General features: G+C 39.9%; 8 protein-coding genes and 1 long non-coding RNA gene across 17 annotated transcripts in view; 7 read left to right on the forward strand and 2 right to left on the reverse strand.

The window, feature by feature from the left end:
* Positions 1-5,119: 5,119 nt before the first annotated feature.
* LOC100707167 (calretinin) lies at positions 5,120-21,178 on the forward strand. Its single transcript, XM_003442256.5, has 11 exons — positions 5,120-5,341; positions 11,572-11,648; positions 13,558-13,647; positions 13,851-13,931; positions 14,971-15,027; positions 15,807-15,884; positions 16,050-16,105; positions 16,197-16,236; positions 18,228-18,281; positions 20,362-20,433; positions 20,585-21,178. Exons 1-11 carry the CDS (start codon positions 5,248-5,250, stop codon positions 20,699-20,701), a joined length of 816 nt encoding a protein of 271 aa, XP_003442304.1. The 5' UTR covers positions 5,120-5,247; the 3' UTR covers positions 20,702-21,178.
* A 3,952-nt stretch (positions 21,179-25,130) lies between these two features.
* On the reverse strand, positions 25,131-32,024 carry LOC112846706 (uncharacterized). Its single transcript, XR_003219831.1, has 2 exons — positions 29,754-32,024; positions 25,131-25,229 (listed from the first exon to the last, which is right to left on the reverse strand). It is a non-coding gene; the product is annotated as an uncharacterized LOC112846706 (long non-coding RNA).
* Positions 27,310-37,371, forward strand: LOC100706906 (aspartate aminotransferase, mitochondrial). Its single transcript, XM_003442255.5, has 11 exons — positions 27,310-27,407; positions 29,425-29,638; positions 32,042-32,198; positions 32,293-32,421; positions 32,513-32,572; positions 32,672-32,833; positions 33,902-34,006; positions 34,156-34,306; positions 34,854-35,019; positions 35,483-35,633; positions 36,112-37,371. Exons 2-11 carry the CDS (start codon positions 29,556-29,558, stop codon positions 36,232-36,234), a joined length of 1,287 nt encoding a protein of 428 aa, XP_003442303.1. The 5' UTR covers positions 27,310-27,407; positions 29,425-29,555; the 3' UTR covers positions 36,235-37,371.
* Positions 37,372-38,082: 711 nt separating this feature from the next.
* slc38a7 (solute carrier family 38 member 7) lies at positions 38,083-49,476 on the forward strand. 2 transcript variants are annotated; one of them, XM_003442335.5, is made up of 12 exons: positions 38,083-38,230; positions 39,020-39,450; positions 40,281-40,334; positions 41,858-42,002; positions 42,926-43,070; positions 43,256-43,354; positions 43,439-43,496; positions 43,612-43,726; positions 44,527-44,674; positions 46,768-46,967; positions 47,053-47,104; positions 47,996-49,476. In XM_003442335.5, the coding sequence occupies exons 2-12, from the start codon at positions 39,199-39,201 to the stop codon at positions 48,096-48,098; spliced, it is 1,371 nt and encodes a 456-aa protein (XP_003442383.1). In that variant the 5' UTR covers positions 38,083-38,230; positions 39,020-39,198; the 3' UTR covers positions 48,099-49,476. The 2 variants fall into 2 exon arrangements, with proteins under 2 accessions (XP_003442383.1, XP_005467160.1); XM_005467103.4 differs by having other exon boundaries at positions 38,145-38,287.
* A 305-nt stretch (positions 49,477-49,781) lies between these two features.
* Positions 49,782-55,222, reverse strand: si:ch211-122f10.4 (Cathepsin A-like protein). Its single transcript, XM_005467102.4, has 11 exons — positions 54,896-55,222; positions 53,550-53,661; positions 53,327-53,464; positions 53,075-53,233; positions 52,868-52,959; positions 52,497-52,581; positions 52,253-52,405; positions 52,025-52,170; positions 50,816-50,978; positions 50,645-50,734; positions 49,782-50,560 (listed from the first exon to the last, which is right to left on the reverse strand). Exons 1-11 carry the CDS (start codon positions 55,063-55,065, stop codon positions 50,477-50,479), a joined length of 1,392 nt encoding a protein of 463 aa, XP_005467159.1. The 5' UTR covers positions 55,066-55,222; the 3' UTR covers positions 49,782-50,476.
* A 3,620-nt stretch (positions 55,223-58,842) lies between these two features.
* On the forward strand, positions 58,843-64,791 carry LOC100705578 (transcription factor E2F5). 3 transcript variants are annotated; one of them, XM_005467105.4, is made up of 10 exons: positions 58,843-59,089; positions 59,513-59,679; positions 61,285-61,394; positions 61,506-61,661; positions 62,629-62,672; positions 62,840-62,904; positions 63,006-63,216; positions 63,689-63,736; positions 63,821-63,865; positions 63,999-64,791. In XM_005467105.4, exons 2-10 carry the CDS (start codon positions 59,521-59,523, stop codon positions 64,082-64,084), a joined length of 924 nt encoding a protein of 307 aa, XP_005467162.1. In that variant the 5' UTR covers positions 58,843-59,089; positions 59,513-59,520; the 3' UTR covers positions 64,085-64,791. The 3 variants fall into 3 exon arrangements, with proteins under 3 accessions (XP_005467162.1, XP_005467161.1, XP_005467163.1); XM_005467104.4 differs by having other exon boundaries at positions 59,516-59,679; XM_005467106.3 differs by having other exon boundaries at positions 59,516-59,679; positions 63,663-63,736; positions 63,999-64,103.
* Positions 64,792-66,816: 2,025 nt separating this feature from the next.
* On the forward strand, positions 66,817-75,233 carry drc4 (dynein regulatory complex subunit 4). 4 transcript variants are annotated; one of them, XR_268986.4, is made up of 12 exons: positions 66,817-66,924; positions 67,223-67,318; positions 68,191-68,388; positions 69,237-69,431; positions 71,594-71,648; positions 71,763-71,965; positions 72,249-72,404; positions 72,531-72,611; positions 72,690-72,899; positions 73,923-73,988; positions 74,069-74,783; positions 74,904-75,233. XR_268986.4 is itself a non-coding variant. In XM_005467107.4 (12 exons), exons 1-11 carry the CDS (start codon positions 66,922-66,924, stop codon positions 74,153-74,155), a joined length of 1,350 nt encoding a protein of 449 aa, XP_005467164.1. In that variant the 5' UTR covers positions 66,817-66,921; the 3' UTR covers positions 74,156-74,199; positions 74,405-75,233. The 4 variants fall into 4 exon arrangements, 3 of the variants coding, with proteins under 3 accessions (XP_005467164.1, XP_005467165.1, XP_003442382.2); XM_005467107.4 differs by having other exon boundaries at positions 74,069-74,199; positions 74,405-75,233; XM_005467108.4 differs by having other exon boundaries at positions 74,069-74,199.
* A 1,697-nt stretch (positions 75,234-76,930) lies between these two features.
* On the forward strand, positions 76,931-94,892 carry LOC102077890 (stereocilin). Its single transcript, XM_025906626.1, has 30 exons — positions 76,931-77,003; positions 77,374-77,533; positions 77,642-78,778; positions 79,248-79,272; positions 79,383-79,953; positions 81,121-81,999; positions 82,079-82,141; positions 82,227-82,352; positions 82,677-82,843; positions 82,925-83,111; positions 83,333-83,448; positions 84,578-84,710; positions 84,800-84,982; positions 85,344-85,382; positions 85,456-85,632; positions 85,804-85,953; positions 87,814-87,872; positions 88,030-88,153; positions 88,238-88,320; positions 88,428-88,563; positions 89,029-89,231; positions 91,048-91,138; positions 91,246-91,417; positions 91,558-91,727; positions 92,041-92,196; positions 92,680-92,822; positions 93,277-93,425; positions 93,663-93,760; positions 94,462-94,609; positions 94,757-94,892. The coding sequence occupies exons 2-30, from the start codon at positions 77,434-77,436 to the stop codon at positions 94,843-94,845; spliced, it is 5,874 nt and encodes a 1,957-aa protein (XP_025762411.1). The 5' UTR covers positions 76,931-77,003; positions 77,374-77,433; the 3' UTR covers positions 94,846-94,892.
* Positions 94,893-98,669: 3,777 nt separating this feature from the next.
* The window catches only part of furina (furin (paired basic amino acid cleaving enzyme) a), an 81,355-nt gene continuing 38,093 nt past the window's right edge, over positions 98,670-141,931 (forward strand). The window contains exons 1-3 of one of the 3 annotated variants that reach the window (XM_019359026.2): positions 98,670-98,859; positions 106,571-106,888; positions 139,852-139,950. In XM_019359026.2, the coding sequence (XP_019214571.1) occupies positions 106,685-106,888; positions 139,852-139,950 (303 nt within the window). In that variant the 5' untranslated portion in view covers positions 98,670-98,859; positions 106,571-106,684. Of the gene's footprint in view, positions 98,860-99,154; positions 99,443-103,069; positions 103,174-106,570; positions 106,889-139,851; positions 139,951-141,931 lie in introns of those variants that run through there. The other 2 variants (XM_019359033.2, XM_019359036.2) reach the window with 2 other exon arrangements.

Here is a 141,931-nt window from a genome sequence, read left to right on the forward strand (position 1 = left end):
TGGACGACGCTAATGTTTAATATAATACGCTGCAGCTGCCGCATCTTTCGCTCTCCGCTGTCTTATCACATAAACCCCGCACAGCTTACCCCCAAATTAAATTAACAAATAAAAGAAAAACCTTTGCTGTACTTACTGAAAGAATCGCATTTTGTGTTGGATCACGGTCACACTCTTGATTCCCTCCTTCTTTTGGATTAATGTCAGCCTTCTTAACAAAATGAGTGGAGGCTCATCCTTAGAGGCTATTTTACAACATCACAGAATAACTTTGTTTGTTAGAAACACATGAAAGCACAAGGCCTCTTTCACTCAAGCCAGAATGGGTAAGATTTATAATCTGCACTGAATCTTTGGATGCACTTTCTTTCTTTGTGGAAAAAGAAGAGAGGGTAAACAACTGAGAAAAACAGTTTCACCGATTAGCAGAGGTGTGGACTCGAGTCACATGACTTGGACTCGAGTCATTAATTTTATGACTTTAGACTTGACTTGAAAAAAGGTTGTAAGACTTGTGACTTGACTTGGACTTTTACACCAGTGACTTGGGACTTGAATTGGACTTGAACCTGTTTACTTGAAAAGACTTGATATTTTACCCAAATCTAAAATTTAACATACATATTATATAAAAAGTCCGGACCATTAATTCACTTTATTCATTCATTCATTCTTACCGCACTCCGTATGTATGTGAGCGTGGGCTGTAGCACAGCCAATCAAATTAACCAGATTTGAAAAAAACAAGAACAAAAACACTCGAGCCAAAAATGCTTCCAAGAGTAATTTCTTTCGGGTACATAAACTACGAAGTAGTCAACAAAAAACGAAATGCAATATGCAAAACATGCAAGAAGAGAATCACAGACGGAGATGGAACAACTTCCAACTTTGTCCGACATTTGAAGTTGCATAAAGAACGGTAGGTGGTGCTTTTTTTCTTTCTTTTTTTTTTTTGCTACGATGAGACAGCTGACTTAGCTAACTTCATCTTATTAGCAAATGTTCTTCGGGCTACGTAGATGATACTGTTTGGCTTTAACAGGTATGATATGTTTGTCATGCTATTTTAAATCCGGTCCTGCAAGCGCATCCAAGAATAACATGCAACTTGTTAGCTCAGAATTGTCGGTGAATGGTGAGCAGGGTCCGTTTCAGAAAGTGGGTTCTGTAGCTGTACTCAGTCTCTCTCCGTCTCCTCCCCATCATTAACCCCGTAGATTTAACCCAGTTTATACTGACAAATACTTATTTTACCATCACATCACAATTCAAAATCACTGTGTTTAATTGGTCGTGTTTAACTTTTGCATGTCTGAGCCAGGGAAAAGAATTTTTTTTGGTTAGAAAATCTGGCCCACCTTAGTGTGTAATTGAGTAGTCCTGCTATACATGGCCTTTTTCTTCTGTCATTTATGTCAATACATCAAATAAAATACTTTGATCTTATATTATTAGCTGTTGTTTATTTGCAAAGGTTATTCTCAACAGGGATGCTAGACAAAAACGGCGTTTTCTACAGACAGCCTAGCATACGCTCTCCACTTGCGAGTGAAAAAAGAAAAAGAAAAAACACCCCTTCCCTATTGGTGTTAGAGTTTACCATGTCAGCCAATCAAAAAAATGATAAGGCAACATGTGACATTTGGTTGTTTAGGGAGAAGGGGAAGTTTTTAGGAGTGACACCCGCGACGGAAAGCGGGCGAGCGAAAGAAAGAGAGAGAGAGTTTTCATATGTGAGACATTAGTGACGTTTAGCGTGTTTGGAGGCTATAGTTAGTTTGTTGTGTAGTTATTGTTTTGTATTGTGTGTCGGTTAGACTGCTGAATTTCATATTTGATCTAAAAAAGCTGTCAAAGGCAGATTCCAGTGTAAACGCTGTCTCCACATAGAAAACTGGACTGTTGCACCTCCAGTTGTCAGACCTGCAGGGTTTAGGCCTGTGGTGTTCTCCTCTGTCTTATACTGAACACAAACTACGTTTTTTGGACTGGCACAAATAATTTGTGTGCCTTCTTATTTGATGCAGCACACCTGATTGTTCTGTAAATAGATTTAAATGGTTATATAAAAAACGCCTGAGGCCTTGGCTGCATTTTTAGGTAAATAGTACCATATAACTTTGTTGTTTGCAAAACTTGTGCATAATTTTTAGAAATGTACAATTTCTATTTGCATTTCAAGTTATGAAAATGATTCGTTAAACATGTAAAAAAATATAACTTTTTTCTACTCGGATTCTGAATTTTTTGTCTGAATTTAGATCAACTGTGCTAATATAGTATACCAAAATGAAAAAAATAACTCAAATTTCAGATATTTGAGGTTGTGCTGTAAATAATGATACCAAACAAGGCAAGAAAAACATATTTTAAAAGTGAAATATAGAAGTAAAATCAAAAGTAGTCAAGAACGGCCAATTATACCCGGGACCCCAGAGGGTTAAAAAAAAGACTTGAAAGGACTTGAAATTCAAAGTTTCGGACTTGGGACTTGACTTGAAAGTTGTCTGTCTTGACTTGCGACTTGACTCTGACTTGCTTGACTTTACTTGAGACTTGACTTGTGACTTGAGGATAAAGACTTGGGACTTACTTGAGACTTGCAAAACAATGACTTGGTCCCACCTCTGCCGATTAGTGCAGCACAGATGCAGAGAGAGCAAAGGACACTGCTGCTGCTAGAGGTAATAATTATCCCCTACAAATACCATCAACCGACAGTGTCAACCTGCAGTCACCAAACAATCTCATCTTTTTAAAATTCAGTGGATATTCATTCATATACATTCATGTGGGGGACAAAAAAAGGTTTTACATGATTCTGTGAAAGTCCACCCTTAATGATTCCACAGGAAGCAAGAGGGCAGTAGCAGCCAGGTGCTGCAAACAAATGCACTTGATCATCAGCAAGTGTGATCACCTCTATAAAAGCACAAGTTTTGGCAGCTTGCTGATCTGGAGCATTCAGATGCGTGTTGACACATTGCTACAGTCTTCACAGGAGTGGATGTCCCAGCAAATTAACCCAGAATTCACCTTGCTGTCATTGAATCAACCATTAACTCATGTGTTTACTATACTAGAGAATCAAATGTGAGGCCATCTGTGTAAAACTGGCCAAAATTGAGTGTAAAGAAGAAAAGAGTTAATGTGATACAATGATCCAGTCAAATTACAGACCTCAGCCTGATTGAAATGCTGTGGTGGGACTTCAAGAGAGCTGTGATTAAACAAATAAATGAAAAGCTCAAAGAACTGAAGTAACATTTCAAAGAAAGGCTATATAAAATTCCTTTAATAAGATGTTAGAGACTAATAATGTCATACAGAAAATTTATACTTAAAGTTTTTGCTGCTAAAGGTGACTCAACAAGTTATTGAATCATGTGGTTTACGTAGTATTTCACAGGACTCCCTGCAGTCCTGTGAAATGCTAAGTAAACTAAGTTAAAGCTTTCTTCACATGACTGTATATTGAAGCTACATTTTGACATGCTGGGTTATAAATTTGTTAAATAATCCGTTGTTTTTATGTGTAAACTCATTCAGGGTTTGTGCTCTTGATCCTGAATAATTCTACATAAAACCAAAGATGCTACTTTGTTGTTGCCTTTCACAAAATGTAATCAAAGTGAACTGAAAAGCCTCTTAAACACCTGGCTGTCTGCACCATCCCCTCATCCTGATTTCATTTTCCATTTCAGATATCAACACTGAGCCACTTTAGCTAATCTAAATTTCATATGATATGTTTAATACACCGCTAACAGGATTGCATCATTATCCATAATCTGCAAACCACGAAAAGTATGAGTGGCATGCAATGCAAACACTAACGGGGCAACCATCCTGATTTAAATTCATGATGCACGTGCACATCTTCATGTGCCTTTTTTGTGTTTGGACATGTCAGATCAAAGTCTGTTTGAAAGGTGATCAGTGGTCCATTAACATCTTCATCACTTATATCACTATTCAGGGAATCGCTTTACTTCTGGCACTTTCATCAGAAAGCGCTCCGAGCTCTGCAAACAAATCCTATAAATTCTCTGATCATTATTCATACACTTCAGGCTTTAAGAGGGGAGTTCCTAAAAATACCCCCACTTTTTTCTGTCTTTCATACATACACAGTATTTACACATATGCATTTTATCCTACACACACACACACACACACACACACACAGACTTATAAGCTGCCCTCTTCTGCTCTCTCTCCTTCTTTTTTCTTCCATTTCTTTGATCAGCAGCACACAGCTCTGCAGTGAGGAGATAAAGTGTCTCCTTCTCCAACTTCTGCATCCTCATCGTCCCATCCCCCAGCACACCAACTATCCTTCTTTGGGGTCCAAACCAGAGAGGGATAAGAACCACAGAATGAGGGGAAGGTGAGGAAAAGGGGGACAACAGTACACTGCAGAATAAACAAAAGAATTTAGGTGATTTAGTGGCCATTCAAGAACAGCTACTGCTTCTGTGCTGCTGCTGCTGCTGCTTGGATTGAATCGGGTTCGATTGGCTGGGGAGACTGAGTGCCCCTCTCACCTGCACAGGCGAGGAAGAATGATGATGAAGGGTGTGGAAGGTTGAGAGGGGAGGAGGTGATGGAAGGAAAGACAGATGGTTCATCTCAAAAGAAAAAGCAGTGGAGTGGGGATTTGTGAGAAAGGATGGCCCTCAGCCTTTCACTGTTATGAGTTCTTCCTCCTCCTCAGGTGTCGCGGCCCCTGTGATTGGACATTAATTTAACACTTTATCTGATCATTCACATTTCAGGGAGATGCAGGACTGGAAGAGACAGGCATGACATAGATGTGAGTAGACCCACTGGAGCCAGCAGGGCGCCCTGCTTTAGAATAAATTGTTTGATGTAATTTTCTCCTTGCGGGAGCAGCAGGATTGGATGATGTATAATGATCCCTCTATCAAACCAGCAGCCTGGACGGCAGTTAATGGTGACTCATATACAAAGCCCAGAGGACACCCCCACCCCCCACCCTCACACACACACACACACACACACACACACACACGCACACACACCTCCTGTAATTGGTCTCCTGCTGTTGCTCTCTTCGCGGTCGAGACGCCCCCGTGTGGCGCACAGCAGAAGCGCGGGCATCGCGGGTGGTTTAAAAGCCCCGGCTGAGGAGGCGCATCCCACAGAACCGAGGAACTCTACACCGGGAAAAGTTTACCTCCAACTACTGCGGACGACTTAAAGGTGGGAGAAGCAGCAAAGATGGCAACTCAACCGCAGCAGCCGCCCCAACTACACCTGGCTGAACTGACCGCAGCGCAGTTCATCGACATCTGGAAGCATTTTGACGTAGACGGTCAGTGCGCTCAAGTGTCCGCCTGTCTAATGAATGTGGAACTAACTTGTGTTTATTACTAGTTAAACAGTAGTTATGTAGAAGGTGGAGGTTGAAATTAGTGCATATAAGAGAATTTTGTGTCCAGCTAGAGTTGAAACCCTTTTGTGCGTTTTCAAAAAATATTCAGCGACTGTAAAATGTAGTAAAAATCTGCAAAATCAGTGCAGTAATGTCACGAACTGCAGTAAGAAAATTTAACTAATAGGTTACTATATATAGGATACATTTGTGATATGAGTAAGCAGTTTAAATCAGTGTAGATTATTTACGTTGCAACTTTATTTACTATAAAAATGTGTTAGGGGGTCTGTAGTGGATTGTAAAGTTGTGTTACGAAGAGGATGCTGAAAAAGAGGGCGAAGGGAAAGAACAGATCATAAACAGTGAGACGAAGGGCTGAAAGATAGAAAAGTGAGAGAATGAAGGGGAGATGGGGGAGGGAGCGATGTGGATGCAGAGGAGGGAGGGGGAAAGGGGGTAGCAGGGTGGGGGATGGAGGGAGCTTGAAAAGGTAAGAGATGAGAGGATGCAAGAGTGAAGGAGTGTGGTTTTTTTTCTCTATCTGTATTTTGTTGGGTGGAGCTTACAGTAAAGTGGAGAGTGGATCGTGTGTGTGTGTGTGTGTGTGTGTGTGTGTGTGTGTGTGTGTACTTGTACAGCTATCGTTATGAGGATCAGTTTGAGTTTTAGACCACTGGATTGAGGACATGTTGGTTGATCCTGTCTATCACAGCCCCCCACTTGCTTTTAGGGTTAAGGATATAAACAGGTTAAGGTTAGGGTTGATGTTAAAAGATAACCATATAAATGTGCCAGGATGCATGCTCACTGGCAAACAGTCACTTATATAAGAGCCTGCATTGATGCAAGTGTTAATTGGGTAAACGTTAATTTCATTTAATAAGATATAGGTATTTTTACTCTGGTCTGTATTTATCCATGTATATTGTTTTAGTGTGAGTTGTCGCGTTGGAGAACAAGTTGAACTTTCTGTGTGGCATTTAAAACACCAAAACAAACAAACAAGCAACTAAAATCCTACCTTGAACTGTTGAGAGAAGTTTCAGGCCTATTTTCTACGAAGCTTCACGCAGCAACCCAATCACTCTCTAGGAGAAAGTGACCATCTTCCCATGCTTCCCATGAGGGGCTCATGTGTGAGCTGCAATGTTAGCTACAGTCATGTAAAAAACTAGTTACACTCCACCTGCTTTCATAGGAATACAGAGGGTAAGCAGCAGCTAGGTGCTCCTGATCAGGTGACCTTGATTAAATGCTTGTATGAGGACGTCTGTAGTTTGCTGGTCTGAAACATTCAGGTGTGTTAACACAATACCACAATGTTCACAGGAGTAGACATCCCAGTCAATTGACCCCAAGGCTAGATATCCAATGGTCTGAGAAACTGCAAAAAGCCCAGACTTTGGCAGCCCCAGTTATCATGTTAAAAGTTAAACTTCATTCTAGGACAATTAGAAAAAAGCCAAACAAGTATGACTTGTTTGAAAGGGTTGTCAGGACAAACTCTCTTCTCTCTAAAAAGAACGTTGCAGCACAGCTTAGGTTTGCAAAGTTGCATCTGAACAACCCACACAACTTCTGGAACAATGTCAATTGAAGCGGAAATGTTTGGCCATAATGCCAACCTCAGACCAGCTGTAGAGGCTAAGCCTACGCTTGAAGCCACTGAGGTGTTTGTTGGCGGGGGTGATGTGATGCCACTGGTATGAATGAACTTGTTAAACTTGTTACAGTCCAATAACTCCAGCCATACTTATCTTGTTCATTTTGAAGCTTTATTCCATGTCTATCTGTTGCATTTGATGGCAACAGTTCTCTTTATTGAACACCATATCATGACAGCACAGCGGTCACAAACTGTTTGCTCCTTCTGAACAGCAACACACCTGCTGCTAATTATGGGGTCTACCTTAAATGCATTCCAATAGACACGCCATGACGTAAAACACAAAAGGTGACCCCTAGCGGCATACATAAGGTACCAACATTAAAAATGGCTCCTACATCAGCCGTTAAGCATCATGGTGGAGGGGTGGTGATTTGGGCTTGTTTTTGCAACCACTGGATCTGAGCACCTTAAAGTCATTGAGTTAACCATGAACTGCTCTGTATACCAAAGTATTCTAGAGTCAAATGTGAGGCCATCTGTCCAGCAGCTAAAGCTTGGCCAAAATTGGGTCAACAGAACAATGATCCCAAGCACAGCAACAAATCTGCAAGACAATGGCTGAAAAAGAAAAGAATCAACGTGCTGCGATGGTCCAGTCAAAGTCAAGACTTCAACCTGACTGAAGTCCCCAGGAGGTACCTTAGAAGAACTGTAATTGCTCACAACCGTCAATGAAATGAAGCAACATTGTAAAGTGGGCTACAATGATAAAGCCCTACAGAAACCCATTACTTGAAGGTATTTCTGTGACAGATGTTTCTACAGGAACAGTCCTGATCTTCAGAGAACTGCAGCTACACACTTCCTTTGTTTTGTTTTGGGGATGTGGATAGTAGAAAGAAAATTCTCAGTGCAAGTATGATGGATTTTTTTGAGTATCTGGGTCATGATTTCAAGAAAAAGACCAGATTTTGAAATGCATTTTCAAACTTTGAAAATTACAAGGCAGGAGAAGGCAGACATTTCTACAGCAAGCTTCTCCAAAACTGGACAGTTTGCACTAAAATGAATATGAATATAGCATGACTTGCATCACGGAGAACACATATGTCAGTCTAATTAATTTTAAGGTAGACTTAATTATAAAATACCTTTAAAGTATCATTAAGTGCTCAAGGTGGAATGAAGTAAAGTTATCTAAATTTTCAGTTTTTTTTCTTTTAATTTCTAAGATTTGACAAGAAAACAAATCTTATTTTAGTCTGTAAATGGATCAAAACTACAAAAGCTGTTATATCAGTTTCAAGGAATAAAGGTAAATAAAATTCCTAAGTTTAGTGTAAGTTTAGTTGCTGCATAATTGCAATTAGTGCTATTACATCTGATAGACAAAAAGATATTTGTTTAACTGTGGGGCAGCTGAACTGCAGAAGAGTGCTTTCATCGCCCCACTTTGTTTCATGATGCAGCTATACATATTTTCATTTTGCAACTTCAGTTGAAGGATTACCCTCTGAAGCCATTGAGAAAAAGTCATGACCTTTATTTGTCCAAAAAATTTGCAGTTTGTTTTCATCAAACAGTACAGCATGACAGTACTGCAGTGGCCCACAGAGCTTTCACAATAAGCCTCACTGTAAATCCTGCTCCCTTTCAACACTTTAGTTCATTTTAACTCCAATTTGTTCCTAATATAAGTTATTTTTGTGGCTTAACTGTGCCTGTAGAAGGAGAGGGTTAGGAGCAGCTCAGTAAGGGTGAGGAGATTAATTCCCCACTCCAAGATGGACTAAATTGCAAAAGTGAGAGAAATGAGTTAATCGCAACTTCAACAGTCTATTTTGGGTGATATGTAGGCAGTGCGCGTTTGTTGACTAAAAGGGCATCAACAAATTCCTTTCTGTAGTGCAGCTGGGATTGTATTTACCATTTACCGGATGCAGCCACTGTGACACTACCCACCGGTTTGTAGATTCCTGTTTGGAGACCTCAGGTTAACCAGTAAGATTTTCTGAAAGCATATTTCATAAGTGAAAAGTGATAAACTGAGGACATTGAACTGGATGCTCAGTCATGAGGTAGTCACATCCTAAAGTATATCCTGCTGGGACCATGTTAATGCAAAATGAACATTGCTTTGTATTTAAACTCATGATTGGTACCACAAACTCACGGGGAAAAGTTCATAAATCACTGTCAAGTATGAATTTTTTCTTATAGATTTTTATTAAATTGAACTAATTTCTTAAACCAGAGGAGCTGCCCCCTGTTGGTCATTAAAAGAACAACAGCCGGGTTTCACTTTTCAGACCCGGTGACTTCATCCATCTTTTATATAGAGTGTATCCGACAGAAGACTTTGCTTTGCAGTGAATTAAACACAAAGAATGAATCAAATTTTCCTCTTAGTCATACAAACAAAAACAACTCATACAGCTGATACTGCAGCATGTAGTACCTCATGTGGGTTTGTCTTCACACGTAGGGTGAAACATTCAGGCACCCTCTCTGAGAAATCTGTTTCCCACATGACCCTCTTTTGTCATTTTTAGTCATCGTGCATTCATCAGCTGAATTGTTTCCGAGGTGTCACTGAGCGATCAGCAGTTGAGCTGTGTTTTTGTTTGGGGAGAGAAAGAACTGCATCTGCTCAGTGTGCAGTGGTGCGCTCCATGTGACAGCTGAGATTCGGACTGCAACATAAACTCTGGCAGCGGGCGTCGATGAGCTGAGAGGGGTTGCTTGTGTAGGCGCGGGGTGCGGACATATGATAGAAATGTCACCGCAGATTATATGCTCTTTTCCAACCTCCTTAGCATCCACCCATTCACTTTCTTTGCTGGGAGGCTATCCCATCTGGCAAAAGGTTAAAGGCAGTGGACACCCTGGCTGAGCACTACTCCACCACAAGGCCAGCACAGAGAGAAAAACTGCCACGATTAATTTAAATTATCAGTTCTGAAAGATAGTGGGAGGAAACAAGCACCCACTCAGGGACAGAGAACGCACAACATCCACATACAAAGGCTCAAATCCACCCTTTTCACTATGAGACAACTCTGTACCATATCATTTAATAATTTTTTTTTAAAAAAAGGATTCCTCCTTATTTTAATAAATTTTATTTTAATATCAAAGAAATTTTTTGTTTTTTGGACACGTTCAATTTCTGTAAATTTTATCTCTGCTCGTTCGTTCACTCATTCAATTATTTATTTATACAAGTAATAGTGTGATGCAAAAATTAATGGTCAGACTGTTGACCCTGGCTCCTGACATCTTGATGACCAGATGATTTTTATAGCTTAAATTCTGCAATTTAAAAGCTCTCTATCATTAATTTGCACTTTGATAGAGATTATGGTCGTCCAGCCATTTTACCATTTAAATCCCAGCCTCTTAGAAATAATAAAAAATAAAGGGAATCTCAACTGAACATCACTATCTGCTGAACTGAGGCTGTGTAGTTTTTGCATGTTGTATCTTTTTTTTTTTTCCACCCTAAGCTTTGTAATCTTTCCCTGAAAAACTGACATGTTTATGTTGAAACATCGGCTCACCCGTAGCCCAGATGGTGACATGGAGCACCTATCAAATAAAGTGTCCAAATAATGCTAAAGGAGGAAAAGACGAAGGGAGGGCGAAAACGATCAAAAAGGAAAGGAGATGAGAGGATAGGAGATTAAGAGATGAAGATAGTGCATCTCTGCATTTTACTCTGCACACGTGTTTTATTTGAAATAACCTTTACATCGATGTCTATTTTTGCAACATAAAAAGCAACCCCTCCCCCCTTGGTATAGCACACAGATGGGACTCATTCTTATGATTAAAAAGAGAGTGGGGAGTGTAATTTATGTTACCCTGTTAGTGGGACTTGCAGGCAAACCATTGAAGTAAATTATTGTGTTAAATTATCTCGGGTCATGTGATCGTCATAAGAAGCACAAACCCAGACAGAGGGACAGAATGCCCCAATAAGCATCAATCTGACCGAACACTTTCACCCTCTTAGGCAAGAAAAAGAAGCGCTCATTATGCTGCTTACACTCTGGCAACGCCTGACTGTTTTTTTTCCAGCATGACACTAAATCGCCACACAGCTAAATGTTAGCTTAGCATGACCTTGTTTTTGTGTAACATACTTTTCCAGTTCATCAGAGTGAGTTTTACTTCTGTAGAGATGATATAGCAGCTGGTCATTTTATTTCCCAGTGCGGCCGTCCTCCAGGATTCACTCATATCATTTTATCATAGTTTTATTTAGATTTTTGTGCTGCTTTGATGGATGAACCAACCAAATATAGTTAAAGACTGATTTTGGTGAAGCTGTGGGCATGTACAGGCTCCATATACACTCCTGTAAACTGCTTACTGAACTAGAGCTCAATGTTTGGCGGCTGTTGCCAAATTTAAAGAACCCCTGGTGACCTTTAATCACTCATCCACATCTGAGTCTTTAATTAAACTTTTGAACAGTCAACAAAACTTGAGGCGACTTAAAAGCCTCATAACATCATTTGTGCCAAACTAATTTTGTTCCTCTGGTGCGCCGCAGGAAATGGTTACATCGAAGGGAAGGAGTTAGAAAACTTCTTCAGCGAGCTGGAGAATGCGAGACGAGGAGCAGGGATGGTGAGTGTGTTTACTCTTTGTACATCCATCAGTTTATTTTCTTCCACTTGTCCAATTCAGGGTTGTGGGGGTGTTGAAAGATCTGTCCCAGCTGTCATAGGGAAGAGGCAAAGTACACCTTGGAAAGGTCGCCAGTCTATCACTGAGAGACAGACAACCATTTACGCTCCTATACACACCTACAGTCAATATAGAATCACCAATTAACCTAAGGTGGATGTCTTTGGAATAAGCCAGAGTGCCTGGAGAGAAATGGAGGCAAACTTCACATAGAAAGAGCCTGAATCTGAACCCAGGAAACCAGAAGCTTCTTGTTGTGAGGCAACAGCGCTGACCACTGCACAACCGTGTTGCCCTAATCAGTTAATATAATTGGACAATTTGTCTATCGCTCAGCTTCAAGTGAAGTGAAGCCAAAATTTATCCCTGTATCATATCAGTTGACCAAAGTGCTGCACAGGCTAGACAAAATATGTATTATATATAACAATCACTAAATTAAAAATAAATATGAACTTTAAAATAAAAATATACAATAAAATACCATACCATATACCATAAACCTTGATTGTAAAATATAAATCTTGGTTAAAAAAAAAGAAAAATCCTCAAATAAAAAAATATTAGAAGTAAATTGCACGATAAAAAAATATTACAAGGTGCTTTATATTGCAAGCTAAAGACACTACAATAATACAGAGAAGGAGCTCAACGGGAACTGAAAGCAAGCGAGAATACGTTTTAGGTTTTGAATAGTGTTTTATAAAATGACTGAGTGATTACAGTAGGTAGCTTTTATGTAAAAGCAAACATGCACATGTAGGGCCATGGTGGGCACGTGTTGGTGAACTGTGGGGCTGTGTAGGCAGGGCACACAGAGGTTTATTCCACATGGGCCCCAAGTAGGTGTGTCCACACAGAACCAGCAGCAATTTTACCCTTTTTGGCTCCCAATTCTGTAGACACCCAACAGTGGGCTTGCACACAGAATGCCCAGGTGGGGCACACAGCAGATTTCAAAGCCTCTATATGTGCAAAATCTGCGTCACTTTATCACGAGAATGTGCATGTATTAATTTGGTGATACAGAAAATGTCTAAATGTTGTCATGCTTGATTCTAATCTGCTACGAAGTGTATTTTACTCTGTTAGAATTTGAGCTATTCGAACACAAAATACACAACAAGAATAGCTGTTCAGTCACGAAAATTAATTTCACATTGATACTGAAAACTAAACAAACTAAAGCGATTCTCACATCTCCTTTAGTAGAAGACTGTGGTACGGTAACATTTTAAAGTTTAAATGTATCCAGTTTAAGGTTTCAGAGCTCTAATGTGCTGCTGCCACCTCAGAAATAAACACCAGCATTAAAAGTGCATTCAATTATAATTGAATTAAAATCTTTCCCTGACCACTTTGTGTGCTAAATCCCAAGATAAATGATTCTCTGCAGCATTTATTTAATGGCTTATTTGTAAAAATGTTGCATTATATTTTTTACCACAATTTTCATCATCATTATCATCATCATCATCTGATAATGTCTTGGACTGGAGTGGGTGGCACTCATAGGGATCATTTTATGCAGATCAAGAGTCATATGGCCGCGAAAAGCCACTTTTTATGCTTCTTCTACCCCTCTGCAAAGGCAGAGCTTGTAAACCTAAATGTATTCCACTGAAAGCCCAAAAATCATGTATTTATTTTTAGCCCATGAAAAACTTGCTCGTCAGATGTGCGGGGCTTAGAATAAAGAGCTGGAGGAAGAAAGCTGTCTATTTTCAGATTGTGGTGTTTTCTTTTGTTCTGTTTGCAAGAGTTCTGTCCGTTACTAAGCCTTACTCTATAAGAGTAAACTTTCATATATTTCATATATTTTGATAAGTGTAATTCGATGTGTTTGCAGGATCCCTCACACGCCACATTCAAAGAAAAGATGAAAGAGTTCATGGCCAGCTTTGACAAGAATTCTGATGGAAGAATTGAGATGTCAGAGGTGAGAACAATTTACTTTCTTAGACACATTTTATCCAGCCTCATTCATCCTCTTCTGTTCCCTGTTTGTCTTCACTGTGAATGGCAATTTTTTATATGAAGTCTACATTTCAAATGCTTCACACTCTGTAACTACAAACTAATAACATAAAATATGTGACGCTGGTTAATAATCTTCCCATTTCTTCATGTATCACTCTGCAGTTGGCACAGATTCTGCCCACAGAAGAAAACTTCCTGATCTGTTTCAGAGAGTTTGTTGGATCCAGTTCTGAATTCATGGCAGTAAGTTGGCATATATACACATCTGTGTCCCGGGCTTTAACTGTTGATATGCAGCGAGCACTCTTACATAACTCTACACATTTGGTCAGCCAAGCTCACATTCTTCTCCAAAGCCATTCAGTTGAATGTAAAGAATTAGCCTTCTTCCTTCTGTGCTTCTTTTGAAGTCCCATATTTTGGAGGGAAAGTTGCTCAGTGACTAATAAATCTTAGTGAGCTGTGAAATTTCCTCACAATCGCCTCAAGTCAGTATGCCATTACAGCCCGTCCTGTGGGACGCCCGTTCAGCTGTCTCACATTTCCTTTAATTTTCCTGCCAAGTTAGGACACCTGTTTCATACAGAGACAATCCACTAAAGGTGTGAACTGTTAATCTGAAGCCTGGATACTCATAAAATATTCGATATTGTCCTGCAAACTGCTGTGTTTGAGATCTAGGTCAAATACGCCTGGCAGCAGAATGACATCACTGATGTGCATAAATTCTCTTTGGTCATTTTGATGAACAGTTGAAATAACCGAAAATTAGAAGCAAATAGTAAATAGAGTAAATAGTTATCTGATGACTCTGAGCCTGAGAAGCATCTGTATATCACCTATAATGGATTAATTACATTGAAGGAGTTTTTCCAAAGATATTTTAATAACTTGTGCATAATAAAGCAGAGATTTCCTGTTTGAGAGAAAACGTCTGGTGAGCTGAAATTGTAAAAAAAAACTGTACAAACACACATTTGGCGTGCGCTACTTTAGAAGGTTTTTAGTGGTGCGATGTTCAGGCTGTTCTGTGTGTTAAAGCTATTCTCAGATAGCCATACATTATGAATGGAGCACAGCTTTCTGCAGGGGAAACGCAGGGAGTGCTGGAGGACTTTTAGGTATCCATCTTTGATGAGGTCTTTGACAGAGTCAACATTTACACAGTGTTTGTTTTTACTTTAGTTTTTATGAGTGTGTAAGGATTAAGTTGTATTATTTTACTGTCAAAGTGGTTAAAGATGATACGGTGTTTTCTGAAAACATTACTCTTGTTCGGCAGGCCTGGCGGAAGTATGACACTGACCGCAGTGGATACATTGAATCGAATGAGCTGAAGGTAAAACACAAATAAAGCAAAAATAAATGTAGTATCATTATGCAGATGGACAGTTTAGTTTGTTTTGTTTATGCATTTTAGAAATCTTCTCTGCAAACCATTTTCTTCAGACTGTAGGCAAATGTGACCCAGTGTGTGTCTTTTTAATGGACTATCCATGTATGTAATCCTAAACAGATTGAGTGGCTCCATCTCTGCATGCAGACACACTTTGCTGCATCCACATAAAAGCATTAATTCAAACTTTTGCTCTTTTCCTCATGATTCAGGCCTACACAACACTTCTAATTATAAATGAAACAGTAAAAGATGACTTCAGTATGTGTGCTACTATACAGCAGATTGCTGCATGGGGCAATGATCTGTGCAGTAAATTCAAATTGATCACTATGGCTGCAGTATTGCCCCTACGTGTGATAATAACTAATTATTATCACACATAGGGGCAATTTACATAGACACGCCAGCATTTAAGACATATTTAGAAAATATTTATGCATGTCATTTTCCTTTCACAACCAAAAGGCAGCAGTAAGTAGAAATATGTGGAGTGTGAATGGCTGTGCAGCGAATACACTAAACTAATCTGTCCTTGGTTGAGATGATTCATTTCTGTGTGTTACGCTGTTGGAAGAGTCGGTGCTACTGATTGAACTACTCTGAACCTGCGCATGGACATGACACGCTCCATTAAAAATTCTGTCATGTGACAAAACAAAACCTCAACTTGAAAACAAATACTCAGCTTGGCTGAGGTGGTTATTTTGTTCTCACTTCAGGGTTTCCTGTCAGACCTGCTGAAGAAGGCGAACAGAAACTATGAAGACAAGAAGCTTAATGAGTACACGCAGACGATTGTGAGTGCCACGAGGCAAAGATTGCAAACGTTGCAGCCCATTAGCACAGAATAACCCTGTATTGCTGTGGGCTAAACACTTAACTGCTGCATTTAAGCTCCCTTGAGTAGTTAATATGTGATACATTACTTCAATAAATTCCCTGTTAATTTTCTTTCTATATAGCTAAGTATGTTTGATCTTAATGGCGATGGGAAGCTGGGCCTCTCTGAGATGGCCAGGTGAGTGTCGTCTTTGTTTTATTTGTATGTTAGGAACATTTTAAAAACTTTCCTTTAAGGACACCGTTCACATGTCTGTGTTTCACCGCAGGCTCTTGCCGGTCCAGGAAAATTTCCTGATGAAGTTCCAGGTAAGATTATGCTTATATGCAACAAAAGCCTGTTCCTTCAGATCCCGTCAGTGATGTGAAAAAGTCAGAAACTGAAGAACTCTCCAGAGATTCAGAACAGAATTATATATGATAGCTAAAGTCAAATATTTCTAAGTTGTGTTTTTTTTAATTTGGTCCTGTAGTATGCAGTTTCAGGCTGAAATAAAGTTAGCTTACCTGTTAGCCTGCTATAGATACACTGATCAGCGACAACATTAAAATCACCTGTGTTAAAGTGTCTAAGTTCCCCTCCTGCAGCCAGATGGACTCCATGTTTCTTGGAGTATTGACATGGGATTTCTGGGATCAACATCTTTCCCTGTGAATGCTTGATTGAGCTGGGATTTTGTAAACCACTGAGGCAGTCCAGCTAGGTAGATAAGACCTGCCTGGCAGGACAACAACGTTGGTCAGGTACAGTCATGTAAGAAAGAAAGGTTTCACAGGAAGAGGCTTATAGCAGCTAGGTGCTGCTAATCAAATCTGGTTGATTAATTGATCATCAGCAAGTGTTAGCAACGCTATAAAAAACCCCACAGAGGTTTTGGCAGTTCACTGGTCTGTAGCACATCTGTAGCACTCCGATGTGTGTTAATACAATTCCACAAACTCACATAAAAACCCAAGACCTACATCCCAGACTCTACAGACTTCAGTTAGCACGCTAAGTGTTAAAGTTTGTGACAGAAAAAGCAACAAGTGTGCCCTATTTGGCAGGGTTTCCAGAAATAAGCTGCTTCTCTCTAAAAAAAGAAACAAAAAAATGGCAGCACATTTTATGTCTTCAACGTTACAACTGAACGACCCACCAGACTTCAACAACAATGTCTTTTGGACACTTGCATATCAGCACAAACGCCTCATACCACCTGTCAGCGCAGTGGTGGTTGAGGATTGATGATTTTGGTTTGTTTTGCTACCACAGGACCTGGGCACCTTGCAGTCATTGAGTAGACTATGAACGCATCTATATGCCAAAGTGATCTAGAGTTAGATGTGAAGCCATCTGTCTGACAGCTAAAGCTTGGCCCATAGTGAGTTATGCAAGAGGACAATGATCCCAAACACAGCAGCAAATCTACAACAGAAGGGCTGAACAAGGAAAAAATCAACGTGTTACAGTGACCCAGTTAAAGCCGAGACTCTGACCTGCTTGAAAAGCTGAAGAAGTCTGTTACGTAGCACTTATCAGCAGGTGTCTTTGTGAACCTTTAACTCCTGGGAACATTCACCACTGTTCCAGGTTTTCTCCATTTGTTGGTAATGGCCCTCATTGTGGTTCAGTGGAGTCTTAAAGCCTTAAAAATGTCTTTATAACCCTCTCCAGGCTTTGTTTCTCAACTCTTTTTGGGCTCTTTTAGCTTGCTTCTGGTTCTATTTAAGTCACTTATTGATTCAACGGGTCTGGCTCAGGTGTGGTTAGTGAAATTGAACCCAGCTTTCCAAAAAAAATTTGGTTAATCACAGTTAACTCATCATTTAACAAGCGGGGGAATACTTTCTCACACAGCGACAGGTATGATTGGATAGATTTTTCCCTTTAGTTTTTACTCAGGTTATTTTTGTCTAATGTTTATTTTTTGATGATCTGGAACATGTAAGTGTGACAAATATGCAAAAAAGAAAAAATCAGTAAGAGACCGAATACTTCTAAATAGCACTGAAGAAGATTGTTATTAAAAAAAGAAAACATGGCCTCTGTGTGTATAGGTTTCACCTTCCATTCCACATATACATCCCATGTGTACCATGTCATGATATGTACAGCTGACTTGTGAGGGCAGATCCGCAATTCCTTTCGGACAGAGGATTAGTCTGTCTGCTGAGGATTAACTGAACTCTAGTCCCAGTTATCATAATCTGCATGGATTAATATCAGTTCTGGATCTGGTGGGGCTTTTACCGCTCTCTAGAAATACCCATCAGTTTCTAACAAATTTCACTCCTCTCTGTTTTTCTCTTACACACAGGGTATCAGACTCACGGTTAAGGAGTTTGACTCCATCTTCACTTTCTACGATCAGGTGAAAACAGCATGTTCCTCAGCTTGTTCTGTCATAGTTTATATTCCCTTCCTGTGTATTATGCATGGTGTGTGGTACCTAAACAGATGTGTGCAGCTGTGCTAGCAGCTTTGTAAAGCTGTACTGGAGCTAGTTGCTCAGATCAGAATGCTAACACCCTTACAAATGACTCTGAATATCTCACATTGTCAAGTGCTTGATGATTTTGTTTCACTCTCTACTATAAATGTCACCCTCGTGGCGACGGGTGGAAAACTGAGGATCAAATAATTCTGGATCATCATCAGGGGGAAATGTCTTGGCAGTCTATATAATGTCATGGATTTGAGGATAGAAACACTACTCACTGATCCACATGTCACTGCAGGGATTAATAAAATCATTTTGATTTGATTATCATACAAAGTATCTCGGAAATACTTTCTAAACAAACACACTAGGTCAGACATGGGACATGCTCGGGAGATTATGCCTCTCGGCTGGCTCAGGAGCATATCTGTGTTGCCCTGGAAGAGCTGGAGGCTGTGACCAGTGATAAGAGGGTCTGGGCATCCCTGCTTAGGCTGCTGCTCCTGTGACCTGGGCCCAGATCAGTGGTAGAAAGTGGATAGTTTTAGTTCTGCTATCATCATGGGAATTTCATTCTTTTGTTCTGCTTTAGTACAGAATGAATTACTTAAAAAACGAATTAATAGTGTAATGCAAAAAGCATATGTCATAATTAACAAAGAGGTGAGGTCTTAGTGTCTCAGTCTTAGTCTCAAAAAAACGCTGTGAGTGTTGATGAAGGGTGGACTGGCAGGTGTAAATGGATGGAGACGTTGCAGAACTCCTTGGCAATACCAGTAAGTCTGGATAACAGGTAAGCAGAGCAGAGCCAGGACCCAAGAAAAAGAGGAAGACGTGGAGTCAAAGTGCCTCGTACAAATGAGGGAGACAAACAATCTGACGGAGTTCTGCTGTCCTTCTAGCCACTAAGTATTCAGGATAATGTGCGGATTGAACACAGGTGTAGATGGCTGCCAGTGGAGGCCATGCCCGAAGGCAGACTGAGGAAAACGTCAGCTTACTTCACCACCTGCACAGAAAAAGAAACTAAAGATTGCACAACCGATGAAAGAAGAAGGAAAACAAAACCCTTTAGCCTGGACCATGATAGTAACTGTTCATGAATGAAATGAATGAAAAAAATTGAATTGATTTTTCACTCTTGATGTGTTGACTGAGGGCATGGCAGAAGTAGCTCGTTGATAAGAAAATCATGGCATCCCACACTTTCAAGAAAGACAATTTTTCTTTTAATCTTGGTGAACCGTTAATGCTGCAGCTGCAAATACAGTTTTGGTCGCAGTATAATCAGAGTAACTATTTTAAGGTCAATTTTAAACTGAACAAATATGACAAATATGTACAAATTTGTACACACAAAACGTTTCTTGTGCAGTTTGTCACAGGATTTGTCCGCTAGCTAAGTGTTCAGTTGTTGTAAATGTGCGATACTGAAGGAAGAGCAACGAAGGACGGGAGAGGAAGATGAGAGAACATTTTCAAACACAAGAGAAATTTAATACATTGGATGTCCTAATTATGTTTTTGTGAAAAATCTCACAAAAGTAATTGAAGTGTACTATTTTCTGTGCTGTTTAAAGGTTTCATGAGATTATCAGGCAGTTTGCTACATTTTGTGCAGTATTTTGGGGAAGATTACAGCAGGCTGTCAATGTTTGGATGTACATCAAGAGCGGCAGACATCAGTTTATATTTAAGGTCATGATGCTGATTAGATTCACTCACTGAATTCTAATTTTTGCTTTACAGCGTCAAATAGTGGAAAATCAGCCAAATAGCTCATGAAACATCTGCATATATCTTCTTTAATTCACTGGGATTATTCACAGCATGCACACAAAGAAACTCACAAAACAAGTTATTATATGACTTATTTCTAAGCAGTTTTTTTCCCCTATGCTGCGCCACAACACCTGATCTTAGGGTTCCCTCACCTGCTTTGAGCCCTGCTTTTAGGAGAACTTTTCCTTGTCTGTGTAATTCAGACCTCCTCTCTTGTCTCATCCACCAGGATGGTAATGGATATATTGATGAGCAGGAGCTCGATGCTCTGCTGAAGGACCTCTGTGACAAGAACAAAATGGTAATGAATAGTCAGCCTATTGATTAATCAGTTCAGGTTACTTGTCTACTTGCTAAATATAGAGCAGAGATGAGATTGCTCTGTAGTGTACAGTATGCTTAAAAGCCACTTTGTGCCCGCTGACTCGGTGTGCCCGTGTCATTTATGGCAGGACGTGGACTCAACCGGACTGGGGGATTACAAGAAGAGCATCATGGCTCTATCAGATGGAGGAAAACTGTACCGCACTGAGATGGAGATCGTCCTCTGCCGGGACTCCATGCTGTGATTCCTCTGCCTGGGACTCTGCCGTCCTCCCCCCACTCCCTCCTCCTTCCTACCTCCTGATGTAACCTGCTGCATGTATGACCCCCAGCCTCACTACACCACTTAGAGTGAAGACAAAAACGCTCCTGAAAGCACAGTGTACTGCAGCCCTGCTGTTTAGTCTTTGTACCGATCAGAGTTTCTTCTTCTTCTTCTTTAAACATGCAGTTCAATAGTGAGACAGCCATAGCAATGACTAAAGGAATATATTGAATATTTATTCATTTGATGTCCCGTTTTTGATATGTTTCTATTTTTAAATTAATTTCTGTCTACATATGTTCCTCTCCTGTTGAATTTCAGTTGAATGCTTCTGTTGCATTTGTTTATTTGTTTCAAACTCATTCACCATTTATTATTCTGAGCTTGTTTTATTTGATGAGGCTTGTACTGTTTTACTAAAGATATTACCGAAAGAATGAATAAATATAACATGACAGCTCTTGTCCCAGTTATTCACTCACATCAAAAGAAGTCCCACCAGCACATAAATACTGTTTTGTTACACTTCAGCTATCAGGGGGATCGTTTCCACTGTGCCACAGCTGCCGCAGTAAGACGTTTATGTAGTCTGTTCTCACTCCTAGTGTCTCGTGGCGAGTACAACTGCAGGACAGATGCCCAGAGCAAGAGTGTTTTCTCCAGAGCGCTCCACCTTCACTTTCTAATCTCCTGGTACCAGAAAGTGTGATGTAAAAAGAGCTTGTGCTACTCCATTTTTTATAGAGGAGAGCCTCAGAGGCACTGCTCTTTGAGATGAAGTCAGCAGAGGAAGACAAGCCAGAATACGAACAACAAAACAGCAGTAAAGGATGATTACCTCGCTCTTTCTGAAACAGATATAGCAAAAACCCGGTATAATGCAGCAAAATATAAGAAATTATTTGTGATGTTAGTTAACTGGAACATAGTCTCCACCACAAAAGTGATCTTCCAGATATTTTCTATAGATTATGTGTGGAATAGTTCACCACGACTGGAATAACATGAGGAAGAAGGCTCCAAAAGATGTGATTACACATCACTGGTATTTACATACTGACAATTTTCAGTTGCTTTCTATATGAGAAGAGGATCAACACACCCCCGTACTTCAGCGCAATGGAACAGTCTACCTTTCATCAATTAATCATCAGCTCTTTCATCTTTAATTAAACTCACTATGTTTAAAGCACACCCCTCCACGCACACCATCGCTGCCACTGCACACACTCTCAAAAAGTGCAGTTCTCACCTCCTAACAGCAAATCTTGAATGTCACATACATGTGGGCATGCACACACACACACGTACACACACACATATATAACTTCCACAGAAGAGCACAGAGTGAAAAGCTGGGCTGCAGATCGAGCTGTTAACTGCTGACAACAAGGAAGCGAGAGTTATATCCGCTCTGATTCCCTCACACTCATCAGTCCCACTCGGCGAGAGGAATGAGACAAGCAGATGAGAGCCGTGAGAGTGTTTATATTATACACACACTCACACAGGTTTTGAGTTTAAAAGCATTTGCTATGGAGCTTTTTTTAAAATCTCATATATATTTATCTTTATGTTATGAGCAATATTAGAGGTTGCTGTAAAATATTTTCCTGTAGTTCTGTCTGTGCAGAACCCATACAGACTGGCATTTCGTTTTTACATGACTTATTCCATCTTTATCCTCTTCATCTCCTGTTTTACATCATACATTGCATTCTGTAACCTCCAGAGAGTCAAGCTTTTGGTTTGGGATGCATTTTTAATTCCTCTGAGTTATTTGGGATTAGTTGGACTTGATAAGTATAAAAACTAACCATTGATTTTGAAGAGAACGTTGTTTTTTCTTTTCTTTTCAACATATGGGCTCATATGGGTCATTGGGTTTATTTTTACAGTACAACACAATTGTTTCACAATTGTCAAGAACAACTTTATTGAGTAAAATGAAGCATAAGGTGCAAACAGACCAAAATGTAACATCCCATTATGGGGACACAGGGTTTCAGGAGGACTCTCAGATACTTTACACATTATTTTTTTCAAGTTGATTCGAGCATCTACCTCCTGGATCATGTGTTTCAGGCCCAACTGGGAGGAGACCCTGGGCTAGACTGGGATACACTAAAGAGATTATGTCTCTCAGATGGTTTTGGAACTCCTCACTGTCTTCCTAGAAGAGCTGCGAGTCACTGGGGAGACAGAGGTCCCTGCTTAGACTGCTGCACCCACCACTCTGACTCAGCTTAGAGACACAAAGCTGATGTGTGGCAGTTTTTGTTTTACATCTTTCCACTGGTGCTGCAGGACTTGTTGAGATGTATATTAGTTTGATTTTTGCAGATTTCATGCTGCCTGTAAAAATCTGTACAAACGTTTTTTCCTTCTTACTGTCTGTCTCTTGCCCAATTCCACTCTGAAGTGAAACACAAATATTTTTAATTGAGTACCCTGTTTTAAATCTACACAGCTGAAGTCACAGTACTATTACAGGACAATTAAAAAGCAATAATGATGAATGCACTCATAGGTAGAACATATAATGTTCTTTGCAGCTGGATGGCCACAAGGTGCATAATAACGACCATCCAAGCTTTTTTACACATTAAAATTCAAGGAAATATTGTTAAGGGCTCTGTACTCCCTCACAGGTGTTTCATTTATTCTGCTTTATGAGACCTCAGATTAACAATGACTGGAAGAAGCTGGGAACCAAGTCTTGATCCCAGTAAGAGTAATAAAACTATTATCCACTTTAGTTTCAGGGTCCTGGTTCGTGCATCCGGCTCACAGTGTTATGACTTACTGGGGCTCTTTAATAGAACAAAGCCATCATTTTTCCTGCATGTTTACTCCCAAATAAAATAAACCCCCTCCAAATGATTGCTATGAAAAAAAGACCAGTATGGAGCAAAGCAGTTGTTTATGTATGCACGGCCTCGCATACTCATATATTCCTCAGATCACTGAGAAATATAATAAACCTTACAGGTCTTAGATTAAAAAAAGTCTCTTTATTTCCTGGGACTCTGCACCACAGCAGACTGCACCAAACAAGCTCTATCTTGTTAGGAACCCTGTGCATCACCATTGTGATTGCAAGAAGAATAAAACAATTTTGTACTGATATCGTTCTATTACAGAAGTTTGTTTTCACCACCAGATGCCATCTATAAGTCAAAATTTCAGGTTATCATCTCAAAATTTTGACTTATTACCTCAAACTTCTGAGAAAATAACTAGAAACATCCAAATAATGACACAAATTTTTGACTTGAAAAATGTGTGTTTTCAGTAGCAGAATTGAGCTTCACTTGTTTTGTTCATGTACATTTCTGTGACTATTTCTTTTGTCAGATTAAATTTGTTGCCAGAATTCTTTGCATTAGTTTTTTCCAAATAAATACAAATACTAAAAATAAATAACACCAGTTAAATAGAAATGGGTGTTGCCATCGAGGATGTTGAATGAAGTCAAAAATAGAGGACACTATTTTACACAGTTCCGATTACTAAATGTGATAAATGCACTAAATGTAATGTTTGCTGGTTCTCTGCACTGCTTTGCATCATTTCATAATCACAGAACTCTGCTGTCAAACCATCTATGAGCTCAGAAACTCACAGGGAACACAGAGGGGTAAATAGGGGGTTTAAAAGCCATAGCAACAGAAACATATCACATGTATCCTACATCATTTTTTCCTAAAGGGCCTGTTCAAAAATCTCAGCTAAGCAGTGAAACATCACTCAGCATTACACTGAATAACAGGCCTCTCTCATCACTCCTTCCTCTATTCTTTTGCTGGTGCTTTTCCATTTTAATGCTTCTTTCAACTCTGATCTGTTTACGTCACAGTTCTTCAGCCTCCTTCTTCTCCTCATCACTTAAACTTCTTTCAGCTCAGTGGTTTTAGCAAAAATGTAGGATGACTTCAGTTCTGCTTTGGGGTAGGATTTAGTAGCACTTCAGAAATACTTTAACATTTTCTGGTTACATTTTTATATTACTTGAATCATACTTGGACAAACATATGGTGCAGTCACTGGTGATGAACCTTCAGCTACAATCTATTCCAGGTCAAACCCTTGCTTGTTACTTGTGACTAAACAAAAAGAAAAAGCTAAAATCTGCATTGCGCTCTTCCTCACGTCGTCCTCTGTCCCTCTCTCTGATGTGGGTTTGCTGGAAATATCCATATCTCCTTTGCACACTGGCAGTCCCACATGTAAGCCAAGAACACGTCCTGTTCTGTCACTGTGTTGGTGTGCCAGTGGAAGCTGCTGTTCTCTGTCAAGTTGCAGGAGAACGTTTCATGGACTTCCAGGCTCTGCTGTGTGATGCTCTTCCAGATTGTTTCCTTCCACACAGACTGAGTGAAAGCGGGGTCGTTGTTCTTGCAAACTTGTTTGCCTCTGGAAGGAAATAAGCATGACTGACATCTTCATGTAGAGCAGCACTGACTGCAGAAGTCCCTTAACATCAAACCGCAGCTCCTTTGTTCACCCTGAATGATTAGAGGGAGACAGAGACTAAGGGTGTTAAACAGAAAAGGATTTGAGTGACTGGATGTTAATATGGAAGCAAAGATTATTGCAATGTGTTTGTAAAGGTTGTTGTAAGCTTTCAGTCTTCCTGTCATTTGTTATGTTAGTGGAGCTGTTTAGCTCCCAGGTCACATTTGTGGGGTGCTGGCAGTTATGGGTGGTTGTTTTGGGCTTTTCTGTGTGGAGTTTACACACAGCCACGCTCCTGCTTTCTCTGGGTGCTGACTTACTCCCACAGACCAAATACCTGTATGTTTTTGGTTAATTGATGATTATCCATTTGCTTTGAGTGTGGATACGAATATAAATGGTTGTGGACTGGCAATTTGTACTCTACCTCTTCCACCGTGTCTGCTCCAACTCTCTTGGATAAAAGGTTAGGTAAATAGCTGATCTGAATCTTTGGCTGGTACACATATAGTGACATTTGACATATGTAGGTCTCCATCTAGTGGGAAGAGCTTGTACACGGACACAGGTAACGGCAATTCTTAATTCTACTTCCTTGAAAAAAACAGCATAATCTTCTGCAGTGTGTCAGGTACAATCATGTGCTTGATTTTTAATGTCAAACACTGAAATGTGAGTGAACTCCATCTTCTAATACTTTTCATAGTGATCATCAAGATTACTATGGTAAGGACGTATAAAACTAAAAAAAAAAGACCATTTTAAGCTATAGTATGAGACACTGCCTATTGTGTTATATTGCCATCAAGTGGAAAATCAAGTAATTGCAGAATGTTGTTAATATGTGGTGGCATCATTCCTGCAATCATCTTATTTACATCTTATCTATATTAAGTAAAATGCCTGATTAGCAGGCGGTGGCTACAGATCATTAATCTGTCCTTATCCTTCCTTATCCTGTCCCATTTTTTCCTAGTGTAAAGTCATTTCTGGTAGCATGAAATGGCTCCTGCTGCCCATTCACCTTGTAAAGGTAGTTCAGCTCCTCCTGGATGAGATGGGATCTGAACATGCTGTTGTAACAAGGCTTGCTGTGTCTCCCAGCACAGACAGCAGCATGACATGAACCTGCTCCTTTGTATAAGGAGGAAGAGGAGGATGACTGCCAGAGAGCTACAAAATGACCTCCAGCAAGCTTTAACTGACTTATACTGTGATTACTCAGTGTTCCCTTGATTATTATTTTTTAAGGTTTGTATTTATTTGTGCATATCCATTATGGTCTGTGAATCATTAAATTCAGAATCAGAATACTTTATTAATCCCTAAGGAAATTACGTGGTTACAGTTGCTCCAAGACAATAAGAACAGTAACAGACTGAACTAGATTCAATAATATGATATATTACAAAGTTACAAAAAAAGGAATATCCAACAAATATACAAATAGCTAACTTATAAATATCCAGAATATTACAGAGATTACATATATATGATTGACATTTTACTGTGATTTAAAATTCTTGTTTCATTTAATACAAGATGTAAAAAAAAAAAAAAAAAAAAGAAGAGAAAAAATGTTCTTAATTGCTTTTTCTACAAGTAAACAACACCAAAAATTATCATCCATGGTAGAAAATAATAAATTAAGTTATCAGGGAACTAGGAATCATCTTAGACCAGGGGTGTCCAACTCCAGGCTTCAAGGGCTGGTGTCCTGCAGGTTTTAGATGTGTCCTTGATCCAACACAGCTGGTTTAAATGGCTAAATTCCCTCCTCAACATTTCTTGAAGTTCTCCAGAGGTGTGATGGACCGAGCAGCGAAGGAAACTTGGGCACAGGTTAAAGTCCAAAAAAATGATTTTTATTTAACCCCAAAACATAATTGGCTAAATCATGCAAAAAGAATCAAAATCTTGGGCCCATAAAAGAGGCCAAAATAACAGAACTCTACTCAAAGTTGACAACACTACTGATAACTCAAACAAACCGACCTAACTTAATGAGACAAAGGGGAAACTTAAATAGTGGCTGATCAGCCCACAAAAAACACAAGAAGGGGTAAAACACACAAAACCTAACTAAACCAAACATAATGAACTCCCATTCCCCCCCCATGGTCCCGAGTTATGGCATGAACCAATTTGCAGTCTTCCTTTAAAGCTCGCGCCGCCCCTTTTCCACCTCTTGGCTCCTTAATCAAGGGACTGGAACAGCTGCAACTAAGGTAACTCAGAAAACAAAAGATTACACATACATAACAGTGTAAACTAAAAGGTGCGCACTTATTTTAGAATGCAGTGTTATGTGAATATGTGAATTAACTCTAAACCAAAACCAGTTATTTATTGTCCTGTAAATTAATTCCTATATCTAAAGAAAGACAAATGTGAATGCAATGTTACTTATAAGCCTCTACACTAACATGGTGGGTATTACCACTGTGTGGCTGTAAGTGCAGCCATCACAAGAGGCCTGGTAATGAACTAATCATTTGATTCAGTTGTGCTGACCCAGGGTGAGATCTAAAACCTGCAGCAGACTGGCCCTCGAGGCCTGGAGTTGGACACCCCAGTCTTAGACTCACATCTAAGATTTGAAAGACGTGAATAATCTGTGCAGAAAAGTCCTGCAATAAACTAAAACTACCAATCACATAACTGAAAGGTCAGGTAATAAAAGTTATAACAAAAATGAACAAATACAGTGTTTGTTTGTTTTTTCATTTTTTAGGAAATCAAAGTATTTTAGCTTTAAAATCCAACCTAAAGATTATTTTAAAATACATACAATGCCATGCTTCCTCAGTACTCAGTGATATTTTAGTGTCCAGACATCAGCACTGCAGTACAAACAGCACACAGGCCTTAATAAACAGTAACTGTCACAGCGCAATGCACAAAATCTCGTCTCGTCTCATTAAAAGAGCAAAGGTTGTGATATAAAAATGCAAACCAGTTTCAGTGTTTTCAATAGAAGCAATAAACTATGGCTGAAATAAAAGCACACCCACACTATAACTCTGTATTCAACTTGAGCTTTATTTTTATATCTGTTTCATATTTTTATATATGGCTCCCTTTTTCTCACCTCAGCACAGGTGTTGTAAATTAGCTGCAGTGCATGCGGTGCTTGTGCATAATTGTGTGTTGCAATGCAGTTATTATGCTTGTGTCAAATAAATCGATTCCCCTGAGAATTTAGTGACTAAAAAGAAGTAAAGCTCCTCTATTTGAGTCAGATGGCTTTTATCCAGGAGACGTTATGCAATTTAAAATAAGATTGCACTGCTCTTGTGTGGATTTATGTATGTATAGTGTCCCCCTCCCTCCTTCACTGCCCTCTCCGTGCCACACTACTCTAGGGATTAAGAGTCAGATTATAATATCGAATCTTAATCTTGTATCAACTGAGCTGACCCCATACAAACTGTCAGTCCAACTGTGTTATGGCCTCCTGTTACAGTGTGGACACTTGAAGTTATTGTAACTGAGGGAAGCAAATAAAAATGTTTGTTGGCTCTCCATAGGCAAATAAATATGCAAGCTAACACAGTCATGTTGCTTCTGTCATTTGAAGTGACAGCCATGTGGCGTTCAAAATGATGGACAATGTACTTAAGAAACTGGTAAAAGACTAAAAATCTCCAAAAAAAACACTAATTTCCACCCGCTCCACCCTGCCTGTACCTTCTACACCTCTCTTAAGCACCATCTGTTGCTTTGCATGGCTGAGCCCAGGTATTTAAACTCATCTATCTTCACTACCTCTACACCTTGCAGCTTCACCTCTCTACCTGTCCCACTCTCATCAGAAGTTTTGCTTCCACTGACTTTCATTCAGTACTCTCCAAGATTGTGTTCTCCATACCTCCAAAGTTTTATTTGGACCAACCACCTTTCAGTTCTTCATCTTCTTCATAGATGTCCTCACTTCCTCTTTACTAATCATCCGCACTTCCCGATTCACTAAAGTTCCATCTATCCATCTCTCATGTTGTTGTTTTCAAAATTATTGATACACATTTATTTCAACATTCATCTTCATTTAATTTGCTTTCTTTTTCAGAAATCTGGCAAATATGTCCTTTTCTAGCATACAGAAATCTCATTTATAATCAAGATCCACAGCAAGATGAAAGTTTTACTATCTGGTGGTTTCTGTGTGACATCCGTCCTCGTTATTAACAGTACCTATGACAAATTACTCACGCTTCTTCTCCCTTTTCTGCTCTATAAATACAGACGAAACGACACCGTACGATCACTGACGGCTGCTCTGACGTCAGCGCGTATTCAGAGCGTAGCAGCGTGGTCTCGCCTGTCCTTCACATCCGTCCACATCCTTCTAGGCTCTCTTCCCAAACGCAGCAACAATGGCTCTGCTCAAGTCCAGCAAGGTGATCTACTGCCTGGGGAACATCTCCCCGTCCCTGGGAGTCCTGTCCACCCGCAACAGGTAAACGGCAGTAACGTGGACGTTCAGTTCGTTAAGCACCACCTACGTGGTCTCATGAACTGTCACGTTTTGCAGCTAGCTCAACGAACAAACCTTATTTGAAGGTTGACGTTACCTTGAGTTTTATGGTGGAGCTTGGTTGCTCTGCGGTTAGTGTAGCCCCAATAGCCGGTCAGCTAACCTCAGACTGAGGTCAAAGGATTTTTACACGGCCTGCTGTTGTCCGGGGTTTAGCATCTGCTCCCAGGTAGCAGCTAATATGTAGGGTTAGCGATGTCCTCTTGTGACTTGATGGCCTGAAAGGTCAACAGCCATTGTTTAAGACAAACTTTCTCTTTGCTCACCTCTATCCTGACCTCAAAACGGCAACTCTGAGTTACCACAACTTTGAGTTGCTGTTAATGAGGTTAACGGTACTGATGAAAGTCACGCTGGTGAGTTAGCACCGGAGCATGGTGGAGACTGAAGCCCAGCCGGATTTGTTACGTTATCAAAAGCAGCTTAAGTTTACAGTATTAAACAGCTAACTTTATTGTTAATAAACGGTTTTCGCCTCTTGCTCCTAAAAACATTTTGAGTGACTTAAACCATCGCGATAATTTCAGTTGCACAGTTTGAGCTAAGCGACTTGTCGTAGTTTGTAAAGTCGTGCGAGCTGATTGGCTGTCGCTTCCCACCTTTGAGCGCCGATTGGCTAATTTCCAGGTGGAAATTGAGACACTGGTGTGTCCTTTCAGGGTGTGCTTGGAGGACAAACTCGTCTTCAGTTACTCGTTTATGCGATTAAAATATTTAACTTAAAGCTTTCGTAAATGCTGAGATTTGTGAACGTGGGGAAACTGTATTTAGGTTGCCCTTTCACTGCAGTAACTCTAGGTTTCGTTTTACTAGCTTCTGCTGTCGTGATTCAGTGTCTTATGTTCAAGCACGCAGCCAGCCGTTATTGTGTAATTTTAGACGGTAATATCAGTAGCTGATAGGGGTGAACAACAATATTGCCCTTTACCGTGCCACAAAGGCCTCTGGTCTGCTGATCGATGATAACTTCTCAGTAAATATTTAAATAAACGCTGAAGTTTGTCTGTTCAAAGGTTCTGCTTGCATGCACACTGCAAGTGTGATGAGACAAATGAACACAAATAACACTTTAGTTACTACGTTCCTGCTGTTAATGTCAACAGTAGTATGTTACACACAGTAAAATACTTGCAACCACAATTGTCTGTATAGATGGTAATTAGGGGAAAAAAGTATGTGCCAAATGATAGGAATAATATTTTAATGTCCCTTTGGAGACACTTGCCCTTTGCAAAGTGTCCTGTCCTAAATTTAGACTCAAGTTCAGAAAGTAGAAGAAACCTGATACAATAACATGTCTGTGAGGGCAAGAGTGCAGCAAAAGTAAAATCATGCCAACAGTCTGGAATTAAAAAAACGTGATAGTGGGTGTGGGTTTTCTAAATCTATGTACAAACGGAGATGTATTGTATTAATATCAGTTGGCGATGTGAAAACAGTAAAACGCCCAGTGAACTGATTGACTTTTTTCTTTTTCTTTTTTCCAAAACCCATACATCCCCGTCTATGCTTAAATCAGACTTCAGTCTTTAGTCTGAGTGTTGTAAAAATATGGGATTGAAAAATAAGCGTTTCTAAGCCATTTGTCCCAAGGAAGAACTTTAGGTGTCTGTCTTGCTTTCTGTAGTGTGTTTGTGTGGGTTTTTTTTTTTTAAATAATTACTAATAAGAAATTCAAGGATTGTTTAGTTTCTTTACCTTAATCAGCCACTTAAACAAATATTTTAATTAGCATCAAGTATTTTGAAACTGCAAAAGATCAATAAGCTTTAAAAGAAAAGAATGATATTCAACAAGATGATGCTGAAAGCTGGAAGAGCAAATAAAGGAAAGAATGGTAAAAAAAAATCATATAATATTCCACTGAGTGTTTGTTGTGGTGGGAACGTGAGTAATTATAGCATTTTTGACCCTGATTAACTGTCACACTTGTTGTTGGACTCTGGACTTCCTGATGGGATTATGTTTCATGATGCTTGTGCCAGCCAAGCATGTGTCATTCATGCGTCTCTAAGTCAGTGTGTTATCCCCAGGTCACATGAGGTGTTAAGCTGGCATTAGGCTCTGCAGCATGTATCTTTTTTTTCTTTTATTGGCCTTTTCTGGAAAAGGGACCATCTACAATATTAACATAAATGTTGCCATTTGATGCATTGTATCAGTTTTAGCTTAAAGCTAATTTGCATCTGCAGTCTGTTGGCAGGCTACATGCATTAAACTGTACGAGGTAGTGGTACCTTAAAACCAGTTTGCCCCTCTTCAAAGATGCATTAGTGTTTGTTTGTGACCACAATCTAAGTACTATACTCATCTGCTTTGGTGCAGCTCCTGGTGGGGTGGAGTGCAGATGGGTCCCCCTGATCCCATCCTGGGGGTGACTGAAGCCTTCAAGAAGGACACAAACCCCAAGAAGATGAACTTGGGAGTGGGAGCCTACAGGGATGATCAAGGAAAGCCGTTTGTCCTCAGCTGTGTTCGCAAGGTAGATCTACCTCCTGATTAAATTATCAGACACAAAGAGTGTGAGTGTGTGTGTGTGAGATGTTTTATGCCTCATTTTCTTTGCCTTCTTCTAGGCAGAGGCTATCATTGCAGCTAAACAGCTGGATAAGGAGTACCTTCCCATTGGTGGTTTGGCTGAATTCAGTAAAGCCTGTGCTCAGCTGGCTCTTGGTCCTGAAAATGAGGTTTTGAAAAGTAGCAGAGTAAGTTCAACTAAAAGTTCAGTTGACGATGGACAGTTTTTGTCTTTTAAAAGAAATCCATATCAGTACAGCAGTTTTCTTCTCCTTGCAGAGCGTCACCGTCCAGACCATCTCAGGAACTGGATCTCTGCGTATTGGAGCCAACTTCTTGGTGAGGTCCTCTTGTATTGATCACCTGGCATTTAAAAACTGTTTTTAAAAATGAGGTTTCTTGGTATGCTATAGCTCATCAGCTTTTCCTGTGTCACAGGCTCGATTCCACCCTGGGCCACATGATGTGTACCTGCCCAAACCCTCCTGGGGGAACCACACACCCATCTTCAGAGACGCTGGCATGCAGCTCAAAGCTTACCGCTACTATGAACCTTCCACCTGTGGCTTTGACTTCAAAGGAGCACTGGATGACATCTCTGTAAGAAATGCGTAAAATACATGCGTCAAAAGAAAATGAAACATGTTAAGCATTTTTCCAACAATTTGATAATTGTTGATGATTTTATCCTTTTTAGGTTGTCCAAATTATATCTATGATTTTGAAGGATAAGTTCTAGAGTTGTGATCAGATTTAAGAAATTTTCCTTTTATTAGGAAAGGAACGCAGGAAATGGGACTCTGCTTTTTCACTTGTGTGGTGTGTAGTGCAAAGGGTGTATTTATACTAAGAGACATCCAAGAGGACTTTGGTCTTGCCCGCTTTCTGTTTACACACAGATATCAGGGAAGTTTCACCGGGCATAGTGTGAATTGTTGCATCAGTGTATGAGGCTCTAATAAAGATTTGCTGAAATGTACATTTAATTCTCATCCCCTTATCTTAATATTTCTCATCCACTGTGCCACAGCACATAGGTGTGCCGTGAGAAAAGATCAGGTGTGCTGTGGAAGATTATCTGGTTCCACATCTGGTATTCCAAGCAATTGGCATGAGTAACGGGCAGAACAATTACATTCTCTTCCACTAGAGGGCAGTTCAACTACATGCTCTAATTAAATCAGTTGCCAACTGCCAGTAAAACAAAAGAAATTGCATAATAGTCATGCGAGTGAGACAACGCAGCGCGTAATAACAATAGATAAGTATTTGAAAAGAAAATGTAGTTAATCCGACCTGGGCCCTGGAGTAAATTCCAACCCAGATGAAGGCCCTAGCATGAGTAGTGGTCAGAAGAAGACAAAGCTATACTGGGGACAAACCGAGCCAATTCCGCTATACCTGGTGCACAGGGAAAAATTATTAATATGCTTTTTGTGACATTTTTGTTTGGTGTGACTTTTCTAAAGTGAAATATGTGCCATGGCTCCAAAAGGTTGGAAAACGCTGCTTTATCTCGTGGTGAGGAAGCCCCACTTCATGTTAATCATATCTAGTGCATGAGCAGTGTAAGAGTACTGCTGCTGTGAGAACACTGTCAGGCCTGTAGTGTGTGTGTGTGGGGGGGGTTTGTAGGCTGACTAACTGAAACCCTCATTTATGTTGCAGAAAATCCCAGAGCAGAGCATCATCCTGCTGCATGCATGTGCTCACAACCCCACTGGTGTGGATCCAAGGCCCGAGCAGTGGAAGGAGATTGCTGACATTGTGAAGGTGAGAGGTTATCAGAGGTTCTGTAAATGCTAATGATGAAATGGCTGCTTTGCTTTTATCACATGAGGTCTCTGACAGTTCAGACACCACAATTGATGAGCTCTGCATAATTAACTGCTGTCTTTGTTCACCCACCACCACTCTTATAGAAAAGGAACCTGCTCGTGTTCTTCGACATGGCCTACCAGGGCTTTGCAAGTGGAGACATTGATCGCGACGCCTGGGCTGTCCGCCACTTCATTGAAAACGGTCACAACATTGTGCTGTCGCAGTCCTTTGCCAAGAACATGGGACTCTATGGTCAGTCAGATTCAGTGCAGGCTCTTCTTAAATGCAACATGATGGGTGTTTTCTGTTCTTAAATGAAACCTTTGATCAGATCTATCTTGATCCCTTAACACAACCCACTGAGAAAACGCTGATCCTAAAATATATTTATTCGGTTACAGCAGTAGTCCTTTTGAGTGTTGTCACACTTGTATGGCAACACTTATCCTCACTGGCCACATATGGTTAGAATAGTGTCCTTATAATTTTTTCTACATATAGTCTCTAATTTCTGTTTAGTGGTGTCTTGCAAACAGTCTGTAGGTGCATTATTGCCACCTTCTGACACTGGTGCCACATTAAAACCTACATGAGTCTGGGAAAATATGAGTAACACAAGAATCGCAAGCTATTTTTGTTTGTGCGTCTGTCATCCTTGCTTATTTTTAACCTGTTCAATTTTCTTAAAACTGGGTGTTCAGTAGAGTTGGTGGGGTATCATGAACCAAAATCTTGTATTAAACCCTGAGTTTTTTGTCATCAGTATTTATATTTTTTGACTTGCTGTGCATGTTGACAGGTGAACGTGTCGGAGGCTTCACTGTCGTGTGCAAAGATGCAGAGGAGGCAAAGAGGGTGGAGTCTCAACTCAAGATCCTCATCAGGCCCATCTACTCCAACCCACCAGTGAATGGTGCCAGAATTGCAGCAACTATTCTCAACACGCCAGAGCTGCGCTCACTGTGGTACGACCTTTTAGACATGGACATATCCACAGACAACCCCAGTAGGGTTTAAATACTGGGGACTCTCCTCCTTTAAGCTTCAAGCAGAGTTTTCACTTCTCATCAAAGAGGCTTCTTCAGTTTTAAAACCAAATGAAGCCCAGTTGCTTTCTCTTCAAGCTCCTTAGGTTATCACAACACTGCACTTATGCTGCGTTCCTTTGGCCACAGAAATCAGAGCTGGGAGTGACACGACTACCTTAGTTGAGCATGTTCCAGGAGTAAAGTCAGGTTTTAGAGACACTGCTCCAGCACATTCAGGAATGGATCCTGGTCAGTGCCCTGTGCGCTGCTGCCAACTAGGAACTTTAACTCTGACACATCAGACTAATGTAGTCTGGATTCTTTGGGAACGCTTCAAATTTTCAGCGTGCCCCAAAAAGGTTGATGCTCAGTTATGCATTTCTTTGTTTTTTGTGTCCAGGCTGGAGGAGGTCCATGGTATGGCTAACCGCATCATCAAGATGAGAGAGCAGCTGGTGGCCGGTTTGAAAAAGAATGGCTCCTCCCACAACTGGCAGCACGTCATCGACCAGATCGGGATGTTTTGCTTCACAGGACTCAAGCCAGAACAGGTACTGAGACGATTAATGGCAGAGCAGGCAGAGAAATGGATAAGTTTTCATATTTAAACAAAGTGTAATGAATAATGTCATTCAGCAATAAACCTCACAGATCATATCAGAGGAGAGTTTATTTCTTAGGAAAGGGACTTGCCTTTTGGCAGGCCCACTCTTACATTCATATCTGTTGTGTAAAGCTGCTTTCTGTACTGACTGAGGTTTCACCACCAGGGGGTAATGGTTTACTGCTGTTTAACTTTGTAGTCGTTCCAAAGTTTAGTGGCGATTCGTATTGTGCAGGTTGCATTAAGAATGTGGTCTTAAACACCTGCTGTCTCATTTAAAAACATGCATTCTTCAGGCTGATTTGTTTGACATTATGAGTCTTGAGCTTGCAGATGAATGTTTATTTAAAAAAAAAAAACAACAACAAACAACAAAACAGCCTTTTTCCTCTGCCTCATTTGTGCTGCGTTTTCTTTCCCTGCAGGTCGAGCGCTTGACAAAAGAGTTCTCAGTGTACATGACCAAGGATGGCAGAATTTCCATGGCAGGTGTGACCTCTGGAAACGTGGGCTACCTTGCAGACGCGATCCACGCAGTCACCAAGTAGAGTGGATCCCGCTGGGAGAGCAGCAAAAATCAGAAGGAGCAGCACAAAAGAGGAGCTTCAAGCGTCATTTATTCTGTCTCCTTCATGCCACCTTTAGAAAACTTCCTTTTTCATTTCAATTTTTTTTTTTTTTTTTAAGTTGTAGCCTTTTTGTTTCCTGACTGGCTTTCATCATGAGTTAAATTTGGAACGGTTAACGGTTGCTCTTGTTACAGGCTCTATTTTCCGGTTACACTTTCTTTCCTCTACATTTCACTAAAGGCTTCCCCTGCCAAATTGAAAGATTTCTTCCCATGACTGACTCATCTTTCCTTATTTATTATCAGAAATGAACTGTTGGCTGTACATTCGTGTCCTCCTACATATATGCTCTATCTGCTGTGGGCCCACACGCTAAAACGTTGAGGAAAAATTATCCAGGCGATGCTAGACGGAGATGAGATCTCTGGTGCTTCGTGAAAGCTTGTAGTTGATCTGAGGTTTTCCTCTTTAATTGTGGAGTTGTAGCACTTTAAACTGTGAGGCACTGTGTGAGTCTCAAGACATCACTGGCACTTGAGTGGGCTTTACTGTACTAATGGGCATCTGCCAGACATGTAATCTCGTTACTCTGTGGATCTGCCCTAACAATGATTCAGCAGTTTACTCTTTGTTCTGTTTCAGTAGAATTTGAATCTGTTTGATTTGTTTTAGTGATCACAGGGCAGCGGTCTCTCTCTGTCGGTCCTCCTGTAAGCTCAGATACAAACGAGCACATGCTTTAGAGTTGAGAATGGAGGCGATAAAACTGTCGATCCCACTGTAAGGAATTTTTATTACACCAAATTTAATGTGTTCATCTCGCCAATTGAAAACTCTGTACTCCATGGTAAAGTCGTGTGGGGTACTTTCTTCAGGGGAACAAAACGGTTCATGATGCACACACTGTTCATTCAGATGAACACCATGTTTTTAGTGTGTGAATCTGTTCATCGGTAGGACTGTGAAACACAGATGGCAATTCAAAATGTGGGGTTTTCCTGAGTCAGCTCATACTTCTGGTACTCTGCCTCCATGTTTTTGCATTCTCTCTTATGGATCATCAGTCTTGTACATCATTGAACAAATAATAAATCATAGAGTAAAGATGTGAAACCAGTTAATTTTGTCCCTTTTCTTCACATTTACCCGCTACATCATGCTCAGACAACCTACATCTTATTCCAAGTGATGGATTATTGCACTGAGGTCCAGGGCAGTTTCCTAACTGTGTTAGCTATGATAGGCTAAACTTGTATATAATGATCTTGACTTGCACAAGCACAAAAGAGTACAAAGAGCTCTGACTTATGCATTTGCTTAAAAAATGGGTGTGGTTGCATTTTCATTGGTCTTGAAGTTTCTGATATGTTCTTAGATAATAGTTTACCCATGTAAGAAATGGTTACATGCGCCCTGTGTTCTGTTTTATTTACAGATGACAGCAATGAACAAATTTAAAAGACCACTTGTCATAAACATGATACAAACACTTTTAAACTAAATAATTTTAGGCAAAACTGAATTCATGTTCTTATAACCAGTTTGAACCAGCACACTGGTTTTCTCTGAGGAGTCAGAGATGAACAACAGAGCATACACATATATTATAGAATTTAAGGTTATAGAAACACACAAATCGGTCTTTACCGATACTTTTAATTTAAGGCATAAAATGTACAGTAGTATATTTATAGCAAAAACAAAGGGTAAATTAAAAAATAGGATTAAAAAAAGACAGGTTGTGTACGTTATGTACGCCATAAGTTTAAGAAACAGCGGCATATAGGGAAGGGTAGAAACAATTTCCTGATTATGTCAAGAGTAGAAGCCTCAGGTAATCCCACAGGGTTTAAGAACACGTCGGGGAGAAAAAAAAACTACATTACCCACAATTCTATTGTTGCGCACATGACTCGCTCGTCACGGTTACGGTCAAAACACTGAGGTCTCTCATTTCCAGCGGTGGTGGCTTAAGGTAGGATACGAGCACTTCAGTCTTACACGAAACGGAGACGACTTCTTAATCTTTATTGTGAGTAACGCGGAGGTGTTTAAATTTGCGGACTGGTTTGTGAAAACGAGATCTCTTCAGCTCGGTGTGCTGTTTGCTAGCTAGCTAATGTAGGCACAGTGGTGTATGGGTGTATTGATAAATGCTATTGTTACCTTAGTGAAAAGAAAAGTCTGAATCTAGCCACGATAAATGGTGGATTACTTGACCAGTGTCTACTGTAGATACCTGTGTGTGTGTGTGTGTGTGTGTGTGTGTGTGTGTGTGTGTGTGTGTGTGTGTGTGTGAGAGAGAGAGAGTGTGAGAGTGACTGTGTTGGAGATCCGCTGGACACAACATTAATAAATCACCGCCATGCTTTATTCCTGGCAGCTTTGTGTGTTCTCCTACACTTTCTGCCGTAAGCTTATTAGCTACTTTATAAGAGATCCACTTGTAAAACGACTGTTCTCTAAAAGGTATGTTTGTTCTTGAGCTCACTGATTGTGATGTTTTTAAAAACATGGTGATCATAAGAATGGTGTCATGTTTCTAATATGAATAGTACCACTTCACTGCCTTAAACTGGAGAATTTCTACATACAGTTTATTATGGACTTCTAGGAATCAGTGAGCAGAAACTGTTTTACCAAACATGACTCGTGATTCAAACCACCCTTTTTTTTTAACTTCCTCATCTAATGTACTCAGTATGTTAATTTGATACCACACTTCTCCCAAATGCATCTAAATGCAGTTAATATTTTATTACAGCTCAATCTCCAAATGGCTTCACCATCAAACCATCACCGTTGAAAAACCTCAGCTGGCTCCTGACTGGACACAAATATTCATCTGCAGCTGGGTTATTTCTTGTAGCTTCATTCCAATTTCCTCACCTGATTTTCTGAGGTGCTTAACGCTTCCCAGACTGAGCTGCACCCTGGTGACTCATGGCAATTAACAACGATGTTGAGGACTGGGGTGGTGCTGGCAGCAGTGACTCTGGAGAAAGGGCGTGGCTCTTGCAGAGCCCCAGCGTGGATTCTGTTCGGCAACCTGAGTCTGACAGGAGGAGCTCGGGAGTGTCACCAATAGGTGCTATTTTCATCGTGGTGAATGCAGCGCTGGGAGCAGGTCTACTCAATTTCCCTGCGGCCTTCAATATGGCAGGAGGTATAACTGCAGGAATCGTGCTTCAGATGGTGAGAAGATTATGTGCTTCTGCTACACCTATTTTGTCTAAGCATCACATGAAGTACAGTTAAATTGGGATTCATATTTATAATTTGGTCTGCTCAGTTTTTATGAAATACTTGCATTGATCATCTATAAGTTAAAACCACTGAGTGTTGAGGTGAATGGATCCTGTTTTTGTGCTAAAAGGTCTTAGGTCCTGGCATGGTCCTGGTCCTATGTTACTTCGAGACATACCACACACCTTAACATTGCTGAGGCCAAGCACATCATTGGATAGCAATGGAAGCATCCTATAGCAGAACAATGTGTTCCATCATACTTGAGAAAATGCTTGGAAAAAGCTTTAGAAACACAACCAATCTCCTGACATCCCAGTCTGACAGAGCATCAGCGGGATGTGCCAGGAGAAGCCGATCCATGCAAGTCACACTCTTTAATCTACGAGACCTAAAGGATCCATTGGCAGTGTTAGAGTATCAGACACCAAGGGATGTCTCGTGTTCATTCCCCAGTCCCCAGACCAGTTTTGGAAGCTCAAGAGGGACCTCCAGAATATTACTCTGGTGTTTAATGTTGTGGCTGATCAATGTATACCCCCATTACACTGAGGATGAGACATTTTTTGACACTAAGAGAAGCTGAAAGGAAAAGAAATGTTATTTTATGTCACTACCCACAGTTATTATTAGGTTAGCTGGATTAGAGTCAGACTGAATATAGCATGAGCTTGTTCATTCCTGGAATACAAGCACTGACAATCAGAGGACCTGCTTTCTCTGTATTCATGTGACCAGCATATTCATATTGTGCTGCTTTGTGTTTCCTTGTGTTTCAGTTTATGCTGATCTTCATAATCACCGGGCTGGTGATCCTCGGATACTGCTCCCTGGTTTGTGTTGCCCCGGCCCCCAAACTTTCTTCACATTTCACTTGTTTTTCTTATATTTTCTCCGCCATGTTCTGGACCTCTAACTCCGAACAGTTTTGTCTCTCTTTTGTCTTCTTCCTTCATTCGTAGTGAAACAAACTGCGCAGGCTTCTTAAGTAACAACTTCTTTATTCTGTGGTTGTAATCCTGATCATATGGATAGGTTTGGACTTTCACTTCCTCAGTAGCTCAGATTTGTGCTGTCGTCTCACACAACACTGGAATAAAAGAGTAAAGCTAAGACTGAGTCAGTTGAATTAAGTAAATTTGAAGTGATGCAACAATATCCGCTGAAGAAAATCATTTACATTCAGCTGTTGGATGGTTTCTGGCTATGTAAATGTAAATGTGTGAGACTCCAACCTTAATTTTGCCAATAACTATGCAGACTTCGGTAAATCAAGCTGTGGTAGCCAAGGTAAAGTGTTTTTCTGTGTGATTGTCCTGCGTCCTGGCAGAATCCAAGATAGCCAATTAAGAGTGACTTAAATTACTTAAGTTATAAACAGCGATGCTCCTGCTGCTCGGTTGTTTGTGGAGTTATGTAGAAAAACCTGTTTTAAATGCCGCACACAGCAGGAGTGATCTGTGTTCTCAGTGGGTGCACAGATACATCAGTTTAGGCTTGCGGGAAATATCACTGGCTTGTGTTTAAAAACCTAATTTGGACAGTTAAACACTGTTTCAGCTGCATTGAAACTCAACGACTAATTTAAGTGTAACATTTTAATGATGCTGATTTTAATGGTGGCAATGAAAAATCAGGCAAATACATACAGGCTACAGATGTGATTGCTAACCTTGTGACTTTAACTCGTGCAACTTCGTAAATTTGTAGTGTTAAGTGAATAAAACCCAAATCACATAGGCCTAGAGACCGGTTGCAGGGCATTTAGCAACCATTGGTTTGTAGGCCAAAAATGCGTATTTCTTGACTGGTTGGCAATTGCTGGAGGTTGCTTGCCGCAATTGGTGAAATTGGTTGTGAAGAGCTATGTGGTGCTGACCCAAACACCCATTTTTGGTTGCTTTGGTTACCATTTGGAGAGCAGCTGGTGAGCATTTGAAGTGGGTGACTGTGATAATCTGCAAATCAACCACAATAAGGTGTTTGGGTCACCACCCTCTGTGCTACAAATATTACCTCTCCAACCACTCGCCAGCCAGGTGGGGAATATACATTTTTCCCTAGGAACCAAAGGTTGCCAGGTGGGGTCACTGACTGGTCTCTAGGTCTGTATGACTGGGGTCTAAGTGAGTGATAAACTTAATAAACATTAAGCATAAATGAGATAAACTGTCACAACTGTGAGTGAAAAAACAAACACGTACACCCTCAACAGTCAATAGATTGAATCACCTCCATTATGGCAGGCAACTCTCGGACAATGAAGTCACATGAGAAACCTGAGTATCACTATCGTGTACCTACCTACTGTTGGATCTACGTCTTTTTTTTAAAATTATCTGTCTTTTTTATTCAGGTCAGTAATGAAGGTACTTACCAGGAAGTTGTTCGAGCCACTTGCGGGAAAGTCACAGGAGTTGTATGTGAAGTAGCCATTGCCATCTACACATTTGGCACATGCATTGCTTTCTTCATTGTCATCGGAGACCAGCTCGATCGCTGTGAGTGTACTTATTTATCAGACTGGTTAGCTTTTTTGTTTCGTCTATAGAAAACCAAAACCTCTAAAACTGGAATGTAAAAGTCAAAAGATGCACCTGAATTAAATTTAGCTGATCTTTTCAAAACCATCTTTAAAAATTTATTATTTTTTTAAATCCTGGCTACACAGTCGTTATTGACCACAAGCTCTGTTTCCTGGGTTTGACTCTCTGTGACTTTGACCACTTCCATAAAATGAAATCTGAGGTGAAGGATCTAATTTCACGTAAAGGACGAGATCCAGAGCACGCTGCAGAGGCAGGGACAGGACAGGACTTCCAGGGAGCCATCAAAAATATTAGTGACAGTTAAAGCGGTCCGGGGTGCACAAGAGTATGATCTTTAAAAGGAAGATCAGCCAGATTTAAGTCATATAAGGTTTTGTTTATTTATTATTGTTTTACTTATTTTATTTATATTTTCATGGGATAATTCATGAGACTTTCCGATCATCTCCTACATTTAAATGACATTTCTGCTTTTCTTTTGCATTTAGCTGTGATGTGTTAAATAGGGGAAGTCTTTCTGTCATAGAGCAGTATAAAAAAAGGCAGTGTCATCACTGATGAGGGCAAAGAACATCAGAGATGACACTACTCAGCTTTTTTGCTCAGTAAACGTGTCTCTCATGTGATCAACTCAACCCAGAGATGCTGACAGTGTTTAAAAGAGTTCAACTCTGGCCTCTTGCTATTTAGAAATGAATGAAGTGTTTGTGACTTCGATCGTCTACGTTTCTACATCCCTCCTGTGTGTACAGCTGTTTAGCTAATCTCCTGCTCTGTACCCTGTTCCCTTCTCCAGCAAACAGCAGATTGTACTCCGGCTCTTTCTCTTTGTGCCCTTCACAAATGTTTTTGAAATCCTTGTTTTTTTGTTACAGTGATCGCTGCAGCGGGTCATAATGCAGAGGGTGAAGACGATCACTTCTGGTACACTAACCGCAAATTTACCATCTCTCTGACTGCGGTACTGGTCATTCTTCCTCTCTCCATCCCCAAAGAGATTGGCTTCCAGAAGTATGCCAGGTGCAGAACTTTGTCCCTTGTTGACCTGCAGCTTATTTTCACTATGAGAATTGGTTTCTTCTTCTTCTTCTTGTTATTATTATTATTATTATTATTATTATTATTATTATTATTATTATTTTGTTTTGTTTTTTTAATTTTCAATTTACACACTGATTATTTGAGTTGTTCTTTTTTTCTGGTAGTACTCTGAGTGTGATGGGAACCTGGTATGTTACCATAGTGGTCATCATTAAGTACATCTGGCCGGACAAAGAAGTGACTCCGGGCTATGTTCCTACCAGGTGTGGACACATTTCACAACACTTTCTAAACATCTGCATCCTCCTCATCTGGCTTTGAGTTGCATATTGTTGTGTTTGTTACAGTTCTGATTCCTGGACTGCAGTTTTTAATGCAATGCCCACCATATGCTTTGGCTTCCAGGTATCTCCTCATTTGGTATCATTTGATGAGATTTTAAGTTATGTGCCTTTATGATTAGACTTTAATATTAATAAGCTGTATCTCCTGCCTCCCCCGTCCTGATCTCTGGTCACAGTGCCATGTCAGCTCCGTGCCAGTGTTCAACAGCATGAGGAGGAAGGAGATCAAACCCTGGGGACTTGTTGTCACCTTCAGCATGTTCATCTGCCTTTTTGTTTACACTGGAACAGGTATTGTACATATATACTGAATAACATGCATGTTTATAATTGACTTTTATTTTTTATTTATTTATTTATTTTTTTGCCTGTCCCGTTTGGTTCTTTTGCCATCAGAATTATTGTCTAAAGGCAAGGAAAGATGCCCAACGGATTTACTTTACCAAATGGACCATCCCAGCCTTGCTGTCTTGGTCTATTTGATTCACCTTTTATTGTTTATTTTATTTTATTTTATTTTCACTTGCTAAATACGGGACAGACTTGACTGGGGAAAAGAAAAGGGAGAAAGAAAGAGGGAAAGAAAAACGGCGGTGAAGAGGAACTGTGATAAAGGGCAAAAAAACAAAAACCAACAAAACAAACAGACAAAAAAAATACATATATCAATCCCCTGGATCACCTGTTGAGAAAGAAAAAAGAGAAAACAAGCAAAAAAAAAAAGAGCAATATAATAAACAACATCATCGCGATGATCTATGTGAATATAACAGTAAATACTAAATATTGAATATTATTGTGCAGCACTTAAGATCGACAGCGCACAGTGTGCTATATATATATATATATATATATATATATATATATATATCAATTTTTTTTTTTTTTTTTTTATTATTATTGACTTTTAAATACATTTCAGAAACTACATGTAAAAGGTATTTGAAGGTATTTTTTATAGCACGGAAATATATTCCATAAATGTAGTCAGCATGCAGGTTTGCTTTTTTTGTTGTTGTTGTTTTTTGTTGCTTTTTACAGTGAAATAAAAACACATTTCAGATCCTTGGTGTGATTTGTGATTTGTTCAGGTGTCTGTGGCTTCCTGACATTTGGCTCCAACGTCAGTCAGGATGTATTGATGTCGTACCCTCCCGATGATATCGCCGTAGCCATTGCGAGAGCTTTCATCATCGTCTGTGTGGTCACCTCCTACCCTATTTTACACTTCTGTGGCAGGTAAGATACAGAAAAACTAAAACGTACTACTAATGATACTAATGATGAAGCTGTAGTTGATATCTGGATATATTAATAGGTCAAGAAAATACAGCAGAAAACCATATGCAGTGTAAAGATACATTGGACTAAAGGTTTCCTCAGCAGAGAATAGAGTAATACTCACTGTGTCTGTCTGTTTCTGTTGTAATCCGAGCGTCTCAGTGTTTTTTTTGTGGCTGCTCCAGCACATGTGTCTGAGTGCATGCTGTTTCCTCCATTTCTAACTGTATTTCCTCCCCTACATCTTGAGAAAAGCTTAAAGTGAGATGGCATAATCAAAATAAAGTATTTTATTTGTATTCCTGTGAAAAATACAAGTGGAGAACACTCTTAGGATAAGTAGCAGCCAAGTGGTGCCGATTGAAGGCAGCTGATTAATCGAGCGTGATCACCTCTATAAAAGTAGAAGCTTTAGAGGTGGAGAGCGTGTTAAAACATGCCATAATCTTCCCAGGAGTGGACGTCCCAGTAAGCTGACCCTGAGACTAGACCCCCAATACTTGGAGAAACTGCAGAAACCCCCAAAATTACATCTCAGACTCTATAGGGCTCAATGAGCATGTTAAATATTAAAGTTAATGACAGCACGATTTACTAGAGGAAAGCCTCTTCTCTCTAAAAAGAACATGACAGCATAGTTTAAGTTTATAAAGTTGCAAATGTAAGGAAAAAAAATCCTAATGTAAAACTATAAACTTTCCTATTTTATGTGCCCACAGTGAGTCTTTACTGCTAATTTGCTGCTCTCTCTCTCTTCAAGTGTGTATTTGTCAAATTAGACACACATACAGGGTGAAACACTACAGAGATGAGAGCAGCACAGCAGCAGAAGTTTAGCATGAGATGATGATTATGGGTTCAACATCTGTTGGCTTACTGTAGCATTTTATTGCATCATCCAGTCTATTTTACCGTGCTAGCTCTTCTTCTTCTTCTTCTTCTTCTTCTTCTTCTTCTTCTTCTTCTTCTTCTTCTTCTTCTTCTTCTTCTTCTTCTTCTTCTTCTTCTTCTTCTTCTTCTTCTTCTTCTTCTTCTTCTTCTTCTTCTTCTTCTTCTTCTTCTTCTTCTTCTTCTTCTTCTTCTTCTTCTTCTTCTTCTTCTTCTTCTTCTTCTTCTTCTCTTTCCTATTTCCTTTAGTCAGGGCAAATGTGTCTCATGCACTTGATTGTTCATTCGGTGTTGCATTTTTAAGTGTCTAAAATATATAAGCAGATTTTTTTGGTAAGGCTCCCATTTAGATAATTTTAATCAACATATGCACTGAGCTTGCATTTTCCAGCTGTCAGTTCTTACGAGTGAAAAACGTATGACGAGATATCTGTGAGATTTCTGACTGCAGCTTGTTACTGGCATCAGATAATAAATATATATATATATATATATATATATATATATATATATATATACATTTATATTTTCTGTTTTGGCCTCTTTGTTTCCTGTGATTTTTTTTTTTTTTTTTTTTTCCACGCACTGAGATGCGTTCAAATTATCACTAGCAGAAGAAACTGACCATATCTATGTATTTGTTATTGGCTAAATATAATCTGTCCTCATTAAATAATGTTTAATACTGATGCTAGGGTTGCTAATTTTTCCAATATTTAGAAATAGAAAAGCAGCACTGATGTGAGATTTGTTTCAGGTGGTACCCCGTGTGTAGTTTTTAAAATCTGTATCAGATGATTAAAAAAAACAAAAAAATAGTCAAAGGGATTGGTGGTATGTATCGATGTGTTTGTATGCACTAAAGCAGGGGTGTCGAAGTCCAGGCCTCGAGGGCCGGTGTCCTGCAGGTTTTAGTTAACACCCTGGGTGAACACACCTGAATCAAATGAGTAGTTCATTACCAGGCCTCTGGAGAACTACAAGACATGTTGAGGAGGTAATTTAGCCATTTGAATCAGCTATGTTGGATCAAGGTCACATCCAAAACCTGCAGGACACCGGCCCTCGAGGCCTGGAGTTCGACACCTGTGCACTAAAGTCTTTATTTGGTTTTTATGGATGTTTTCTTCTCAGTACTCTGCTGTGGTCATGTGTTGTTCTAGGGCAGTTATAGAGGGACTTTGGCTGCGTTTCCAAGGTGAACAGGTAGAGGTGTGTGTACGTCGTGAGAGGAGGAGGAGGATCCTGCAGACGCTGGTGTGGTTTATCATCACCCTCGTCCTCGCCCTCTTCATCCCAGACATTGGTCGAGTGATCTCTCTGATCGGAGGACTGGCAGCCTGCTTCATCTTTGTCTTCCCGGGTACAATGCACGTCATCTGCTCTGTTCTGGTTTTCTGTGCAGCTTTTTTCTGTAAAGCCGACTCAATGTTTCTTTAAATTTACAGGTTTGTGTTTGATGCAAGCCAAACTCTCAGAGACAGACGTCCGATCTGTAAGGTGAGGCGCTGCTAATTCTTGGTCTTCTTTCTGCTTCTGTATATATTTTTTTCAATCATGCAGTAATTACATTGCATGACACCATTTTATCATCAGCTGACTACACGTTCAAAACCTCAAAAGGCCCCTCTGCACATGAGGCTGTAATCGAGCTTGTGGGAATATTTGCACACTTTTTAAAACTGCGTTAATACCGGATGCTACATTATAGTTACCCTTCACAGTTAAATGACTACAATAGATTACATACAGCATACTTTGATCTTAAGTGGGCCAGACCCCTTTTTGCCGTTATAAAAAAGTTTAACTACGTATTTAATCCCGGATATCCCTAATCCCACCAATATAAGAAAAAGAAGTGCACTTTCAGTAGTATCTCCCTTTTTCTACATATCAAAGAAATCCTGCTGTGGTGACAGAAAAGCGTCAGCACAACTGTTTGGGCTTATAAGACTTAAATGTGTAACAGTGCAGAGGAAGTTCTGAGAGCTCATTGATCAGACTAACCTTTAATTATAAAGCAGAAGGTTTTTGTTAATTTACAGAAAATGGCCACTTTTTTATTAATTAGTTAATTACTGTGGAACTGAAATTTATAGAGTAAATATTAAAACAAAAAAGCACTATTCTGTAACTTCATTGTTCATCTATTCATTTGGGGGAGGTCTTTATTAGTAGCAAAAGCTGTAAAACTAGATAAGCCCGTCTTTTATGCCACTGAGCTTCTGCATCTGTTTGGTCTGTGACGAATCAAAGTTGAAGAAAAACTTTCCAGTTGAACACTTTTTAAAAATTCTTCTCTAATCTTTTGACATTGGAGCCACATGATTCACGGTCATTATTGCAAAAAATGTTATCCATGCTCAAACGAATCTATTTCCTCTTTCACAGCTGGCACGGGCTGGTGATCTTCAGTGTTGCCATGGTTACACTTGGAGCGTTCATATTCGGCCTCACTACGACGAACTCCATCTACCAGGACGTCGTCAACTGAAGGGAATGTTTTTCATGAGCCAGTGCTGCTCTCAGGCCTCTGCTGCTACTCGGGACCTCTGGATGATACAAAGCGTCTCATGACCCCCCCCCCCCCCCCAAAAAACAACAACAACAAAGACAAACATCACCTGCTCCGTACTGACGTGAAGGTCTAGAGAGTTTTGCTCAATCGGGGAGTCACCCCGTCATGCCAAGGGAATTCAGACGCTTCTAACAGCATGTTTCATGTGTTTTACTGTGTCATTATTTTCAGAAGGGACACACACTCCTTACTCCCCTCTGTGGATGTAACAATGACACGTTCCTGTTTACAAGAGCCAAGGGACTTAATCAGATTGATTTTAACAACAGAATTGTACCACTTTGTATAATTTAATTAGCATGTCATAATGTAATTCATGTTCAGTACCAATTATGTCGCTGCTAATAGTTTGTCTGCTCACCAGTGTTAAAAAAGAAAAAAAACTGAATTAAGTGATACGTTACCACAGTAGGACAAAGCATATTAAATGTATGTAAAGGCGTAGAGTGGCCTTAATACAGAGCCAGGGCAGTTTGATTATGAGGTTTTCAATTATAGGGACAAAACAACCAAACATACTACACTTTAAAACTGATTTAGAAATGAGTTATTTTTTTGTTTTATTGGTTTGTGTAATTTATTGTGCTATAGTACAAGGTAGTTTTACAAGTGAATTTTAGATTAGATTGGACTAGATTAGATTATTTGTACAAATAAGCAAAGACCTACAAACATATGCTTATTGAAGCCAGTGTGTAAAACAGGGTGAAAAGTGCAGCTCTGTGTCTGCACAAATGAGCACCACCTCCACAGGTTTGTGCAGGTTTGTAAAGAGAGGGAAGGATGTAACCTACAAAGGATTCACTTCGCACTTTATTTACAGGAAAGGGTTATAAGACACGACAGGAAGGAAATTAAGTGAACAAACTGCACATGTGACATTTTAAGTTCAAGAATGTGATGTTAGAAATAATTTTAGTTTTTGTTTGCCTCAAACCAAAGTGGGAGCTTTTTTTTTTTTTTAAATGCCCAAATATCCCAAAACTCCAACACTAAAGACGTACAGAGCACAGATCACTGACATGGTTAAACTATATCAAATGACTTTACCCCTCATCTTTGTACCAACTGTAACTTTAATAACCATTTTTGCAGTACATTGTTTTTTTTGTGATTCAGGTGATTTCATGTTTATGTAGTTATATTTTTTTTGTTTAATGAAACCCAGCAAGTATTTTTGTGAACACAACTGACAAAACAGAAAAAAGGGACTGTCAGAAACACGGGTATGCTACATGAGACTGCTGGACGGACACATTTATCATAATTGTGAAGAAAAACTACAAAATGAAAATTTCTTAAAGTACTAAGTGCTGGGATACTTTTTTTTTTAAACAATCATTGTTATGATCATTGTTTTTTTTATGGTTTGGTGCTTTAACTTGTGTGTCAGACTTAATTTATCGATGATCAGCTGCAATTACGCCACTGATTAACAAAGCATTTGCTAATCACAATCATGTCCCTGTTGTCTCATAAAAGTGACTTAAATATGTTAATGGGAAGATTTGGTAGAAATATTGTAGTGAACATTCAATGCTACTTCAATAAATGAAGTGCAATTAAAGCATGTGAATAAATGTGGACTGCTCAAATCTCATGAGTTGAACAAAAAATTTAATAAAAGACATTGAATTCATTTCATCAAATTACAGTTTTTGATCGGAGTTTGGCATCATCAGTCCAAACTTTTTTTTTTTAAATCCTTTATATTGTTATTTTATTAACACGTCAACCATAAGGATGAAAAAACAAACAAAACAAACATTTACATAAGTGTCACAGACAATACTTTTATAAAAGTATATAAAGTTCAGCATCAAATATCTGGACTCAGATCTGTCTGAGTCAATGAGAAGAAGCTTTGCAGAAACCACGGGATGCAGATGTTTCTTTTACACACAAGTAGCTCCCGAATTTACTGACAAAAATGGTAAAAAATACACACGAACAAGCTGAGCAAGTAGCTTTGGAGCCAAGCAGAGGGTTTGTGACCAAATCAGCTGTTAGCTTCAATCTAAATGAACACAAATTTCACCCATAAAAGCTGAGATTGAGGGCAAAGCAGTTATAACCATTTAATAACTATGGGTTATTCATTCCTTGATTAATTTGATGAATTAAACTTTTGGGCACGCCCCCCCCCAAAAAGTGTTCTCCATTTGTTCTGTCAAGAGCCAGACTGACAGTCTTGACCTATTAAAAGGGTGCAAGTGCAATACCAAAGAGTCATTTTTACATCTCAAATTTATTTCCCTGAGAACAACAAATAAAGAAAAAGTACATTCTCCGACTCAGTAAGGGGAATTTGTTATGAAAGATTGAAACATGTGGAGAGCTGGACCTGGAGCCCACTGAGGAACCATGTGACCTGCACCCTGAAACAGATCAAAGCAGTATTTTGAGTAACTGCGACATCTCCACATAAAACAAACCGACAATGCAAAAGCATTAATGCTTACCTTAACAGTCAGAAAAGTGATGTTTCCAAACATCTGATAAAAGCCAGCAATTTGGTCCTCATGAATCCATCTTTGGTATTTAGTGGTTGCCTAAGAACATTTTAGTACAATTAAGAAGTGCCTGTCGTTGGTGTGAAAAAGTATAATTTATGAATGTAGAATTAAAGCTACCTTCAAGCCGAGATCCTCCACAAACCACTGGTCACCCAGAAAGTTGCAGGCCATGTCGGTGTCTCCGTTATAGACGAGCGCACGGAGGCCCAGAGAGAGCAGCTTCAGGTACACGTCCTTCATTGTTGCATACAACACGTTGTACTGCGATTCAACTTTATCACTGCAACAAATACATACTTATCATCATGCAAATCACACCACGCTAATGACAATCATTCATGCAATAATCACAATTACTGTTTTTTGGAACTTCTGGGAGATTTTGTGAATTAAAAAAAAAAAAGAAAAAAGAAAATTCAATACAGCTGCTTTGATAGGGTTACCTGTACAAAGATATATTTATGTTTCGATACATATAACAAAAAACAAAACAAAACAAAACCAAAACCAGTATTGCAAACATGAATCCATGTTTTAAACCAACATCCATATTTGCCCGTTTTGTCTAACACAGTAACACAGTAAGGCTGTTTCTCTAATTTGTGAATTATTGACAAATGTAGTTTGTTTTTATGTGTACTGGACACTGGTGAGCAGACAATACTGATATTTTTTTAATCTTTACACAACAAACAGGGTGCTATACTTTAAAACAGGACTTCTTTGTACTTACACTAACTAAACAGATTACCTCAACGTAGTCCTTGCAGGACACAATTTTGCATTTAAAGGAGGAACTACTTTACTGTACTGTTTCCCACCATGTATTCTTTGTTTTGGGACTAAACCTTGGGCTTAAATCTACATACATGATTCACAGACTTTAAAAACCAACCATTAAATTTGGTCTGTAAGAACTTGTTTTCCCCTAAGAGTCATTTTCTTCTGACTGGCCAGTTTCAGGAAGCCAGGTGAGGGGCAGCTCCAAATGCTTGTGAGCTATACTGCTGCTGCTTTGTGGATGGGGCGTACCTTTGTAGTCATCAGTGATTTGCTGGCATTGGCTCAATGCAAAAAATGGAGGATAAAAAAAAAAAAATGTTGGAAGGAGGGTGAAGCTTGAGCTTTCTGCTCACACTTACAGTCACCTTAGTGTTTCAAACTTTGGCCAATTTCAGTGTTTAAAAAAAAAAAAAAAAAAAAAGCATTGCAACATCATCAACTTATATCTTCAGTAAAACTGCAACAAAGAGGACTTGAGGTGCACACATAACATTATTTATCACCAATTTTGCAATAACCAGAAGATTTCATTATTTGCCATACCTGCAGATATCCCAGGGAGGCAGGATAGCCGGAATGTGCAACGCTTTCCTCACGTCGCCTCTGTTCAGCCAGTTCATCTGGGCTGTGCTGTTGATACAGGGTGGGACTTCACCCAGAGTGGTGGAGGAACTTCTCTGTACTGAAAACTTCAGTAAACACCATCATTAACACCCAGGACAAGTAAAACACAGACATGGAGTGCACGAAAACGTGTTTTTGGAGGGTTACCTTGTGTGTATGTGGGTGACTCCTGTAGTTCCTAAACAGAAGACTCATAGTCCTCTCATAGACTCTACTGGATCTTCTCTGACCCTCACAATCCAAGTAAAGGGCATACTCATTAAGTCCACTATTATAGATGAGACCAAAGGCCACTTTTATCTTTAAAGGAGACAAAGAAGTAAATGTCTGAAAGACTCTTAAGTCAACATGAGAAATTCCCAGTTGATTAAGGCAACAGTGAATACGTTACCAGTGTCGTGCATGTCTCAGAACTGGAGTTGTAGAAGTTGCAGGTTCCATCCTTACAGCAATTTATGTTCAGGTCACGCCACAAACTGCACAAGAAACAGCTCTGCATCAGCTCTGTGCAAATGATCTCTTAACTTGAAGGCAGATTACTTCTGTCATATTTTTATATGACGAACGATATTAAAATGTAAAAATGATATGCTTCCCAGCTCCTGACTTTAATAGGAAAAACAACCTAAGTGATCAGATATATTTTTATGTAGCAACTCAAGAGAATTCATCTTGTGTGTAATGGAGCATGCAAATAATAAACACCATTTCTTTTTAAAGCCATTCCTTCATAATAAAACAAGAAACCTTGGCAAAACTTACTCTTCTCCAAAGAGGCCGTGGTAGTAACCAAAGTAGATCAATGACTGGTCATTGAGATTAAAGCTGCTGAGGCCATTTCCCACTGCAAAGCCCTGGGTACAAGCAAACGCGTCACTTTAAACCACGTCAGTGGGCACAATATAGAGGAACAACTTCTCCTTCATCATGAAACTACATTAAGGAAATGTGGCAGATGAAGTGTCTTACCTTAAAGTTTATTTTGGCTTTTCCCGTGGCCACAAGGAGGCTGAGTGTTGGCGCATAAATTCCACCGTAGCTCTCCCCGAAGATGAAGAACTCGTTCTGAGTGAAGTTTGGGAACTTGGAGAAGAAATTCTGCAGGGCTTTGTAATTATCTTGGGCAACCTATGATAAACATTTCACATGTTTTCACATTTCACAGTCACCTTTTGTTCCTTTATAAAGATCTGCATTGGTTATTTAACACACTGAGCTCACCTGGTCATCATCAGTTGCATATTTCTCATCATCAGAGTAGGAATATCCCACACCTGCAGGAGACTCAACATACAGCACATTGGCAATCTTGTTCCAGCTGAATTTGTTCTCGTAAAGCGTAGCCCCATCATCATTTACCTGAAAATCAGAGTCAACACTTATCTATTGAAATCCACTTTACTCAGTGCACAAGTGTAGTTATGCACACAGTGAACACACTCACATGAAATGGTCCATTCTCTGATAGGAACCCATCCAGCGAGCTGCAGCCAGGGCCTCCGTTCAACCAGAGCACCAGAGGGTCTTTGACGGGGTCCCTCTGAGAAGTTACAAACCTGCAGGAAATCAGGACACAAGATATCACAAACTCAAAGTTACTCATTCCAAATAACTAGATAATCTTTTGTGAATAGTGAAAGCAGATCTGCAGGCAAGAACGAGTATAAGGACCAAGTGCTCCAATGCACTTTAACCTGAGAGACAATACAATAATTGAACTCAGAAAACACCACTCATACACCAGATAAGACCCAAGCTAGAACCACAAGGACAGTTCTGTTTGTTTGCAGCAAAACCCATGATCTAGAGCTTTTCTTGAAGTTCCTCAGTGATTTGGTATTTAAGTTCAAGAAACCTGCTCAACTGGTTTGTCTTTCTGATTCAGGATAACATAAGGTGCTGCTGCAAACATGAAATCATGTTTACTAGGCTTACATGAACTACATAAGGAAATGCATCATGTGGACAAAAGCAACAGAAGCATTTAGGTGTACCTCTTAGTTATTGAATCCAATAATGTAACGGCATTGTTTTATGGGATTGTTGTGGGGCCCTTTAGTTCCAGTGAATGCTTCAGCATTCCAAGACATTTTAGACAACTTTGTAGGCACAGTTTGGTGAAGGCCCTTTTCTGTTGCAGGATAGCAAACCAAAGTCCAGAAAGGTAAGGCCTGCACAGAGCTCTGACCTCAACCCCACAGAGCAGCTTAGGGATGAACTAGAACTGAGACAATGAGCCAGGTCATCTCCTCCAGCAACAGTGTCTGACCTTACAAAAGCTCTTCTAGATGAATGGGCAAAAATTCCCCACAGACACACTCCAAAATCCTACAGGAAGACTGAAAGCCGTAACACACCTGCAGAGGGGTTTAGGGGAAACCTATTTATAGGTTTATTATGTAGGTAGCCCAATACTTTTGTCCATATGCACTCGGGGGTAATTACTAGACTCTGTATTAGTGAGAAGAACGTCAAGGACTTTGTTGTAATTAATATTATTATAAACGGTGATGTGAGCCGATTTTTTTTCTTTTTTTTACATTTGGGCTCTAAACTTAAAATTTAATCTGGCTCCCATTGCAGATTTTTAGTATAAGAGGTAAAAGTTTGCTTTATAGTTGTTTATATTCTGTGGGGGGGGGTTAAAAAGAAAGCTTTGCGTGCCTCATTATAAAGAAATAGAAGTGTATATATACTGCATTTGCACACAGAAACCACCGCAGTGTGGGCAACCTGTCGTGCTCTGACAACGTTTCTGGCGCATTTAGCACATTTACCACCGGTTCTTACCAGTAATGGAGAAACTTTCCAGGGCGTGCCTGCAGGTATCCTGACCACTGTCGGTAGTTCGGTTTGAACGTCATTCCGGGCAAATGCGTCACTTCGTCCGGAGGGTACTCAGCCCACGAGCCGAGCGGAAACACGGCCAGCAAACACAGCAGCAAACCTCCACCGAGCATGGCTGAAGCCTGGGTCACGTCTCAAACACCAAACGAACCCCGAAAATAAGTCCCTGCGCTCGGCGAGGAAAGAGGAAGAAGAAGCGTTCACTTCAACTTCCTCAATTACAGCTCCGCGTGAAACTGAACGTCATATGACTGGCGGTGTGGGTCACGTGACTCACATGGCGCTGTCGAACACAAATATTGAAGTTTAGAAACAGGTGTGAAGAATTTAAATTACAGTTGTTGGGGGGGGGTTTAAGTTTTTAGTTTCGTTTTCAGTTTTACTTTTTATTGTTCAAAAACTAAACTAACTTTTAGTTTTTAGTAGTTTCACTGCTAGCTTTTTCTTTGTTAATTTTTTGTAAATAAAGGACATTCTCTATTTATCCGAGTAGTTATAATAATAAAAATGTAACTTTTTGAATGCAGTAGACATCCCATATACGCCTCAGTATGACAAATCAGACAAAGGCTAAAACGATTCCTGGTTACTTTCATTTTGTTATATTTAGTTTTAGTAGTACTGTTATAAAATATAATCCAAGTGCCTATTTGCTAAGTATATATTAAAGTATATATTAAAGTAATATTAAAGGCCAGCTTTGAGGGTTTATACACTGTGTTTTAGGTCATTAGACGGCTTGGCGACATGAAACTGTGATAAACAGGATCTTTAGTGCAGACTTTCCAGAGAGTCTCGTTCATGTTTGTGCTGCTAGATGATAACAACAGGAGACGACCTTCGGGTCGTGAGTGCCAGACGTGGGGAGCGGGGGTGTAGAGTATATCACACTCATCGTGTCGGTAATGCATTAGATTTTGCAGGAGGCTTCGCGCTGTGCACATCTCCCTTCCGGAAGGTTTTGTTGAATAAAGTATATATTTTGAATACACTGAGTTTGCGTCTTCTCTATCAAGCCTGAGGACAAAAGAATCGGGTCGATAGTACTCAATATCCAAAGCAGCAACAGTGACAACAAAAGAGAGTGTTGGAGCTGGTGAAGACGAGTGTCAGGGGTGCTTTGTGAGGACAGAAGAGTGAGAGGGGAGGTTTATGGGATATTAGTGAGGCCTGCAGTGATGTATGCTATGAGGGGCCGTACAAGCCAAAATTCATTCTTTCACTCTCACATACATATATTCTTCTTTCAGGCACATGTATTGTCACTCTCACATACATACATACATATATTTTCACTCTCACATACATATATTGTCATCTCGCACACCTTTATTCTTATTTCATATCCATGTATATTCACTCTCACATACATCCATTAATCTTCCTTTCACACACGTATTCTATTTTTCTAAATGCTACATATTTTTATGCTGACATATATTTATTCCCCTTGCAGGTGCAGCCCTTTCTAGTCATATATATATACATACCCTTTACCTTTCAACACATATATATTTGTACTCCTATACTCATATATACATACAATCCCAGTGTTTATCCTTTACCCTTGCATACACATATTTTCTTCAGACATGCATGCATTCTCTTCTTACATACATATATTATTTGTAAGATTAAATGCATATTGAATGCATGTAAATGAGAGCAAAATGTAGGAATGCATAAAAGAAAATGCATGTATTTTAGAGTGAAAATTTGTAAATATGTACATTAAAATACATGTATAAGAGAGCACAATATTGCAATGTGTGTGTTAAATATGTGTAAACATGAGAATAAAAATATCTAAATATAAAAATTAAAATAAAACTATGTGAGAGTGAAAGTATATGTATGTGAAAGAAGAATGTATGTGTGTGAGAGTGAAAGAATGAATTTTGGCTTGTACGGCCCCTCATAGTATCGTGTGGTTTTGTACTGCCATAAAGACAGGAGGCTGAACTGGAGGTGGCAGTGTTGATGATGCTTAGATGTTCATTGGGAGTGGCCAAGATGAACAAGATTAGAAAAAATTAATACACCAGAGGGATGTTGAATATGGAGCTGCCAGGCAGGAGGAAAACAGGAACACCTCAGATAAGATTTGTGGATATCGTAAAGGAGGACGTGCAAAGGGTTGGTGTGACAGAAGAGGATGGCAGAGGAGGCAGATGATCATCTGTGGTGACCCCAAAAGGAAGCAGTGAAAGAAGAAGAAAAAGAAGAGGAAAAATGCTGGTAAAAGTGGAAGTTCAGTGAAGTTAAAGCTTTTTAAACCCAGAGTTTGGGACACAGTGTGATCAGTTTAGAGTGGTGACTTTTGCACATGCAGTTTTTATGTTTGTTGTATTAAATAAATGCTTCAAACTCAGATAAGTGCCTGGATCCATTTCAGGATCGTAGAAATAGAGTAGATGAGTTAAATGACAACTCTCTGTCAAAGGATTCCCAGCAGAGACATTTTGGGTGACCAAAACATATAAATTGAAATTGACTCCCACAGAGTAAAAGCTGCTGTGCGGGGTTCTGCAAATTAGAGCTGATCAAAATGTAAAACATGGCTGTAGCAGTAAAGGGGTACAAGGGAATCCTGTGCAGTTTCTGATAACAGTCCCTAATCAGAAAACAGTCCTTAGTGGGACATTTGATCCCTATAAAGATAAGGAACATGACCAGGTTTCTGGATTTTAGCGCTACTATATCTTCCATGACTCTGTTCAAAAAGATTTTTATCATTCTCAAATTACAAATCTGGGTTAATCTGTGTAACACAATATTATTATCCAGTAAATAATTGTAAATAATTATTTCCTGGATATAATTACTTATTTACTCATAAAAATGTAAATAATATACATTTACATACATTTATATGGACCCGTGTTCACGATATGAAGCTGGCTGTAGTTACAAAGTCAACACAGGTTCCAATCACTGAATATAAATTGTTGTATTTAACATAAAAATGCAAATACCCTTCAAGTTATGATGCAACAGATTTGCATTTCCACTAATACCAATTTTAAATACTAAATGTTTTTTTCAGGTTTTATTAAAAAATAAATATTAAAAATTTAATACTAATTTATTTTACTTTTTTGGCAGACTGGAGTGTGACTAGGAATGGGTTTGTACCTGTCTGCAGCCACTTTAAACAACCATTCAGAATTTTTGTCACAGTTTAAAAAAATAAATAAAAATAAGTCTTTAAATTACTGAGAATATCTTTTTATCATATGATCCTATTATTTACAGCACATATGTACGTATAAAGATCGCTTGACTACAATAATTTTTCTTCTTGTCAACATATCTTTAATAAAGCAACAGCAAGTATAAACATTACTTTACAGTACTTAATAATTGTCTATAACCTCTATATATGATTTTGCTGCAGATTTAAAGATAAATCATTTACAAGCTTGTGATGAATTGTGTGCAGCATGTCGCGCTTATATAGCACATTAATATGCATAGATGATAAATGTTTTTATATGCTTTACTCAATATAAAAGAAAATTTTAAAGATTTAAAAATAGGTCATTTTAAAGATTTAAATAAATTGATATTCAGCAAACTTTCACTTATTATTACTTATTATGTGCTTGTTTTCCATGAAATGTTACGGACATCTTTTCCATTATACCAACATACTGTCCACATTGTTGCTCTGTTGCTTGTAAATTTATCTTTAAATGAAAATAAAGAAATTTGTTAAATGAAAACACGTTTTTAACAAAAACAAATCTAAATTTTACACTCTTTTTCACACGAGGATAAAGTCGCAGAAAACCTACTTTTGTCAGTGATTCACAGCTTTTGGCTGTCCGACCAGACTGATATTTTAATGTGAGGTGATTTTATTTTGGTCGGTCGAATGGTTAGGTTTTATTGTGAAGGCAGGTAAATGCAGCTACCGGAAAGCTCCGCGCCTAAACAGTTGGGAGTGGAGTGTGTTAGTAGAGTTAGCGCGGTGCTGTTTACCATGCAAATACTGTGTTTACATTAGAGGTTAAGAACGAATATATTTACTTGTCCGCCAAAACCTTTGTCTCAGTTTAAACACTGAAATCAGCTGTCGTTGTTGGGCTTGCTAACGTTAGCAAATCTGCGCTGCTACTTCCTCCAGCCATCAAGGTAAACACAGTTGTTTTGTCTTACGCTCGTCGCTCTTTGTGTTCGTGTGGAAGTGATCTTTAGAAAAACTAAAGGGTTTTACCAGTTTGCAGGATAAACTAAACCTCCTGAACAGCTACTTTCGAGTGAAAAGCTAAACAAATTTAAGCATTTCCGATACAATCTTTTCATAATAAATCGGCCCCAGGTAGCGGTGAGCTGGTGAATGTAAATATAAAGAGCTCGACATTATCGATTAGCCAAAGCGCTTATTTACACAATATATACCTGAAAACCTGACAAAGCAACGGCAGAGAGCATACACGGAAAACACTGAGAATATTTTATTTCGAAGAGAAATCTGCGGCTGTGTGAGGCGGGCTCATTCAAAGATCGGAGAGGCCCCATCTCGGGTTCATCTTTTTTTCTTGTGTTCCTGCCCAGCAGTAGCTATGGATCTTGAAGATAGCCCACACAGCCCGGACGAAGACACCAGCATGCCAGAACAAAACCCCAAATACAAGAGGAGTCTGAGGAGTCTTCATGTGCTCACCACGAAGTTTGTCCAGTTACTGCAAGAGTCTGAAACCGGTGAGCTGGACCTGAGAGACGTAAGTGAGCCCACACAGTACAGTAAACACCTAGGCCAGCATGTTGCATCAAATTATACGTGTGTTGTACAGTATCTTATAGCTTTGAAACTTTAAATTTGTGCTACTTTATACTGTATGCCCGCCATTTTTAAACTTCAGGCCTCCGTGGCCTAGTTTTCCTTTGTGTTTTCATTACTTCATTTTGGTCCTCAGAGGATTTACTGGTTGACCCGATCCTTCATCAAGAGATTTAGGAACACAGAGGTCATAAATGAGGGCAGCACAGAAAATACTTAACTTTACTTTTTAAAATGTAAACACAGTGGGTCTCAAAATCGAAAAATGTGCATATTTAATAAAATTATTCTCTAAGTTATATTTAAAGCATCATCTGGAAACTTTTGATTTTGTTTTATTCCGATTATGCTATGTTTCTTTTTGTGGTACAACTTGATATTTTTTCAGTCCAGGATGATTTTAGCATGAAAACAGCATTTTCTCCATTTTTGTGACGAAAAATTTGAAGTTAAAAATGTTCTACATGTTTTGTTTTACTTTACATGTGATGATTAGGGATAGAATGAGTCTTGTCCTGTAGGTTATAGACTTTTAAAATTTTAGATTAATATATCATTATATTTTTAAAATCTTATAAGAATAATTTCAGTTAACTGATTTTAAAAAAAGAACAAAGTATTTATTGTAAATAAACTGCAGTACTTTCAAGGCTCACAAGGGGGCGACCGGTCACACTTTACTACATACTATCATCATCTGGTTACTGTACATGCAGATCTTCTTTAAGTGCTTCTGCTTCTTATATTAAGAGAGCCATACTAGCTTAGCCAAACACACAGGACCACACACTGCATAGCTGAATTGACACATTGTTACAGGTTAGAATGAAAACATTACATCATTCATCTAACATGCTAAATAAACATTTAGATTAGTCTGCATGTTGCCATTTTTTTGATATGCACCACTGCATCGGTCACTAATGAAGCAAACTGGATTGAAACCAAGTTAAATAGCAATAAAAACACACTGCATCTTGAGATTTCTAAGCACGAGTTTTACACTTACTGATTCATTTATTTATTATTTTTGGGCTTTGTTTTGTTTTTGTTTTAGCATGCAGCAGCCCTTATTTGGCATGATCTGTGGGGCCACGGGATGTCCTTTCCCCATGTGTGGGTTTAGAGTTCGATTTCTTTAAAGTTCTTTAAGATGTTTTCTCTGATTTAAAGTCCATGGATTGTTCTGGCTACATTTTGGCATACATTTAAAAATTACACTTCATTTGTTAAGCAAAAGCTTTTGCTTAAGGAAATAAATAAGTGCATTAAACCCCACAAGAACAGCAGCTTGATTTTGTTAACATTCTGAGTGTAAAAACTAAGAAGGAGCACATGCAGACTGGTGTGAAGAGACAGAGTGAGACAGAGGCAGATGATCAACTTTGTTCACCCCTAAAGAGGCCAGCTGACAGTACAGAACTGGAGCACATCTGGGGTGTTAGTGTAGGTCTGATGCATTGTCTTTGAATAACTGCTGTGTGTGTGTGTCAGACACGGAGGCTGGGGTAGAAAAAGCATCTTTTTTTTCCCCCTGTTGTTTCAGGCGGTCAGGGCTCTGGCTGTTGGACAGAAGAGGCGAATCTACGACATCACAAATGTACTGGAGGGCATCGGCCTGATTATGAAAATATCCAAGAGCACCATAAAGTGGATGTGAGTTTTTAACTCTTCTCTTGTGTGCATGCACGTATGTCACGAATGTGAAGCAAAGCATAAATAATGGTAAAAGTTAACATGTTCTCTTTTATTTTCCCCACGAATAAGAGGCAACACATTGGGAGAGAATACACAGCTGTTAGCCAATAGACTGGTGAAGTTAAAGTCTGAGGTGAAGGACTTGGAGCAAATGGAACGTGCTTTGGACCAGCAGAAATGCTGGGTCGAACAGAGCATCAAGAATATAACAGAAGAATGCAGAAAATATCCTTTTCTCTAATAACTGTTGAACACATTGGTTTCCAACAGTGCTCAGTCATTATTCTCCCCCTCAAAGGGAGGGAGTATGTAATTGCTTCTGTTTGTTTGTTTGTTAGCAGCCGAGCCTTTAGTTTTCAAGATATCTTTTTAAAATGCTGATTGCATTTAGGTAAAAACAGGGTCGAGGTAAAGGTCACACCAAATGTGAAAATGAGTAAAAACTTTTTGTGAAATCATATCGAGTAACAGATCACGAAAGGATGGAAGTTCTCACAGCTCATAGAAGCCAAAGATTTCAGCCAATTCTGCTGCAATCATTTGGGTAAAGACAATAAAATACATCATTTTAGTATTTAATGCTTCAAGGTCAAAGGTCAGGGTCACTTAAATTAGGAAAAAGCTTTAGGTTCCATTGAATCATCTCCAAACTTTAGGGGCAATATCTTAGTCATTGAGGTGCGTAAGCACTTTGTTTTTTGAGCTCTTTAAAACATTATTTTTTCAATAAACCATTATATGACTTCACAATGACACAAATACGATTAATATACAACACTAGATTTCCATGTTAACAATCCTGACAGCAGTACAAATGATCTATGAAAACAATACCGATGTCATTACTGAGGATTTCCAAAAGACAAGCTGATGTTAGCATGTTGTAATAAAAACATCAAAGTTGTAGTGTAGTCCGTGGGCGTGCGTGCATGCATGTATGTATTTACTTCTGTTTACGACAACGTAGGAACAGAATTATGTGTATTTGTACTAAATGTTTTATCCTTCCAGCTTTAACTGAAAATGAGATATTGGATATTATTTTTGGCAGATTTGATGAGATTTAATGTGTTTCTGTGACAGATACGCTGCATTTGCATTTGTGCCATTACACAAGATGCTGTGCAACAATCCATCACATCTCTTTTCTGAATAGCAAAATATTTTAGGTTGAACCTTAACTCAGATCAACTCTGACATATGTGAATCATGAAGATATCTGCAACTGCTTTTGTGGTGATGTATAATCCCTCTTTTCCAGCAATTACTCTTTCTTCAGTATATTTTTATATAGTTAAAAAAATCAAGTAGAGAGTCAGTGAGCCTGAGATGGTGCTTTCTGCTCTTTGGAATAAATGCATATAAATCATATTTTGACTTGTCTGCATCTTGTTTCTTCTCAGGCCACACACTTTTAGCAGTGCAAGCACCACCTGGCACACAGCTAGATGTCCCCATTCCCAAAGCTGTAAGTTATGCATCACTGAAAGCGACTGTAGTTTATACTCCCACTGCTGCCCTTAATTCAGATGGGGGTGATTTATGTGTGCTTGCATCTCCTTTGTACAGGTCCAGAACTGCCCGGCAAGGTACCAGATCCATCTGAAAAGCGTCAGAGGTCCCATAGATGTCGTCCTTCTAAACAAATGCTCCGTCAGCTCTGCTCCTGTTGTACTTCCAGTCCCACCAGCAGAAGAAATTTTACAGAGCGCCAGCTTAGCTCTGTCTGCCTGGCGAGAAGAAAACAGTAAAGTCAGTAACAAAACTGATGAATCCAAAAGTGAGTCGGTTATCTTTCCTGGATACACCACTGAAAGAGAAATGAAAACAAAAACCCTTCATTTTATGAGTTCCACGCCTTTTAATATTCATCCAACAGTTTGTTAACTTTTAAAAGGCAACAAACTGCTGTAGATGATGATGATGATGATGATGATGAGGAGGATGATAGCTGACCCTGCATGGTGGCAGACTTGGTGTTTGAAGCAACCACTTTTGATGGTGCCACAGTCTTTACTGTTTTCCCCCATGTGACTGGAATCAGTTAATTTAAAAAAAGCACATAATATTCTAACATGAAAAAGTGGATTTAATGCTTAGTTAAATAAGCTGTGTGACCAATGGTATTGTTAAATATTAAAGGAGGAAATGATACAGACAGGCTGTTCCTTCTTTCATCCTTATGCAGACTTTACATTTAACATATCTACATTTTCATGCTCACAGTTTGTTCAAAAAAATCTTTTATCCAGCGCCGGATCCATCGAACCAACGTCAGGACCAAACAGTGCGGCCCAGAGGTAGTGCCGGTCTTCGCTCTTAAAAACACTAAAGTCAGATAATTTTACTGTAAATTCATGTCTGGTTTGTTTTTCTTTTTGTAGGAATATTAAATACGAATCTAATCACACAGCTCTTGGCCTCTGAAGGTAAGCACATTTTATTCATCTTTATAAAGTTATTAACGATTATTGCATATTGAATGTGGTAATTACATGTTTACATCTGCCTAACAGTTTTTTCTCCTCTGCTCCGTTTGTCTCCATCCCTCATCTAAACAAGATTACACCTGTGATCTGGACGAGAGAGAAGGCATCTGTGACCTCTTTGACATCCCCATGCTCAAAGCCTGTGGTTACATGAGCTAATGTTTATAATTGGGTGTGATTTTAAACACTGGTTTGTGATGAAATGCATTTAATCAGAACCGTGGGACCTCGGCGAACGTGCAGTATTCTTCTTGAGCTTCCTGAAGATTCATATTTATGTTTTCAGCGCTGTTGTTGTGTCGATGTAAAGTGTCCAAGAGTTTGAATTTGGAAGCAAAGGGCGTGCACAGAAAGAGCACAGTCAGAGTTAAAGTATTTGTATTCTGGTTGAACTGTCAAGCATTTCAGCTTTTAAACCAATTGCTACCAGAATTTTAGGCTCCATGTAAAAGCACAACAGGTGGCCTAGAGTCACAGCAGTTAGCCCTGTTGACTCACAACAGGAAGGTCCTGGGTTTGAATCCAGCCTTTTGTGTGGGTGTGGGTTTTTTCTTGGTATGCTGATGTCTCCAACAGTCCAAAGACATGCTAGGTTAACTGGTGACTGGTGCCTAGATTAACTGGCTAAACTAGCCACTGTTATGAGTGTGAGTGTTAAATGTGTCTCTGTGTTGGCCTGATGATTGACTACCTCTCGCCTCGCTGGGACCTGTGACCATGATTTGGATAAGCTTTTTAGATGGGTGTAAGTGTACCCAGTGTTTTATCTGGAACTCAGCCCTATGTTCAAAAGTGAATATTCTCTTTTTAAATAATGATTTGTATTTAACTTTTAAGACATAACAACAATAAAATTATGCAAAAAGTTTCTTTGTATTTTCTAGAAAAATTGGAAATGGTAACAGTACAAGACTGACACCAATCGATGAAATGTGGTCCCAAACCATGACGGAGCCTCCACCGTTTTCGATGACTGAAAACACTCACTATTGTATTTCTTTTCTAATCGCCATACATATTGATTTAAACCACGAATGTCAACTTTGGATGCATCACTCCTTAGGTCCTTTTGCTAATTGATTGACTGATTTCTGGTCTAGTTCTTGGACAGCTTGATGTCCCTCAGCCTTTTCTTCCCGTTTCCCTTCCTTAATCAGTCATTAAAGTCATTAAAACCTGATTAGTAGATCAGTCAATCAACTGAAGCTCTAGATGCATCTGTCAGGTCTATCCTGAATTTTTTTCCTTTTTCTTAATGACATAACTTTCAGATGCTGTAGATAGTGTTTTTAAAAAAATATATTTTTATTAATGCCTCTTATTTATTTTCACCTCCACTTCTCCACTTTTACTCATTTTTTTAAGAACACACTGCTAAGATATGAGTCTTCAGCTAATAGTTCTTTGAGAATCACCTCTGTGCAAAAATACAATTTTTATGTCTGTGAAAATGTTATCTTTGAAATTTTTTTTGTAGCGCCAACTAAAGGAAACCCCCAAAAAGCATCTAACACAGGGTGCCTTTATTGTCTTTCATAGGCTGGTGTGATTTAACAAATAAGCAAAAGCAAATATTCTGAAAATGAGTGGAATAGCAGCCAAAGGAACATTTTGAAACAACTTCAGAAAGTCTGGAGAACTACTGCTCCAGACCACCATGAACTACAGCCTCAGATTATGGTATGTGTGAAATGTTGCTCAGATGAAATTTTAATCAGGTCTAAAGTATTAGTTTATGTTATTGCTTGATTTTAAAATACCTGCATCATACCAAACGTGTGAATAACAGGCCTAAAGCTGTACAACTACACACATCTCTGATACTGTACTTTCTCTAAATACATCCATGACATGGCAGTGCTTTGAGCTAAATGTTGGTGTCCTAATATTTTAAAATGAAATGGGTATATGTTTATTAAATACTGGTATGCCAGCATTTTCCTATTAGCCTAGAAGAACAACTGAAACTGATGGGAATGCTGTTCCTCTTGTATATGTTTAGTGATAAAGCTTTATGAATCTTGATGGGAGCAGCTGGGATAACCTGCACTGAGACATCTAATCTACTGGGGACAATGAAAGATCTGCATACTCTTATCACAATCTATGCAGAGTTTAATATTTTAGTCTGGACCAAAGTGCCCTCAGTAGAGCCATGCTATTAGCAAAATACTGTCGATTTAGCACTTAACCTTTGTTTACTATTTCTTGTCAATACGGTTTCACTTTCTAAAAAAATGTGTGGTATACAGTTAAATTTCTAAGTATTCTATTTTCAAAGGCCATCTCAACTATCAATTGGCAGCACGTATGGCCATCAGATCAATTTGCTTTTAAGGAAATTATCTGGCAGGCTAGGAGAATAAATCTTTCCCCCAAAATAAGCAGGAGCAGGATATAAACTTAACTTTAATACTTGGTTCATATATGGCATATTTTTAAGGGACTTTTTTTTTTTTTTTTTTTTTAAAGTATTATCGGCTCTATTCCCATAGGTGACTGGATCAGGAGTGATAATAGACTCTTCCTTTCTGCTGAAAAGCATGCTAAAATCTTTCTAGTAGGACGTCAACACTGCAGCAGTTGTGAGTCCCCTCCAGTTACCCACCTTAACTTCTAATAAGTTGCTTTCACTGGTTACATGAAAAGAACTGCATTAAAAACTGAAGCTCTATCACCGGCTCTAAAAGCACTGAAATATTTGATGAACGATACGCACACTCGTAAACGCTGATGTTTATTTTTTCTTGTTTAGTGCTTATGAGTACGTGTATGTTTTGTGTGCTACAGACACAGTAGAATTACCTGATGATTGTTAACCAATCATCCTGCTTGAAGCCCCCTTCCTGTCCCATTTGATTGGTTTTCCGTCTGTAGATCCCGCCTCCTCAGCAGGTTTGTGTTTATGTTGCTATAACAACACTAGTACTTACTGAGTGTGCGCTCTTTTCGCAACAAACCGAACACTTCTTCGCGTAATTTGAGCAGCGTACAAGATGGTGAGCATTAAATAATTAAGAAACAAATTCTTTATCTGTAGTAAATAACCAGCTTTATCTTTTATGCCGCTAGCAGCTGGGCGTGTGTATAAATGTAGCTTATTTTTGTATACTTCTCATTGCTACTTAAAAAACACACTCAAGGTTACCACCAATGACTATAGAAACCTTTTTCTTTTATAAATATAAAAGGATGCATGGATGGATATATATATACTTTTATCTTTTATGCAGTCATTAGTTGCTAACCAGAAAGCAGTTTTAACTTTAAACAGCTGTGCTGAATTTTTTCCCCCAGCCACCCAAAAAGAAAAGTGCAGATAAAAAACCAGCAAAGCCAAAGACGCCAACGCTGATAAATGGCCTCACCAAGGATGAGATGTCCAAGGAGCAGGTCAGAGCTGAAGAGTGATATAGCATGTGTCTGAATGTGTATTTTATGTCAGGAGGAAACAAATAGGAACCTGTTCAAAGTGATCTGTGTATTTAGAGGGGTAGTACATAAAGCCGAGGCACAACATTTAAATAACACTCAATGCCAGTGAGATTGACATATCTTGGCTCCTAATACGGATCAAGCTCTGTAAACACTCCATTTGAATATTTTAATTAGAGCCTCCCTGCCTGCAAAAAGGCGTCATGTTGCAGATAATGTAATTCAGATTTTTTGTAATAACTTTGTAATGTGCCAAGCTTTCCCTGAAGACTTTTAAGATGCTTAAGTCCATTGCAATACCAAAGAAAAAAGTAACAACAAAAAAACAACACATGGATATGGTAAGTTTACATGTACTCGTCATGGACATGGATGTTATGGCAATTTGGGGCTTTTAAAGATTTCTTTGAACTGCTGTTTCTCCAGGGTGGAATGATTGTACAGGATATATCTTTAATGAATTAGAAAAAACAACAAAAAAACAAAACCAAGAATGGAGTGTGCAAGTTTGGATTAATTTTGGATTTTCTCTAATCCACACTCCTTCAAGTTAATGGGCCTTGGCCTTATCAAGTTGAGATACATTGTAGAACATTTAGGACCACTTATAAGACTTATGTGAGTGTGTATATATAGTGTACATGTACAGTGTATATAGAGCAAGAAAGAAATCATTAAAAGCTCCAAATTACCATGATATTGATGCCCATGATGAGTGTATGGAAATTGGACAGTCCGATTTTCTCAGACTCTCCAAAAGAGTGAAAAAAGTGACAATATGTTGCAGTCATTCGGTTTGTTGAGCATCGTCACATCTTTCTGTGTTTCAGCTGGAGGAGCACATTATGCGTCTTCGAGAGGAGCTGGATAGAGAGCGGGAAGAGAGAAACTACTTTCAGTTGGAGAGGGACAAGATCCACAGCTTTTGGGAAATCACAGATAGAAAACAGAAGGAGGTCGACTCTGAGCTGCAAAAGGTAGAAAAAGACGTAGAAGAAAATGAGGCCCGTCACCAATTAGATGTTAAGGTAAGATTTTACTGATTTTAAGCCAGAATATTACAAAATAGATAGCTCTTCCATTTTAAAGGCTGGTCAGATGGAGTCAGGTGATGCTGAAGTCCCAAACCGTGTTCTTAAATTTGGTAAAACAGGTCAAGAAACAGAAATCAGGACAAGTTTCTTATGCTAATATTTTAAGGTTTTTAGTGAAACCAGGATATGTGGTTTGGTGTTTAAAGGTTATTCTAGGATATATGTAGGAATCTGTGTATGGGGATTTGCTTATTAATGGCTACTGATAGATTTAAGGTACAGATGACTTTATCTTTTATGCTAGCGGCATAAAAGATAAAGATGGGTAACCGAGAGGGCTGTGGTGTTAATATGTTAAGTTGTCTTCTATAAAGTTTGGCCAGAGATTATAATCTAACTCAGCGGTCCCCAACGTTTTTTGCGCCTCGGACTAGTTTATGTCTGACAATATTTTCTCGGACCGGCCTTTAAGGTGTCATGGATAAATACAACAAAATAAAACCAGTACCAGTACCAAAAAATGAAGATTTATTCATAACACACGGGAAAAGACCCAGGACACCGATTTAACAATAGAAACGATAAAAAAAATAATGATAAAAACCGATAAAAACCCTGAAAACCATAAATTTCACACCCGAGCCTCAACTCTCGCGGCCCGGTACCAGCTGATCAGTCCGTGGCCCAGGGGTCGGGGACCGCTGATCGCACTTGAATAGGCACTAAGCCAGGGCTTTGGGTCAGGGCTAAGAGATGGTGGATGATACCAACTGCAAGGCTACGTGTTCTAGGAATACTGGATTTCCATATGAACGCTCACATGTGATTGTTTTCCCTACCAGGTGTACAAGCAGAAGATCAAGCACCTCCAGCATGAACACCTGAACGATATTGCTGAACTGAATGCAGACTCTTTGGCGTCCAGTGAGCTGATGGAGAAAGAGCAAGAACACCTAGAGGAAGAGCTTCGTAAGACAATTACGAGGGTGGACATCCAAGAGATCAACTTTGAACACACCGAGAAGGAACTTGAACTGGTTTGTAGAACAAAACATACATTTCCCTTTACCTTAATCATAAGCATAGTGTTGCCAGGCTGCATTGGAAAGATACTTTCCACTTTTGAGGAAAAAAACCTTCATATTTCTGTATTGAAGTAGATTTTCACTTCCACCCTCACCCATGGCCACAAGCTGTAGGAAGTGACCGAAACAATGAGACTGTGGACACAAGCAGTGGTAAATGAGCATCCTTCGAAGGATGTCTGATCTCAGTGTTAGAGATAGGGTGAGGGCCTCAGTCATTCAGGAGGCGCTCAGAGTAGAGCTGCTGCCCCTTTACATCAAAAAGAAGCCAGGTAGGGTGGTTCAGGCTTCTGACATAAGTTAGGTGTTTGGGGCATGTCCGGCTGAGAGGAGAGAGCACACGCTGGAGAGATCACATCTCATGGCTGGAGAATGGCAGAGGAGCTGGAGAAGGTGGCTGTGGAGAGGAAGGTGTGGCCATCTCTGCTTAGACTGGTTACTCCCATGACCTGGACACAGAAGTGGGTAGAACCTGGATGGATGGCTTAATTCACATAAACGTATTTCATTTTACAGTTGCTAAGCTTTATTTAACTCAGCTACTGACTATAACGAGCCTTTGTTCTTGCCTCTGTTTGATATATTAATCAAAAACTCATACTTTGTGTTTTTCATGCATTATAGCATTGCTAAAGTTACTGCATTACTCATACTTTTCTGTATTTGTTTTAAAATTTGTTTTAAAGCACTTAATTATCAAAAAAAAGTAATTAGGTACAAGAGCACTCTGGGGCTTTACTCACATTTATTAGCTAGTCTTCAGTGAAGAGGACACAGGAAAGCAGGGAGATTGAGGGTGGGGAAGACACACACCAAAGGGCCTCAGAATCTAACCCGGGCCACTGCATTTGGCCTTGCAGCATGTGGTTGCTGCTCAACCACCGAGCTGAACCAGTGTCCAAAAGCACGTAATTTTTTAACAATTTAACAATGCTTTTATTGTGAAACATTGTTAGGAACTTTATTGGTGAGGTCACTGGAAACTAAATACAAGACTCAGACTAGGTAGAAATCAGGAACTTACTAGGAAACTATGACAGTTACGTAGAACAGAGTGAGCAAGTGACAAAGGACAAGGGGAGACTACCACAATAAGTATACACACAGATAACGAGAGGATATGAAACCTTAATTTTTTGTGATGTTTTTATTACAACTTGCTGACGTCAGCCTGCTTTGACCCATGACCTTGAACCATTAGATACTAAAACAGTGTATTTTATGATCTTTACCCATATGAATCGGTTGAAATATTTGGCTTCTAAGAGCTGTAAGAACTTGAGATATTTTGATTTTGCAAAACTTTATGGTGTCATTGTGATGTCGTAGGGTGGCGTATTAAAAAAAGTGCGTGTCGTACACCTCTCTACATGCCCTTTCATATGATAGATTATGGTTTCTTGATTTTTTTTTTCCGGGGTCAACTTTGACCTTGGGTCCTAACACGTACTCATGTCCCCCAATACCTAGTATCATGTTGTGAAGTTTGATAATCCACAAAAAATTGTAGATAATATAAAGTTTTTACTGATTTTCACAAATGTGGCGTGACCTTGACCTGGTTTTCATCAAAATGAAATCAGCTCGAGCTGTAATTGGTATCAAGATATCATTTATCTAAAAATTATATCTTGAAAACTGTGCATGCTAGACTGCTTACAAACACAGACAAACAGTACTGATTGTATACTTCCTCCTGTTGTGGGGAGAACAAAGACTAAACTAGAACATAACCTAAGAATAAGATGGACTAGAAGGCAAAGTACAAACAGAGACTGTAAGTAAATAAATAAACGAGATAAGGGGAAAAAATCACTAATGTGTATCAAAAGAGCAAAATTTGGTCAAAATTGATCCTCAAACAAAAAGGAATCACAAGTATGTGAATTAATAAAGTCTGGCTTCTATGAGCTGTAAGAACTTGACCACAAATTTGATCTTGTGGTCTTTTAAGGCTGATTAATTAGTGTAAAATTCTCACTGTGGTTTAACCGTGGGCATAGCTGTTATTGCCCCTCAGTACTGTATTACATAGCTCTGCACGTCTGACCCTGATATACTTCAGCTTATAAGAATAAACACTCCTAACTGTAGCGTGGTTGTTATCTCAACAGAAACATGGTGAAGAACTGACCACAAGAAGCGACCACCTGGAGAAACAACTCGCAGGTAAAAAAAACGAAACGCAACCCAAAAATAAAAAGCTCATTCTGAGTTGAATTCATCGCTTCACGTTATCAAGGACTGAACAGGAGCCATCCTTTTGTGTTACGGCTGGAGCAGAAATTACAGCCTCGTTTGAGAAGAAGGTGCAGGCGCTACGACAAGATCTGGACAACATCAGGAAAAGTGAGATCGGCGAAAGAGAAAACCACTGGAACAGCCACATTGCCACTCTTAAACAAGATCACGATGAAACCTACCGCAGCGCTGAGGAATTTGTCATTATCATGAAAAGGGACGCGGACACGCTCACTCAGCTCAAGGTGCGAGCGCAAACACAGCTTTGTTTAAACCTATAAGTCACTACTGATCAGTCTTCTGCTCGTGACTACAGCTTATAATTTTAAACTTATCTTTAAACTGAGTGAACTGATAATTGTTTTGACATTCTGGAAAATGCAAAACAAAAGCCTCCAAATTTGAAACGGTGACTGAGATTTTATTTTCGGTAAATCAAAGTGTTTCTGTTGCTGAACAGTTTGTTCCGCTAGCTTTGACCCAGATATGTTTTATTTTCACATGCAATGTTTTATTTGAATTTTCCAGGGAGAAATTAATGAAACAAAGAAGAAACAAAAGAGCATGAAACTGGAGGTGGTCACTGTTTTGAAGGAGAACAAACATCTTGCTGAGCTTATCTCAAAGATCAAGGAAGAAAACTATAAAATTGCCAAGAAACTGAAACACTACTCAGGAAATAAGGTTCTTTTGGCACCTTTTTTCAGTTTACTGTTGGACAGTTTTTCTTGCTTTTACCAGCATCTTCGTTGTTGTACAGCATCGCTGTAGCCCAGCACGAGCATAATTTCTGTGCACTGCTTTTGACAGGATGTAATTGGAAACATCAAAAGAAAAAAGCTGAAAGATCTGAAAGCGGAGCATGAGGTGTTGGAACAGAAATTCAGCGAGGTAAAAACGAACACTCAGCTCCATTCATGTGTGGTTGCGCGCGTTTTATGTGAATGCTTTTGTGTGTTTGCTGCACAGCTCCAACTGGAAAGGGATGAACTTCGCAAGGCTTTCACTGAGAGTGTTGAGAAGGCGCAGCATAACGGAGACATAGAGAACATGGTGCTGGAAAAGAAGCTGCAGGCTCTGACAGAGAGCCTGGAGGAGACGGAGGCTCAGCTCAGCGCGGTGCTTTCAGCCTCCAACATGGACCAAACAGCCCTCAGTAGCCTCATAAAGAAAACTGAGGTAGTGTTGTACATCTACCTCATGTTTCTTCTTCAGCAGTCATCTAAACCTTTACACTGATTTTATATACGCTTACTGGCCACTTTGTTAGGTACACCAGTTCAACTGCTTATTTACACAAATATCTAATCAGCCAGTCACATGGTAGCAAGGCATTCGGCCTGTAGACATGGTCAGGATTTCACCAACTGCTGATCTGTTGGGATTTTCACACATAACCATCTTGAAGGTTTACAGAGAATGATGAGGAAAAGAGAAACAGCAGCTTTCTGGGTAAAAATGCCTTGTTGATGTCAGAGGAGAATGGCCAGACTGCTTCAAACTGATGGGAAGAACATCTCTGAACAAACCATTGAACCTTGAAACGCACGGTCTGATGAGTGTCAAATTCTGCTGTGACATTTGGATAGCAGAGCCAGAATTTGGCTTAACATGATCCATACTGCCTTGTGTCAATGTTTCAGGGAGCTGGTGGTGGTGAGGTAATGATGTGTTTGTGTGTGGTGGGGGGCTTTTCTTGGCCCGTCAGGACCAACTGAGCATCTTTTAAACACCACAGCCTACCGGAGTATTGTTGCTGACTGTATCTGCTCCTTTATGATCACGGTGTACCCATCTTTTGATGGTTTCACCCAGCAGACTAACACACCATGTGACAAAGCTCAGATGATCTCAAACTGGTTTCTGGAACATGGCAATGAGTTCACTGGAGTCAAATAACCGCCATAGTCACCAGATCTCAATCCAATAAAGCACCTTTGGGGTGTGGTGGAATGGGAGAGTCACACTATGAATCTACAGCAACCTCAGGACCAAAAATCTCTTGAGGAGTGTTTTCAGCACCTTGTTGAATCTGTGCCACTAAGAATTAGAAGAAAAAGCTCGGAAGGCAAAAGGTTCATTCTGGTATTAGCAAGGTGTTACCAACAAAGTGGCCTGTGAGTGTATATTTTTAAGTATATTTCTGGAAGTGTCATGTTTTTATAAGAACATTAAAGAAGCTCTTAATGTTTTTGCTTGCAGGCACATATTGACTCCAAAAATACTGCCATCAGGACCCTACAGCACAAAATAAATCAAATTTCTGTGGTTAGTAGTCTGTTTGTTTCCTGAAATTACTTTTAATGTATTTCATAACAATAACCACAGTGAAACTTTGTATCCTGCAGGTCCGCAAGCATTTGCTGCTGCACACTGAGGTAAAGGCAAAGGCTCTTGGTGTTCCTGTGGAAGAGCTCCTGTGTAATTCCCAATGAGAGTAATCCTCATGGTAAAAATGTGGAGCAGCACTTGGATTAAAGTGAGAAGCAATGATTCCAAAGACTGGAACACTTACATTTCATTTACATCTTTTCTTTAATCTACCTTTAATGCTCATATGACTTTAAGTAGTAAAGATATATAAAAATAAAAATTAAAAATGGGATCTCTTAATTTGGAGAAAAAAAAAAAGTTGTGTTGTGTGTTGTTTTAGACTAAAGGGTATGTCATGCCTCTATCCGTAGCATCCTGTCACACCAACCCTCAGCATGCCCTCCTTCATGACCTCATGAATTTTCTCTCCTTTACTCCTGTGTGTCATCTCCATATTTGACATCCTTTGTCCAGTATGCCCTCTCTAAAGGGAGCAGCTGAAAGATGAAGATACTTCATTGGATTTGTCAGGTGTTTTGAATTACAGCCAATAGGTGTCGCTATTCACTTAATTCATCGCTGTGTCTCAGATGGTGTCATGGTCACAGATGTTGACATGCCTTCACTCTTTCTCTCCTCATCTTCTCTGTCTGACGCTCTCTGTCATGGGAACGAGACTCCTACCAGCAGTGGGCATGGTTACCCAAGACTCCCGCTGGTGCACCTGTTTCTTATCAACACCCACCTGCAGTATTTAACCACTGTTATTCCCACATTGCCAGATTGCTAAGCTATATCATGTGGCAGTGTCACTGAGGCCTCTTCTAGTAGATTTTTTGGTACTTACCTTGTTTATCCTCTTCCATCCAGATTGGGTGTGTGAGCCTGCCTAGCTCCTGGTTTCTCCTGCCTGTCCCCCTCTGGCTTTACTGAGGAATACTCACATAAGTCTAGACCTGTGGAAAACAGGAAATTCTTATGTGAATCAACGTCAATCTTTCTGAACGAGAACCCTGCAGAAAACTGAGCAGTTCAAGCATGCCGCAGTAACTGAACTCTATCCTGTGTAAAGAGTAAACTTGACCATTAGATTGCTGACCTGGGACCTTCCCTTGAACATTATTCATCTTTAATTCCTGAACTTGCTGCAGATGTTGTTACTGTATCTTGAAGTTGTTCATTAAAGTTGTTAAAATTCTTTCCATTGCTTCCTGCATTTAAGTGTTTTGTACAGTCATTCAGTGGTTAGCACTACAACGTTGCTTCACAGCAAGACGTTTCTGGGATTGCACCTCCTGGTTGACCTGAGCCTCTCTGTGAAGTTCACATGTTCTTCCTTGTTTTTTCCCCCACTGTCCCAGGGCTTCTTCTTTCTTTTTTTTAATAACTGCTGTTTCAAAATTGTCTATAGGTGAGGGTGTGAGATTAAGTGGATCATGTCCAGGTTGTTCCCCACTCACCCCAAGACAGCTGAGATAGGCCCCATGATCCTGAAATGGGTCATGCACATTTCTTGAACTTGTGTAACCACATTTTGTTTGAAGTAAGTACTTTGATAACGCTTCTGATAATGCTTCTGCCTTGTGACAGAAATGTTCTTTCTGGTTCAAAATTACTTGATGTCATTCATGAGCGATATGTTTGGCATATTTTAGACTAATTATAGGCCAACAACTCATTTACAGCAGTTTAAATGTCTGGTAAATAACTCCAAACCACTTTTTGGCACAATACCGGTGCTTCATTTCTCTTTCCTGGATGCTGCTGCTTGTTCTCACCATTTTAAGACACAGAAAACAGCAAAAACAATCAAACGAAATAATATCTCTCACACAAGCTGCAATTTAAATATATTACTTTTATATTTTGACTACTTGCAAGCTTTTGGCCTCATGCTGGAAAATGAGGTCAAAAAGTGGACTCAAATCAAATATTCCAATCTCAACTGCTACTTTCATCAGATGATTTCCCCTCCGCCATGACTGAGTTTCCAGCAGAGAGAGGAGGAACGTATGTGGCAGATCCAGTTTCTCATTGCCTATTCCCGTGGTGAATCGAGCCCCGCTGCGCTGAGTGATCGCTGTTCCCCGCGGCATCAATAATACAGGAGGAAGTTATTGTCCCGGTGCAGGCCACAGTATCATACAGCTAAAGCAAGTGGAGGGAGGGGATGGTCCTTTCACTCAGCCCTCTAGGGTTTCAGGGCCTGCAGACAGTGGTCTGACTCTGGGGAGCCTGCTCCCGTCCCCTTGCACAGGGCTCAATTGTAAGTTTGCCTGACTGAGGGATAAATGTGTCCAAACACTGACAGCCTGCACAGTCCTGCTGGTCTGGCACTGCTGGTAAGACTACACCCCCAACAAACCCTGTGTCACAAGATGAGTCTCAGCTCAATGGAGAATTAAGCAGCAGGGGGACATGGGACAGTCAGGGGATAGATATCCTGGGTGTGATTAACATGATCCAGATTTTCATGTTCTTTGAGCACCTTGCTGAATGCTGTGACCTTCCTGTAGCCTCGAGATGCTCCAAAATAAACTGGGAGCACCTAAACAATGCTATGCACTAATGGTAACCAACAAGACTGAGACATTTGATGCCTTTTTTTCAAAGTAACCACTTTGCCATGCCCATTATCTGCACACTGTCAAATGAAGACAGACAAAAAAACCCCCAAAAAACAATCCACATAACTAACACCATGAAATACTAATCCAAGCATCAGCCTGAACCCCAGAGACAAAGAAAAAACAGGTGCCACAAATAGTTAAAATAACAGAGAGATAGAGGACACTGGGGGGAGCGGTGGGGAAGGAGAGTGAAAGGTAGAGAAAGTCCAAGCGATGGTGAAATAGAGAGTGGCACTCAGGAAGAGGTCAGTGCAGAGCGTGCTGACACGGCTCAGTGTGAGGAGGTGTTAGACAAACACTTCAGAGGATACTTACAGGCATGGATGCATAGGAACTGCGGGTAAGTTCAGAAAATAAGTTCTCTTCTTTTTGTCTTTAGTATAATTATCATTTAAAAGCACAGTTTTAATGAAACAGATGTATCCTGGTATTCTAAGGATGTACTGAAGTGTGAATATAAGTATCCTGTTTAACAGTCTTTAGATATCCATTCAGTGTTAAATGTGGACACTTTAAATTTTCAGCCCCAACATTTGTAAGACTTAATCACATTACTGATACTTGTTTTAGCAACCATGACGGTAAGGTGATGTGGTAGCCAGGCATTAAGGTTTAATATCCCCTTTCCACTGAGACACTTTACTCCTTAAGTTCAACCCCATCACCTAAAATGAAAAAGCATTTAAATGAGGGTTTTGTGAAATCAATAGCAGACTCAGTCCAAAGAGCAACATGTGACACCAACGAGTCGCGGTGTGGGCTGGCATGAGATGAAGATGGCTATGAAAGGGTCGGGGATGGCGGCTCTTAAATTCACGAGCATTATAGTTTGTGCTGTTTTACTCAGACAAGGAGCACCTGAGAGGACAGGTGAGTAGGCCACCAAAACATGCTACCAAATCCACTTTTTTATGTATTCGGTTACTATCTGTTTATTACACAATGCTGGCTCAAGCTATCGCTGATGCTATTTTGTAGGAGGTGGCAAGGAAGACCAGAAATACGCCATTCTGAAGGAGATCATTTCAGAATGGAGTAAAGGAGGCGGTGCAAATCCACAGAGAGCTCCCACTGAGACAAACACCAAGGACCAGTCTGTGCCCACTTGGATGAGGAATATTGTGGGGGGCTTAAAAACGCTTGGTCTACTTCCCAGCAGGAATATGCCTTCTTTAAACAAGCCAATTGACAGACATCGTCTCTCTGGCTTCCTCTACAACATCTCCATGTATCTTCAGGAGATGGGTGCTGAGTTGGAGGAGGAGCCGGCAGAGCCAGACGAGGAGCAGCTTTGGGAGAAGGTGCTGCATTACTTCCTGCAGTCTGAAGGAAACGCTGCCCTGAACCAGTGGAACGGCCGGGTGCCACCCCGGCCCAGCGTTAGAGTGCAGGACTGGTTTCTGTCCCTCAGAGGTAGCCCACACTGGGACTGGCTCCTAGGCCTGCTGCAGAGCCTCATCACTCTATCAGAGCGTCAACCTCACAGGCCCTTCTTGACTTTCATAGCTCAAAACTGGAGGACAGTGAGTGCTGTGCTGGAAGCTGCTCTTCAGGCTCTCGTCAGCGGGACCTATGGCCAGGCCAGTGCAGGCCTACAAAGCTTCATCTGTGCACTGAAGGGTCGCACTGACTGTGCCTTTAGTGTCAGCTGGCTTCAGCAGCTGCTGCAGTTCCTAGAAACACGCAACTGGAAGCCCGTGGTTAGTTTGCACCCAGCAGGGGAAGCTGCTGAACACAGCAAGGGCTCGAACGCATTCGGGCGTTTAAAGCCCTTCAGCTTGCCCCCTGAGGCCATGAGGCAGGATGGGTTGTACGGAAATGCATCCGTGGATGAAATGGTAGCCACCGAGGAGGAGGCAGACTCCATGCAAAGCTTGCTGCTGCAGGCTTTGTCACGTTCAGGTGGAGGCGAGCGGGGAGGCAATTTGGCACAGAAAAATTTAGCTCTCGTGCAGAGTTTGGATGGACTGAGGAGGGGCCTCCTGCACAGGGTGGGCAGTTCTGTCTATGGCAACCTGAGGGAGAAAGTATCAAGAGTTACAATGGCGCTGCTTGATGATGTCAGCAGCCTGGTGGATATGCCACAGCCCAAAACCCGGAGCCGGTGCTCTGCTGGTGAGTATTCATATGAGATTTGGTCTGAAAATGTTCTCACAAGTAGAAGAAATAAAAACTGGAGTTAAAATTCATCTGATGTGGTTAGAAATCTTTGTTTCTTGCATTTAAACACAAACTAACATCAGAATCTTTTCATAATTTCATAATTAAGGTCGCACACCCTCTTCCTGTGGTTTCTATAAAAAGTGCTCATTCAGAAAACAATTTTAACCCAGAGAAACCCTCCAGGGAGAGGACAGTGACAGTGAATGACACTGCTTTAAAAACGTTATAATCATCCTGGCCAGTGAAGGCATCTGTTTATCCTCCCATTGATGTCAGTAACTTTATATGTTGGGCTTTGTTAGCCGAGCTGCAGTGTTACATCATCCATGGTTGTGTACTGCAGAAGCTTCCAGCTGCTTTTCTACTACTTATTCGCTTTGATTTCCAAATAATATTTCCTTTCTCATCGGTCTTTTTGAAGGCGACCTACGACAGCTCATCTTATGGTAAGATATATTGGAAATACAAATGACTTCGTTTTTGATTTAATTTGATATATTTTGCATTAAATATCTGGCAAAACAAAACAGACATTGTTCTGTCTGTGGATTTGTAGGGGAATAAGGCACAACGTGATGTGGAACACTCAAGCTTTGGGTGTAAGCTCCCGGGGCCTCCCAAGCTCCCTCCCATTCCTGTCCTGCCCCTCCACCGAAGGAGATGAGCCAAGATCACCAAAATCACCAGCTCAGTCAACCCCAAAAGCGGCTCCCTCTTCACGTAAAGTCTCCAACAAAAAGCTTCATATTGAACCATTAACTGCACCTAACAGCCAGTCACAAACAGAGACTAAAGAGAGCAGCAGTCAGCAGAAGGAGATGGAGTACTCCACCTCTACAGAAATCCTGGAGGCTGCATGTAATGAATCCATCCCAGGCTTGACCGGCGTCTCTAACTTCACTGTATTCCTCTATTGTAAACTGTTTGAAGGTGAGAATGGGTCAGTTAACCCTGCAATGGATCAGATGGAGCTCGACCTGCATGCTACGTGCTCCGATGCAGCTTGGTACCTGTCTGCTGCAGAGGAGGACTTCCTTTGGGTCCATGTCTGCAGCGAGTTCTTTGCCCATGAATTTAACAATACAGTGTGTGCCAACTCATCTTTCTGGCTGCAGAGAGCACATCAGGTAATGGATTACTTTTTAGATGAGTGAGCATGAGTGTCTTCTTGGAATTCAGCTTAGCAAGGAATACAAATTTGAGTTTTGGTTGCCTTTATTATCTTAACATACAGTCATGTGAAAAAATTAGGACATGCTATGAAAGCCTGCAAACATGTTTGGTCATATGGACATTTAATATTCATTTTAACATTGGTGGGAGGTTCAAGCAATAAAACTAAACAATTACAACTGAAGAAAATACATTTTTATGTAAAATGCAATACTTGACTTAGGACACCGCTGCATTAATTCACATTAAAAAATGGGCAAAGATTTGCTTGCAGGCGAATCACATCAGGTGCACATGATTAAAACATCCTTACTCAGCATTTTAAAGGTGGCTTGCCCTGTTTAAACCTAAGACGCTGAGTTTGGTGTGTTCCTGACCATTGAAGTGAGAGTGAACACTATCGTGAGATCGAAAGAGCTGTCTCAGGTCTTCAGATAGAAGATTGCAGCAGCTTACGAGTTTGGGAAGGGATTTGGAAAGATCTCAAAAAAATTTGAGGTCAGCGATTCCTTTCCAAAATTAGCCTACAAGCGAAGGACATTCAAAACAGGTCTGGCTGTCTGAGCAAGTTCACCCCGAGAGCAGAGTGCAAGATACTAAAAGAAGTCTCCAAAAAAATGTCTTCACAGGACATACAGCAGGCTATTGCGACTGCTGATGTAAAATGCATGCCTCTACAATCAGAAATCAGACTGCACATGTTTAACTTGCATGGGAGAGGCCAGGAGGCCAGAGAGAACAAAGACCAAGACTTCTGGGATAATGGATAATGGGCTGTACATGCAAATAATTCCTCAAAAATCTCACAGCTGAAGGAATTCTGCTGGATTGGGGGAAATCTTCCTCAGACCATGTCAGAGACTGGTAGACGGCTACAAGAAGCATCACTGATGTTATTTCAAACGAAGGGGGTAACACTAGCTATTAGGGGGTTTGGTGTCATAATGCTTTTCACAGTTAGAATACAAACTTTTGTTAATATCGTTTGTTTAATTAATACATTTAATATTTGTTGTTTATGTGCAATGAAATCTTTTGTTTTCAGAGTTAAGTAGAAACAAGATTCTTAATAAAGAACTGAATATTCAGTGGGTTGACTAATTTCTTTTGTGCTGTTTCAGGCTGCAGTGACAAAAGACTATAATTTTTTTAACCAGACAAGCATAGATGAGCTGTGTGTGCAGCTTTCAGATGAGTCAATGTGGAATACAGGACTCAGTGAGAACTGTCTGGCTCAGTTGGGCAGCAGGTCTCTCAGTGCTCAGGCTTTCAGACACTGCTTTCTACCCAACAACTCAGTCCTGATCTCATCTCTGTGTGGCACTGACTCTCACCAGTCCTTGCCAGAGGGCAGGTGGGCTGCAGCATACTGTTCCAAGATACACAACGTCTCCCATGATGACACCACTTTGAAGACTTGTCAGTACAGAGAGTGGCCTGTCCAACATTTCACCAACTTCACCCTCCTGGAGCTCTGTGTGCAGACACGTGGACTGAGAGAGTACATCTGTCTGAATGCCACACTCTACGATCGGCTTTTAAGAACAAATCCTCAGTTTGCTGATGTCTGTGCTGATCTGCTGGCTGAACAGGAAGACAGGAAGTGCTTCCTCCAGAGGTTTTTTGACATGCTTCCAGCACCTTATGACTTTGATACATCGCAGCTGTGCATGGACCTGGCACCACTGGTCATGGATGTCCTGCACAAGCTGAGCGTGTGTGAGGTCGAGATGGGAGAGCGCGAGGGGTTTTTAGTGGCGCTGGGATATGTGCTGCGAGTCTTAGATTTTATGGTGGGTCTCTCTTCGGGACTGGATGAGGGAGAAAGAGAGGCAAGGCAGGGTCTGGGTCAGGCTATTCTCCTCTCCAGTCTCATCGACAACACATCCTGGTCTGTGCTGCGGCCCGAAGCCTCCACAAGCGTCCTCCACACTGTGGGAGTGTTCCTACGCAGAGAGCAGAATGCCACACTAAAGGAGGACCTGCTGAGCTGCTTCAGTGTAAGATGCAGTTACTAACAGACATATTTGTTTAACAGACACACAATAAGTAAATAACCTGTTACTCCTGTTACATCAGCCCGTCCTGTGGGACCTCATCCAGCGTGATGACAACTCATCTGCTCTCAAGGTTCTGCTGCAGGTACTGAGCTTGTGCAGACTTACCCACATATAACACCTCACACATCGACACACTGAGAGTTACATTCAACTGAATCTCTCACCAGGAGTACCTCCAGATGCCAAGAGACAGCATTCGTACTCTAGTGATGTCTGCTGAGAAGGATGCAGTCAAGAGATTTCTCTCCCACATGCATCGAAGCTGGGATCAGCTTCAGGTTGAAACCAGCCAGGTTTGTTCTTCAACTTTTTTTGCACTTAAACAAGTTTATTGCTAAAGCTTCCTCTGTGTAAGAAGCTAATTAGCTGGATAAATACACATAAATGAGCCCTTGTTGATTTCACTCAGTAAAACTATTCATCACAGCGTAAGGAGATGGAGAAGAATTGTAATGTGTTTTCTTTCATATGCATTTCTTTTGATTGGTGGTTATTACAGCAGGTTGCACTGTGTTGCTTCTGCTTTATTTGGATTCACGTCATGGTCCATGCATAGTTAAAGAGTGCCAAATTGAATCCACGTCCACTCTTGTCCGGCGTTTTGTTTTCTCTGTCAGGCCTCTCAAAAAGAGTTGCAGGCCATGGAAACAATGACAGCAGCTTTCATCCACAAGTTCCCCCGAGTGACCCCAGAGCTGTTTGTGGACCTTTCTCAGTTCATCCCCTTTATGTCTGTCTCTGACATAATGAGCTTCCCAGCCTCCCTCATCGTCAATGACAGCGTGTGAGTTTGCGGGCCAAACGTGGTCATAGTTAATGTAAAACGTCTCAATGTGACACTAACAGCTTCTGCAATGCTCTTCAGATTGACAGCCATCCGTGACCACAGCTCGGGGATGAAGTCCCTGCAGAAAAAGGCCTTTGTAAAAAGACTCCTGCAGTCTAGCGTGGTTGGTGATGTTCCTACATGGCCACCATACTTTCTCAGCTCCATCCTCCCACTTCTGCCTTACCTCCCAGTCAGTCATTTTCAGCAGCTGACATCACAGCAGGTTTGAGGGCATTTCTCTGATTGACATATTCTTACTTTATCTCTTTTCATTAATGAATACCTACATGAATAAATGCTTCCATATACCAACCAATACCAACACATATGTGAGGTTTTAGAGAAAAGTGTTCTCCACCACCACCATTAAAGACCTACTTTACCACCATGAAACTTTCTTTTCACTCTGCATGCTTTTTTCGTCTTTGTAATCCTCTCTGCTAGCTTTCTCCTTTGGTGGAGTTACTTGGCAATGGCAGTCTGGATGGAGTAAGGGGGCGCCATGTGCTGCGGACCCTCTTCAGTAGGAAGATAAATGTGACCGGTGACAACATAATGAGGTGGGACCCAGATACCTTAAACTTATCCAAGCTTATCCATGTCTAGAGTATTGTGCAAAAGTCTTGAGCCACCTCACAATTCTTTAAATTTTGCTTCCAAGGAGCCAGACTTTCTTCAAAATTTCTGAAGTAGTCTAGACCAATAGTTTTTCTTTTTCTTTGGACATTGGCTGCTTTTTCACTCATTTTCAGACCAGTTCTTGTATGTGACCAAGCACTTAACACCAGCCCGTGAATCACTCAGATATACCAAACGCAACTACCTAAAGGGATGAACCTTTGTGGTATCTATACATAACAGACAATGTGGAAAAAAACACAATTTTCAAAAGTATCTTTAGGTGCTGCAAAAACATATAATTTGTTCCCATTTTGTAGTTGACTCTATGAAGAATACCAAAGATAATACAGTTTGACAAGCATAAAATAGTATTTTTGCATCAAAAAAAGTTGAAAACCTGGCATAGTGTGTAGTGAGTCCTTAAAAAATGAGGAAACTGGACAACTGGAAGACAAAAACGTGTCAGGCCTAAAAAACTGTCCATAACAGATGAACATGATCTGAAAACCAGGTCCTCAAGAAAAAGGAAAAAAAAAAAAAACAGCACAGACCTGACACAGTTGAAAAATGCATCTGGTCCTTCAGCTGATCCGTCTGCTGTTCACTGAAGCCTCATCAGAATTGGACTCAGTGGAAGGGTGACTGCCATTCTTAAGGAAAGGGAAAAGGGGAGAAAAGGCGGAGGTATGCCAATTGTAAAAAAATTAGGTATGTTTAAAGACTTTTGCACAATAATATTTTGTTGGTATTGTTGTAGCAAAGGAACTTAACATGAATCTGGGGTCCATACTTGTAGCTTGGAGGGTCCACAGCAATTTTCTTTTTTCCCAGAAAGTCAAGCTGATGATGATTAATAACAATAGTGAATCTCATTTTAATCACACCCAATGCAGCATATGTTATCTTTATTGTGCTGTAGTTTATTCATTCTGTAAGAATCTCTGTATTTAGCTGTGATTTATTTCGTAACTGAGCCCTTCATTTTGCAGTCCTTCTACAAAATGCATTATGCCATTGAACTTAATGTTAAATCAAGTGATCAGAAAAGTGAATGAGTGCCTTTTGCAGATTAGGAGCCCTTGCGTGCTACCTGGATCCATCTGACTTGGGTTCATATCTTCAGGACTCTGCTGTGGCCTCTGCTCTCTGGCAGCAGCTGTCTCAGTGCATATCCAAGGGCTTTGTCAGTGCCGGTGGCAGGGTGAGGGGCACAGAACAACTTTAGGTTAAAGTTAAGTATGTTTTCATGACATGTCTGACTAACTGTATTTCACTGTGTCTTGTGAATAGCTGTCCTCTTGGTTGATACCAGCAGTTCAGACCCTGAATGTCAGCAGCATGGCTCCTCCGGAGCTGTCTGCTCTCAGTGGTTTGCTTCCCCAGTTGGGAGCTTCTTTTCTGCTGTCACTCCCCTCAGATCAACTCCTGGAAGTCCTGTCACAGCCAGGATTACACACATATTCCCCAGCACAGGTCAGCAGGGAATTATTTCTCTTGTCATGCTTATCTTCTCCCTCCCCAAGTGTCACTGTAAATGTATAAATTTGTGTTGCATTTCCACAAAGTTTCCGATTTGTCAGGACAACTTCTAGTGGTTTTTATAAGGTGATGTGAAGCGTGTAGCAGTGGAGCCCCCTTTTCACAGAAATGAAATGCTAACCTTTACTGAAATATGTAATGCCAGGGATTTTTGGCATAAATGTAAGTCTACTGTTAATTTGCATATAACTAATGAAAAGCAGGGAATAAACGGAGATGAAATATGTGTCCTGTGTGAACTTTCTTAAAATGTGGGTGTTTTGTTGGCAGACTTATTTTTTAATGCTCTTTGCAGGCATTTAAAATGTTATCCAAGATTTCGAAGGACACCAACGTAAGTGGACATTTTAAAAATATTTGTGCTGAATTTCGTCCAGCTGCACTCTCACCTCTGAGTTTTTCTCCAGCTCACCATGGAAAAACTGTGCCGACTGAAGCCGTTACACTCCGGTCTCTCCCCTGCTGTGCTCAGAGACCTCCAGTGGGCTGAGATCAGTGAAGCTGTCCACTGCCAGTGCTGGAGAACATTGCTAACTGAGCTTAAGCCTGGCCATAGAGCCATGCTATACAATGCAATGCAGGAGGTGACGGAGCTTTGTTTCTTCTCCTCTGCTTCTTCTCACTTTTCTAATCTTATGGTTTATCATTTCCCCTCTGGTGCTGCATTGAGTAGAAAAGACATTTGAGCAGGTTGTGACAAATTAGATTCAATAAAGCATAAATTCACATTTCTTATTGTGGTTCTGTGTCAGCAGGCTCTGCACAGAGACACGAAGAACACCACTCTGCAGCTAAACTGTCTTTTACCATTTGTCCCTCTGAGGGAGCTGATGCAGACCATGAGTGCTGAAATCATTTCGAGAAGCATCGGCGTGTACAGAGACACAGACTGGTCGCCACACCAGGTGCACCCTTTTACTTTAATCCCTTCTTTTGCGTGCTGTTTAACATCACATTCATATAACAACAATAGCTCTTTTACAAAAGAAGAAACTGTTAGCAGCTTCAGTTTTCGCCCCCGTTAATCTGCAACTCATAGGATATGCTTCAGGAGGCCCTTTCAGGATATTAATACTCCATTCACATCAGCTGCCATCAAGCTAATTAGTTTGGATGTTGTACAATGATGTGGAGGAGTACAGCATAAATTAATAATTGGCTACCTTAAAGGGGTTTTGTCACAGCCAAAATTGTTTTAGCCTGCTTTCACCACCTGTTCTCAGCCCGACAAGACTTCAGTCAAACCAATGAAGATTGTTCCTTTTCTCTCATTAGCTTCCCTGATATGTGCAGTAATCGGACTGATCATCGGGTCAGTGTTAAACCTTAAATTTCCTCTTAAAAACAGTACTAAATGTTTATATGAGCATTATGAATTAAACACTTGTCAAAGTGATCTTAAATTTCACCTAAAACCAATACTGCTGAATATATATAGTATGGAGACATTTATGATTTCTGGGGCTGATGCCAGCAGAGAGGGTGTCGTTGTTTACTCTGGTCTATTATGAGGATCGCTCTACAGATTAAAGTGAATCTACAGTGATAAAATCTTGACTGTTCTACACCTACTGCTGGCTGTTTGCTCCAATTCACATTTCCTGTAAGCTACACTGGTAGCGTACTTTCTCTTTTACTTTGCCATGTTTACAGTTGCACTTAGCTGTAGGGGAGAAAAATACCATCAACAGCAGGCAGAGCATCTGTGCTCATATTAGTCAGTCTCACATGAAGGGGGAAACTATCGTGAAGGACTGAGTGTCATGTACACTCTCCTTCCATTATGACGTGCTACATGGAAAAAAATGATAGAATGGTGTGCAACTGAGCTGAACTCATGTTTCTGGTTAAACAACATGATGACACTATTTCTGAACTAACCTGCAATATGTTCTATGAATAAAGATTTTCATATTGTACTATATGCATATGATATCTCTCGTTAACCAGCGTCTGCTGATAAATATCCTCCAACCAGTGTGTGTGCATACAGTGGCTAAAATAAATATTGAACACCAGTTTTCTAAGTATATTTCTAGAGGTTCTATTGATATGACATTTTCAGCAAACATCTGTAACAACCCATCCAATTCATGCATGTAAAGAAGAACTATAGATGTCCATAAATTATGTTATGTGTAATAATGAGAAACAACACAGACAAATAAATGTGTGTGTCTATGTGTCACGCTCATTTCAAGAGGTCTCTAAAGTGGCTAACCTCATATTAATCAATATGTTAATGGGTTTGTTGTAAATACCCAAGATGCTGAGTTCAAGAAGTATAAAAAATTTTAAACAGTGTGGGAAAACAGGGAAAAAAATCTTTCTCTGTACTCAACATTTATGCATCCTAAAAATGTCATTTACAAAATAAATAAATAACTGAACAAAATCTGTGACGTGTGAAACCCAAGGTAGAGCAGATGAATAAATATATTTTGAAAGGATTTTGACAAAGAGCAAGATTCCACTTTTTATAGGTGATGGAATATCTGTCTGTACACGTTAAATGCTAATATGGATGGCTGTAGGGCCGACCACAGACACCACGAGGGTATTGTTAGTCCGACGAAAGGCAATACTAAAGTCTATAAGGGACCAACTGTTTGTCACAGTTAGGTAATCGATTTTTATTTTCCAGCTGTTGGGGCTAAAAAAAACTTGCCTTATTGTAATATCTGGAAGCTGGTTTGAGATTCTGTCTTGATTTTAAAGAAAAGCACAGTTAAAATGCTAACTCATGCAGTTCCTTTTCTTTACAGGCTCAGTTTCTATTCAGCAAGATCCATGAATTTCTAAACATTACCAGCAAGTCAGTGAGGTAGGTTTCACCCCTGCCAAAGCACGGATTTAATAATTCATTTAATATTTTGATTGCAAACTAAAATAAAAACACAACAGAAACATCTGAAGTCTCATTTTCAGTCAGACACCCGCTTAGGAGACAGTCTAAATAATAGCTTCTTTCTCACTCATAGAGATCTGGGTCATATCGCTGGTGGAATGAGCTGTGACTTTCTGAAGCTCTGGACCAATGATACAGATTTTGTAGAGCTGCTTCAGTTTGTTAGTGAGCTGCCTGGAGGCATAAGACCTGCTCTGGTGAGGAATGTGAGCCATAAAAATGTATGTTTCCATGAAAATGCATTTTTTCCCCTGTACTAACAAGTTCAGATGTGCCACCAGCGAAAATGTATCATAGAGGAACTGAGAAGACAACCTAAACTCGACCTCAGTATTTTGAGTTCTGCGTTTTCTGCAACATTGCCGTAAATATCACCTCCTTATATTTATATTTTACTCTTTTTTTCTGAATAAATGTTTTACTGTTTCTCTAGGGTGACTACATTTACACCCATGCTCTGCTCTTTTCCAGGGTGACCATGATAGAGAGGCTCTCTAATGCATCCCTCAGAGCCATTTTGGAACACGTTCAAGCACAGTTTGCTGATTTTCTCAGACTGCCACATTATAAACAGACCAATTTAGCCGAGAAGGCCTTAACTGAGCTGGTAAAACACCCAAAATAACAGCTTATCATGCAAGATGGGCACAAGTTAACACATGTTTTAGCACGTTTTAGATTTGTTGTTGCTGTAGGAAGCAAACTTTATCAAGCTCAAATACCAAATTCTGCAAATTCCCAAAGTAATAAAATTCTAAACCATTATAATGAGAATTCAGAGCAAACCAGAAACCAGAAGAGCGTTTCCTCGATGAGTTAAATCAGGGCTTCAGTCAGTGTTTGTGTGTCACTTATTAGATTTGTTTTAATTCATTAATTTTGCAGAAAGAACATTTGTGTGTTCAGGCTTTTCAAGCAGGCAGTTATAGTATTTAGAGAAAAACAGATGGAGAAAGTGCTTCAGAACATAACCCCCCTTTATCCTCTCAGCAGCTTTTCACACAAGTGAAGTCATTTCAGTGTGAAATCCTGGTAATCCAGGACGTCTCTCTCTGTATGCCGTGCTCTGCAGGGCTCTTCTCTGTCTGAGGGGCAGATTGATGGCATCGCTCTGGATATCCTCGGACCTTTGCTGCCTTTCTTAGACGGGGACATTTTGGCTCTGGTGGACAGACGAGCGGTGGCTCTGCGGCTGGAGGAGATGAGAAATTTCTGCCTTCCTAAAGAGGCTCTGAGGGATATCAGCGCTCTGCTCACCCAGAAAGACCTGTTTGGGTAAAACAGTACATGTGTAGGAGTTTTTGACACCTCAAGATTAGAATTAAAATATTGTTATTATTATTATTTTGGATTCACACAAACAAGCAGCATAAGCACTGAAAAATGAATTAATTAGAAAAAAAAGGAAGGTTACACCATTAAAAACTTAAATCCAATGTATCAAACAGGACTGTGGAAGTCATGAAATGTAAGCCTGTAAAAATACATGTAAATAAATCAAGCCCACCCCATCATTTTTTTATCATATCTTGTATAAATTGAAATATATTGACATAAAGGTCACGACTGCAGCATCGGCATACTCTCTTTTACTTTCACTCCATCTTTTCTCTTCTCCTAACCTATCACAAGTAACTGGGCACTAGTCTCATAAATATCTGTCTGTGCATCGTACATCACATCAGTGCAATTTATGTGATAGTTCAATCTGGACCGAAGTAGTGCTGCCGCCCAGTGCTGTAGCAAATCTGAAATTTCACACACAAAATAATGTATCAGCTTGGTTGTCTGAATCATTTTTGTACATTTTAGCGCCAACTGATCTCAAGTGAGCCTGAAACCAGTACATACAATAATAACCTGTAACAAATTACCACCTCCAGTTCAATTCAATTTCATTCATAGAGCACTAAATCACAACGAAAGTGAAGTGGTGTTATATCGTGAAGTAGAGACCCTGCAGTAATACAGAGAAAAACTTCAACAATGAGACGACCCCCCCTCTAAGCAAGCACATGGTGACAGCGGGAAGGAAAAACTCCCTTTTAACAGGAAGACACCTCCAGCAGAAACAGGCTCAGAGAGGTGCAGCCGTCTGCTACACATGGCTGGGGGGACACAAGACAAAAGACACACTATAAAAGAGAAACAGAGATGAATAGTAACTAATGGTTAAATGCAGTTCTCTTCTTTCTTCATCAGGCTGTCAAACTAATGATTATTCCGAGTCAAATGAAATTAAGAATCTGGACGAGTGGTCTCATTTTATGGTCTCAACTTTTAACAATTTACAAAACAAAGCTTCTTGGTCCAAAATATAGTAAAACGTACTAATCTCCTGCAGTTCTTACACTGACCTGTGAACTTTGTATTTCAGACACAATCCACATCTATTTGTGGAGAGTAGAATAATGGTGTAAAATACAAGCCCATTTGGGAAATTCCAGCACTGCTCCTGCACTAACACGTGGATTGTCACAATTCGGAGGATTAGGACCCAAATGTAAACTCAGGAGACGAGCAAGATTTAACAACTGTCAGCCGTTTAATGAGGCTGGGTGTAAAAGTCCCACACAGCAATACAAAATCCACAAAGGCACAAAGAGAAACACACAGGGCTTGATAACTGGTGAAAAAGACACTGAGACAAAGAACAAAGGAATGACAGGACTATATATACTCAAACACACACTGAGGGCTAGAGTCACAGCTGGAGAAACAACATGTAGATGAAACTAATTATGATTAAAGTGCAGGGGGAAGAGCGACTTACAAAATAAAACAGGAAGTAAGAAATAATAACTGAAACTGGGTGGATGCAGAGACAGGAACATTACAGAATGAAAAGAGGGATCACTGAGGTAACAAAACGCACTAATAGAACACATACTCAGAACATAAGAGGAACAGACTTACTTGATAAACATCACTAAGAACCAGAAAGCCTAAAAAAAGAATATAAATCAAAACCCAGACAATAAACATAAATCGTAAATTTCAAAGAACTAATAAAACCCTGCTCCAAAACCCAGGATAATAAGAGATTTCCCACTTTAAGCAGCAGTAATGAATACCTATTCTTGTTTTCCAGGGAGCCATCCAAGTGGCAAATTGGAGATGTAGAACATTTGGGTCGACTGGTGTTTGCTCTCTCAACGAAGCAGATTAACTCCATTCCACTGGTAAGCAGCAAAAATCATTCAAATAACTACATTTATTTTACTTTCACTGGTTTTCTTGGAGACATTTTGACCTGCAGGAATTCATAATAAGTGTTTCTGCTGTACAGTCAGTGCTGAATAAAGACACGGTGGAGCAGGTCCTGGTGGGTCAAAGGCGCTGGGAAGACAGCATTATTGGTGGCGTGTGCATTACCCAGTGTATTAACCAGCATCGCCAGAGACAGCAGACTCAGAGCCTCATTCGGGGCATTGTGAAAGCACGGAGCCGGAGGGCAAAAAGTTCAGTAAATGTTTCTTTAAGTGCATATTTTGTTTAATGCATTTTACATAGCTCTGTTAACTAGCACATATAAATGCCACCTTTTAGCATCTTTTCACTGAATCCACATGTATAGTTTTGTTTTGTTTTTCTTGAGCAGTGCCAGTTCCAAGCTGTGCAGACATTAGAGGGACATATCCTTCAGCTTGGACATCCACTCAGCTCAGCCGAATGTCACAGGAGGAGCTGAAACAGTGCGTAGAGGTGTTTGGTCAGGATTCTTCGCTGAGCTCAGAGCAGCGCCGGTCACTGTGGGTGAAACTCAGACAGGTCAGTTAAACTCCACTTACAGGAACATCCCCCACGGCACTCAAAGTTCTCCTCCTCTTTATATTTCTCTGTATATATCATCACTTACGATTGCTTCAGGGTCTGTCAGAGCAGGGCTCTTCTGTCTCTCCTTCCAGTTTAGATTTTGACCCCATGAGGTGGATCTAAAACAAAAGTGGAAACAATATATGTTCCAAAAATGTGATCAAAAATCTGCAAGAGGTGCTAAAGAATTAAAATAACTGTGAGATTATTTTTTTTTTTTAAATATCTAGACTGTTGTGTCTTAGCTAAAAGATTTTATTCAATCCAGTTGTTGAGTCCAGTGAGAGAGCTGAGTGAAGATCAGGTGTTGGAGCTTGGCTCACTGGTGACTGCAATGCGAGAGAAGGACCTGCAAGACACTAACCTCTCTAATCCAGGTGTTTTGGCACATCTGGGCACACTGACAGACTGGAGCCCTAAAAAGGTGAGCTATTTTTAAAAATTATTTATTAATTTATTCTCTAAAACAGATGGGTGACAAATTAAAGTAAAACCAGCCTAAACTGTTGGCACTGAATCTATAAGCATGTGGGGTTTTAAAGAAGGGTTTGAACCGGGTTCTTCTGTGTTTTGAAGTTTGAAAATAATGTCCAAATCTCCCATAGGGATGCAAATGGGTTGAGATCTAGAGACTCTGGACTCTATTGCCTGATTCATGTCCTTTGCATAGTCTTCAAACGATTTAGTGTCTGCCACCAGGATCATTTATTTCATTATGGGAGAAAGATAGTCACTCAGGGCCAAGTATACTCAGACCATGTCAGCATACCCGATGCATAAGATTCACTGACTGCATTGTTGAAGGCTTTTCCTTTGAATTTGACCCCCAAATTTACCAAATTAAATTGCAGAATCACAACTTGAGTATGTTGATATGAAAATTTGTGGTTCCTGTCTGACTTTTCAGATGAGAGCAGTGATTTTGAATGTGCTGCGGAAACGCAAACTGAAAGTGGAGCAGTTAACAGTTGTTGATCTGGCAGCGTTTGGCCATCTGATCTGTGGTCTGCATCCCTCTGAGATAAAAAAACTGAGCCCCTACAACCTCAGGTCAGTCACATAAATTGCTTACCCACACTTCCTACATGCACTTAGCTCTAGCTTTAGCTATAACAGAAACATGTAAAAGCAAGAAGGAGGAAACACAGCGATCCAACTTTACAAACAAATTATCCAGCATATGCAAGGGAACGATCACAAACTGGCAGATGTCAAACATAGCTATCAGCTAAGTTTGACATGATGGAGAAAAAAACTATCTGTCAAATAATGCTAATCTCACAATCTGTCAAAGTAAGAGCTCATAATGAAACTCCCTCCTGCTGCAACACAAAACTATCTGCTTGTGGTTTTATGAATAAAGGAGCTGATATCGCATGAACCTGCTAACAGATGCTAACTAACAGCAGGCGGGAGCACGATTCTGAGCAAAACAAACCCAGTGAAAACGTTTTCTATCCTCAGAGGAGGAATAAAATCTTGAATCTTTTCCCTCAAACTGCAGTATGGCTGTTGTGTTCCTGCGGGAGACATCCCTGCCATGCACAGAGCAGCAGATGGAGGCATTGACAAGCTGTTTGTCCAGACCACAGGCCTTTGGTCCAGTTAGTACTTGGGGACCAGAAGTTTTCACTGAAATTGGGACGTTGGCAGGTATAGTAGAGCATAATATCCCTTGGGTGTAAACTCTTTTTGATTAACTTTTAAAAAATTGTTTCTTTTTAAAGAGGAAATGACAGCTCTTGGATGGATAGGTACAATTAAAAGTATCCCTGAGGGTACAGGCTCGGAAGTAAGAGGAAATGTTTCTCTACACTCCTCCTGTGATGCGACATGAGAAACATTAATTATCTCACTACAGCGCCTCTTCCTCTCTCTCTCTATGTCCAGCGGGCCTGCCAGACATGGTGCTGTCAGCCCTGCTACAAGAACAAGTGGGGGGAATCACCCCTGAAGCTATCGCCTTGATATCACCAAAAAAGATGGCAGTGAGTTTCATCACTTATTTTAAAGGGAATATCTTATGCCGATTTTTAGCTCCTTTAGCTTTAGAATTTTATTCTTAGATTCCAGTAGAGTAGCTTTGCATGATTCACAGATTAAAATAATCCTTATTTTTTTATTCTGGCCCTTGGTGAAGCAAGCAGTCTTAGGTCATTTCCCTTTAAGTCAGCTCTCTTCTGATTGAGTGCCCTCTGCAAACAGAAGGTCTGCAGAGCAGGTGGGCAGCGATTTCCTTGCTTACACCTGGAGACAGCTGTGTATCTGAGACAATCATTTTAATGATGTGCATAGCCAAGAGTTCTCTCTTTTTCACATGACTACATATTCAGTCATTCTCTTTAATCTTTTTGAAAATGATGAAAAACAATTTTTTAAACTTGTGATTTTCACCAAACGAATATTAAATAAGTAAATATTATAAATAATGCACTAACTTACAGTGGGCCTCAAAAGGGTTTGTCTGTGATTTTTAATTGGACAAATAAACAGAACAGGATAGTTTTTTGCTGTAATACACATACTATAACATTTTATTTATATACAAGTTACTGAACTCGTCATAAAAGTGTGCAGCTCTGGAAATAACTGAGAAATGTCAAATCAAAGGAAACCTGATGCCATGTAATGTCTGCATTCCTGGAAATGAAAATTTATTTTTTTTGTGTGTTGGGTGTGCGCCTGACAGGTGGTGTTTAGTGCAGTTCAGTTGTCATGGTTGAGTGTGGAGCAGGCGTGGGCTGTCACTGAGGAGCAGTGGGCAGAGCTGGACAAGGAACAGAGACATGCTGTTGGATTAGCTCAATACGAAGGAGATGTTCTGCTGGAGCTGAGAGGCGGGTGTCTTTAGAAACAATACAACTGATAACCTCCCCCATATTTAGTCTGTTAAAGCCACTCTGCATGATACTTGTTTCTGATAAGCACTGAATAAGATTTGTGTGTTTGCTCATGATGTATTCTGCGTTCTTCTTCTTCCACAGGGAGAAACTTGGCTCCATCATCCCTGAGCAAAGACATCCTCACTTTATGCTCACTGGCTTTGCACCTCTTCTTGTGGCAACTCATTTAAAAGACTGGAAGAACATTTAATTTTTGTTGGTACTTCAAATAAATAACTTGAACTGTTCTGTTTCGTCTGTGTGCTATTCCTTTAAATTGCATTGCTCTTGATTGTGCTTGGCTGCACATGTTTCTCTCTTATGTGGGTTATCAGCTTGGCAGAATAAAAATGAGTTTATGTAGGTGTTTTGTACGTAATGTTCTTTTGTTAGGACAATCTCACTGCAATAATTAATGTTTGACAGAGGATAAGACTTTCAGAAACTTGAGATATTTTATTACATTAATACACCATGGTCCATACACTCATCAGACAATTTATTAGGCTCTCTTTGCTGCTACTGGGTTGGACTTGCTGCAAATCTGTTGGTTGCACATCCATGATCTGAATCTCCTGTTTCATCACATCCTAAATGTGCTCTACTGAATAGAGATCTGGTCAGAGCCGGTGTAAATTTGCAGTCTTAGTTTACGCATCTTAGCTGACAGGACTGGCATGAGGTGTGGTCTTCTGCTGCTGAAACCAATGTGTGCTCTTCTGCACTCATTTGAGTTACACATGAATTATACTTCTGCATCAGATCTACGTCGTAACTTAGGCCATAACTGCAACTTCATTTTAACCCTACACCGCAACCTTCTATGTAACCTGATGTGCACCTCCCGAGAAATGTAACTACACGTCGGGTCAAGGCATTCCACAACAGTCTGAATGGCGTGGAAGGTTGCGTGCAGGGGTAAAAGGAGTTTTTCGGTTACTACATAAATTCGGGCGTAGATTTCCCACAGAAGTCAAAATCAAGCTTTACTGTTGCCTTCCTATCAACTCAAAGCAGTCTGACCTCTAACCTCTTACATCAACAAGGCCTTTTCACCCAAAGAACTGCTGATCTGCTGGATATTTTGTGTGCGGGAAAAATTCCAGTAGATCAGCAGTTTCTGAAATACTCAGACGACCCTGTCTGACACCAACAACCACGCCACATTCAAAGCTTTTCTTCTCAATTCTGATGTTCAGTTTCAATTTCACTTTGATTATGTCTATATGCCTTTTCAGCTGCTGCCACGTAATTGCGGTGGCAATTAAACACATGTTAAACAAATGAGGGCGGGGCAGATAATCACATGAAGGCAAATGAGTAAAAACAGGAAGCAAAGCCAAAAAACAAGACACGTAAAAAACCTAACCTTCAAAGTAAAAGAGGCTGTCCCCAAAAATAGCTAATAGCTAACGCTGAGAATTAAGACTGAAACAAAACATGATGACAAAGAAAGTGGAACACAGAAGGCACGAGAAGTGGAAACCACAGGGACCACAACAGAGATGAAGCCCACAGACTCTGCCCACCACGATTCTCTTCCCCTATCAATTACCCCGACTATAGCTGCATAATAATAGATTCTCAATCCTGTCAGAATGCTGGCTGCTTCTCAAAAGGTAGCAAGGCACAACTGCACAGTATAACACCGGCACTGTGTCAGTGGAAATAGAGCTTTCAGTGCGCTTAAAAGATTTTCCCCCCCTCCAGCAGGATTTCATTTCATTTTATGAAATGCTGCATATTTGATGGAAGAATCCTTCAATACAGCAGGATATGGCCTTTGAGTGTGCCCAGCTTACCGTCTCTGGACAACAATGCAATCACGTCATTTATGAATCTTGTATAAGCTTTGCAAGACAAACTCAAATTCTTTAATTTCTCTAAACAAACAACAAAAAACAAACAAACAAACAAATGCTCTAAAATCTGCAGAATATGCTATTGTTTTAACTTATCAATAAAAATAAATAAATTAAAAAAGAAATAAGGGATAAAAACGAAAATTTCTGGGTTTTTTATGGTATAACTGAACTGATCACTTTCAGTAAGTCAGTAATTAAAAGATGTAGCCTCAGTTAGCCATTGCTACAACATTTTAGCTGTCATGATTTGAGACTTTAAAGTCTAAAACTGCAAATTGTCTGAATATTCACTTCAGTGTGTCAACTTTTAGGGGTGGGTGTGAATGTGAACTGTGAGTGTCTGTGTTGCCTGTGATGACATGATGATCTCTCTGGGTTTTACCCCTCTTTTTGCCCTGAGTCAGCTGTGATAGGCCCCCAGTGAGCTGAATAAGCACTCATGGAAAATGGGTAGTCAAGGAAACAGGTTCAAGCTGAATAGTTTAAACTATGCAACAGTTTAACATTTGATGAATGCAATAGCATTTGAAGTGTTTGCTCCATAGACTGTTGCAGGTGGCCTCACTAAATTATTGAAGGATGCTGAAAGAAAGAGGCAAGTGAGAAACTAAACCTAGAGCCCCAAGTTCACTGCTTATCGTTTGGTTTCTGATTTAAGAAATGGGCCTGCCCACCGGGACCTGGAATAGGTTTAAAATCCTGCTTTATGCTGGAGGTTGTTTAAAAAACTGGTTTCTGTATTATCTGAAAAATAGTTAATCATTTTTCTTGATATTATGTTAATTTTTTCCCATTATTTTTGTGGTAGTATGTTAATTTATTAAAATGCTCCATTAGACAGTTGACAGGAAATGGAGTGAGAGAGATGAATTAATGACATGCAACCCTGGTGCTGAGTTCGTCCCCATATGGAAGGGAACCAGGCGCTGGCTTCAGGGGCAGGCCACATGGTGCATGCATCTAATTACAGTCGGGTTAAATCTGACACAGAAAATCAGGGACTATACAGTATTATTAACATATGAGTTTTCCATCCATCCATTTACTTCCACTTATCTAATTCAGGGTTAGGTTGGAGCCTACCACAGCTATTATGGAAGGAGAGGTGGGGTACTCCCTAGCCAAGTCGCCAGTCTGTCCCAAGGCTGACCCACAGAGACAGACAACAATTCACACTCACATTCACACCTACAGCCAATTTAGATTCACCAGTTAACCCAACATGCATGTCTTTGCACTGTGGGTAAAAGCCGGGGTACCTCAAAGGCACATAGAGACCCTCCTACGGTGAGGTGATAGGGGTCCTCCTTGGTCTAAGCCAGTCATTTGCATGCTTTGAGGCAAACCCATGTGTGCTTTGAGATTTTGTGTAAATGTAAATTTACTATACAGGTATACATCAAAGGGACTGATTGTGAAGAATTTAAACAGAATCAAAGTTGTTTACATTGGAAGGTAATCGGGAGAAAAACCCAATAATTCAACGACTCTGTATGAGATAGCCCTTGTGAAAGTGGGAAGGAAAAACTCCCTTTCAACAGGAAAAGACCTTGGACAGGACCAGGCTCTGGGAGTGGCAGCTATTGACTATGACCACTTGTCTGTTGAGGAGAAAAGAACAAGACAGCATCATGAGATAAAACAAATAAACAAACATACAAAAAAAAACTATTAGAGTTTGTGTGGAGAAAACTGTAACAAAGGAAATTATAGCCATCAGGCTTGGACCAAATGCTGCAAATGTGCTTTTTAAAACGCATTAAACCTGTTTCAGATAACATATAGGTTATTTTCCACATATGCCAAAAGGTCATAATCTGCACTGTGATATAAATGCATGGTTTTTTTTTTTGGGTTTTTTTAACCGACCTTTTAAAGTTTAAGGAAGCTGGTAAATTAATGGGGCCAACAGCAGTTTTCTCAACTACAGTAAGCTTTATTGGCATACAGTCACGCACACATAACAGATTGGCATCCACTGCGTGTTTTTCACTATAATAAATGACCCCTCTAGGAATCAATAGCGTGTTTGGCAGCTGCCGGACACAGCCTCGGTGTCGGCATGAGGGTGCGACGCCGCCTGTGGCCGGCAGGTGGGGCTGTAGCAGCGCCGCAGCTCGGTAGTTTTCCTCTAACGTCTCCGCTATATTCACGGCCGTGACGTATTTCCTGGGGCTTGTACGGACCACTCAGCCACACACCGGAGGGTTATCATGACTATTTATAACCAGCAGTTCGCTGTTATCAGTTTTTTTGCGGTTTCGTCGCGTCGTCGTCGGTTCTAACACCGCGGTGTGAGACAGCAACAAGCCGTGTGGAGCAGGATGTAAACGACAGCTGGTAAGTTGAGCCGTCGGTAAGTTTCCTGTCTGCTTTAGCTTGTGCCGTTACTTGTTTGGGCTGCCAAGTTTACCGAGCCCTCGGTGTCAGGACCACCGGGTCCGTGACACAGGGCAGAACCGGACGACGTGTTGATATTTTTTTTTGTTTGTTATCTTGTCAGTTTGTGGGTGTCTGCTTGAAAAAGGGGGAGACCTCTCGCCTATACACAAACACACACACACACACATGCCGAGCTGACGTCGACTGCGCCGCGTCTGGTTTCTGTGGCTGTTCCTGCGGAGTGGAGGAGGAAAAAAAATCGTGGTGTTCGTGATCCGTGCTGTGAGGAGTAAAATGTGAGGAAATGCTCGCCAGGGGCGGATGAGACGAGAGAGAGGGAGAAGAGAGGGGGGAAAAAAGGGGAGGCACCTGTGAGGCGGAATAGCTCAGCCTACCGCGGCGTCAAGTTTGCGTTAATCGCGGCGCGGTTACAGTTTCAGACATATTTGTCAAGCGCAGGAGTCATCATCGGATCAGCTCCAACCTCTTGCTCCGAGCCAAATTATGACAGCGTGTTGTTGTCACGGACTTAACCTGTGAGGTGAGTTTAAGCGACCGCAAACTCGCAGCAGCTTCGCCGTCAGCTGACACACGAAAACCTCTCAACTTTAGCTGGTAAACATCAAAGCGTTTCCCCCCTTTTTTTTCGTGGCATTTAAGGCCCGAGAAAGAAGTTTTTTTTCCTCCTTCCTGATCTGTACTGCAGTTAATCTCTGCTACCGTCTTCTGAAGGCTAAGTACTTGTTGTTGCCACATGCAGCTTATAGGAACTCTTGTATATCCAGTGAATATGGAGACTGAGACACACAGTTTGCTTTGAGTAATGTCCTGATCAGCTATTGCTGTTAATTTGGCACATGTGAGTAGTTTAAGTACTGTTGGGGGTGAAGTTATTAACCTCGCTGTCTGGCCTGCTGTAGTTTACATGCATGTCTTGTATAGTTTAAGACATAATCTGGATTAGCTTTCCCTGAAAATCTCTTTTGGGGTTTATGAAATGTGACTGAACATTGAATATTAAGTGTCACACTATATGCTGCACTGATCGTGGGAGCTGACCTGCTTTTGTTGTGCCTCTGTTTTTCCCATTATTGTTACACCTACTGATAATTTTATCTCTCTGCTGTGGCAATATAGAGCTGCTCATCGTTATGGATAAACATAAAAACAAAACTGTAAAGCTCTTTGCATGCAGTGACATGTACCACATTACAAAAACACAATGCATGTTGTTCTCAATGCAAGCATTTGATGCTTTATAGATCTGAGCAAGCTTTTCCTTGTCATACCAGATTTTTAAAGTAATTCATCTGTGCTCTTGGCTCTTTTAAGAAAAACTGAAATTTACAAAGAGCTCTCGGGGTCGGAAAAAATATTACATAGGTGTTTATATGATGCTGAAATTGCAGCAGGAAGTCTGGAGAAGTAGTTAGATGACAACACTGGAACAAAACGCATGTTCCAGAGGGGGGGGGCAGATGAGCATGGTGGGGTTTTTTTTGTGTGTGTGTGTGTTGTTTGCAAGCACTAATAGGGCAGGGTGATAATCAATTCTCCAGTAACCCTCAAATAGGTTTAATAATAAAAATTATAGCTCACTCTCAAAAAATGATAGCAAAGCACATGATATTCTGTGGACAATGAAGGTTTTTTTAAAACTGGGAACACTGCACTGATGATGTGTTTGGTTATAGTTGTGTGTCTAAGAAGGTGGGATACACAAAAAATGGGAAAATGGTGAAAACATGCACCCCGGGGATGAATAAAAAGCCGCCCCTGCTATTAGAAACCTGCATTCAAGAGCATAAACAATAACAGGAGAGGTTTAGCTTGGATGTTTTATAAAAGGGTTTTATACTTGCAGCTGTGCCAGGTTTAGGTTTAACACAGGGCTCGTTCTATAAAGATGCACAGTGGTGTTTAAAAAATTATTTTTTTAAACACTTTTTAAAAGCACATGTGAACAAGTAGTGGTCCCAAAGCTCTTTTCCTTTTTCTTCTTCTTTCCCTTCAATAATACAGGTATCTATTTCAAAAGCAGGCTTCATCTTGAGTTCTTTAGTTCTTCAGTGGAAATCTGTGACGGGAAAAAGTTAACACTGCAGTTACACTTCTCAAAATGCCATGAATTCTGTTTTCCTGCTTTATTCAGCAGTGAAACCTGTGTGTCATCCAGAGGCTTTCCTCAGCACATGGAAGGATAGAAACACGAATATTCTGCTGGTTCAGTCGGCTTCTTTTAGAAGGTTACTCTTAAGTATCTGAGGGAAAAGGGGGAGGGGAATAATCCTACCTCTGTCTCTAACAGGAGTAGGATAACCTATTAAGAGGTTATTGATAAATCCATTTTAGAAAAACGATCATTGTTAGGTTGATTGGTTTTTGCTCATCACCATTTAGAACAGCTGATTAATCAAAATTTTTTAAAAAAAGTAAACGCGTGAGAAACTCCTTTCAACCATGTTAGAAATGTCGAAAATGCATATTGTGATAGTAGTATTTTATTTATTTTTATGTTTTTAAACCAGAGGGTACTCTGCAACTTCCTGTTGGCAACATGGGTTTGGAACGCAACAACCAGCTGATCTTAGCAGAGCTGTAAACAAGTAAATGCATAACAAATGTTAAAGAAATCTGTTTCTGAAAGAAGGAAAAAATGTTGTGTGACATATTGGAACGTCAGATTTTGAAATTGCCAAATACTGGTAATGATACTAGGGGTGGGTGATATAGCCTCAAAATTATAACATGATATTTAAATGAAATTTGGAATAATGGTATTTATAAAGATGTATGAAAAACAGTGAAAGTGTTATTGGCGGTTGCAGCTTGCAGGCAACAGCATTTATTAGTGGGAACAAAATAAAGGGTAGTTTCCGATGACAGACTGCCTAACTCGAAATGTGCATCTGTTGTCACAGGGTGCCACCAGCAGCAGGAGCATTATAGGGCAACAACAGTGACACATTAAAAGTCAAATGAAAGCATAAAAGTAGGCTAGGTAATGTTTTCCCTGGAAATTTTAAGTAACGCTTTTATTTTTAGCAGTCATTTCCATCCAGGCGAGTGTTTGGCTCTGTCATTTGTTTGTGACTGGGTTGCACGCCACCAGGTTCTCGTATCTCCTCTTTGCATGCCTTCATATCCTGGTTGTACTCACTGGTGTGCTTTTTGCCCTAAGTGGTTAAACAAGTTTATTTGCACTTTTGGCTAGAACAGTGCTCTTGCATATGTATGAAAGGGGAAAAAAAATGTCTGGGGTTGTTGTAGGGCATGCTAGGCAATGTAAACGCGTGGCATCACAACATGTCAATTGACTGGACGTGCCAGATTGTCCCTGAGGATTCTAATCTACACATTCAGAAACGCTGTGGTTTTACAAAGTGTTGCTTTACCGTAGATGTCCAAGAATTGCTGACTTGTGCTTGTAGACAGTTTAAAGAAGTAGAAGTTGATGGTTTGTAGTATCCTGGATGGGAACACTTGCTGTAGTGCACTGAGGGTTCTCCGTTTCACACTAGAGAATATTTTTGGCTTGACTCCACTTCTCCAGTAATCTCTTGCAATATTTAGCAGAGAGCACTAATTTAATTTTTATTATGTTGTTCGTAGCATTTTCATGATTTAACTTATCAGTATTGTTATTGTCATTTCATCACTCTGCTACATACACAGATTATCTTCAGAACCCTCTGGAGGCTATTTGAGTCCGCCAACGGAGAAATATTGATTTTTGTGTATGTCACAATGTGAGAGAGAATCATAATTGCCAGATATTTGTATTTCTCAAAGGGTCATATGGGCTAAATGCATTTGAGTTCATTTTTATCTCATTAAAATGTAAACAATAAACTGATGAGGTGTAAACTGTTTTCCTTTCTAAATTGTCCTGATGAGATCGGTAATGAGGGCGGTATTATCCTTTGAGTTTAATGATACTTGGCTAATTATAATATGGCGCAGGTTTTTTCTGTAATAACCTGTGTTATCGCAGTCTGACATATGGTATCATTTACCGTGGTAACACTAAAGACCTCGCAGCCCAGCAGTCGGCTTCGTCTTTGTCTCTCGCAGACTGTAAAGTAGTTGAGCGGTTGTTGGGCCACGGTATGTGGGTTTTCCAAGCTGACGTTGGAGAAACTGAGTGGTTGAGCACTGAGGTGAGGTCACAGGCAAATGTGCTTTAAAGAAGGTGCGTGTGAAACCAAACAGAGCACAGGGATCGGCCACTCGCTGATACTTACTGCATTAAAGGAAAGAAGACAAAGTTAAGTGAGTTATGCCATCATGTTCATCTGTAATACTTTGAGTGCTTGACTCCTTTTAATTTGAAAAATTTGATCATTTTAACCTAATTTTAATACTTATGCAAATATTTGTTTAAGTAGCTGTAACCTTTGAGCTTTTCAGAAGGATGTAAAATCCACACAGGAGCAAACTCTTGTGTGTCTATTTCAGTACAAATTGAGTGGGCAATAAAAAGGTAAACATCTAATTAATATGGCGTGTTTGGATTAATTTTTTAATTTGGCTAGATATTTCTGTTTGTAAAACAGGCTTATCTGAGCAGAGAGGGGGAATTAACAGTCGATGGAGGGATTTGGGTGTTTTTGAGATGCATTTCTGACACCTGATTTGTTCTGCTCGCTTTCTTATACATGTCACTTTTTATTTATAGTTGTTTCTGATGTGAAGGGATTTATGCAATCAAAATCTACTCTTGAAACGTCCTGACATAGATTAGCAGCTTGCCGGGTCAGCCACAGTCGGGCTGACCTGTTTGCTTGCTTTTTGCTAATGATGTGACCTGTAGCTTCACAACACACTGAACAAAGTCGGACCTAGTAAAGGGATGAGTAAATGTCTGGACTCTGATGTTTGATGTACACTTTTAAGTCCTCACCTCATGCAGCCTGTCAGTTCTACATATGCATTATTTATTCCAGATAACAAGGAGCTTTTAAAAGGTAGATGTTGTTAATTCAAGTGAGTTGGCAGACTCTGCATTAATCTGGTATTTGTGTTAGGGAATACAGTTACCAAAGACATTTTGTTACAGTGTATAGCATCTGGCAACAAAAGATAAAGATGTTTTGACACGTATGCAAAAGAAGAGGTTATGCCAGGAGACTTCCCCTGTGTTTCTGAGCAATAAGCTCCACCACTGGAGCAATAGTATAGCCACCATTGTTCTAGAAACTTTAATACTGAAGTGATGGAGATCTACCACATATTTGTATCTCTCTCTCTCTCTCTCTCTCTCTCTCTCTCTCTCTCTCTCTCTCTCTCTCTCTCTCTCTCTCTCCCTCTCCCTCTTGTTTTTTTGTTTTTTGTTTTTTGTTTTTTTTTAACATCATGGTTGATATAAACCTAACAAAAAAATCACGCTGAAAGTTGCACATTTAGGACAAATTGCTGTTAGAGGTATTTTGACTTTTCACAGTGCAGAGGTTCCTGGGAAGCAGCCTTGAATTGTGTTGAGTGTTCAGCAGAATATCAGCTTTTGATAACGACAAAATAGTGAGTAGATAGTCATTGAAAGTGTCATAATCGATTTGAGTTTGTTAGTTTTCTCAGGCTTACTCATAGTGTCACTAAAAGGTTTGGTTTTCCCGAATTACAAGTGACTAAACTTTGGTGTCGATGGGGGTCATGTTCCAGGAATTTTGGAAGGACTCTGTGTTAAATCAGAAACCCAGAAGACATTGTCTTGATGTTCTAATGAAGAAAATGTAACAAACTAATCTGGATCCAGATGTCTTTCCTTATCTCAAGGCGTGGACAGAAGTATCAGGCTGTTCTTGATGGCTCATGTATCAAGTTCTAAGTGATACGAGATGTGGCCTAAGCATGATGGGTAGGATAGTAGGGTCACAGTCATATAATTGTCTAAATTTGTACTTTAACTTGTGACATGAATGCAACCAAATGAAAAAGCTTTAGAGCACACAAGGTTTGGACACTTATCTGTTGATTAATGGGTTTTTCTGGTGTAAAATCCTGGAATTCTAAGAGATGTTGTGTCGGTCCACTTGAGCTGATTTGGACATCTGCCTTGGATGTCTCCCAAGTGAGAGATTTTTGACATGACCAGCTGAAACAAGACCTCCAGGACAGACCCAGAACTTGATGGAGAAATTATGTTGTCTCTTGCCTGGCTTGGGAATGCTGCAGTGTCCTCCTGGGAAGAACTGGAGGAAAAAGTTGACAGGGATGAAACATTCCAATGTAGATTGCTTCCTACCGCACCTCAAACCTAGATAAGCAACGTGTGTGTGTGTGTGTGTGTGTGTGTGTGTGATGTAAATATATGTAATATATTCATATAGTAAAGATGATGTTTGTTTTGGGTGCTGTTGTTGTGATGAATGGATTGGTGGGATATTTTTAATCTGTGTCTTTGGTAACACTGTACCTAAAAGTGACTCCAAGTTCACAGCTAAATTTTCCTTCCACCTCTTAACATATCATTCGTGCCTCACAACAAACTGCTCAGGGAAATCTCGAAGCGCTTGTTTGTTCATTTGGAGTGCGAGTTAATTTCAAGTCTTTTAATTTGTCGAATGGCTAACACAGAGGCTGTAACACCTGCGAAAGGATGGAAAGCTCCGTCCCACAGTAGAGCAGATGCAATGAAAAGGCCGAATGGAAGCACTTTATTTAGTGCAGCATAGTGAGCTTAAGATTACAACAGAGTTAGCACTTTGGATAATGGTCTCAACAGCCACAGCTGACCTTGACTCTAAACAACAGCTCAGACGCAAAATTGTATCAGCAAACAATCACTGCAAGCTGAGATCTCTCTGCTCGCACTGGCTGCTGTGGCTTGATAAGATAAATTGCTTTGTCTCATTCATAAGATTGTGTTAGATGTTTTCCAATGAGTGGCTGATAACACATCAGTCAGCATTTTACAAAGAAATGGCATCACTCAAATCGGAAACTTTTTTTTTTTTTTCTCCTCTAACACTTGATGTTCTGTCCTTTAGCCTCAGCCATTCGGTGGCTGCCGCTGCTACCTTCAGGCATTCAAACTCCTCCCTCAAGCCGATCCTGCACCTCATACCGAAACTGCCTCTGCTGTGATTCCCCCAGCATCCAGGGCGTAGTCTAGCTTTCCAACCACACTTCTCCACCTCTGCTGCCAACTCAGTATACCTCAGCATTTTTTTTTTTTTGTTTGTAAAGGGCATCTACTGTATCCTCCCAAGAGAGCATAAACACCAAAATTTGCCGCTGCATGTCTGACCGCAACATCATTTTGGGGCTGGGCGTCCGGCTCTTCCTGTGGGATTATCAAATGGCTGTCTTTAGCTGGGCTGCAACGTGCGTGGATGAACAAAACAGATTAACATATTTAATGTGGTCAGTTTTCTTTGCAACACCTCAGCAGTCACATTACAGTGTATTTTAAAATCTGTAAACTTCCACACCAAGCCTATTTCTTTCTTGTTCCCCTTTATTTGGTGGATTAAGGAACATAAAGGAAGACGATAAGGTTAAAATTGAACTGTTTGCTTTTTTCTTTCCCCCCCTTCCCTTGCGTGTGTTTGTTCTTGTGTTCTGTGGAAATTTGATTTGTGTATCTTTAAATCTTTTGTTAGTTTAAAAACTTGCGGTATCTTGTTTTAATACTGTACCTTTTGTTATTTTTGCCTTTTCTTTTCAGGTGATTTGTGACTTTTCTTTTCTCTGACGCTCCGTGCACCTGCATGTACTGTGAGCAGCCCCGGCCTGTTGGTGAGGCGCTGTGCTCAGTGACTGTGCTGCACTAGGGGAACCCATGGCTACTGGCCATCCATCTCCCTCCGTAGGCCGCAGGTTGAGGCTGCTGGAGTTGCTGCTTGGGCCTCTGTTGGTGTTGCTGGTTTGTGGACCGGTACAGGGTCAGAAGGTCTACACCAACACATGGGCTGTCCACATACCTGGAGGTCAGGAGGAAGCTGATCAAATTGCTAGCAAACATGGATTCATCAACTATGGACACGTAAGTAATAAGCTGCATTTTCTTTTTCTTTTCCTGCATTTGCTGTTGCATTGTTTTCATATGGGAGTGTTAAAGACCTGAAGTACTCTTGATTAGGGGTTATAAACAGTTCATATGAAATTTAAACAAACCTCAATTTGACTATCTAAATATAGGGCTTATCTAATTCCTGAAGAAAGAAGGTGGGCTTGCAGCAATGAACACAGTGTGTCCTTGTTATGTCTAATGTCTGACTTGGTAAATTCTGTTATTATATTCTCTAAACATTTATGAAATCAGTTATGAGAGTTTCTTGATGATTTTAGTGATTATTTTTAAAGCCATTGTTTTCTGGCTTGCTGTTAGCTCAGCAGTCTGAGAGCAAACTTTCTCATCAGAAGACAAGCACTCTGATTTCTTCACATTGTTGATGTTTCCAGTTAAAACCGGTTTTCTGTTCTTTGGCCCATTGTGTGACTGTATTGTTATGGTGTGATGGAAGCATTATGTATTACCTGTCCTGCCAGTGCTTTTTTTACATGATCATTGTTATGAGACGGGTTCTACAGGAAGCAGGAATTTCTTCCAAGAAATCTGATTTTTGAAAACTCTTAAAAAAAATAAAATAAAATAAAAATCAACCCTGATTGTTTGTCACTTTGATTGCGTTTATTTTATTGTTTTGTTTTTGTAGAGCTGGGTAGTGAGCTAGTTCAGTCTGTAGGCTAAAACTGCAGTATACAAACATACAAACCTCCCCTAAAGCAGGAAACGCCTCATAACTTCTATAGTTTTTATTGATGACGATATTAAAGAATCTAAGTAAAAAAGACAACAGTGAAAACACTGAATAATGAGCAGATTGTTGTGCATATTCCTAAACCTGGTACTGATCTTTTTTTTTTTTTTTTTAGAACTGCTTTCAATATGTGAAAGCTTTAAAATGAAGATTTTACAATGCCCATAGTTTTCAAAGCTCAGAAGATATGGCCGACAACTTACAGATAATTATTTCCTGTAATCTTCAGGCACTTTTTATGACTTCCTGTTTGGACTCGATGGAAACCAATTAACAAAGTTATCCTTCAACTTTATCACACCCTCCCCTTGCAAAAGAAAGAGGGGAAAAGTTAATTTAGTCTTTCAGCATGAAGGAGTGCCTTCTTTGTGTTGACTATTGTTCAAAAGCTGAATTGTTGTCATGTATCGGTGATTAACAGCTAACCCAGTCGGGGGGGAAAAAATGGCTCAACAGGTGTCACACAGGAGTAATAAGCTTCAAAGTCAACACAGAGCCAGTACCCATGTATGAAATAAAACCACAGATGTAATACTGCAGCTTGTGAAACGTATCTAAATAAATAACCTCCTTTTAAATTGTTTTATACGTCTGTGTGAAATAGTAATGAGTCCCTATAAAGTTTTTATTTTTATTTCTTCTCGGAATGAAATGTGGCCAACATGTCTCGGGGAAATGGATTTTTCAAGCTTCAAAATTGTTTTGTTCTGTATGAAACAATCATAACAAGTAACTTTAAGTATATGTGACAGAGCTGTGTTACACTGGATCTATGTTTCACCCCAAGAAAGTGAAAACTGGATATATTTGTAAAATAAACATGAATGGGAAATGGTTGATTATTTTTATGATATTGAACAGTGTTAAACACTCACCAACAACTCAAACCAATTCAAATTATACATGTAAATAATACTTGATTTTAAAAACACTAACACAACTGACAGAGGTGGGACTGAGGTAAGCTCGTAGGTAGTGACCCATTTGTTTCCTTTTTGAATGCCGGTGTGCACTTGTATTACTTTTGTTTTTATAAATATGCAATTTTTCTGGTTTAGAAAATGATTGAGGAACAAGCAGGTATTTATGCAGATGTTTCAGTCCGTGTAGCTTCACCTTGTTTTCAGGGAACAATATTCCGCACTGCACCATATGGTATTACTGGTCGTGACTAGGAATGTTATTTGTGCTCTGAATCACAGCATGAAGACTAGTGAGTAATCCTACACATTTAATCCTTTAACTATGTATTGGCTGTGAATAACAAGAAACCCAGACAAAGCAATTACACCCATGTAGTTACAAAACTGCACTCTGGAGATGAGGTTCTGCATGGTTCGGCCTGTCTCAGCAACTTAAAAGATTTTATGATGTTTTATGGAAGGAAAATGGACCGTTTTGTCTGACCAGAGCTAGATTGATGAGGTAGTCTTGACGCAGCATCTAAGACAGGAAAAAAGGCAGAGCGTGGGTTTGTCTAACAAAGCAGGCTTAATAAAGTTAGCTGGAAAGATGCTGAGTAAAGCCTTGAGGTCTCTGAAGTCTGAAACATGAACTGAATGAAAAACAGATGTTCCAGGTTTTCACTTAAATCAGTTATCCCTCTTATTAAACCTCCCATTTAAAAACTTTTTTTTTTTTTAAGTTCGATCCATAAAATGGTATACATGTTTGTTTGTTTGTTTGTTTTTTGAGAATAGTTGAGTAAATACAACCCAACATTAGATCCACTATCCTGCTGAAAAAGGCAGCAGCCCTGACCTCGTACATGTTCTGCAGGAAGAACTATGGCAGCCATCTTATGCTGCTAAGGAATTCCACCATTACCTGTGTCCTAATGTGCACATGCTGGGCTGCTGGCATTACATGAAAACCTGAGTTTGATTTATCAAAGAGAAATTCACAAGACGGATTACCGATCGTTACCAACATTCACTTCCTCTGTGTGCACTCAAGGTTAGTGTGAAAAGGACAAAAAAAATTAATGATGACTCAAGAAGATTAACCTTTTTTCTAATGATTTTGTCTTAACAAAGATGCAGCAGGCACTCAGTTTATTAAAGCATTGAATACCAGAACTCTGTTTTGGTTTTAAGGAATGGGTGGAAATGCCAATCTGCTTTTTGTTCCAGAGGTCTGTGGTTCAAACGTCTTTTGGGTATTTTGAGCTGTTTGACACACAGAGACAAAGACATTTATAGATCTGTAAAACCGATGAGATGTTTTCACAGATGTCTTTTATTAAATCAATAGAATAGTTGGTAGTGAAAATGATCCCCCATTGCAGCTCTAATTGAATTGACCGTTTTAGGCACAGGCTTCAGGAGACATCCACTTGCATATAAAACCTTAAGAGTAAATGACATGAAACGCCCACATCTGTTCAGTCCCTGGCATTTTGCTGATGATCTTTGAAAGGTTAGCTATAACAATAAGTGATAACTAAAATAAAGATGTGCTCATGCTCTGCGCTGCCCCGACGGCATAACATCACTGCTCATTGATTAAAATGAAGTCATTCCTTCAGAGATGGAAACAAACAAATCTGTTTGCCCCTTCTGCCTACAGCTGATGGGAAGTGAGAGTTGCTGTGTGAGCGATGTGTGGCCAGGCGTGGCGTGTGTGAGCAGCGGGGCTGTGCGTGTGGCTCGGTGTGTGCAGGTGTTCAAATTAAGCAGGGGAGCTGGAGGGGAGGATCAAAGACTGCAGCTGAGCAGGTTTTATAGCGCTGATGATGGTTGTTTTTATTTCGCCTTCACTCATGCTGCTCGCTCTATGGCATCCATACAACCTCTCCCTTAACCAACCCACAATTTTTATGTGACACGTGAGCATGTTCTCATGAAGGTGTCTGCATTAATTGCAGTTCATAGGTTAAAATTACCCATCAATCCAACAGCCATTATTAGATATAGTTATCGCTGCGTGTCCCATCCTGATCCTGTAAATTAGACGATATGGGCGAAAATTGGGACCAATAAAAGCTGGGGATAAAGTGATTGGCAGGGACGTCTGCTAATCATAAGGTTAGTTATTCAAACCACCTTATGAGTCTTGACAGTTTAATGGAAACTTCCACAGTGGTGCTTTGTCTTACCTTTTTAACTTACAATGTCAGGTCTCCACTGTTTAGATTTGCTAATCATACTATTAAGAATCTAGAGCAACATCTGTGTATAACTCTTTCAATACAACAAAAAGGAATGGTAAATGGACTGGTTCTTATATAGCTCTTTTCTGCTCTACCTGAGCACTCAAAGCACTTTATGCAATGTGCCCCATTCATAAGTACTTTTTTTTTTTCTTTCTAGTGCTTTCTATCTAACATTCACACTCTGATTGCTACATCGGAGAGCAACTTGGGGTTAGTTGCCAGGGATCAAACCAACAACCTTCCGATTAGATGGCCTGCTCTACCACTTGAGCTACAGCCACCCAAGGAGGCCTCATCTTCAGATGGTTACCCTGTACAAGTCTGTAATTCACTGACATATTCAAAAGAGGCAGAGAAGTAAATTGGCAAAATAAAACCCACCAATGATGGACATGTCCAAACTCTGATGTGCCTAGTGGACCAAACCCTGGGCGAAGACATTTCTGTAAACAAAAAGATTAACAAATCGTACACTATGCATTGCACGAGTCGGGTAGATAAGTTTGAGATAATTTTGCTTGATGAGTGATTCGATTTCATGTGGTGTAACTCCATGCTGTAAACTGCAGAATCAGCTGACTTCAGCGCATTATGTCTCTTTATATACCAGTCGGATTTATGACTGCAGCTACTGAGTACTTTTCCTTTTGAGTAATCTATGTGTCATCTGTTGTTCTGTAGAGCAGGGGATTCACAGGCAACCAAAGTCTAGCTGGCTGACCCAAAGCAGTGAGTCAGGGATATGTGTTGTGTTTTTTTTTAAAATGGTAATGGATGTTTAACTTTGATTTGACATTTTCTCATTCAGTTTTGTAGTATTTGTATTGGGGCTGCTGAATCAGAATCACAGTGGCATTAAATCAGTTGGTTTTTTTTTTTTTTTACTATATATAGTTTGATCTCCTTTTTGTTTAACACAAAAATATCCACCCAGCTGGTGCTGGCTGATGCAACTCGTCAGTCTTTCTTTGCTGGTGCTAGTACTTGAAGTCGTGTTGAAGGTAAACTTCACTTGAAGTCCAGTTTGTTTTTCTGTCACTGCTAATCAATCAAACCGAGCCAGAGACTGTGAGAGTTGAGCTGGTTGTTTTACGGTGCAGAAACTTGAAAGCTGCCATCAAGTTGTTGTCTGATAGCAGCAAATCATGTAAAACTCTTGACACACTAAGTGCACAAACTGTCACAACTGAGCTATACTCCCTCTATGTGCTACCCCTTACTTGGCTGCCTTTATAAGTCTTTCTTTTTTCTCATCCTCCCTTGATTGTTAAAGGCAAAGACATTCCTGTAAACGTGCCTCAAATTAACCAGACTATCTCTTTTAAAAGTAAAGGGTTGCGGTGACCAAGTGGTCTGCAAATAGATTACGCCTCTCACTTTGACATTACGTCGAGATTATAGGGCCATTTAAGAATAAGGAGAATAATTAAAACTAAGTAAAGGTAATAAAATTAGGAAACTGCTGACTCACACTGTGGCATATGGGTATTAACTGCCAACTTGCGTCTCCGGATGGTTATTTTACATTTTAAAGACCCAGTTTCTTGCCCAGATCGTCAGACTTGCGTTGCAGTTTTTCAAGAGGACCTTAAATTTTCGTGGCACATCTGTTTCAATTGCTCCTCCATTATGCTGGTATTTAAATAAATGGTCAGATGGGATTAGGGGAATTGCTGTTGGTGGTAAGATGTGATTTGATAAGGACTGACACAATGTTAAAAATCATTATAGTGTGATCAGTGAATGGGATCAGATGGAATAAGATCAAAGGCATAATTGAAAATGCAGCAACATAGTCATAATTTCTCATTTTATCAGCTGAAACCAGTGCTGTGCATATTTTATTTTTTTAAATCACGTGTTTTTTAACATTGTGCATTTCTGCTGTCATCTTGTTCCCTCACTGACGGTGTGGCTTAAAGTCTCAATATTTAACTAGTTTCTGAAAATGTTGCAGGTCAGCCTTGCGCTTTCTTTTATTGAAGAATCATGCTGCTTGTACTCGTGAGGTATTTATGTAACGCCATGTCTTCCAATTACTAAAGAATGGGGAAGTTGGCATGTCATCATTTTTAACTTGTGCTTCCTTGGAAGTCTTAGAAGTTAACACAGTAGTGCTGCTTTTACTTGCAAAGAGCTTGTGTCAGTAGAACCTTTTTCTGCTTCCTCCTGCTCCTGGAATGTGAAGGATACTAGTGTTCGTTAATAAGAAAAGAATAATAATTTAAAGTAATTAAAATGTTTCCTTGGTATTGGTAAGTTTTTCCTCCTTTGATTATTCATAAACAGAGGTGGAAGGAAAAGGATAATGAATCAATAGCTCATTTATTCCTTCACTCACTTCAAAGCCAAAGTCCTCAGAAGCCTGTCACTTCCCTTCTTGTGAGCAGTGGTTTTATGTTGCTGCTGGTGGATAAAAACGCCTGTGTTCTTGATGCTGATCTATTTAGAGACCAACTGCCCTCCTAGCTTGTTCTGCTGGTCTACCCCAGGGCTTTGCTTGTAAGAGAGGATTGTTTCTGTATAGTGCTCTCACTGTACTCCATGGCACCATCTTGGCCCGTTTCTGCTATCTAATGTGCTCATTTCTTCCTCCTTTTTGAAGTGGTAAGACCACCACCCCCCGCCCCCCTTTTTTTTTTCTTTTTTTTTTTTCTTAAAGATGATTAATATTCTGTCCAGCACAAGATTAAAGGAGTAGTGAAAAAAGATGGAAATTCTCCAGTTCTGATGAAGTGCATGTGATGAGTCTCCTGTGTCTCAGTAACTCATGACACGGCAGCACACTTAGGGCCCCCTGAACGTCTCTTCAATCTAGCCCACAGTTCTTAGTTCAAAAGATAAAGCTGAGTTTGTAAGCTTTTTTTTTTTCCTCCCCCAGATTACTTTTAACTTAAACTTTTACAGGCAAATTAAAAAATTTTCTTCATGGGGCAGTGAGAGAATTTCTTGTTTTTCTTACCAAATACATTATTGCCAACAGAATTTGCATGATCACTTTTACACAGAAGTGTTAACTTGGTGTGTTGATTGTGTTGCAACATTTATTGTGCATCTAAGCCCACAGTTCCACAAGCCTAGAGACCAGTTGGCGACCCCCTGGCAACTGCTGGTTACTGGAGAAACGTGTATACCCCAAGTTTTTGCTGAAGGTTGGTGGGAGTCGACAGCTGAAATTGATTGCAAAGAGTTAAATGGCGCGGCACCAAAAGCCTCCTCGTTATTGTGAAAAGTGAGGCAAACTGGAACTCTTACTTTGAAGGTCATATTCCATTCAAACTACGGACGACTGCACCAGTCTGCCAGTGAGCAGTGGTAGCACCCTGTCTGTGACTGATTTCACCTAGCAACAGCGAGCAAACACTTACCAACCAGTCATTGAGTTTTAAATGAGTAAAAATGACATCAGAAAATGTCAAATCCCAGAACATAATGTTACGTTTAAGTGGGTGAGCCAGGTATATAACTCTCCCCTCTTTCTTTAAAATTATCCAGGACCTGCCATATTTCATGGAAAAACATTTGGCGTAGGTGTCTTAAGAGTTTTTGTGGTAAATTATGTGTATTGGAAGATTTTAAAGGTTTGCCACAGTGAAATAAAGTTTATTTAACTACTTTAATTTGCGGATGCAGGCTAAATAAAACATGTCACAAAGTATATTTGCACTAATCCATAAACTGAACTAAAACAAAACATTGGACTGTCTGGCCCTGTTGGATTGAACTTATCTACAGAGCTTGTTAAAAGTAACGTTTCCTTTCATGTGAAGGAGGTTTCTGTGAGATTGGGTTACATTCAGTTATGATCAGCGTTTGTTTTCCTCGCTCACCGTCTTCTCATTTTTCATTTTCTGAATCAGACTTTGTCACACCCCGTGGACATGAGTAGTTTCTCATGGTTTAATCATTGAGTAAAGTGTGTTGTCAGCAGCACTGAATGGTTTCTGTTATTAAATTTGTTCAGTGTAGTATTGTGGTGTTTATGCAGTGTCTGGGACATACAGTGAAGGTATATTTTCTTGACTTAAACTGACAGTTTGTCTTTTAAATAAGGCCTGTTTGAAGTACATTTTACATAATTAGTTTGAAGACTTCTCCCTGGTTACTTGAGTGGTACCTAGCATGTCATGCTTTGGCAGAAGCTGTTTCTTAAAATCTTCTTTCTTTTATTTTGTAGCATAAATGTGCAGAAAATGAGATTTGATGAAGGGTCTAAGTCAAAAGTCTAGCAATAAAAGTGTTCTGGCTACAAAACCTGAAAACAGATTCTCTGGTCTGGTAAATGGTAACTACCTGCTAAAAGGACTAATTATTTTCTGGTGAAACTTTATCACTATGCACAATAGCCTTGAATCAGAGAAAAGCATCAGCATAGAAAGACTGAAGGAACAGAATGCATAATTGGACTCTGGAGACCTGAAGCGATTAACTGTGGGGGGGGGTTGAAGAAATTTGCTGGAAAATTTTCTGAGCCGTTATGATTGGCCCACAGATGATGGGGAAGAAACTACCTGCTGAGTGTTGAAAGGAGCTCCGCTGCATGATTTGTACAATCACGCACAGGTGCTTCTGCTTTTTTCTTTTTTTTTCTTTTTCTTCTTCTCCCCCCTGCTTTGTGCTGCCAAGCACAGTGTTCATCTGCCAGAAAAGAGACTGATCAGCACCTTCATAATAGCTAAATAAGTGTTAAATCGACGCCTCTTTTCTGATTCACTGAGCTGTAGCTACCTAACATGATACTAGCAACATCCTACTTTGAAGTAAATATGAAATGTGAAATGTCACAAACTGTGAAATTGTTCTTTGCTTTTCCTGTAGCTGACATGGAAAGTGGATTCATCTGGAAAGAACGCATGCAGGTCTGGGGAAAAGCCTTTCTGGACTTGATGTTGAGAGAGGCTTTTTTTTTTTTTTCTTTCTCATTTCTCTAATGTGAACACCAAAGGAATTATACAGTAGTCAAACACAGCGTCAGTAATTTATCTGGTAGATATGGCATATAGAATTGATACATTTACAAGGATCTTAAAATTATTCGGAATCAGTTGGTCTACAGTGTGTGTTTAGCAAAAGCTTCGAGGGACAACGGTTATTATACTGGGATCACGGTTTGTGCATCATCATGCATGATGTTACTGTTCCCAGAGGGCCTTTAAGGGTCCTTGAGTCAAATGTGGCTTAAACACACCAGCTGTGTCGATTGGTACTTCTAAATATTTTAGTATACTTAAGCATATTTTGTAAGCTGATTTACTTGTGCCATATCTTCATAAATCTTTAACACACCACTCTGTGTACTGTGGCTCTGGTCCACTTTAACCAATGAGAGCTGATGGCTCCAATGGAGTGTGCAGCCCTGTACAGTCAGTGTAGCATGTGCCTTAGACTTTGCTTCTTTGAAGTTCAGTAATGAATGGTGCAAACCAGTGCTGAACTGTTGGATTTGGGCCGTTAGTTGGTACATAACTATTAAAGGGGCAAGATTTTTTATTTATTTTTTTTTGTTTTAATCTAGAAATGAATGTATCGTTTCTCTTCTTGGGACGGTTGCTCATCAGCGGGTGGTGTATCTCTTCAGTGTCTCTGGCCCTTGTGCTGTTGTTAATGAGAGAGGCTCCCTTTTATTCCACGCTTCGGCCTCTCTCTCACTAAGCAGACCCAGATCTCACTTCATCTCAGTGCAGCTGCACTTCTTTGAAAGTTAATGAACTGCAGAGATCGACTTATCCTGTTTGCTCTGCTGGAGACTTCTGTGTTGAAAGCAAGGACTTTAGAGCCACCTGAAATTAAATCCTAATCCATTACCAGCACAAAACGCTGTAACTGATGTTGGAATCATTTTTATTGATGAGCCAAGTATTAAATTACACTTATTGTGAAAGTTTTGTATTACACTATTTTTATTATTTTATTTTATTTTGTCTGTGTTTGGAGCTTATAGAAATTACCATAAAAATGCCAGCAGGGGTTGAAGGTTTGAGCCGATTAATCCTGCTTTAACTACAGATTTTGTCAGCAAATGAACATGCCTTAAACTTGTAATCAAAGGTTTTTTGTTTTGGTTTTTTTTTTTCTCTTTGAAAACGGTTTATCAAAACTATGACCAGGTTTCAGCTACTGTTGTGCAAGCCCTGCAGGCCTGAGTTGACCCTCTTTGCCAGGCATCAGTTTTGTAATGTATCTTATTAGCCCGCTCTTATATTTAGGCATAGAAAGACTGATTTAAAAAGTATGTTTATAAAAAAATGACTTAAACATTTTACTTTCACTCTTACAGCTGATATACATTCATGTTTGTTTACTAGAAGTCATTTATTGCTCCATGTGAATGAGGTAATCAATGGTCTGTTAATTCTTGCTGGAAAAAAAATAAACACTTCTGTACTCATCTTGTCTCTCCTCACACCAGCAGCAGTGTGTGTGTCGCAGAAGTAATTTTAGATGTGACTTGGCCGCACATACTGTATGGTGATAGTGTGTACCTTTTTGGTCTTTTTTTTTTTCTCGCCTTTATGCTCAGTTAAGTCGGTGCATTCATGGCTGGGCAGCAACTTTGTGTAGTTAAAGATGACAAAAAGGTAAAAAGCTGTTGCTGGAATCCTCGTAGATGAAATGATTTCAGATGAGTAAATGACAGTGAATTTCTAGCAATGTAATTCTTTCAATAACCAAGAAAGCTTCTGTCTGCCCATATCATGCATCAGCATGAGCTTCATACAGTTGGAGCAAAGCAGAACAACGCCTACTCATTTTTTTTTTTTTTTTTTTTTTTTTTTTTTTTAAATACAGCTGCAAAACAAGTTGGACTGCTGGAGAAATGCCTTTCGTTCATTTGTTGCACGGTTGACCTTGTTGGTTCTTTTAATGCAGTGAAGTTGTTGTTCCAGAATGTGCACGGAAAAAGCCAATGGGCTTCTTATAATTATCTCCAAGTATGACAGGCTTGTGTTCTCAAATCTTCCATACATCAAAAGGACTTTTTAACCACTCATTTATTAAGCAACATTTTCATCTGGCATGGGTTTGTTTTTGTTTTTTCTGTTTAAATCAGTGCACATATTTGTGCAAATGTCACAATAGAACTTGTATGTGCAGACTATTTCCCCAAAGATGGAAAACAGTGTCTGGTATGGAGACAACTTCAAAGGCTCAGTGAAATTTATCGGCTCCGTTCTGTTTGGTATTCTCATTATAGTTAAGTCACTGATAAGTTTCTGTGAACCTCTGTTTTTTTTTTAATCTTTTTAGATTGGGTTATTAATCAAAATGACACTGCTATAGGTCAAACTAATAAATGCTGTCTTGTCAAAAAACTCAGTGTTGCGACGTGCAGGAATCGTAGAGGAGGCTAACATCATGAGAACATAGAAACAAATCGGTATTTGTGGAGACACATCCTGACAACAACTGTTGTTCTCCTTTTTAAAAAAGAAGTCAGACAAAAAAGGCAAAGATTGGTGGGGGTGGGGGGAATAAACTGATCAGCAGGAGGCCATCTGAAGCCTTGAGCAAAGAAGTGAACCACCCATATTACCAGAGGTCCTGGGAAATGTAGCAGCAGAGGCCCAGCAGCACTCAGTCATTACTCTGCTCTCCCACAGCGGAGCGATGGGGGCTGGGATGGAGCAGAACCACACACAGGTCACAGGGGCTGTAACAAGAGCCAGATGTGCTGAGGGGACATGAAAACACGTGGACGGGCACCTCTGTAGCTTTTAAATATAAGCATGATTACATGTGCAAGCACGTACACATACTGAGAGAAGAGGTATTTTAGGAATGCCAGTATTGAAATGGAGAGTACTCTTGGTTTTGTACTTTGATGATGACGACGACGACGACGACGACGACAGTGGGAATACCTACAAAATGTTCAGCTACTGCTTTTACTTAAATGCGTGACACATTTTAATGCCTATTAATGTATAAAACCTCACAGGCGGTGCACTGTACTCATCAAAGTGTCATAAACCTATGTGCAGTGTGTGGGATGTTGCAGAAATCATTTAAGGAAGCTACACTGAATTTTGGGAAGTGGTTTTCAATTTTGACTTTGATTTTTATACATTGAGGAAATAACATGCATATTGACTGAAAAGGTCATTCCTTGCATCTGCTAAGAAGGTAGTTGGATGGCAGTTTATTTCATGAGTGAGGTAATAATTATCTGTTACCGTAATTTAAAAAAATAAATAAATTAATAAGTAAAACAAATGTTCAATACTTAAAGGCCGTGTTAAACAAAAAAAAATGTAAGGATAAACTCTATGGTCTTGGTGGTCAGTGGATAACTGCAACATTGTGTTCACTTCCCAAACCCTCCCCATTAATGGTTGTCTTTCACTGAGCCAACACCTGAACAAAGGCACAAAAAGCCTCTGAAGTATGTTGTGTATGTACAGCATGTACAGTTTTCTCAGAGTAAGACATCAGTGATTTTAATATCTTTGGTTTATGTTTAAGTAGAGTCCCTACAGAAAATCTAAAGTTAAAAAAAGCTTTGAATGTGTGGTCATAAATTTTATCACTGACGCTGTAAATCTGGGTGGGGAAATGAACACATCACTTCAAGGAAGGAAGCCAATTCTTAGGGGCCGTTAGACGGTGTACTTACCCATCTGCTCCAGTGGCCACGAGATAAGACTGTGGTCGAACTGGGCACCTTCCAGGCGTGAACGTGTGTCACACTGAAAACCAGCATTCTTTCTAAATGTATTCAAATGAGACTTTGTAGCGTTTTAAAACAGTAAAATGCATTATGCCGCTGTGGTTTCTCATTATGAAGCATTAGCAGATGCTGCTCGGTTTCCCTCATGTCAGTGGACGTTTGGGGATGGGTAAAGTGTTACGTTGCTGGGAGCTAAAGTGAGCCACATTGTTTAGCATTGTGTTAGAAGGTAACTGATCTGTTTGTGAAAGTAGCTGGTTTTGGCTTTTGATGTCATGTCAGGGGCTCTAAACAAAGGTGCAACGATCTTCTTTGACCTACCTCTCCTCATGTTGTCGAGATACGCACGCAAGCTGCCCCGGGAGGTGGAGCAGTCATTTGCGTTGCAGTTTGAAAAGGTTAAAGGCTTAGATCTGATAAGCCCTTTACAATGAAAACAATGAAGTGAATGTTTAAAAGCCTGTAATAGCCTAATGGAGGCAGCAGTGTGGGAGGAATGCAGTATTTGGGTGGAGCTTTATTATGACGGCTACGTGCGAACCCCCCCCACACCTTTGAAACAGGAGTCCTGCTAAATTGCAACACTTTGAGGTCTTAGATTGTAGTGTAGCAGAGATGCTGGGTTTAGATTTCACATCAGGTGTCGTCTTCAGTGATACAGTTAGTGTTGCTTCACAGGACTGCCAGAGGTAGAGAAATGGGTTTCTGCTCTGAGAGGAGTCTGGTTTTGTGCCACTGGTCACCGTAAAAATCAGATTTTGAATAATGCGATACTGTCTTTGGCGACGTACATGATGCACAGTACATTTTTGTGGCTGCCAGTACAATTTGTTTGTTTACTGTATTGCCGAGAAACATCTTGTTTTTGCCGTCAGTTACATTTCTTTGTCGGCCCGAATGAAACCAGCACGTCAGTACAGTTGCTTTGGTTCGCAGGCCGAGTCAGTCTTGGAAGAATTCTCACCAAAGTACTGTTTGGCATGAACAACCAAACACCTCTCGGTCTCTTTTGTTGCACCTTGAATTAATTTTTCGGAGTTTTTCAGAGCTTCCAATCATGCACCATGGAGTTCTGGCTTGCAGCGTCTTACTCTGAGTAGGCGCTTATTTGTTTTTGAGTGTTTCCAGTAATGTTTTGCTATCATGCCAACTTGGCAGAGATATTTTCTCTCTGTGTGTGTGTGTGTGTGTGTGTGTGTGTGTGTGTGTGTGTGTGTGTGTGTGTGTGTGTGGATATCCCTTGGAAAAAAAGTGTTTGTCCTTCCAGCGTGTTATATCATCTGTTTTATTGATGTGACGGGCTCATCGGGTCTTTGTTCTCTGGTTTCCATGGAGGTCTTCTGAGCTGGCTAGTTTGAGCTCTGCAGTCGAGTGACACAGACTGTAAAACACAGGGTTTCTTTCTAGGTCATCTATCCATGTTGCAAAGGAAGAGGAATCCATCATATCAATGTGCTGTATCAGTTGTTGGTGTGTACGCTCAAGTGTTCATGAATATTTTATTGCTGATGTAAGCTATGCATCAGTGGGTTGCAGCTCCCCCTCCCCCTCCCTCTCCCACCACCTCGTCAGATGTTTGTGAAATTGAATCCCAGGATGCTCGCTATTGATAGGACGCTCGTCTTCTTTATTGTGGATGATGATTTTGCTGACTGAAGACATGCTGGCTAAATTGGATTCTTTTTATGGCTGGTCTTTAGCGGTGGGAGTTTGCTGCCACTGGTTTGTTGGATGGAGAATAATACTTTTATGTACATATCTGGATGTTGGCAGCTGAGGGGGAAGGCTGTGTCCTTTTCAATGGTTATGAAAGAGGTCCAAGCTGTAATCTATTTTTCCATTTACATTAAGATGGGACGATCTGGTTCAACTCAAAACTACGATAACAAGATTTATTTTTTTTCCCCCTGATATTCTCAAGTGCTGCAACCAGTGATTATCATTTTGATCCCTAATTCCTTACATTGTAGTGATTCCCACAGATAGACTTGGGCTGGCTGCCCAGTTATGTTAACATCCTCTCAAGTATATTTGGCAACTAATTCTAGCATTTTTGTGATCTTATATTCTTTTTTCATCTGACCAGCAGAATTGCGCTCTCTGTTTAATAGTTTTTAAAGTTTGTTGCTGCAAACCAGCCAGCTCTGGCCCTTCCTATGTTGCTGACCAGTTAACCAGTCACTGCTGATACTATGTAGTGATCATCTCCACAGGGAGATGAATTCCACCTCCATCATGTTGGACTGCATCCTGGGAATGTAGTTCTTGCACGGTTCAGGAGATCCACTGTGAGCTTAGAGGGTCAGTCTAACCAGTAAGTTATTGAAATACATGTTAGAGTATAAGCTTAAAAAAATGTTATTCAGACCGATTGTCTAATTTTGGCAACTTTAGACACTTGCGCACAGTTACATATTAGATAAACTGCCATTTAAACGCTAAAATCTGTTTGGTTTCTGTGTAATATATCAGGAAATCTGAACACTTCTGTTGGAAGAGTACTGTAGCAAGACAGAAATTTGAGTAATGTTGGCAACATGTAATCACAGCATCACAGAACCTCAAAACCCACTTAATCTCAGTGCACCTTAGGCTGTGCGTCGACTAAATTATAGGTGATCCCTTTTTAAAGATGCATGTCACATTACATTTCTACGATTTGGAAATTGTGACCACTACAATACAAGCATGTCTCCCTTAACTAATATAACTGCACAACAGCCCTAGATGCACAACCAATACATGTAAAAGAGCTCTAGAGATTATAGCTAAAAAAGGCTCTGAGCTGAATTGGGCTCTCACAACCTAAAAATGTTAGATTCCAGCAGCATTTGGTGCAATATAAAGGAAATGAGTAGCAAAGGAAACTGTGATGACGCTGTTTTGTGAGAAGTGTCCATCTGCTTGGATCTGTTTCTGAGAAGCTTCAGCTCAGGGAAAGTTAGTGTTTTGGAGTACTCTGATAGCTTTGATAGTTGGTGGGGCTCAGTAGCTCGCTCTCCTTCTCAGGGCAGTTGTCCAGACTACAGTGCTTGTTCCCGTCAGCCTGCTCAGTCGCATGCTGCTGTGGGCCAGTGGAGATACAATAGTTCACAGGTTTCCCTCAGAGTCTAGTGCTGCCATTTCTCATTCTTCCAATGCACAAAGTAAACCAAGAGACCAGCAATTATGGTGCATGGGAAATAGCCGAGTCCTGTGCTGAGCTTAACTCTGAGGCAGCTTTCCCAGCAAGTGGGCTCAGTGTTTAGTCCACAGAAAACTGTCAGCCTCCCACTGCTTTCCAGACCTATAATACTAGCTGTATCATAACCCCCCTCAACACATGCACACAACACAGCCTGAAACCTTTTATTATCCTTTTTTGGCACCAGGTCAGCTTGTTTGTCTATTTTCGTTCTGTTCCACTTTCTTCCTTGTTGTCCCAGCTCACAGTAACTCAGATACTGGTGGAACTTTGTAGGGTTTCAGGAAACATGCCTTCTGTTTTTGCTTAGTCACATATTAGTCAGTGAAGGGAAAACTTAAGGGAGTTATAAATGTGTGCCTCATGGTGGTTTTCTGTTTTCCACTGACAATTTTCTTTTAACAAGGCATTTATCCTCAGAAATCATATATATGATATATTATTAATCTTCTTAGATGCTAGGATAGGACTGGACACTTAATCCAATTTTATTCTCATTTCCAATCTTGGCATCTAATGATCATGAAAACCTTTGCCTTGTCTTATAGACCCAGTGCAGCCCTCATCTTTGTCGTGGTGCACTCATCCCCGTTTCAAAACCTAAACTGACTCAGTGTTTTGCACAGCAAAGATCTGACTTGTTCTTGTGAAATGGACTGAAACACCCACTGGTGTCATCTGATTCAAACTCTTAATCCCATGCTCAGTTTTTATTTCTTTTAAAAATGTTGTTTCAGTTGAATTGTAATTAAAGGACATAATCTAAATCAATTTAAAGTTGTTGTTGTTGGGTTTTTTTTAAAGTTGGATAAATTGATGAATCTTTGTCTCAATATTAATTGATCTTACACTTTTAAGCGGAGCAGTCTTGTACTGTGGGAAAATGAACCAGATGATGTGGATTAGAAGCTGAAGGAGGAAGGGAATCTCTTAAATAACATGCCGGACAGAATGACCATGCTGGGGCTGTTAGTCTGGAGGAAATGGTTGTAGCCAGCTTTCCTGCCATTGTCCTTGCCGCCACCATGCAGCAGTGTGGTTTGGCCAGCCAGAAGTCTTAATCCAGCAGTTGTGGCAGCTGAACAGTCTGTGTGCTCAGAGCTGTTCAAGAGAAAGGAATTTTCCTTTCCATAGAAATATGTGACCCGAAATGCCACCACAGTGCAAAAACTGAGAAACATGGTCTGTAAAAAGTTTTCACATTAAGTAATGGGTTAAACTGGTAAGCTATGTCTTATACTCTGGGGAGTCAGCTTACTGACACTTGGCTCAAGCTATGCTGGAAATTGTGAAATTTCCATACTTCATGAATTGAGTCACACTGTTGTAAATCATCTGATCCTACGTGTCACGGCATCTAATTTACATTGTTTTAGTACTCTCTTTGGGCAAACTTTTTAGTTGCCCCGTGCGCGTGCGCGTGTGTGTGTGTGTGTGTGTGTGTGTGTGTGTGTGTCTGTGTGGGTCAACCATCAGTGTGGAGGGACTTTACCAGCAGCCCTGCCTCCATGCTGAACACATTGTTCTTTAATTTAATTCCCCACAGACTTTGCATCCATTGATTTACTTTTTGAACCAGAGTATTCTCTTGTTACATCTGGTTAACTTGTATTTTGATTGTTTACTGAATGGGAGACAGCTGTTGTGCATGTAGCTATTTACACCCCTTTATTTACTGTAACATAACTGATCCCCTTTCAATCAGTTTCATGTTGTGCTCATTTTCCATCATCCTCTGACAGCATGAAGCAAACACAGGTGTTTCTAACATACAGTTCTTCCGGACTTGGTTTAGTATCTGTAGGCAGCGTATGATGTGTAATTACATGTTTGAGGAGGTGTACGTCAACTGTGCTGCTGTGAGTAGGATTTATGTTTTAACCTCTGGATACACAACTTCAATCAGGCCTCAACTATACAAATTCTATATTAGCTGTGCCCAGTAAATTTACAATGCTTTAATGGTGATATGTGAGTGTTTTGATTCAAATCTGATTAGTGTGCCAATAGTATCCACAGTAAGACTTGATGCTGCTTAAGGTCACTGCTAGTATTCGGCGGTTGTGTTATGTGCAGCTCTGTTGTTTTCGCTCTTACCTGCTGTGAGTGAGATTGAGGAGGAGGTGCAGACAGAGCATGGCTCAGCATCTGCTCGCTTTAGACGACGTGCAGTAATCCTCCTCCTAAGAGGAAACCGTCCAGCAGCTCCTCCTGAGAACGAAGAAAATTGTAACTTTTTTTTGTGATTTGTGTGTCCACTACAGAGGACATAAATGAATAGGCTGAAGATATTTACCATTGTGCTCTTTAGACCTGTGTCACATGCGTTGTGGACTTCTCACAATAAATGCAATGGGACTTCTTTTTTGTCCAAGTTGTGATTGCTGAAGAAAAGAACTTTGGCACAGATGATGGATAAAGTTACTTGAACTTTACTTGCCAGTTGAGTGCATTGATGGTGGGGAAGACTCACTGACATAACTGACATTACCACAGTTGCAAGAAAACATCCTGAAAGATGTGAAAAGAGCCCCGGAGTACATGGCATCAGTGTTTCCTCTTTTTGCCTTATTGTGGATTGACAGGCATCTCAAGTCTGTAGAAATACTTTGGTAACCTTTTCCAACAGTATGATTCACTGACAGTTTAAAAGCTGGAAGTAGCTTTTGGGGCTGGAAAGTGAAGCCAATGTGGAAATGCCTTAAAGTTGTGTTCTTTTTAAAGGCCAGCAGAGGCAACTGGTTGTATACAAGTAAGTGGGGGGAAAACTCCCATTGGCTTGTTTCCTCTGTGACCTCTGCAAACAATTTCCTGACAACTTTCTGATCTCAGTCCCTAGTTTCAGGTCATATTGAGTACAATAAAGTTTATTTTGGAATTTATAGTCATTGTAAGAGTTAAAAGGCAAGATTGCTCAGGATTTGCTCATCCACGGTCAGTCGGTTGGTTATTGGCTAAAGATGTGCCAATCATAAGGGTACACTGAAAAGCCACAGTTCCTTTTGAAAATGTCAGCTTTCAGCGGTAGACACTTTGCACACATTTTGAGAGACCATATGGTCTGACAGTGAATTTAAGTGAGCAAGTGAATTATTCTTATAATTGCTTTTGGTAATTCATCTTGCACACACAGCTCTCTCTACTCAGTGTTGTGTTACTTAAACTGTATTGATGTTTGGCTTGACTTTGATGTTTCCTGTGCCAGGACCACACACAATATGCAAGGCAGTACACATGGCTTAATGTCTGTACACTCTCCACTCTACGGAACGAGCGTGTAATTGATATTATTTTTAAGCCACACCAAGTGCATCTTTATTTGACAGGGAGCTGAAATAAAGGCAACCATGTCATATGAGTTTAATGTTCCTTGACAAGGCAGTGACTGCTTTTCATTCTCATAATGTGGACGTGAGTTGTTTTGCTCCATGGTGCTGTCTACTATGAATAATTCTGTTTTGTAAGTGCATTCAACAGATCTTCCCTCGACTGCTGAATTATTTGGTTGGAAGAGTGTATTTGTTCATACTGCCTAGGGTAAGGAAATTATGAATAATTTTGTTGATTGACATTCACCCACATAAATGAACGCATCAGTTTCATATTTCAAGGAACAAAGAGTTGCAGGATGTATGGTAACAGTGGCGACTGCAGCAGGGCACAGTTGTGATTTCCATGTTGACATCCTAAGATGATGATGATGGTGGTTCATCAGCCACGGTGGCCCAGTTTCTCTGACAATCTGCTTGGAACTGATTTCACTTCTACTTTATTGCTGTTGACAGTATTTTCACTCAGCCTTATCGTAAATAAGACTACCGTGCTAATCATCATTTGCTCATTACACCCAGCGTGTGCGTAGCACTCCGCTTAGTCTTCTGATTTATTCACTTATCAGCTCAGCTTCTTTGTTGCTAACCGAAACGTGAAGGTCACCTTTGGAGTTTTTGTTCAACTTTTTATTTTAATTTTAATTTTTAATTTTTTTTTTAGTTTTAAACAGTTTTATCCTCCACCGTTTTACATGTGTGGCTACTTTTACCATCTTCTTCTTCCCTGTATCTGCCAGCTAAGTTTATTTTTGCCTTATTGCCACCTGTTGATCAGCAAAAAATTATAAACTGATGGGCAGGATTGCCTGTTGTATCAAAAGACTTCTCATCCCAATAAACTGGGCCAGTGCTCAGATGCTCGGGCTTACAACTATGTCGGCTGCTTAGAGGTAACAGCCCATTTTAAAGACTTGCAAATTCCTCATAATGAGGTTGGAGGGATGCTGCTGGCATAATCTCCTGGGTTTACAGCCGGAAAAGCCTGGCTCATGTCCCTTTGGGTCCCCACACACTTTTTACTTTCACTTCTACTCGTTGTTAGAGCTTGACCAGTTTAACTGCAGACTGATATTATCAGCCAATATTGGGTGTTTGCCAATATATAATGTTGGCATTTATAATGGACAGTAGATTAAAATTAAAGTAAAGAGGAGATGTGGGGGGTGGTGGCTTTCAACTGTGTTATGAGTGTTTAGAGCACCACAACAGAAGCCAACTTGGCCAGAGTGTAAACAAGTAAACAACGTAACAAATGTTAGGGTATCTGTTTCATGCATCTAAAAGGGGTTACTAGATTTTTAAATCTGCAGCCTGTAAGTTTACTGATTAGCTTTGGCAGTAAAGACAACTTGGTAAGGTTTAGGAAGTACATACAACTTTGTGTAGGGCAGCATTGTGGTTAGCACTGTTCCCTCACAAAAAGAAGGTCCTGGGTTAACATTCACTCTCTGGCCTTTCTGTGTTGAGTTTGCTTAATTTCTCTGGGTACTCGGTCTTCCTCCCATAGTCCAAAAACGTGCAGTTAGTCAGGTTAGGGTAACTGGTGAATCTAAAATTGCCCATAGGTGTGAATGCAAGTATGAATGGTGCTGTCAAGGTATGCCTGGTGACCTATCAAGGTATAGGATCTTGCCCTCCACAACCCTGATAAGTTGAAGAAAATGGATCAATATACAATTCTTGGGGTATTAAAAAGATTTCGGATCAACCCATTACCCAGTGTGACTCCTTGTGTATAAAAGTCACCTGTTTTGACACAATGATGCCCCAGGGATAGGAATGGTGAGGTCATAGCTGTGCCTGAAGTCACACAAAAGCTCTTCACTGACTGAGAACACTAAAACCCTGTCCTTGTTGCACATCATTTTTGGAGGTAACCCTCTAATCTGTTTACTAGTCAGTAAATTTAATTGGGAATCTACATTTTTCTTGTTCCCATGTCCCTTCTGATCTATAAACCTTTTAATGGATGTCATCCAACTCACCTTTGGATATTGAATCGATGGCGATGTTTGTGTCGTATGCTGTGATGTGACAGATTTGTTCTTTGCAAACTGGAAGATGCACAATAAAGTCGGCTGGATGTGACTTAGAATAGTTAAGTATAAGCGTAACCTAACTGGATGTGGGGGGGGAAAGCAATCTTCTTTGAAAGTCAAATCTCAGAAGTCAGTGCGTTGAACTGTGATTATTAATCTTCTTTTGAATTTATTTGAATATAAAAGACATTCCACAAATTCCTCAGAAGAGCCAGCCAGCCATTATCCACTACATAAAACCTAAGTGTAAAATGCTTTCCCTGTACTATCTACTTTAAAGATGACTGAGATATTCGGGTAAATGATCCTTTACTTACAGGATGTCCTTTGGTTTCTTACAACAGATAAATATCGAAAGTGCTTTCAGAAATGGTCCGTGGCTTTTTCCTGGTACCATTCACAGTTGCGATGCAGTTCATTTGTGGGAAACTTTGATATCAGTGCAGAGCTTAAAAAAAAAAAAAAATCTAATCTCTTGCAGATAGCTGGAAAGTGGGTGTGCCTGTAATGTGCATTTATGCACTGCTGCTGATGAGCCTCACTATGCTGGTGCCTCATTTAGACTGTTCAGTTACTTGGAAGTAGTTTTCTGAAGAAATATTTCACAACCATTTTTTTTTTTTTTTCTTTCGAGTGTGTGTGCAGCATTTTGTTTTAGCACATGTGTGAGCAGTCGCTGGAACACTTTTTGGCACCATCAATTTCTCGCCTATTGCTGCACGTTTATCTGTGAAATTGATGTTGAAATAAATTTAAGCTAAAGGGATGGAAGGTGTGAGTGCATGTGTGTATTGGCCCATAAGGCACCAGGTGCCCATTACTGAGGAGGAAGACTTTTCCCGAAAATTAGCACCTTTACTGTAACATCATAAAAGCAGAAAGCCAGCCCCTGCGTGTAGTCTTTCCTCAAGCAAGACAATGGCAGTACAGATAAGTAATGACTGATGAGACAGCTATTCAGCCAGAAATACGCGCTCAACATTTTTTTTTTTTTTTTTTTTTTTTTTAATTTAAATCATGAATGTTTGCAAAGCATGCCATATCAAATGCACACCAGTTGTGTCTAGTTTGGGTGATGTTTTGAAAAGCCCTGCTGTACTTAAAAATAACACCGCATTACTTGTGGATGAATTCCAGTGTGCATAATCCCTTCCCTTACTCACCTAGGCTGTACAGCATTTTCTTATTTTGACAAACCAAATACTTTATCACCTTCCCTTGCCCTTCTCGCCCCCTTAAAAGATACCAGATTGTCAAAACTGAATCTCAGTCTCCATGGAGGCAGCAGTAACAAACAGACTTTAAGGGCTTCCCCTGTTCAAAATGTGTGCTGCGTCTTGTTTTGCGATCTTTCACCCGACTTCCCATATGGTGCAGAGAGAAGTACACTGAGTCAGTGACTGTTGTGGAATAACAGGGCGATTTCACACACGGACTAATGCATACAGCCTCGGGCCTTGGCAGCAGTATTTAATGCCAGCACTGTGTAGCAGGACATGCTGGAATAAACAAACGAATAATGATTAAGGATATTCTGGGTGACTAATTTACTTGTTGTTCACACAACAGAGTCCAGACTAGTCAAAGATAAGAGAACACTCAGAAAACGGTCAAAATGAGCCCAGTCTAATGAACGATGTTAAATATTGTTCTTAGAAGTTCACATATTTAGGAGCCATTACTCGCTGACTACCTAACCCCTTGAAAGCCTACTAGGAGCAACTCTTGAAGCTCTTTTCTGAGCTGATGAACACAATGACTGAGTTTTCCTCAGAAGTTACCTGTTAGAGAGAGATGATCCTCTAACCTTGGAAAAACTAGAAAATATTCTAATGGTCGTCAACCCAGGTCTTTACTGATATATACTGAGGTGTCAGAACTCCTCATTAAGGGTACAGAGGAGGTCTTCAAATCTCGTCTTTGTCAGGGAGAGAATTGAGAGAAGTTGCTTGAAGTATAGAGTTTCCATATTGTGCAAAGGCCATCAAAAATAGCCAAGAAATGTTCTAACTTAAGGCAGTTTTCATTAAAGAAATGTCCTTCACCTCACAATTTCCCTCAAAGTCACTCTTAAAATGCAGCTGCTGTGCACCTTGGGGAGACCCTCATGACACTCCTTTAAATTGAAGTGCAGAGGGCTCAGCTACCTGTGGTGGTGTGGTGAGTGCAGAGACTAAAATGCTCAGTCCTCTGTGGAGGGAGAGGACAGTGATGGAAATGTTTTAGATGGAAATTAAGAGAGTGCAGCTTCCTCACATGGCCCCAGCGGTCCATCAGTGGTGGTGGGGGGAGAGCCTGTTTGGTATTACTGTCTTGCAGGAGTGCTCTATCTTTGCTCCGTGAGTTAAAAGGGGAGATAGAATTAGACTGCAGAATTAAATCTTATTAGCCCCTGTCCCACTGGCAATCACCTTATGCACCATCTTCAGTGTGTGTGTGTGTGTGTGTGTGTGTGTGTGTGTGTGTGTGAGGAAGAGGGGAAGGTGGGAAGAAATTCAACAGGTTATTACTGACATTATATTTGAAATGAGCACAGGTGTGTGTGTGTGTGTGGTCTTAGAAATTACAATCCAAGTGCTACTTTGCTAGTTTAGATGCACTGTTAACTTCAGATTCAGCTGTTAAACTCCCTGTGAAGAACATCACCTCTGCATGTACATCATAAACTGACCTTAAAATAGGGAAATAAAAATAAAACAGAAACCAGGTGATGAGACCTACATTTCAGCCTAATCATTTAATTCAGTGCGGTAATCTGACTCATTGCAGCATTAATATCAGCGCTCATGGTTATTCATCAGTGCATATTAATGCCATCCAATCCAAGATTTTTATTTTTTTTTTTGCACCCTGCTTTCATGTCTCCTTATATAATAGCTTTTATTCCAGCACTCCTGACAGGGGGCCTTTGGGGCTGAGAAGCAAACTACCTGCCAGTGAATTCATGGTGCATCTTCTGTTCTTCTCAGCACTGTCAGATTTTACTTTGTTCAGTGTTAAGGAGGGAAGAGAATCTTCATGAATGTGAAATGGTGTGACCTTTTTGAGAGCTGGAAAAACCCCCAAAACATTTCACCTCATCATGCGGATTATTTTCTCCATTTCCTAAAAAGTGTACATTTGGTGATGTAGAGTGCTAGAGTTGTAGGAAAGGAAGTGGCGAGAAAGTCTTTTTTTTCTTTTCCTTTTTTTTTCTTCATAAATCATGGAACAATACCTTAAAACAATATCAAGAATATTTCAGGTAACACAGACAAACCTATACAACCATGTTGGGGCATTTTTCATACTGCATTAGAACATGGCCAGTCATTATATGAAAATGTTGCTGTTTCGTAAGACTAGATAACTATGCAAAAAGTAAGAGGAAAAAATGGAAACGCATTTGTTTCCACAGTAATGACCATATGCAGTTTTTCACGTGGTTTGGCTCTGCTGCTTGCACAGAGTATTGTTTACTGTGGCAGGGAGCGTCGGCCACAATGAGCTTTATATATTCAAAAACAAGGCAAGCAGGATGGTGTGATTTATGCAGAGCCGCTTGTATACCTGTACAGCACAGCCTGCAAAGCGGCTCTCTACCAACTGCCTTCTAACTGTGTTAATATGACTGTCACAACCAAATTATTTTGAAATAAGTGGCAATATCATTGAACTGCCTGTACATATATCGTCACAAATAACCAACTGTTAAGCTTGGCTGAACATTAACAAGTTATGCAGCAATGTAGTAGCAGGAAAGAAATTTTGTCGTAATGATCCATTCTTTATAGCTGTAGTTATTCAAAGAAACTGTAACACACAAGGCTACACAGATGTCAAAATGTCTGTATTTAATTTGACGGATGAGGAAGATATCAGCAGAACCAGTTACTTCCTCTTTTGGCAGCAGTGTTGTTGCTCAATGTTTTAGCACTGCAACCGGAATAAATGCTGTGTATTGCCTTTTGTCTTTCTTGAACTTTGCAACCTTGAGCTACAGTCTCTATGTAATTATTTAGCAATACAGCAATTAGCCAGAATGCCACAACAGTATATTTACACAATAACACCAATAAAGGTTTTAGTAAGAGGAAAATCACCACCGTTCTAAAAACAAAATATTAAACCTGTTTTGTTTAGTATGATTTTGTTCACTCAAACCTAATTCTAATTTTTATTTGTGAAATAGACAAAATTAATGGCAACGGATAGAAGTTTGCTGGAAAAGGGGGGCAAAATATGAAGAACCCCGAAGCGCAAAATGACTCCCTAGTATCTTTTTGGTTTTAAAGAGCATCCTTTTCTCCATTTAAACTGTTTTGGTCAGTTTTCTATACTTTTTTTTAATACAGATTGAAAGCTGAGATTAGATTTAGTATTCCCTCGCAGTGTCAGAAGCAATCATACACTCTGCTCTCCCACTGATAGAATTGCCTCCCTTGTGATAAAAGCCTGCTTCCTCTCTGTCCCTCTCCAATTTCCTCCATCTCTGTATAGCTGTCTTTCCTTTCCAGACACCCCCAACCCCAATGCTCCCACCTCATCCCGCACATCCCCTACACACACGCGCACGCACACGCGCACATCACTGTGCGCACACATCACTGTATCCAGTGATGGATACAGTCCACTAATGAGGAAGAGCTCATCAAGGCATCTGGATGAGAGTTGTTGATGGGTTTAGAGAGATTATCTCTCAACTGTTAATACAAATCTAATGGGGCAATCTTTGATTTCCAGCAGGCTGATCATGAAAAGTAGTTTGTTTCCCGGTTGTCAGAGAAAATGCACAATTGTGATTAGAGGTTCATCATGTTAGAAGTTCTATGAGCGTAATCACACTTGATTTTTTTTTTTTTGAACATTATAGATATTAGATCTTCTTTGATAGTCCATACAACATAAGTGAAAATGCCCCCCCCTTTATTTCAGTTGACAAGAAGGGACGTTTTCACATCAGCAAAGTTTTTCCATTAGTAGTTTTGCATGTTTGCACTTTTCTAATTGAATCTTTTGTCCACTTTGAGGGAATTCTTTGCTCTGTTATTAACAATTAAAAGGATCAATGCAAGACGACTTCTCGAGTTAGACTGACTATCACTTTATGCCTGAAGAATTTGCTGCTTGGGGACATTGTATTGCGTTAGTGCACTGCTTTAAAAAAAAGTGTATGTATATAGGCACTGCAGCTGCCTGGGAGGTGATTACAGCAAAATAAATTAGACATAATTTTAAATATTAATGAAAGTAAAATGTTACTGGAAGAATAATGAACAATATTACAGTGCAACCACTGCTATCAGAATTAATACATTAATACAGAGGGGGGGAAGTGGGCTGTTGGACAAACGCTGATTTATTTTAGTCTGAATCATCTGCTGTGGATGATTCATATCTTGCACTTGCCTTTACCTTTGTGTTTCTTGTGAATACTGCTGGTTGTACATCAAAACCTTCACTAGCTGACTTTCCCAGTTCAGGAAATGGTGACGTGTGCACACTTCACTCGTTTTTCTTCTTTTTCTAAAGCACAATGAATATCAAGGCCTTCACATATATATTTTAAACATCTTATCTGTGACAGTTAAATCCCACACACATGTCCCAAGACAGCTGAGGAATTGATTCTTCAACCATCTCTGGGTATATTGTTGTATTATTGTAGGGTCTTTTCCTTACAGCGCAAAGTGCCTTAAGGCAGCTGCTGTTGTAATTTGTTGCTGTATAAATCAAATTGAATTGAACAATACTGAAGTGGTCCTGTGGTTGGAAATGTTTCCTCACAGCAGGAAGGTCTTGGGTTCGAACTCAACAACTCATCGCATCAAAAATCATGCTATGACAATGCTGCCTATCTAGGCCCACAGAGCTATTTTTAAAAGTCTGAATTATTTTTACTTAGTGGTTAAATAAAGGTTAATAATTGAAGGTATTTTTTGTGATCAGCCATCATCCAATGAACCTTGTCTCATTTCTGAGAATATTTTCATAAATCCTGCTGGTTGTAGTTGTGCTCAGATGAGCTAATTTTTAGCATGTCATCTGACTTCATCCTGAGGCCAGTTTTCAGTCTCTCACAGTAAGTCTTTCTGGCTTGGTTACTGAAAGTATTCAGCCTGAACATTCTGGCATTTATTTTTTTTTCCTTTCACTTTTTCAGACATTTGTTTTGTTATAAATTGTGAGCATGGAGAGACTTGAGGAAACCATGTGATTCACAAATGGGGCTAAATACCTAAAGGGGAGGTGTGTGTGTGTGTGTGTGTGTGTGTGTGTATGTGTGTGTATATATATATATATATATTTATCTCCATATATCATAACACAGTTGCACAGAGCGATTGGATTTCTAGTGCTCAGATGTATTGGCTTTTCTATAATTGATTATGTTAGTCTGTACAAACTCAGTGCAGCTGGGACTCTGGTGTTAGAGCAGCTGTGTATGTGTCTTGTCCTGTGCTTCTGACTTTACCTTCACAGCACCATAAAGACACTGCGAGGAGTTAGTCATCTGAGAACAGCACGCATCGACCCGTGAGCTACCAGCCCTGCAGCACTCCTGCAATGACACTGTAAACTTTTTACACGCTCATCCTCTCTATAAAGTTGAGGTTGTGCTGCTGCAGTGGCCAAGATGCTGAGTCCGTCATTTCCTAATGCAGGGACTCAATAAGAAAGGAGCTTATAATGAGCTAATATTTCTTTGTTTTTCATTAAGTACTTAGAAGGCAAACAATAGTTGCCTTTTTGTTTTATTGCATTGTTATTATAGAGGCTTGCCATAAATTTAAGCTGCGAGAATCAGTATTTTATTTGACTGCATCAGTGTAAATATTATTTATTTTAGTCAATAAAAAATTGGCATTTACTGTGTAGTCAATGGTTAACAAGAAGTAAAAATGTGGTGAGGATTTCAAGTATTGCATTACATTGCTGAACAGAATCTGCCAACAGGTGGATGTAGGTGTGTTTGGGTTCATCAGAGGTCCCCAACTAGCCAACAAAAGGCAAGTGGCAGACCCCTGAGAAGGTTAATCATCTGCTAAAGGAGGGAATCCTGACCTTTTTGTTTTGCACGTTAACCCATCCAGCCACATAATGCAAAATGAGCTTAATCATTAGATCATTAGCACTTAAACTGAGGCTCTCTTAACTCATTTTTTTCTTTCAAGTGTAGATATTGAAACTGCCTATATCAGCCTGTCCTCTGTACAGAAATGTCAATTCTGTATTTAGTCCATTTTCTTTTTTTGTTCAACATTAAATGAGCTAATCAGAGTTCTTCAAAACAGTTTGTGTAGACTGAATGGTCGACTGTGCCAAGAATGATAATCTCTGTTTTCAGTATAAACAGAGCTGAGGAATGAGGCTGGTAGCTTGTTGAAAATGGATTGCTTGTTGATAAATAAGGTAGCTTGCGTTTACCTTGTAAGGCTTCATATGTTTAACAGTTTGTTCCAGTTTGTATTATATTAATTTAGACACTTTTTTTTTGGTCAAATTAGCCACTGCTTAATGTACAGCTCTTCAACAGAAAACAAAAAAATGTTTTAATTAAAGTTTGAAGCAAACGGAGACCGGGTTAAGTTTTTTTTTTTTTTTAGTAATTTTCTTTAACTCTTGCAAAATGTTTGCTGTCTGTATTTAGGTCCTCATAGGATGGGTTAAAACTGGAGGCAACTTATGCAAACACAGAGCGCATGCAAATCTTATACAAAACAGCCTTGTTGTGGCTAGGTTTCAAAACACAGGGTGTTCTTCCTGTGAGGCAACAGTGCCATTGACCCACTGTGGTGATGATTTAGCTTGCATTCATATCAAGTAAATGCGTAGCATAGTTGCCAAATAAAGCTAAAGGTTAATGAGTAAGTAGAGACGGCGTGTGCTAGGAAAATAATTAAGGGGGCAAACAATGAGGAGAGAACATGTAATCACTAAATGTGGTTTGGCAGAAACGTAGACCAGCTGTGCAAACCCATTTTCAGGTGTGTGCGGGGAGCTCTGGTTCGTCTGTCTACTCTGTAGTTGTCTTTATTTTATTTATTTTTTTTAAGAAACTGCTTGTTACATCCAGCTGCCACTGTGGCCATCTGTGCCCTGTTCTGCCCATTCACCGCAGCGAGTAATTGGACTCTGGCCTCATTAAATAAACAAGTTGCTGAACTATTTTAGGATGATTACTTGTCCTATGAAAGTCTAATTTTTTTTTTTTTTCAATTTATCTCTGCTTACTGATGCACGAGCAAAATATGGTAATGACCTACATTGTGATTTTCTTAAATCAAACGCAATCCAAATGAAAATGAAGTGTGGGGTGGTTTGATGTGTCCATAGTTGAACAACAATGATGGCTCCCCCTTGAGTGGGATTTTCAAAAATCCACAGGCTCGATGTTCACAGCATCCGAAACTGTTTGCTATCGTCTTATTGCAGCCCCAAATCTCTTTCCCAATTTGTCTCCAGACATTGTTTGGCTCTTTGTAAAACATAATTGTGTCAACAGCCTCTGGAGATGAGACACCAAACCTTTCGATAAGTGCCTTGCCCAAAAGGTAAATTTGGCAGCCGAGGAGTGAGCCAACGTGCAAACAAAGCAGCAGACAGTAATTTTCCACTGTCTGTTACTATGCATATTAATGAGGTCGATGGATTAATGCCTCACTTTAGTAACAGGCCACTAGGTGAGCACCGGTTAAGTCTGTCGTGCTCCAACGGTGCCCAGCTTATCGCATCAGAAATTGTGGACCAGATCAGTTTTCCACGTGAATGTCTTTGTTGTAAATGGCCTTTTCTCTCTCAGTGGAAAGCAGTTAAAACCCCACAGAAACGGTGTGATCTTGAGATAAATTGTTAAACACAAGCTCTTAAGATTTGTTGCTGATTGCTTGATGATGATTAAGCTGCAGGGTAGACATTTAACAGGACTAGAATGGATTTCCTTTAGTTAAGTGTGGGTGAGTGTATGTGTGCGTGCATACATTTGTAACAGTTGAGATGTTTTCAGGGGAATTGACCTTTTTGTCCCTGCTCGAGTATGTGTGTGCATGTATGCATAGTGGCATGTGCAAGGTGTTTTTGTCCAAAAGCTAATCACAGGCCAGGTTGCTGTTCTTTTGTTTTTCCTTTTGTTTGTAGGGAGGTTGGCATAACTTTGCAAATTTCCTAAAAATCTGATGACAAGATGCCTTAAAGTGAAATAATTATGACCTATGGAAACAAAACTTTCAGACACATATATTTAATCAAAAGGTTTCCCAAGTTGGATAACAGTAACTTTTTCTTTTGTTTTTGTTTTTAACCTTGTTTATCTTCTTTGACCATCATTGCAATGAGTTTCAATTATTCCATTCAGCCAATCTTTTCACTGATGTTGGTGTTATTTAAGGTTGCTTAATGAACACTGCCACTCTTTGCCCATGTCTTTGATCAGTGTCCAGCCTCCCAGGCTCTTATCTTGGCAAACACAATGGACACGCTACCTGCTTTCATTCTTTTATTCAGAAAAGGGTCGGTTGGCTCGGCTAATGCCTTTTGGTTGTCAGTGTTCTCTCCCCTTTTATATCCAGCACTTTCTTTAGACTTGTTCTTTAATGATTTTTGCACACAGAGACTTGTGGTTTTGGTAGTCCCACCTCTGAGCTAAATATCACTGTAAAGTGTGTCCTCCCTCTTGGTTATTGCCTCCCTATTGTCCTTTGGTTTTTGTGTGCAGGAGCTTTTTGTGTCAGCCAGGCTGGAATTGGCCTGTTTACTGTGATTAAATGGGAGCAGAGGAGGTTGGTGGGCTGAGCCGTATCTGTTTTAGAGTTGAGGAATGTTGCACTACCTTAGCTCAACATCAATCTCTACTGGGACACACAACACACACACACACAAAAAAATGTGTAAGTATGTTTTGGTTAACAACTCAGAATATATAGAAGCCGAATGAGAACCAAAAGCAGGACTCCAGCAGAATGAGCAGTTGAACTGAATTTGTTGTACAGTACCATCGCCAGGATGAGCATGAATGTGCAGAGGTGGGGTGCAAGGGAATTGCTTAAGGTGGAGCAGGAAGGAGAGCGTGGCTGGCCCTTGAGCTTGTGAGTGGATGTGGAAGAGGGGGCAGGACTGGCAGGCTTGGAAGCACAAGAAAAAACTGAACTAGAAGCTGTCCGTTGTATTTTGAGCACATTGGCTAACTGCACATTGTGTGAGATAATTGAGTGAAGAGCGGAATGTATCCAGCCGGAGGTTGATTAGTGGAGGAGTGCAAGAGTGTGCAAGTGGCAGCTGGAGAGAAATCACACAAATGCAGAGCGGGAAACTGAGAAGAAACATGAGGAAGGGGAAAATCAGCTGCTACTCAATACATTTTTTGATTGTTTGACTAGTTGGAGGATACATGGGTATTTTGCTCCACAACTCATTGGTAATTTTTGCTCTAACTGATGAGTATATTTGCTTAAATAGTTGATCAGAAAGTCAGAACACCAGTAGAGAACTAGTACAAAAGCAAGCTAAACCTCACCCTTGAGTCGGTTTCTTTTTATTGAAAGATAATTTAAATTAGTAATGGACTATAAAATTGGATTCGGTGTCAATTAATTTATTTTTCGGGAATGTGTAGATTCTCACCATTAATTCATTTAGTTAGTTTATTTAGTCATCACTCATTAGACAGACTGTATCAACAGTCCACGTAGCACGCAGTGACTAACGGGCTCAGGCAGAAACATTGATTATATATGGCTGTTCTCCACTCCTAATTAAGGCTACCCATCGACATTTTTAACTCAAAACTGGCTTTGGAAATCCTTCTTTTGAAAACGAAAAGTGAAACTAAACATTTTAAAAAAGCTTAATTAGAGCCTCACCACCACCGCCCGAGAACATTTTACTTTCATTACTAAATATAGCCCTCTTTTAAAAAATTTTTTAATTGCATTGTTTCTATAACATACCGATCATTTCATAATGCGGGGCTTTGAAAACAAGGATCAGTGTGATAATGGGTTATTATAGTGGTTTTTTTTTGTTTTGTTTTGTTTTTTTAATATGTACCTTATTTAAATGTAAAGTAAAATAAAGCCACCACGTTTCCTTCCCTCTGAAACTGCTCCGCTGTGATGTGAAGTATTTTTCATTTGCTTAGACAACTTGTTCTCCCAAGTGTGCTGCTGCTCAATATTAATAACCTAGGTTCATACTGTATTAATGGACTGATTACAGAGGAATATGGGTCACGTATAGGATTTCCCAGTGAGTAATGTGTAAGTCAAGTTTGTGGTGCCATGAGTAGGGTGGGGTAGGTTTACACAAACAATGCGAGTACATCGTGTCATGCATTGCTGGCAGCCCATTAGCCTAATTAGGTGCCGCAAAGTGTGGAGAGAAATGGTTGCAAAGATGGGAGAGATGAGCCAGGCCAAAAATGGGTTTATAGATGGATTGTAGTAAATAGAAACATGAGTTTGATTAATTTTTTTTATCATCTGTTATGTTGCATTTTTCTTTAAGAATTGTATGTAACTACATGTACTCTATATACGAGCGTATGTATTTATGAAATATTTCTATAACTGGTGAGAAGGACATACCAATACCTGTGTATTATTTTATAAATTAACTGCCAGCTGCATGTTGCCTGACTTTGCACTGGCTCTGTACACACAGTTGTGATTTTCCTGGAAATATTGATTTATTGGTCAAGAAAATGAAAGTATAGAGACTAGAGTGATTTCATACTTTATTGAACCTATTATCACATGAAGAGCTGTTATCGGACTACAGAGAGACTTAAATGGCTCTGATGTGATAACGGTTCATATCTCCTTGTCTCTGCAGGTATTTGGTGATTATTATCACTTCCGGCATCGCACGGTGGTGAAGAGATCATTGTCGGATCACAGGGGGACGCACGTCCGTCTACTAAAAGATCCCAAGGTAAGACATTTGTTTTTGGTGCTACAGTCATGCATGCAAAGGAAGTCTGTTGGTTTCTTATGCAATGATGACTGACTAGGTGTGAAGTGTTGAAACTGCTGCTTTATGCTAGAGCGCTCTTTGTGTGATGGATTTTTGCAGTGTTGGGGTTTATTTTTTGGCATTTTGGAAGAACTTGATAGTGAATCGGGCTTTAGAATTGTGTTTGACCTAGTAAACCGCACTCTCTGGGCTCCTTTTAAAGCTTATAAATCCTACTTTGGATGTAGTTTTATTTATTTATTTATTTTCAAATATAAAGCCCTCTCTTAAAATAATTTGCTGTGTGTTGCCAAGTAAAATGTCAGAAATGGGGGAACATAAACTCTTGCAAAGTTCATAAGAACATAAACAGATAAACAGAAATGCTTTTAAGACAAAAGACAAATATAAATATTGCACTAGTTTTATTTCCATACACAATCCTAAATAATAGCACTGGTGCTTTTGTTTGTTAATAAGATTTAGTGCCTTGTGTAGGCTCACAATCCACTTTGTTAGGTACACCTCTTCAACTGCTTGTTCATGCAAATACCTAAACAGAAAGTCCAATGGCAACAACTCGGTGCATTTAGTCATGTCTGTATGATCAAGACGACCTGCTGAAGTTCAAACTGTGCATCGTAATGAGGGAGAAAATTCATTTAAGTGACTTTGAACGTGGGATCATTGTTGGTGTCAGTCAGGCCGGTCTGAGTATTTCAGAAAGGCTGGGATTTTCCCACACAACCGAAAGAGAATCACATCTGCTGGTGTGAACTGTGCTTTGGTGTCATTTCGGTTGGTTTTGCACATCAATTTTGTCTAACCTCAGAAACGTTTCCAGCAACCTTGTTGACACTATGCTATGAAGAATTAAAGCAGTTCCGTAGGCAAATCACTGTGTACCAAATAAATTAGCTGTTCAGTGTACATGGACTGGGATAATGGGGAACAAACGTGTTTAACATATTGAACAATTAGGTTGATAAAATGGATGACAACCCCCATTATGTTGTGGAGGCAGATTTTCTTGCATTTTATTACCATATGTTCAATATTAAAGTCATTCTGTTTTTATTGTTTGGAATTGTAATAATAATTTAACTTAAAAAAAAAAAAAACATGTTAGAGATCTTTCTTCTGGTTCGTCAGTCCAAACAATTTCCTCTCCCCCCCTTTTTTTTTTTTTTTTTTTTTTTTTTTAAACACAGCATTTCAGTCCTAGCATCGACAGTTGCCTTTTTTTTTTTTTTTTCTCATTTACTCAAGGGCTTGGAAGGTGAACATGCACTTCTCTATCGACCTGATTCTTCCTCCTCCTTAACTGATGTAATTTGAAAATTCACATGTCTGTGTTTTCTTGCTTTTTTTGTAGGAGTTTGAGGTTAGTGTGAAAATGAGTCAGTGTCCTTCCCCACTGGGAGGGACAAAGGGAAGGGTGTGAAATTAACATTCATAGCTGTGGGAAAGCAAGTGAGAAAGAATGTTTGAAGGATTCTTTTTAATGCTTCTAAATGAAAGAAAATCTTTCATTTTGAAAAAAGACACTTAAAACCAAATCAATATAAAAAAAAAAATACAAAAACGCATCAAACGTGGCAGCTTTGTAGTAAACTTTGTTTTTCTGTATCTGTTAACTACTAAAGTTGCTAAATTACTGACCACATAAGCATAAATGCACTTGAAACTTTAACTAGTGTACCAATTAATTTTGGATATAGATATGACATGCCACACCTTCACACGTAGCTAAAGCAGCAGGTTATTGTGCGACATGCTGGGGTGACCATCCGAAGAGGGTTTCAGTGTCTGGCCTGAGGGGTGCATAAAAAGGGAGCCGGAACTGAACCACCAACCCTGTAATTAATGAGCGACCCATTTTGCCTCCTGAGATAATCCTTTGATCCATTAATTAACCAATTATTACAGCTCTAAGCTCAGCTCAGTGGGTTTCCTATAG

Source organism: Oreochromis niloticus, linkage group LG1 (assembly GCF_001858045.2).
Source record: "Oreochromis niloticus isolate F11D_XX linkage group LG1, O_niloticus_UMD_NMBU, whole genome shotgun sequence".
NCBI lineage: Eukaryota > Metazoa > Chordata > Actinopteri > Cichliformes > Cichlidae > Oreochromis > Oreochromis niloticus.

Bases quoted from the DNA above. Each gene is read 5' to 3' on its own strand.
- LOC100706906 (XM_003442255.5), top strand. From the start codon at position 29,556: ATGGCTCTGCTCAAGTCCAGCAAGGTGATCTACTGCCTGGGGAACATC. The intron at 32,573-32,671 runs GTGAGGTCCTCT...CCTGTGTCACAG, and splicing joins GTATTGGAGCCAACTTCTTG to GCTCGATTCCACCCTGGGCC. The intron at 35,020-35,482 runs GTACGACCTTTT...TTTTGTGTCCAG, and splicing joins CCAGAGCTGCGCTCACTGTG to GCTGGAGGAGGTCCATGGTA.
- LOC100705578 (XM_005467105.4), top strand. From the start codon at position 59,521: ATGGATCTTGAAGATAGCCCACACAGCCCGGACGAAGACACCAGCATG. The intron at 61,662-62,628 runs ATATCCTTTTCT...ACTCAGATCAAC, and splicing joins ATAACAGAAGAATGCAGAAA to TCTGACATATGTGAATCATG. The intron at 62,673-62,839 runs GTGATGTATAAT...GTTTCTTCTCAG, and splicing joins TATCTGCAACTGCTTTTGTG to GCCACACACTTTTAGCAGTG.
- LOC100707167 (XM_003442256.5), top strand. From the start codon at position 5,248: ATGGCAACTCAACCGCAGCAGCCGCCCCAACTACACCTGGCTGAACTG. The intron at 5,342-11,571 runs GTCAGTGCGCTC...GGTGCGCCGCAG, and splicing joins GAAGCATTTTGACGTAGACG to GAAATGGTTACATCGAAGGG. The intron at 18,282-20,361 runs GTGAAAACAGCA...CTCATCCACCAG, and splicing joins TCTTCACTTTCTACGATCAG to GATGGTAATGGATATATTGA.
- slc38a7 (XM_003442335.5), top strand. From the start codon at position 39,199: ATGGCAATTAACAACGATGTTGAGGACTGGGGTGGTGCTGGCAGCAGT. The intron at 43,727-44,526 runs GTATTGTACATA...TGATTTGTTCAG, and splicing joins TTTTGTTTACACTGGAACAG to GTGTCTGTGGCTTCCTGACA. The intron at 44,675-46,767 runs GTAAGATACAGA...GTGTTGTTCTAG, and splicing joins ATTTTACACTTCTGTGGCAG to GGCAGTTATAGAGGGACTTT.
- si:ch211-122f10.4 (XM_005467102.4), bottom strand. From the start codon at position 55,065: ATGCTCGGTGGAGGTTTGCTGCTGTGTTTGCTGGCCGTGTTTCCGCTC. The intron at 53,234-53,326 runs GTGAGCTCAGTG...TGTTTATCATAG, and splicing joins ATGCAACTGATGATGACCAG to GTTGCCCAAGATAATTACAA. The intron at 52,960-53,074 runs GTAAGACACTTC...GCTTGTACCCAG, and splicing joins AAGCCAAAATAAACTTTAAG to GGCTTTGCAGTGGGAAATGG.
- drc4 (XM_003442334.5), top strand. The intron at 72,612-72,689 runs GTAAAAACGAAC...TTTGCTGCACAG, and splicing joins TGGAACAGAAATTCAGCGAG to CTCCAACTGGAAAGGGATGA. The intron at 73,989-74,068 runs GTTAGTAGTCTG...TGTATCCTGCAG, and splicing joins AAATAAATCAAATTTCTGTG to GTCCGCAAGCATTTGCTGCT.
- LOC102077890 (XM_025906626.1), top strand. From the start codon at position 77,434: ATGAAGATGGCTATGAAAGGGTCGGGGATGGCGGCTCTTAAATTCACG. The intron at 77,534-77,641 runs GTGAGTAGGCCA...GCTATTTTGTAG, and splicing joins AGGAGCACCTGAGAGGACAG to GAGGTGGCAAGGAAGACCAG. The intron at 84,983-85,343 runs GTCAGCAGGGAA...TGCTCTTTGCAG, and splicing joins ACACATATTCCCCAGCACAG to GCATTTAAAATGTTATCCAA.